Source organism: Oncorhynchus masou, chromosome 6, assembly GCF_036934945.1.
Source record: "Oncorhynchus masou masou isolate Uvic2021 chromosome 6, UVic_Omas_1.1, whole genome shotgun sequence".
Taxonomy (NCBI): Eukaryota; Metazoa; Chordata; class Actinopteri; order Salmoniformes; family Salmonidae; genus Oncorhynchus; species Oncorhynchus masou.
Genome location: NC_088217.1, coordinates 21,100,290 through 21,244,060, shown reverse-complemented (window position 1 = coordinate 21,244,060; position 143,771 = coordinate 21,100,290). Strand labels below are relative to the sequence as shown.

Here is a 143,771-nt window from a genome sequence, read left to right as displayed (position 1 = left end):
CCACCAGGCCAAGGTCTCCCTGTGTAGATAAGCATTCTAGCCAGTCTGACTATAAATTCATTCGTTTCTACCAAGGAACAGACAGTCTGTTCTAATTCTTGATTATAATTACACACATTATATTCAGTACAATGATTAAAATAAAGTTCATACATCTATACAGTAACATAATAGTATTCTGATTAGTCAGTCCTGATTGAAATGTATACATAGTCATTATTGATAAAAAATCCCTTAACATACGTATTCATAGCCACTCACGACCACCCCGTGAGAGCCCCCTGTTGCCAGGAAATAGTGGGGTTATGTAGATGTAACAGTATAACTTTAGACCGTCCCCTCGCCCATATCCGGGTGCGAACCAGGGACCCTCTGCACACATCAACAACAGTCACCCACGAAGCATCGTTACCCATCGCTCCAAAAAAGCCACGGCCCTTGCAGAGCAAGGGGAATTACTACTTCAAGGTCTCAGAGCAAGTGACGTCACCGATTGAATTGCTATTTAGCGCGCACCACCGCTAACTAAGCTAGCCGTTTCACATCCAGAAAACACTCTGACGTTTCCAAAACTGCAAAGATAGTCTGTGAGTGCCCCAGAACTAATGCTACAGGCGAAACCAAGATGAAATTTCATACAGGAAGTGAGCCAGATTTTGGAGGCGCTGTGTTCCAATGTCTCCTTATATGGCTGTGAATGCGCAAGGAATGAGCCTACACTTTCTGTCGTTTCCCCAAGGTGTTTGCAGCAATGTGACGTATTTGTAGGCATATCATTGGAAAATTGACCATAAGAGGATACATTTACCAGGTGTCCGCTCGGTGTCCTCCGTCGAATCTATTGTGTAATCTCCAGGTGCATGCACGTTTCCATTTGGTTCAGAAGAGAAAGTCAACTGCCCTGAATGATTTATCATCGAAAGATATGTGAAAAACACCTTGAGGATTGATTCTAAATAACGTTTGCCATGTTTCTGTCGATATTATGGAGTTAATTTGGAAAAAAAGTTAGCTTTGTAATGACTGAATTTTCTGTTTTTTTTCTTAGCCAAACGTGATGAACAAAACGGAGCGATTTCTCCTACACAATCTTTTTGGAAAAACTGAACATTTGCTATCTGAGAGTCTCCTCATTGAAAACATCCGAAGTTCTTCAAAGGTAAATGATTTTATTTGAATGCTTTTCTTGTTTTTGTGAAAATGTTGCCTGCTGAATGCTAGGCTTAATGCTATGCTAGCTATCAATACTCTTACACAAATGCTTGTGTAGCTATGGTTGAAAAGCATTTTTTGAAAATCTGAGATCACAGTGTTGTTAACAAAAGGCTAAGCCTCCAGGATTACTACAGGCACACAGATAGCTACACAAATCTCCATCTTCTGTTCCAAGTTCTGACACACTCATATATCAGGATCACTTGATGAGAGCTACTAAATGGGGTTGATGTTGTTGTAATTGAAAATATTTGATAATTAATTCACAATGATGAAACACTGTGCTCGCTCTGATTTGTCTGGTGAAGGAAATATGCTCCCCAGTGTAGTGCCTGCCAGCAGCTGATCATTCCAAGAGAGGATGGCATAGACAGCTACACCGTGGAGTGCCTGGGACACTCCTTTCACGTTGACTGCTATCGATGTGAGGTACAGTTCAGGATGTCACGAACCGGCTCAAAGCCCGTAACAAAAGGGAGATAAGGAGTAGCAAAATATATATATTTATTAAATAAGTATAATATACAATGTGTGTGTGTGTGTAATCAGTAATTAGTAGTGTAAGTGAGTGTTTTGCAGGCATGGAGGTGATAATGCAGGGTGTTGAAAGATGCTAAAGCAAGCAACCAAGAAACACAACAAAATCTATAAAGGTGTCTGCATAGAGAGTCTCCTTCATGAATGGGGAAGTGGTGTATTTATCCCGGGAGACACCGGGCCCAGGTGTTTCCCATGTAGCTGACGACACTCCCAAATCCGCCCACCAGCATCCTAATCAGGAAACATCAAAGAGGAAATACGGCAGACAGAGTGGGAGGGTCGTCACAAGAGAAATGCTCTAAATATGATAGCGTACTATGGGTGTTTGCTATATGTGTGTGCCGATCTCAATCAGCACAATAATTACTGGGGATTGGGTCCTTCACAATCACAGTTCAAACATCTAAAATAGAGTGTTAGAACAGAATACAGTATAATAAAATAACTTTATTTTTCACAGAGGAAACTTTGGCTGTGGCATCTGGATCTCACAGCTTTTTCCATTTTATTCACCCAATATTCAGGTCTGCAGTACCCAGCTCTCCCCAGAGCCAATCGACCATGGCTGCAATCCACTGGATGGGAGGGTGCTGTGTAAGTCTTGTCACCCATAGAGATGTAAAGAGGCCTCATCATTGTATCAATGCCATTATGGTCGTCTGTGACAGCATGGGCATTAAGACTATCTCCATTTTGAAGTATTAAATTTTCTTCCTCACGATTGGCTGATCCCTCCTGATGATCCTGTTGCACATGACTCCAACAGGGTCACCAAGAGGGATCAGCCAACGAAGTTGGAAGTCCCACCCAGTTGACTACATTAAAATGGTGGAAGTCCTCAATAGCGCTGCTCATGCTAAAATGGCCTTTTGGCCATTAGAGGCCTCTATCATTCTCTATGTTGTCACCTGACCACGGTTCAGTCTGCCCAGCTCTCATACTGAACTCAGAACCAGGGCCCGTATTAATAAAGCGTCTCAGAAAAGGAGTGCTGATCTAGGATCAGTTTGGCCTTTTAGATTAATACGCTTTTATACAAAGGGCAGACCTGATCCTAGATCAGCTTTCCTACTCTGAGACACTGAATATGGGCCCAGGCAGGAATCAGGACGGGACTGAGCCAGAGCTCACAAGCACAGACAACCAAATGTGCAGTGGAGCCAATGTAGAAGCAAGCTGAAAGTCAACAGTCCTGATTGGATTGTAAAGGAGAACTATCTATGAAACTAGGAGAGAAGACAGGTCTTCTTAATTCTGCATCATGGGAATAAGTAATTGGACTTTAAATGTCACACACTTTCTTAATCACAGTATTTAAAAATGATTTGCAATTATCCCTTATGTAGCAATACATGTTTGTCAATTGCCTCCTATACTTATTTCATACTTGATACTTTTGAACTAGTTTTTAACCCACACTAGTAAATGCATCAAAAATATTTGCCTGGATTCACCTGGTTGGTCTATGTTAAGGAAAAAAACAGGTGTCCTAAGTACTTTGTGGTATGCATTCTTAGAATATTATGTAGTACTCAGTGCTGTGTGTCCATTCTCAATGTAGGCTTTCATATGACAAAATAAACAAATATATTATACAGTATTGCTCTGCTCTGCCTCTATCCATGTCATCAAGTGTTTTTCAGACAAGCATGTTCTTTGTATGGCTTCATGCATAATTTCCTCAAGGGAACACAACACACATGCTAATTCAATAATGAAATAAATTATAGGCATATGCAAGGAAAACAGGATCTATGCAAGGGGAATAAACCCAGGGGCTGTATAGTTCTGAGAACATAAACAATGATAGGGGTGGACATGGTGTGCTATGCAATATTAGAGCACACACTGAAGAGGTGTCATTAAAACCTCCATGATTTAGACCTACAAAGATTACTTGCTTAACCAACCTCCATTTAAATAGAATATTCACAAAGCAATTATACAAATAAAGGCTCTTTGATTTGGGAAGAATTACGATTATCCTGTCAATTCACTGCAGGCAAAGATCGTGCCATACCTTGTCAGCACAGGGTTGCCTTGGAATAAGCCATTTTAGGGAGCATATAATCACAGATCATCCTCAGGCAACATAGTAACGAAGTCAGGATGACTTCTCGATTAATTACAACCTCTGATGCTGCATAGATGTGTTTTATAATGCAAAGTCAAAGGACTGCTACATTATTCTGAAATGTAAAAAGCACGGAAAATTGCTCTCGAATAGCTGTCGCATGATCTCGGGAGCGCGCAAATCATGAGAAACGAAGCCGTCGTCACAGGGAAGAACACACACACACACATTCGGAGGCATTGGAACCGAGCTTACTAGGCCAAGATAAAAAATAAAAAAAATTACACGGAATCACTCGTCGTTCATTTTGTAAGGCGGACTTCCCGACCGGTGGAGATCAAAACTTGCTAGAGCATATGTGTATGAAGGGGGAAAGTAACGTACATGATGGTTCGGGAAACCAGGCACCTTTGGGTGGGAAATTTACCCGAACATGTTCGAGAGGAGAAAATTGTCGAACATTTTAAACGGTAAGTTACGCAAGAGGAGAGGCAGCGCGCTCTGTGTCCAATAGCTAGCTATCTGAGCTAGCTAACGTTAGCCATCTTCAAGATACAACACCAAATGGTCTCTGTTGTTTAAGATTTTTTTCCCCGTGATATTTTTTAACAAACACACAACATACCAGAATTTCACAATTTATTGGAATCGAGCAAGCTGAAATGCCACTGAATGCTAGCTTGTCAGCTAACTAGCTACCATTTTGTCGTTTGCTCACTTGATATACGTTAACGACGTCGCTAGCTACATCAGTTAATGCCTTGGTAACTAGTTCAGCAAGCTAGCAGAAATATAGCGAATATACTAGTTAGGTAGCCAATTTCATGATTGAAGGATGTGGTAACACATCTACTAGTTATGTTTAGTAGGGGCTATGTGTTAATCATTAGTCGGATTACTGAATAATGCAAAGTCATCTAACTTTATCGCTAAATGCATGGTTTCTCCACGTTCCTCCGATGCTACTGCTAGCTTCGTTAGCTGCCATATTTACCTAGCGGACGATATCTGGTTTGATTGCCTGGCGGCGAGTTCATCAACGTGCTAACACGATGAAAGCCAACGTGTAACATGTGGGCTTCTTGATTCTATCGCTCGTTTACTGCATAATTCATCACGCCTTAACTGCAATGTTTAGCGGTTCATATTGTCCGAAAAGTGGCTACCATAATCATCAATCTCTGCTCGATCCTTAAGCGTGTGCCAGGTAACGTTATTGGATCCCTCAATACTCTAATGCTTTAAAGTGGCAAGGAGGTAGCTACTTTCTTGCGGATGATACGTTATTTTAAACTATTTACATCGTAATGAACTACTTTGAGCCTAACGTTAGGTTCTTTGAACTGGCTTTCAGCCAAATGCCAGATTCAGTGAACATGAGCACTGTGTACACCAACACATGGATCTAGTGTTTCAGTGAAAGTGCAACTCTTGAAGAACCAACATTTGAGTTCTTGGCATTTTTTCAATGACACCAAAATAACAGCAGAACACCCTATTTTCACACTAATATTAGATTCCTATTAAAGCATAAATGTAATCAACAGGTTCCACTGACCCTCATATTCTATGTAAGATGATTTAGTAAAGGAATAGAACAACTTTAAGTTGAGAAGTCATTTTCTTTTTTTAAAGTTCACTACACAAAGGCGCCAAAATGCTTGGGCCTCCATTTTTAAAGGGAAAGTCCACTCAAAAGTATTGTTTGGTGGGGTTTTTTCTTAGTCCACTGTTGATAGTCCCAATGCTTTGCATATCAGCAGTCAAGTTTTCAAGATATTGGACTTTAAATAAGTAAAGTGTCACCGGCCACATCATCATGCCGGTGACTCTGCTTCTTGAAAGTTTAATATCACACACACACACATATATATTTAATGAGTGGATTTTCCCTTTAATGCTAATTTGACTAATTGGCTGCCAGGCAAAATCGGGCTCCTGTGCTTTCTTTGCTGTTTAAAAATCTAGCTACTAGGCTAGCTATTATATTATTGTGCTTATCATAAGTCTGAATGGACGCGTACATAGTATCTCAATAGTGTGACATATTTTCTCTCTTTGTTCTTGCTCCTCAGCTATGGACGTGTTGAGAGCGTCAAGGTCCTGCGGAAGCGAGGGTCGGAGGGTGGCGTGGCAGCCTTTGTGGATTTTGTGGATATCAAAAGTGCACAGAAGGCTCACAATGCTGTCAACAAGATGGGGGACAGAGACCTGCGCACTGACTACAACGAACCTGGGTCTGTCCCTAGTGCTGTTCGGGGCCTTGATGACAACCCCCCTTCGAGCAGTCACGGGCGGGATGTTTCAGGATTCTCTAGGGGGGCAGTGGGTCCAGTGTTTGGCCCCCCAGTGTCCCTCCACACCAGAGAGGGGCGGTATGAACGGATAAGAGACTGGTAAGTGGACATAGTCTCCCTCTGAAGTACTGGGGGATCGTGGTGTCAGTAAAAATATATATATATTTTATCCCGCAATAACATAATTTCATTGTTGGGTTATTAATAAATCAAGGGCAATAGATTCCTTACAGTTTTACATAAAGGTAACCTAGGGAACAATCCCTTTACCATCTGCACAGACCTGGCCTTTTTTTGCTGGATCTAAGTTAATTGTTTATGCTAATCTATTGGTCATTAAAGAGGTATGGATGTATGAAGTATTATTCAAAATTTTGGATTTATTATGTGAGACGTATCCTGCTTTCACGTTGGATATTACACCTGTGGGGAATATCCTGGTGAGTTTGGATATATCACATTTGTTGGATTTTATCCTGGTGTGTTTTCGGATATTTTTATTTTACAAACCATGGATTCTAACCGAGATTTACCTGGGATCGTCGTTCTTTGGAAGTAAATCGGTGCCTGGATGGATTAAATACCCCTATATTTTCTTGAGAATTATATTCAGGCAGGTTTATTCACCTATGGACTATTCATCAGAGAAGACAGGGAGGATTGTCGTTTTTTCCTCACCACCTTTCCACTGCTGGGCAGAGAGCATTTTTCTGGAAGTCTCCAAACCAAGGATATCTGCTATTCGTCTGGATTTAAATAACATCATGGACCAAGGGATGTAAGTTGCCATCGTAAGGATGTAAGTTGACTAGTTGTCATCACAGGGCCCCATCAATACATCATTCACAGCTAGTTGATCATTTTCAGACAAGGGAATTTACATTTTACAGGGTATAATTGTAATTTAGTATGGAATTTATATCAAAAGGAACTAAAGAGAAACTGAGGAGTAACAGAACACCTATCAAGAAATTCCATTGGAATATTTTTCAGAGAGAGATGGCCATGAAGACAACTGAAGAGATGCATTATGGATGTACCTGCCTCATGGAAGTAACCCCCACATTGGATGTAAGGATGTTGGGTATAGGATGTACACAGGTGTAACCGCACTTCTTTTGTTGGATTACTCTGCTTCAGTGTGGATTTAGCTGTATATCCTCTCAGCATCAGTATTTGGGGTTACTAACAAAGAACAGAAATGTCTGCATTTTCAAAGAAAACCCAATGAAGCCTGAAGATGTCATCTACACAGTGATGGGAGTAGACTGTCTATTTTCCCCCTGGGATATGTAATAGTGCTATTTTAAGGAATTAATTACGTTGCAGTGGACTAGGATTATTCCGTGCATTATGGTGAGAGAAGATACTGTTTTTTTTTACTGGAGGGTATGCAAACTGGACTGCTAGTTTTGAAGAGGAATAATACAGAGCTCTATTTTGGACAGTAATATGCAGACAACTCAGACTTGTTCCTTTTTTCTAGCAAGTTGGATATGTTTTCAGTCTATCCTGTCTCTAGTGTCACTTTTGAAATGCACCGCTATGCCCTTAAGTGTGACTCATGTTTTTTTTTTTTTTTTTTTTTTTTTTCAAATTAAACCTGTATCAATCGTTGTCATAAAATCCATATCTTTGGTTGTTTTCTTTCTTTTTACATCAAACGAAGAGATTAAGAGATGGTGGATTATACCTAAGATGCCTACCCTACCCAGTGTTCTACTCGAACATCAGACTCTATACACATGAAGACAAAATAACCTTTTTGCTCAAGTTTTTAATTTTTTAATCCAAATGAATTTTTGCTTTTTATTCCGGCTCACACAATTCTGACGACCTAGATTGTATTTGGGATTATAGGTTCGGTTACTGCTTTTGGAAAAGGTTGGTATTGTCCTGCCCACTGCGTCTCTTTTCCTCGTCTCCTGCACTAATTGTTAAAGCTTTTAGAGAGAAAATATGCAGTTGCTTGGGCCAGAGGGCATGTTTTCTTTCTCTTCCTTGCTCTCTTTCTTTTCTGTCACTTTTTCTGTCTCTCTCCCTTTCTTGCTTTTTCTCTTAGTTACTAGGTGGCTTAATATAGACTAGTTAATATCTAGCAGGTCCACCAGGATTTCCCTCAACTGCCAAGACCCACTGTTCTTACTTAATTCAGAAATTGTATTTGATCTCAGTATGAACTCACTTGCTCACTCTGACAAATGTGATATGACACAGCTTCTAGATAATTAGAATAAATGCAAACGATGGAGTTCAATAGTTTCACAGATGTGGTTGTGTTACGTTTGGCCAACAAAGAAATTCTCACAATGTGTGTTCATGCATTTTTGAGTCTCAAGCATGGCCCTTATGAAACTAAACCTATCCAAGGGTTACCTTACTCTATGCTAGAGCTGGGACGATAAATAGAAAGTTATCGACACCAATCAGTTATCGCAGGAATTTCATTACGATAAGTAGCCTATACTAGAGAAATGCGTAGTTTGAAATGAAATAAGTTTGAATTGACCAAATGCCCCTCGTGTATTCTATTGCTTCTACTGGAATCGCAAATGATTGGCCTGTATCTTCATAGACCCGTGCTCAGCGGGGTCCCTGTTTGTGTGTATTTAAGTTGACATTTTAACAGTGCACTGCATATTTTAAACTTCATTGTGTGTTGGAACTAATCAGTATTTTTGGAGTCACACTAACACTAACACTCGCCCTCTCTATCTACTCTGTCTCTCTCCCCTATCCATCCATCCTTTGCCTGTGTCTTCCACCAGCTCAGAGACCCGGGAGCGTGCATATGATCACAGCCCCTATGGACACCATGAGCGCACTGGCACTTTTGATAGACAGCGCCACTACAACGCAGACTATTACCGTGATCGCACCATGTTTGCAGCTGGAGTTAGCCCTGGCCCTGGAAGTAGCAGTGCAATGGGTGGGAGCTTTGAAACCCCAGAGCCTCATTTTGAGTCCAGGATCCGAGGAGATCCCTTCACCTTGTCTAGTGCTGCACGCCGCGACCCCTATCGAGATGACAGGGGCGTCGTGTTGACAGGACTTACCATCACCGCCGCAGTCGATCATCTCATTCCTCACAGTCTCGACACCCCTCCCCGCAAAGGACCACGGGACAAACACCCAAAGCCCCCCATTCCCCCAAAAGAGCCCCCCTCTCCCCTGAAAGAGGTCCGTGCTCTAGGTCCCGCAGTAGGTCCTCTAGCTCTGATTCGGTCAGCAGCACCAGCAGCACTGGCAGTGGCAGGTAGGATGTGCTTTTGTGATGGTGTGGATGTTATTGTTTGTATGGATGGAGCACTTCAGTCAATTAGCCTATGTTCTAGAGAATGTAGCAAGATAAGGGAACATATTCCACTTATCCAGTTGTAAAATATCCTGCTTGACTCTAGGATTATGGAGAGAATATCGCTGACTTGAGATGCATAAAATGTACCCTTTATTTAGTCAAGTTATCTGAAGACCCTCTGAACATTACCCCCTCTCTTTCCTCACATTTGTCCGTTTGGCAGCAGCGATTCAAACAGCAGTTCAAGTGAAGGGTCTCGTGCACGCTCTGTTCAGTCCTCTGCTACACATGCACCTCCCTCTCAGCCCTGTTCCATGGTGATGGAAGGTGATGAGCCACGCAGAAGCTTTGGCATCAGGGTCCAGAACCTACCAGTGCGTTCCACAGGTGAGTACCAATTACCAATACCTAGCAGCATACTCATAAACATGCAGTCTGTCTGGACTGTGCACCTTGACATCCTAAAGGGGGTCACCAATAAATATCGTAATCCTCTGCCATTTGTGACTACATGTTCAGCTGTAGAGGTAGCTAATCAAAGCACCCCCCCCCCCCCCCCCATTCTCCACCTTGACCTAACATTTTATTTTGTCCCTCACGATGCAGCTGTATGACCCATATCAAGCATCAATTAACTGTCAATTTCCCCTGCCAGACACAAGTTTGAAAGATGGACTGTTCCATGAGTTCAAGAAACATGGGAAAGTGACATCTGTGCAGATCCACGGGGCCTCAGAGGACCGATATGGTCTGGTGTTCTTCAGGCAGCAGGAAGACCAAGAGAAAGCCCTCAACGTCTCCAAAGGAAAGCTTTTTTTCGGCATGATGATCGAGGTTTCTGTCTGGAACGGCCCTGGTATGAAACTTTTTAGTGTCGTAATGTAACATCTGTAATTCTTTCATTATTTGAGCTTGGGCCTTAAATCCTAATGGAGTTGTAATGAGCGGTCATTCACATACTGTTGAGTGTACTTCTATTGTCTTGTTAAGTGATTGTAATAGAAGTCTTTCCCTCAGAAACTGAGAGCGAGAATGAATTCAGGCCATTAGATGGACGGATTGATGAATTCCACCCCAAGGCCACAAGGACCCTGTTTATCGGCAACTTGGAGAAGACCACCAGTTACCAACAGCTCCTTGATATCTTCCAGCGCTTTGGAGAGATTGTGGTATGTATGTTACTGCACACTGATGGGTTGTGCAAGTTAAATATCTCTTCTAAAAAAATTTTTTTTTACAATATTTATTAATTTTGTCATCCCTCATACAGGATATTGACATTAAAAAAGTCAATGGTATTCCTCAATACGCCTTTGTGCAGTATTCTGATATTGCCAGTGTCTGCAAAGCTATAAAGAAGATGGATGGAGAGTATTTAGGGAGCAACCGGCTCAAGGTATTATTCATAAATCTATATTGCCCTTACCTCTAGTTATCCATGTTGGTACAAAAGGAATTGAGTTCAGTGATACAGAACTACCCTCTGCAATTATTATTGCCAATGTTTTTACATCCTGTGTTTTCGGTCTCCTTTGCAGCTGGGTTTTGGAAAGAGTATGCCCACAACATGTGTTTGGCTGGACGGTTTGGCTTCCAACATCACAGAGCAATATCTCACACGCCACTTCTGCCGCTATGGACATGTAGTCAAGGTCTACCCTTTTTTTCCCTCCCCAATGTTCTTTGAATCCCTGACATTTTTGGTACTATATTAGAGAAGTTGTTCTCAACAAGATTTCTGCTTTTCTTCTTTTAGGTGGTGTTTGACAGGTTGAAGGGGATGGCTCTCATCTTGTATAACAACACAGATTTTGCACAGGCAGCTGTCAGGGAGACCAAAGGCTGGAAGATTGGCGGCAACAAAATAAAAGTATGAATAAATATGTTTCATTAATCAATCAGTGACTGACATTTTAACAGTAAATCAGATGAAGGGAGCTAATTTGTTTATTTGCAGGTGGATTTTGCCAGCCAAGAGAGTCAGATGGCCTTTTATCGCTCTATGCAAGCCTCGGGGCAAGACATTAGAGACTTCTATGAAATTCCAACTGAAAGAAGGTAAGGTTCACATTTGTAATGTGAGATGAATGGAGGGAATACTTTGAATTACTTGTTTTCTGGTGTACTTATTGGTTCTCACTTCATTCCCCCCCCTCCTATTCCATAACCCCCTGCTTTACAGGGAGGAACGACCAAGACCTCCATACCATGAGTTCTCAGCAGAAAGAGCTTACTTTGAGAATGTACGCACCCCTGGCACCATTTACCCTGAAGACCCTCACAGAGACTACCCCGCCCGCAGCCGTGAGCGGTATTCGGAGTTGGAGCATTACCAGGGAGAACACTTTGACCCACGCTATCATGAGGACCCTCGGGAGTTCAGGGATTATCGAGATCCTTTTGAGCAGGACATTCGGAAATACACATACATCCAGAGGGAGCGAGAAAGGGAGCGGGAGCGCTTTGAGGCAGACCGAGTCAGGTGGAGCCCGTCTCATCCACGGCGCCCGATCACCCCTTCTGCCTCCCCTTCACCATCTGAGCGTGCTCCCAGAGACCCAGAGCGACAGGTCTACAGCCAGTCCTCTGAGCGAAGTGGTAGTTGCAGCTCACTCTCACCACCACGCTTTGACAAGGCTGACAAGGCTCCTCCATTGGAACATGGAGCCAGCTCTAAGAGTGAGAGGTTGGAAAAAGACGCCCACTTGGTTGAACCTGAGCGTGGAGCTGGGACTGAGAAAAGCAAGCGGGGAAGACGAAAGGAGAAAGGTGACAAAGAAAAAGGGGAGAAGAGTAAATCAAGGAAAGGAAAGGTGCAATCTCCCGGCATCCCACCATCTGAGACCAAGCTAGATCCCAGCCTGGATGGAGGCTCTGGAAGGGGAAAGGTGTTGGACCAAGACAGTCTTGAGAGACAGATGTATAAAGGTGACAATGACCCTCCTCCTTCAGATCCGACAGCGTCAACCTCTCGCCATGAGCCTGTAAAAAGTGAGAGACTTGAGTCAGTGAAAGGTGAAATCGCAGACAAGGATGTTAAAACACGATCCAAGAAACACCAAAAGTCTGACACTGGAAATGATGGGAAAGATCCATCACTGGATTCTGATCGGCTGGCTGCGAGAAAGAGGCGCTTTGGAGATGCCAGTGGGAGGACCATTCGGCAGAAGAGGAGAAGGCTGGAGGATGGGAGTCAACCCCCAGACTTTGGAGCAAGCACTGCCTTTTCAAAGGAGACGGATGGCGACAATAAGGCTCAACAAAAAGACTCCCAGCGGAGGGATTCAAGATCCAAAATGGAGAGGCTGGTGTTTCCTGGTAGTCAGGATCCTGTAATGAGAGGACAGGAAGCGCTGCCCGAGGGGAGCATGGACCCTATAGACTCAAAACGCCACAGCATGTCTAGAAGGTTCTCCCACGATGGGAACATGGATCAGGATAATGCAAGAGATCAAGATCCACCAAGCCCCTTCAAATATGGTGCACAGGACAATGACAAGGGTGTCAAGGAAGAGCCTCTGGATATTGACCTCTCCCAGAGTTACCGCAAACAGATGGAGCAGAGGAGACTTCACCAACAGCTCCAAGAGCCAGACAAACAAGAAAAACCAGGAAGTCCACAAGACTTAGAAAGGGAGGATCTTGAACACCGCAGTCTGGTACATGAAGTGGGCAAGCCACCTCAAGACGTCACAGATAATTTCCCATCTCATAAACTCAAGAAACTAGAGCAATTTGATGCAGATATTAGTGCCAAGAGAGGGGACCGTGTCTACAGGAGCTTCCGGCAAAAGAGTGAAGATCCTGAGTGGAACAACACTGCATCTCCAGGCTTGCAACACTTCTCTTGTCGTGCTGAAGATCCTGAGTGGAACAACACTGCATCTCGAGGCTTGCAACACTTTTCTCATCATGCTGAAGAGGACTTTGCGGTATCTTCACACCTCAGGGAGGTTAAAACTGAGGATAAAAGCCACCCCGACCTGGAGCTGGCAGTCAAAAGGACACATACAATGCAAATGTCCAAGTCAAACACTCCTTTACAAATTAGTGAGGAAGAGCGGGAAAAACGTTGGGAAAGCAGAGTCAAGCAAGATTTTTTACCCGACTTAAACTTCTCAAGAGGCATTGCAAAAAATCCACACCATCGCAAGCGTTTGGAGTATGGAATTGTGCATGATTTGGAGCCTGGGGAAGTACGGTCCGATTCTGAGGAGGATAGAGAGAACAAACCACACTCTCCTATGCCCTCCACTTCGGTACCTTTGTCTGACAGGCAGAGAGTGGACAGATTTTCAGACCCTAAGCTTGCCACCTTGGAACGGATGAAGTTCTACTCCTTTGCACTTGACCAAACCATCACACCAGATACCAAGGCCCTGCTAGAGCGAGCAAAGTCTCTGTCCTCTTCTAGGGAGGACAACTGGTCTTTCTTGGACTATGATTCACACTTTGCTGGTTTACGCAGTAGGAAAGATACTGAAAAGGTTGAGTCAGCACCTCGACCTACACCCTCTTGGTACATGAAGAAGAAGAAAATTCGCAGTAGTGGGTCTGAAGACAAACTAGATGACCGGAAGGAAGAGCCCAAACCCAAGCCAGAGGAACATGAACGCAGGGAACTGTTTGCCTCACGTTTCCTTCACAGCTCGATATTTGAGCAGGACTCAAGACGTCTTCAGCACCTTGAGCGAAAACATGAGGACCCTGAGCAGAGTCAGGGTCAGCAAACTGGTCAGCAAGGCCTGACAGACGGGCAGCCTGACGCAGAACCAGTTGTCCTCTTCCATAGCCGCTTTTTGGAGTTCACACGGCTTCAACAGCAGAAAGACCAACCGCTACCGGATGTGAAAAAGGCAGATTCCATAGATGACAATAGGGTGGAGAAGTCACCTGAGGCAGAACAGCAACCTCTGCAGTTACCTAAAACCTCAGAACCTGTCAAGGATCCAGAGATTAAACCTATTAGCCCAGCTGAGGACATGATTTCCCAGCCCCCACTTATGCCCAAGGAGATGTCTCGACCCAAGCAGATGTCTCCACCGCTTCCACCCAAGCAGATGTCTCCACCGCTTCCACCCAAGCAGATGTCTCCACCCAAGCAGATATCTCCACCCAAAGAGATGTCTCCACCAGTGGAAACACGTGTCATGTTTACTCCATCCCTAGAGCCAGCTGCTCTAGAACCTTTGACTAAAGAAGAAAACATAAAAAATGAACAGCTCCCTCGACACCCGCAAATGTCTCCCCGTTCGATGTCTCCCCCTGCTTCTGTTAATTTAGTAGCCCCCGAGCCCATTCGTTTGGTGAGAAAAGTTAAAAGATTCCCTAGTGAAGAGAAATCTAAAGATATAGCTCAGGATATTAAAACATTGACCCCTGAGCAGTCTTCCAACAGTGATTGCCATATTCATAAAACGTTATTGAGTCATCATTCTGAGCTTGAGCTGGCACCTCCTGAATTACCACCTGAATTGAAAAGTTCCACACCACCTAACCTTGTTGATGAGATGTCAAAAGAGGATACCAACACTGAAGATACAGACGCTCATACAGAGGTGGAAAAGAAACTTGATCTTAATCAGATACAGGTGCTTGTTGATAATGAAACCAGGGATGAGTCAATTTCAACACAGAAGTCCAAGAACAAAAAGAGTAAGTCTCCTACTCAAGTCCCACTGACTCCTTTGGTTTCAGCAAATAGTTCAGAGAAACCACTTACACGCAAGAGTGAACGCACAAAGCGTGCATCATCCCCTAGAGCGGAGTCTTTGAAGGGAAGCTTGGATTCCAAATCCACAGGCAAGTCTCCCATCCATGGTGCAGACCCCGAGCATGGCACAGAGCAAAGTATATATGTTGGAAGAGCAAGACGTAGAAATGTGAAATCTGTATATGCCACCCCAGTTGAGGAAGATGCCACTAAGGGGGCTGGAAAGGATGTAACTGAGTCACCACGTTCTGCACGAAAGCGAGGTGGAGACAAAGACAAAGAAGCAGCCCCTCAGCAACCATTAGAACAGGATTCACTTGTACCTATCACCTCAAGGCGGGGACGTCCTCCTAAGAATCGTCAAAAAGGAGAGGACATGTTAACAGCTAAAGGGGATAGATCAAAAATGGAGACCAAGGATATGGACTCCAATGAATCAGAGAGTAGTGAAAGAATCTCAAAAGTGTCAAAAGGCAGACATTCTCCTCATGGTCATAAAGTGTTGGCAAGTCAGTTACCCACGCCCACAGTGACTGGATCCAGTAGGACGGGGGGAAAAACTGAGCCCCCTGAAGATGTTGCTCAACCGATAGATTTTACAGAGGAGGACAATTTGGCCATGCCAGATTCCACTGTCTCATGTCAAGAAGATTCTGTGGTGCCAGTTGTGACAAAAAAAGAGGAGAATGTCAAGCAACAACTAGGAACAGAGAAATCAAGAGATCAAGACGGGCAGAAAATTGACCCGATTGACGAGAAAGCCAGTGGAACTAAATTAGGTGAGAAAGAGATTGAACCTCCAGTCATGGAAGAACAGCCTGTTTTGGAGAAGAGTGGGAGAGGAAAAGCCCCACGCTTGACACGGATTCCAAAATCTCCTGTCCTCAAGAACCTCAAGATCAGACTAAATGTCACTGAGGTGAAAGATTTACTTCAAATGGGGGATGAAGAACCCGGAAATCAGGATGATTCTTCTAAAAAGACTAAACCAGGCGAACCTACTAATGACCCATTATTATTAGAGTCTAGTCCAGGACAAGATGTGAGTTCTAGCAACGAGGATAAAGATGGGGTGACATCAGAGAATAAGCCTCCAATAGATCCTAAAACTTTGCTACAACAGGAACAGGAGCTGGAGCAAGCTGTGGAGAACATTGCTAAACTGACAGACCCAACCCTCCCAGCTGAGCCACCCACTCCACCTGCCCAACCACCTGCAGAATTAAAAATTGAGACTGAGGAAGACAAACCAGCCAATCCTGCTAGTGAGTATGAACTTGCTGCTGCAATTGATTCCATTATGGGTGAGGATATAGCCGTCCCTCTGCCTCAAGAGCCGGTAAATAGTGCTGTTGTGGATTCAGATCTAGAGATTCCAACCTTCATCCAGCCGACCAAGCGAGCTGAACCTGTGACTAACATATCTCCTGTTCAGGGGGAGTCCTTTTTCCCAACCACACCCAGGAAAGGTGCTAAGGGCAGAGCTAAAACACCGAAGCGGTCTAAGAGCCAAAAGTCTAACAAAAAGGATGTTGTAAAAGAAAGTTCATCAGAAACGGAGAACACCTCTGTTATCACATCAGACAGCACACCCTCCAACGAACAGCCTGTTCCAGAAACTATTCCCTCATCTACAGTTGCTGGTGTCATTACAGCCACCTCTTGGAAGCCTGAAACCGTGCATTTGGCTCCCAAGGCTACAGACATGCCTAAAGAATCAAAGTTGCCTCCAGCCCCTGCAGAGCAACCTCCACCTAAACATCTGAAACCTGTCTGCCCCACAACCAAAAGTCCCACTCTCACCAAGCCTCATACACAACCACCACCACCGGAGTGTATCTCACCCTCACTTTCTCCACCCCCAACCCGGCCAAACATCAGAACCACACAGCCAAGCAGGATCCCAATTTCCCCACCAGATTGGCTCAACCAGTCCAAGGATGCAGTTGTCCCTTCCTCTCCGAGAGCATCAGCAGCTCCCGTAGAGAACCCAGGACTTCCCCTTGACACTGAGCACATGGAGACTGATCACAACATCAGTGACTTGCGTAGGATTCTCATGAAGCACAAAAATGTTTCACTCCCAGTCAGTAGTACTGTTCCTTCCAATCTGGGCACCTCGTCCCTTAGGGATCCTCCACACCCTTCTGATAGTAATACTCCATTGGTTGTTGTACCTAGTAAGGCCCCTCTAAATGACAACAGGCTGCCATCTCATCCAGCTCAGCCTGTAGTCCGGCCCCCAGCCTCACTACCATCCCCTGAGTCGAAGTCTGTGATTTCTGTTATCGCCTCCACTGCCACGTCTGTTATCAGTCGTGTTTGCAATCCACCCGACATGGAGAAAGTTAATATGTCGGTTGACAGAAATCCCTGTGTGGACATGCCACTTCCCAAGCAGGCATACAGGCCGCCCAGCATGGAGGACAGGGACAGTGGTTTGTACCATGGACCATCAGTTGGTGAGGAGGGTGGAAGTGCTGGGAGGTACTTGGTTGAGAGCTCCGGTCTGGGTACGGGCTCTATCCCAGGTCTAAGGGTGAATACCTCAGAGGGAGTGGTGGTGCTGAGTCACTCAGGGCAGATCAAGGAGGGACCGCAGAGGATAAGTGCCAAAATCAGCCAGATCCCACCAGCTACTGCAGTTGACATGGAATCTCAGCAGCTTGTGTCCATGCCCCAAATAAAACAAGAGATGTATACCCACTCCCAGTCAAACACTCCAAAGTGTCCTCAAATACAGACAGACCATGGGCATCCTAAGACGCAACAACCTGTGTCCGCTATTAAACAAGACAACACTGGTATGGATAAGTTAGAATCTCCCTACCCATCAGGGCCTCAAGGAGTTGTGAAGAGGCTCCAGCAGACGGTTAGTAGTCCACAAGTGATGGGTTACCATCATCCAGAGTTCACAATGTTATTGAAGCATCCAAAAAAAGTGGATGGGGCTGATGCTATGACTGCTGATGGGGGTAAACCATCTTGGAACTCTGCCATAAGTCCTGCAATGAGCCCCCACTTGCCCTCTCCGGCTGGCAACCACGTAGGCTTTGTTTCCGGCTCGGCCACTGACAGAACTCCATCACATCTCAGTGGGGTCAAACAGGAGCCCCGTTCTCCTCGCAAGTCAGGCCACCCACACTCTCCGTTCACTAAAGTGTCCTCTCCCATTGGCGGCTCCTCTCCGAAAGGCCTCCCTGGGATGCTGCCCTCTGGCCTTCCCACCATGCAGCAGTATGTCACCAGTGTCCACCACCCTGAGCAGTCTGTCATCATGCAACCTCACAGTGGCATTGGCAGGATGTCACCCCATCGTGTCTCCCAAGCAATCCCCATGGGGCACCTTGTCCAAGGAGAGGTCAGGGTGAACACACCACCCCTCTCTGTGATGAGTTTCGGGATGCATGGAGACCCTCTTGCCTCTCCCTGGTCTGGTCCTCTCCAGCAACGTCCCACCTCGCCCCAGGCGGTAGGCAGAGACATGGTCCTCAAGGTTAACCCTGGGAATGTAAGGGGCCACGAGGGAGAGCAAGAGGATGCCAGACGCTTCCATCAGGCCACAGGGAGACCATCTGCCACCCAGCTGAAACCAGAGACTATGCAGGTGGATCCTCGCGGAGCTCTACGTAGCGGGCTACAGCTGGACCCGTACATGTCACCCAGGGACATGCGTGTGCTCATGCACCACCCGCAGGGAGAGCGCTCTGCCTCAGAACCACACCAGGGACACATCCAAGAGACTGTCCCACCCTCTTCAACATCTACCAATATCACATCGTCCCTGTCCCCCAGGGCACATCTGCTGACTAAAGGTGTTTCTGAGAAGGATGGCACAAAGCCACAGGAGGTCAAGAGCCCACACTCTCCTCTGAAGGATGGGATGATGGGGATTCGGCCATCTATGGCCGCCATGGCGTCCCCACAAAGGGTGCAGTTGCTGCCATCAGGGACCGGAGCTTCCTTCTCAGAGTATCCAGGAATGTACAGCAACACCCGGGCCGTCCATTCCCAGATCCCAGAGACTTCTTTTGGGGTCAACCAGGCACCTATCAACATCACTTCTGCCTTAGTGAGTTAAATACTATTCAGTGTACTGTATCTCTGCACAATTTGATAATGATCATGGGGTAGTGTCTTGAATGATGTTTGGAAAAACAACTTGTTTATACTAAAATCACTCTTCTGGGCCTCAGGGTACAGACCCCAGCCAGTCACAAGCTGATGGCAAGGTGAAACAAGTTGGACACCAACCTGTCAACATGGTGCAGCTGCTCACGGTGAGTCACTTAAGGAATTATGGAAATGGGGAACAGACAGTAAATTAGAGACAGTAAAACCAGAACGACAACTGAACAGGATCAGAGAGGTATGGGCAAGAGCTTTGGGCAAAGTGGACAGGACAAAGTTTAGTGTAGGTAAACTATTCACAATTTTTTTATTTATTTTTATATTATTTTAAATATTTACAAAAATAAATAGCATTTTGCATCACTGTTTTATTTTCTGTTTGAGCAGAAGTACCCGATAGTGTGGCAAGGGCTGCTAGCACTGAAGAATGACCAAGCTGCTGTCCAGTTGCATTTTGTCTGTGGCAACAAAGCATTGGCTCTACGATCGCTGCCCTTACCAGAGGGAGGAGCGCTGCTTCGGATCGTCCAGAGAATGAGACTTGAGGCATCACAACTGGATGGTGTGGCTAGAAGAATGACGGTAAGTTATTTTCCCTATCATGAGGATGAGTCCATCCTAAATTGTCTTAACTTGGCCCAGTGTAAGTGGATGCAAACAGCAATTGAGTGGATGCTACTTGATGAGGAGCACTTTTCACTAACCTAGTCACTAAACTATAGTCACTCGGTAACTAAAGTAATGGTCCAATCATTAAGGACTGGCGAGATGGCGCCGATAGACATGGTCGCCCTGTTCATGGCTCATAAGCAACTTTAGTGTACATTTTTTTTTGTGTGTGTTATTTCTCACATTATTAGCTCAGAACGTCCTTTGCACTATTACATACAGCCGGAAATAACTTTTGGATATTAGAGCGGCACTAACATTCCTGAATTGGAGCATTTGTTCACACCGCTTCCAAATATATTACTCGCTTATGTTCAGTCCCTGGACAATAAAGTAACACCCTGATTTACGGAATCATGGCTCTCTCCTGATATACTGTCCCTGTCCATACAGCCAGCTGGGTTCTCAGTACATTGCACAGACAGGAATAAAGAACTCTCCTGGGAAAAATAAGGCAGAGATGTTTCATGCTTAAAACCTCTTTGGGCTGAGATCCCGCGAACAGGACAACAGCCAGTGACAGTGCAAGGCGCCAAATTCAAAACAACAGAAATCCCATAATTAAAGTTCCTCAAACATACAAGTATTTTACACCATTTTAAAGATACTCTTCTTGTTAATCCCACCACATTGTCCGATTTCAAAAAGGCTTTAGGACGAAAGCAAACCAAACGATTATGTTAGGTCAGAAGCAATTCACAGAAAAAAAGCAATTTTTCCAGCCAAAGAGAGGAGTCACAAAAAGCAGAAATAAAGAGAAATGAATTACTAACCTTTGATCTTCATCAGATGACACTCATAGGACTTCATGTTACACAATTCATGTATGTTTTGTTCGATAAAGTTCATATTTATATAAGAAAAAATCTGTTTACATTGGTGCGTTATGTTCAGTAGTTCCAAAGCATCTGGTGATTTTGCAGAGTTACCTCAATTTACAGAAATACTCATAATAAACATTGATAAAAGATACAAGTATTATGCACAGAATTATAGATACACTTCTCCTTAATGCAACCGCTGTGTCAGATTTCAAAAAAGCTTTACCCGAAAAAGCACACCATGCAATAATCTGTGGACAGCGCTCAGAGACCAAAACAACCCAAACAGATATCAGCCATGTTGTGTAGTCAACAGAAGTCAGAAATAGCATTATAAATATTCACTTACCTTTGATGTTTGCGCGTTTAGCCCAGTAATCCAAATTCATAACACGCGATCACTAGGATCACTCAAGTCAAAAAGGAGTGCCTTTGGGACAAGTCTCGGGAATGTCCAGAGCTCGGACTTGACCCATCCAACCTGACTACAGTGACATTCTAGATGATTCTGTGCTTCTAACTTTGTGGCAACAGTTTGGGGAAGGCTGTTTCCTGGTCAGTTTGACATTGCCCCTGTGCACAAAGTGAGGTACATACAGAAATAGTTTGAGATCGATGTGGAAGAACTTGACTGGCATGCACAGAGACCTGACATCAACCCCATCAAACACCTTTTGGGATGAATTGGAATGCTGACTGCAAGCCAAGCCTAATTGCCCAACACCAGTGCCTGACCTCACTAATGCTCTTGTCTGAATGGAAGCAAGTCCCCGCAACAATGTTCCAACAGTGGAAAAGCCTTCCCTGAAGAGTGGAGGCTGTTATAGAAGCAAAGGGGGGACCAACTCCACATTAACGCCCATGATTTTGGAATGAGCTGTTCGACGAGCAGGTGTCCACTTACTTTTGGTAGTGAATGCGACCAATTCAATTTGAAGGAAGAAATTCTCAAGTTCATGTACATCACATGTATCTGTTTTAATGTGGGGGTTTCCTGCAGGGGGAGAGTGAGTTCTGTCTCCTGCTAGCTCTGCCTTGTGGACGGGACCAGGACGATGTCCTGAATCAGACCCAGGCCCTAAGGACCGCTTTCATAAACTACTTGCAGGCCAAGCTGGCTGCAGGCATCATCAATGTCCCCAACCCAGGCTCCAATCAGGTGAGTCTGTCTTCTTGTTTGTTACTGTAGATGTCTGTCTGTTTTTGCAAACATTCAGCTACTGCTGGTTTTTGATAACTTCACATTTACATACAGTGGGGCAAAAAAGTATTTAGTCAGCCACCAATTGTGCAAGTTCTCCCACTTAAAAAGATGAGAGGCCTGTAATTTTCATCATAGGTACACTTCAACTATGACAGACAAAATGAGGGGGAAAAAATCCAGAAAATCACATTGTAGGATTTTTAATTAATTTAATTGCAAATTATGGTGGAAAATAAGTATTTGGTCACCTACAAACAAGCAAGATTTCTGGCTCTCACAGACCTGTAACTTCTTCTTTAAGAGGCTCCTCTGTCCTCCACTCGTTACCTGTATTAATGGCACCTGTTTGAACTTGTTATCAGCATAAAAGACACCTGTCCACAACCTCAAACAGTCACACTCCAAACTCCACTATGGCCAAGACCAAAGAGCTGTCAAAGGACACCAGAAACAAAATTGTAGACCTGCACCAGGCTGGGAAGACTGAATCTGCAATAGGTAAGCAGCTTGGTTTGAAGAAATCAACTGTGGGAGCAATTATTAGGAAATGGAAGACATACAAGACCACTGATAATCTCCCTCAATCTGGGGCTCCACGCAAGATCTCACCCCGTGGGGTCAAAATGATCACAAGAACGGTGAGCAAAAATCCCAGAACCACACGGGGGGACCTAGTGAATGACCTGCAGAGAGCTGGGACCAAAGTAACAAAGCCTACCATCAGTAACACACTACGCCGCCAGGGACTCAAATCCTGCAGTGCCAGACGTGTCCCCCTGCTTAAGCCAGTACATGTCCAGGCCTGTCTGAAGTTTGCTAGAGAGCATTTGGATGATCCAGAAGAAGATTGGGAGAATGTCAGATGAAACCAAAATATAACTTTTCGTTAGAAATTCAACTCGTCGTGTTTGGAGGACAAAGAATGCTGAGTTGCATCCAAAGAACACCATAACTACTGTGGAGCATGGGGGTGGAAACATCATGCTTTGGGGCTGTTTTTCTGCAAAGGGACCAGGAACGACTGATCTGTGTAAAGGAAAGAATGAATGGGGGCATGTATCGTGAGATTTTGAGTGAACCTCCTTCCATCAGCAAGGGCATTGAAGATGAAACGTGGCTGGGTCTTTCAGCATGACAATGATCCCAAACACATCGCCCGGGCAACGAAGGAGTGGCTTCATAAGAAGCATTTCAAGGTCCTGGAGTGGCCTAGCCAGTCTCCAGATCTCAACACCATAGAAAATCTTTGGAGGGAGTTGTAAGTCCATGTTGCCCAGCAACAGCCCCAAAACATCACTGCTCTAGAGGAGATCTGTATGGAGGAATGGGCCAAAATAACAGCAACAGTGTGTGAAAATATTGTGAAGACTTACAGAAAACGTTTGACCTCTGTCATTGCCAACAAAGGGTATATAACAAAGTCTTGAGAAACTTTTGTTATTGACCAAATACTTATTTTCCACCATAATTTGCAAATAAATTCATTAAAAATCCTACAATGTGATTTTTCTGGGGGGGGGTTTTTCTTCTCATTTTGTCTGTCATAGTTGAAGTGTACCTATGATAAATTACAGGGCTCATCTTTTTAAGTGGGAGAACTTGCACAACTGGTGGCTGACTAAATACCTTTTTGCCCCACTGTACAAATTAAATGTTATATTTGACATTTTGGAGCGGTCTTTAGATCGCATAGTCTTTCAACTGATCCATTTTTATCTCTCTTCTCCAGCCTGCCTATGTGTTGCAGATATTCCCACCATGTGAGTTTTCAGAGAGCCACTTATCCCGGCTAGCCCCTGACCTCCTCAACCGGATCTCCAATATCTCCCCTCACCTCATGATTGTCATCACCTCTGTGTAACAACCCACCCCCCTCCAGTGGGGAAAAGGAACCACATCTTCTTATTAGTGGATGTACACCAAGTTCAGCCTCAGGAAACAAGAGGAATGGCAGGATCTTTGCTCCTGGAGACACTGGGAACATTTGGGAATAACGTGCTATTCAAACTTTTTCCAAGTCACGTCTTTTCTTTTTTCACACCTGTCTGGTATTTTTGTCCTTCTCAAAAGAGCGAGCTCAGGGATGGACTACACCAGAACCCTATATCTCTGCTGTATTTGTATTTATTGGGGAGTTTTATTTTTACGTAGGGAGTTACTTTGAAGAAAAAATGTTGCTGTTTGATGAATAAGAAGAATGAGTGACTTCGTGGGTGGCCTTTTATTCTTCATTTTAATGATTTTTGTTCATTTTTTAAAATTCTTCATAAGAAAGGATCATGGAAGCCATTAAACAATGGCAAAAATAGACATTTCAATGTGTGTTTTTAAGTACAGTGATTATGTACAAACAAATTTCATTCTTCAGCCTTTCCCATAGAGGAAGAAGGAACTTTCAAAAACTTTTGGGGCACGTCTCAAATGGCATCCTATTTCTTATATGGTGCACTACTTTGGGCCCTGGTCAAAAGTGATGCACCATATGGGGATAGGGTGCCATTTGGGATGCACTGAGATCTTGTAGAGAGGACTGTATCAGCCTAACAAACCCCTTTTGATTCCACCAGCTCTGCTGTTCCATGTCTCTACTTAAACAAGACAAGGCTGTTCCCTTCCATCTGTTTCCGCATTATACGACCAACAGTGGGATTTAAGAGTTTTGGAATACTGGACTCTGTAAATATTTTAAATATTTAAAACTGACAAACTAGAACTTGGGACAACTTGACACCAAGAGACTTCCATCCAACCATGGAAATCCAAGGATGTATACAAGGATGAATTAATTGGGTGTGTAAGGAAGGACTGAGGGAAACCCCTTTGTGGTGTAAATACTTGTGACACAGCAGGTTGGAATACTTGTGTGGAGTTTGCTGAGGGCACTTCACATTTTGTTACTCAAATAAAAAATTAATCCAGAAAACTAAAACAGTCATGAGCTCTTTCATCTGGATGTTTTTTTTTCTTGTTTCTCTTTGAGATGCTGTCTGTTTGAAATAAATATTTGAACACTGTAAATATAATCTGAGTTTTCTACTAACATTTTTTTTTTATGCTGGGGATGTATTTTCTGTTGCAGTTCAGTAGAAGTCTACTTCTACATTCCTAACAGCTGGGTTAGGTTTATGTAACATATTGATAGGATGCGGTAGTGGATTACGTGATTTATTTTTTTCCCCCTTCAGTCAGCCAGTTCGTTTTGCATGACCCGGGTGGGTGATTTCAGTTAAGGACCAATGGAACTGTCTAAAATGTGCAAACTCCACCTATCCAAGGTGAACTCGCCCGTTTGCAAATGCATTCCATTATGTTAACATTCTATAGTTTGATAGGATTTCATCACTGATACTGTCTACCAAAGGGGTGACTGTGTATTGGAATTGTATAGCTAATCATAGAATAATTACATAACAGTAACATGTTGGTCCATGCCCTTACCCACCGACACTTGGCTTTCACACCACCTCAAGTTCAATAAACTCCAGTGCCACCCAGCACATCACTAACACAGCACAGTTTAAACTGCAGAAATCATTGCATAATACCAACTTCCATTTACTTTATTGACAACATCTTGACCAGGGATTACATTTATGAAATCTCCCCATCTGTAGATGAAAAGTATTTCCATATCAAAGCACATACTAATATTTGATTGATGGACCTTTGACCTCAAGGCAATTTCAGTACAAAAACAGCATCTGTTTGTTTGGGAGCAATTGGGCTAGAATTATCAATAAATTGGGCTAAAATGCATGAACAATTGCCAAGTCAACACGGTAAACAATACAGATACTTCCACAACAATAGTCAAAGGAAAATACTACATATAAACAAAATGATCAAAGTAATTTGAGACAGTTCACGTAACGTTGATATCAGTTATTAAATCAGGTCCAGTAGATTCTACAGTTAAATGTCAACAAATATCTTGTGTAAGTATGTAAAGCTAGTATGCGTTTAGGAAGCACTCTGTGGGATTGTGTTAGTGTGCTGTTTCTTACAATTATACTTTAATGTTTCAAATCTACACTAGAACCAAACAGAGCTACCAGCTGGTTCTCGTATTGGGAAATGTTCCTCTTCATGATCTCCTTACAGGAACCCAGCAAACGCTCAAATGCCTGAATGTCTATTACTGGGGGGCGGGGGTGTAGGAGGAAAGAGAAAAAAGGAGGGCGTGCAAGTCAAGTCAAACAATAAAAAGCGGATAAAGCTAAACAGACCCAAACTGATCTGCTGGGCCTTTATTCATTCCGACCTGAGTTAAGCGTGCGTAAATGGAATGGCATTCCCTTTTTATGCACTTTTCTCTCTGTGTATTCTGACCTTGAATTTCATGAGAAAAGCATGCTATTCACCTGCAATTCGTTTTGGGTGGAGATTGAATAAATTAAGGTGTAGCGGAGGATGTCTACAGATACACCGTATTCTGACCTTGATTTAATTCCCTCATAATTCCACCACCTTTACACGCAAGGAACCTATTAAGGTCTCGCCAACCTACCTGTTTCATGTGGAAAAAGCAGCTACTTATTTTTTTTCCAATAGAAATAACAGCATTCTCCATGCACTGTAATTTACAATTTGATAAGAGCTAGGTAAATGAGTAATCTGATTGGATAACAGAATTGCAAATATAAATGACACTTGTTTTAGATAGCCTTTATTTTACCTTAAAATCACTGGAGACCAATGTGAAACCAGTCATATTGGCAGCATACTGAAGCATATCATCATGTCAACTTCCCCACAGTCAAGTTTATGAAATGCTGTGCAATTATGTATAATTTAAATTGTATGGCCTTTTAACTTCCAGAGATGGGCACGTTCGAATGTCTTAATTATAGGCTACCCACATTTTCTGTTTCCTATTTCTATCATGTTAAATATTAGCCACCGTTTTGCTCTACGACCCCATAAATTTCACAGGACTCGTCTGAAGTTAACCCGCACAAATTAATAAAAGTATGAAAATAGTTATGTGCCATTAAAAATAAAGGGTTAAATATGTGCCAAACAAACACAAATTTCCTGAATTTTGTTGTATCTCCTAGATATTGGACAGACACTTCAAAACCTTATTCCTTAAAATTTGCTTTTTGACTAGCTAAATGATCCATGGTATTACTAACTTAAAACAATTCCATATGTTAGCCCCCCAACGGCTTACATGTTGATCACACCGCTCGCGTTGCAAAATAAATGTACACATACATGTTATTCAATCATTGGACCCACAATGCTTGCGAGCATCAATGAGCGTTTGCGTTGCCAGGTGCTAAAATAGAACTTGGTTCTATTTGTGACACTTGATGCGCTGCAAGTCCCACCTCGCTCTCATCTCCTCATTGGTTTTTAAGGAGCATATAACCACGTGGGTGATTGAAAGGTGAACTGAGGTCCACACTCCAGTCCTGTTGGTGGTGGTAATGCACCTTAAAGTTGGTTGCCAAACCCATATAAAGTCCAAAGAAGAAGCCTGAAGGAGGAGAGATGACTCGAAACGAACTTGGTTTACCTTTTTTATCTGATTAATTGTCAGAGTAGAGGAACTTGTGCATTTCAGGTAAAATAACAACTCAATGTTTATATCCCAGGACAAATTGGCTAGCAACAGCAAGAAAGCGAGCTAAATTGCCATAAATGTTTAATGCTTTTCGACATGTCCCCAAATGAATATAGTTCGTTCAGAGTTCGTTTTGATAGTTCAACCAGCATATCCTGATCGCTTCTGGTGTGGGGTGGACAAAATCAACATACGCGCGATGGCGCACGCGTGTGAGCGGTCTGGTCAGCATTTTAGACATTTACACGGAACCCAAACCGGTTTCGCGCGTGCGCCATTGTGCATATATTTATTTTGTCCCCCCACACCAAACGCAATCACGACATGCAGGTTAAAATATCAAAACAAATTCTGAACCAATTACATTAATTTGGGGACAGGTCGAAAAGCATTAAACATGTATGGCAATTTAGCTAGCTAGCTTGCACATGCTAACTAATTTGTCTTATTTAGATAGCTTGCTGTTGCTATTTAGGTAGCTTGCTGTTGCTAGCTAATTTGTCCTGGGATATAAACATTGAGTTATTTTAAAAAGGGTCCGCAATACATGTCATGTTGATATGATTTTCAGTTTACTTCCATATGACTGGTTTCACATTCGTCTCCAGGGATCATAAGGAAAAATCATCTAAAACAGTTGCAGAAATAAAGAAAGTAGATGCTTTCTCTACTTGGAACTGGCAGGCTTGCTCAACCGTATTCATGGTTTACTCACGTGTAAAGGTGGTGGAATTATGAGGAGATTAAATCAAGGTCAGAATATGGCGTATCAGTAAACACACTTCCGTCGCAACTTCATTTCTTAGATCACCACGAACGAATAGCATGCTATTCTCATGCTTATATTCAAGGTCAGAATACAGAGTACGCATAAAGAGAGAAGTACATTACAAGGGAATTGCGTTCAATTTACGTGCACTTAACTCAGGTCAGAATTGCCCCCTGCTTGAATACACTCCCGGATCTATTCATTTCTGACTGCTTTAGAGACAAAGAGACAGTTATTGTAATGGTGAGAGGTTAGCATGTTTTGGGGGTATGATATTGGTGCGTCTGTAACTTTCTAACTCATCATTATTCACGATTTGCTCAGGATTATCCGCAATCATGGTAACATCCACATGAGTGTAGCAGTGTTTAGAAACATATTCTATTGTTATTTACAATAAAAGTGACTCTAAAATGACCCAATACATTATTTACCATTAATTTCCATTCTTCTGATATGGATGAAAATACATTCAAATGAAATCTGACAGTGTGCACTTTAACCCCATAGTCATTGTATAATTTCAAATCCAAAATGCTGGAGTATAGAAACAAAACAACAAACAATGTGTCACTGTACCAATACTTTTGAAGCTCACTGTTGGAGCTCACTGTACAACGTACCCAAGCACTTGGTGTCCCCTACAGCATAGACGGATGCTGCACGTGGTTTGTTGGTGACCAGAGCCAGCTCTCCGAAGTATTGGCCTCTAGAGCAGCGTGCAATCTCCACCTCTGCATTGTCCAGCTGTCCTGCTTTAGTCTAGGTAGGGAGACATACAGCTGAGTCTGTTGTACCACATTCCAATGATGCGAGACGCATACATTCAGTACAGTCAGTTCCTTGCAGCAAGTACCCACAGCACAGTCTTTATTTATAGAGTAGGTCTAACACACCCAAGTGAAGAGCAAAACATGTACACCTACTTTGCTTATTATCATGATCTTCACCTGGCCCGACTCCACGATGTAGAAACAATCTGCCTTCTCCCCCTAAAAGTGTAGAAAAGCAGTAGAAGAAGCAGTGGTTCAAAGTAAAGAATAATCTTAGATGAACTGTACAATAAAAAGCCATAATACCTGTGTTATGATGCACTCCTCATCTTTGAACGCTCTCATTCCCACGACATCAACAATCTTCATCCTCTCAGAGAGCTGAGGAAAAGACGAGGACAGAAGATGAAGGTGTGATAAAAGTATACATCGAACTTTACATGCAATCTGAGTGAGGATTGTTTACAATGTGAGCCTCTCATGTACCTTCTCTTATGTTGTACTTTGAATACACAGTAACCATAATTTGCAAATAAATGTATAAAAAATCCTACAATGTGATTTTCTAGAAAAAAAATTCTCAATTTGTTTGTCATAGTTGAAGTGTACCTATTATGAAAATTACAGGCCTCTCTCATCTTTTTAAGTGGGAGAACTTGCACAATTGGTGGCTGACTAAATACTTTTTTGCCCCACTGTAAGTATTCACACACCTCGAGAGACTTTAGAAGGGGTACACACTCAATGAAGGCTTCGTACATCTTTCTCTTCTTGGCATTGTTCTTCACTATGAGTCTATGGAATGTGGCCCGATCCTAAAACATTCACATAAAGGTTACAACTCATCTCTCATAGATACACATTAAACACACACACACTACTGTGACTCACCAATCCCCACAGTGCCCCCTCCTGGGTGGCCATGATAGTGGCAGCGCGCGGGGTGTTGTACATGAGAGCCAGCTCCCCAAAACTGCCCTTATTGTCATACTTCCCCACACACTTTCCAACTCCATCAATCAGCACTACAATGTCGTACACACCCCTACAGCAGACAAAGGGGGGTACACAGGACACCAGAGGAATCAGAGAACATCATATTCACATGATTAGGCCTAATGCTCCTCAAACAAAAAAAATGATAGATTCAACACACACGTGCACACACACACCGCTCTATGACATAGAAGTTGTCTCCATCCTCCCCCTGGTTTATGATGTGCTCCTGTGGTTTGACCAACACCTCAAACATGCCATCCAGAACCTCTGAGAACTGCTCCTGAAGGAGAGAAACAACAGTCACACATTAGAAGAGGACCGTGTGTGTGTGTTTGCATACTAAACTGGGACACCCAGCAAGTATCACACAAATGAATCCATACAATCTCTAATGTGTATTGTCTCTATTGAGAGGGGGCTTGTTGAGTTCATAACCGAACAAAATATAAAAAGATAAAAGAGTAAGTGCTATTACTTTTAACTTACAAGTTACTCTCACTGACTTAGAATTAATTACTCTAAGTGGCTTACAAGGACTTGTCACGACTTCCGCCGAAGTCGGTTCCTCTCCTTGTTCGGGCGGCACTCGGCGGTCGGCGTCGCTGGTCTTCTAGCCATCATCGATCCACTTTTCATTTTCCATTTGTTTTGTCTTGTCTTCTCACACACCTGGGCTCAATTTCCCTCATTACATGTTGTGTATTTAACCCTCTGTACCCCCCATGTCTTTGTGCGGAATCGTTTATTGTAAGTGCGTGTGCACGTTTTCTCTGGTGCGTGACAGGTTTTGTACCCATTTGTTTGTGGTTCTGGTTACCAGTGTTTTTTTAAATAAAACTGCTCCGTTGATTACCCAGTTTTGCTCTCCTGCGCCTGACTTCCCTGCCACAAGCCACGCACACCCTTACAGAATTCTGCACCGCTAATGGAGTCAGCAGGAGCAGGTGCCCCTGGTATAGGGGTGGAGGAGCATGTCCGGGAGCACGCGGCGTGCTCCACCATCTTGGCACCGCCTTGGACCGCGTTGTCCAAACAATGGACCGCTGGGAGAGACAGGTCCTGGTCCCTGTGGGATTCGTCTCGCCTTTCCCCGGGAATACGACGGGACTGCTGCAGGCTGCCAGGGGTTCCTGTTGCAGCCCGTCCTATACCTGGCAACCGTCCACCCGGCTCCTTCGGGCCATGAGAGGGTGTCCGCCCTCGTCTCGTGCCTCTCTGGGAGAGTGTGGGGAGAGGGAGATGCGGCGTTGTACCATTTTGAGGAGTTCACCTGCCACTTCCAGGTAGTCTTCGACCACCCGCCCGAGGGTAGAGCGGCGGGTGAGCGCCTCTTCTATCTGAGACAGGGGACGAGGAGCGCCCAGGAGTTCGCCCTGGAGTTTTGGACCCTGGCCGCCGGCGCGGGATGGAACGACAGGGCCCTAATCTACCATTATAGTTGCAGTTTGTGCGAGGACGTCCGTCAAGGGGTTGGCCTGCAGAGACACCACCCTTCGACCAGCTGGTGGACCTGACCATCCAGCTGGATAACCTGCTGGCTACCCGCGGACGTCCAAATCGGGGTCTGTCGGTTCCACCCCCCCCCCCATACCCATGGAGGTGTGGTGCGCAGGGAGACCGGAGGAGGTTCCAGCTTGTTCCAGCACTATCTGTGGCCGCACACTGCCGGTCGGTGCCGGGTTGGTTCCTCTGGGGATCTAGGCAGCAGGCAGGGCGCTCTGGCATCAACTAAGGTAAGCCGGCACCATTCTCACCCAGAGCCCTCTGTTGCACATATGTTTTTGTATGTTACTCTTTCTGAGTTTTCCCCGCATTCCCAGCATAAGGTGCGCGTCGATTCAGGCGCGGCTGGGAATTATATAGATAGATCATTCGCCCATAGTTTAGAGATCCCCATTGTTCCCGTGGCTGTGCCCTTCCCTGTTCACGCCTTAGATAGTAGACCAGTAGTCTGGGTCGATTAGGGAGGCCACCGCTCCTCTGGGCATGGTGACACAGGGGGGTCACAAGGAGATAATTAGTCTCTTCCTCATTGACTCTCCTGCGTTTCCCGTGGTGCTAGGCCTACCCTGGTTAGCTTGTCACGACCCCACTGTTTCTTGGCAACAGAGGGCTCTCACGGGGTGGTCGCAAGAGTGCTCGGGGAGGTGTTTAGGGGTTTCCGTTTGTGCCACCACGGTGGAAAGTCCAGACCAAGTCTCCACCGTGCACATTCCTCCCGAATATTCCGACTTGGCTCTCGCCTTCTCTGAAACTCAATTACCACCGCATCGTCGGGGGATTGTGCGATAAATCTCCTGGTAGACGCCGCACTTCCCAGTGTATCCCCTGTCACAGGCGGAGACGGTGGCTATGGAAACATATGTCACTGATTCCCTGCTTCAGGGGTTAATTCAGTCCTCTACTTCACCCACCTCCTCGAGTTTCTTTTTTATGAAGAAGAAGGAGGGAGGTCTGCGCCCGTGTATTGACTATCGTGGCCTGAACCAGATCACTGTGAGGTATAGTTACCCGCTATCGCTCATAGCCACAGCGATTGAGTTAATGCACAGGGTGAGCTTCTTCACCACACTAGATCTCAGGAGCGCTTACAACCTGTTGCGTATCCGGGAGGGAGACGAGTGGAAGACGGCTTTCAATACCACCTCAGGGCACTATGAGTACCTCGTCATGCCGTACGGGTTGATGAATGCGCCATCAATCTTCCAAGCGTTTGTAGACGAGATTTTCAGAGACCTGCACGGGCAGGGTGTAGTGGTGTTTTTTGATGACATTCTGATATACTCCGCTACACACGCCGAAAATGTGTCCCTGGTGCGCAGGGTGCTTGGTCGCCTCGAGAGTAATGGGCAGGTGGAGAGAGTAAACCAGGATGTGGGCAGGTTTCTGCGGTCTTATTGCCAGGACCGGCCAGGGGAGTGGGCGGCGTTCGTGCCCTGGGCCGAGATGGCACAGAACTCGCTCCGCCACTCATCCACTAACTTCTCCCCCTTCCAGTGCGTACTGGGGTACCACCCAGTTCTAGCGCCTTGGCATCAGAGTCAGACTGAGGCTCCTGCGGTGGTCGACTGGTTCAGGCGTGCGGAGGAGACATGGGAAGCTGCCCGTGCTCATCTTCAGCGGGCCGTGCTGCGCCAGAAAAACAGCACAGACCGTCACCGCAGACCGGGTCTGGGTCTTGACCCGAAACCTGCCATGCCGGAAGCTGGGCCCTCGGTTTGTGGGGCCATTTAAAGTCCTGAGGAGACTGAACGAGGTTTGTTATAGGTTACAGCTTCCCCCCGATTACCGTATTAACCCCTCGTTCCATGTGTCTCTACTCAGGCCGGTGGTGGCTGGTCCACTCCAGGAGTCTGAGGTGCGGGAGGTTCCTCCACCCCCAGCTGGAGACGGTCAAGGTCGGTACCTCTCCTTGCTCGGTCGGTGTCGCCGGTCTTCTAGCTCATGTCTTTGTGCGGAATTATTTATTGTAAGTGCATGTGCACATTTTCTCTGGTGCGCGACGGGTTTTGTACCCATTTGTTTGTGGTTCTGGTTACCGGTGGTTTTATGAATAAAACTGATCTGTTGATTATCCAGTTTTGCTCTCCTGCGCCAGACTTCCCTGCCACCAGTTACGCACTCCCTTACAGGACTACATACAATACTCTACCTGGTCGAGAGTTTTGAACAGTAGAATGTCTCGGCAGGCGTCCTGGAGTCTGCGACGCTGCTCGTCTGATTTGGAGTGTACCACCCGCGGCTCAAAGTCCTCATCCTCATCATCGTCTGGGTTATAGGCCTCTGCACAGACTGGGGGAGCAAAATGACTGTGACACACACTGGGGACAAATAAATACACTCAAAGGGAATGTTGTAACTAACACACAAGTGAGACTGAAATAATATTCTTCATACACAGCATATAATGGATGCAAAACCAAAGGATGACACTCACCAGATTGTCTGCGACTGTATTTATTAGGGTTGGAGGGGGGCACTATCGAGAGAGAGAAATGTTTCAGCACCAGATATTAAGTTGGTCACACTGAACATCATTAGTTGTTCTCATGGATCCATTGACACACTTTAGCTTACAGTGCATGACCATCCCCCTACTACCATACCAGATTCTGCCCTCTAATTTTCTCTCATCACTTATTGTCAGGGCACAGAAACCGATTTATCAAGAGGCAGAGACAAACTTATATTATTTTGTTTATAAGTGAGAGTTAAAAGTGAGAGTTAAAAAAGAGAGTTAAAAAAGTTTGTATAATTTAAGAGTAAAAAGGTTATAATAAAAATACAGAGGAGAAAATATTTTAAAATAGATTTAATAATCAAATCATGAAGAATATTGCAAAAATAGTGGCCAAATAGAGATAAAAATGTCACTCACGATAGGCATCATCAGAGTCTTCATCTTCATTTGATTCAACTGAAAAACTATCAAAAGCCACTCCTTCCCGTGTAGAATCAGCTAAGCTTTCTTTGACATGCCTGTCGTGTTTTCGGCTGTCTTGTAGACGCGTGAAATATTGGATTGCAAATTCAACCAAATCTGGCGGTCGGAGCCGCAGTACCTCCACAGTGTATCCTTGCAGCAAATCCATCAAGCCAGCAGGTATCTCGATGCTCATCACAGAACTATGATAGGCCGAGCCTATAAACTATCTTTAACAAGTTTAAAAATACAATTTTGAATGAAACTATCTGTCTAATCCATAGCAATAGGCCTAAGAAAATCACAGAACTCTATGCCAATCAATAGTTTCCAAGACCAGGGATTTGTAAAATTTAAGAACTCATAAAGAATGCTAAAATAGCCTGAGTATTAAAAATACAATAGCATTTGAATATAACCTTCAGTGTCTGTCCAATATAAAATGCATCCATCCCCCAATGTTGCCAAGACTTTGTGAGGATAAAGAGAGCCAGATCAATGATCAGCAGCCATGGCAAATCTCAAAGTATGTTAAATGTCAAACATATACATTTACTAAAAACTACCAATGACAGCTATCAAACAAATACATTTTTAACCAATCTACCGACCTCCTTGCATTGTAGCCTTTTGAAGAGGAGTTAAGGTCTGACATAATGCATGGCCTACTTTGATAAATGCACACAGCGCGGTTCTGCCCCCCCGGCGATACCCACCATCCTTTACCCCACCCCTGTCCACGTCGACTGGTTCATTGACAGGGCTACCGGTTTCCCCATTTAGACTAGAAGCAGTGTATCGGAAAGTATTGACCGGGTATACTAGGTTGTCAAAACCTTCAGATCAAATGTAGTTCATGCCAGTCTAACCTAGCGTTGACGCAAGGTGCTCTATCGGTGGTCTGAAGTAGCTATTACAGTCATTCATTTCTGGGAAGGGGAGCGTTATCAACTATTTTCTAGTATACAGTATTCTATGGACCTGTCCGACCGACATGCATATTTGATGTCACTTTCAAAAGACACAACAGCCTAATGTGAGCCACACAGCATGTATACATATGTACATATGCTAGACAATCTAGACCCTCTCTTTCTAAAATTATCTGCCGAAATTGTTGCAACCCCTATTACCAGCCTCTCTTTCATATCGTCTGAGATTCCCAAAGATTGGAAAGCTGCCGCGGTCATCTCCCTCTTCAAAGGGGGAGACACTCTAGACCCAAACTGCTACAGACCTATATCTATCCTACCCTGTCTTGCTAAGGTCTTCGAAAGCCAAGTGAACAAACAGACTACCGATCATTTCGAATCCCAGTTTCAGAACTGGTCATGGGTGCACCTCAGCCACACTCAAGGTCCTAAACGACATCATAACCGCCATTGATAAGAGACAGTACTGTGCAGCCGTATTCATCGACCTGGCCAAGGCTTTCGACTCTGTCAATCACCACATTCTTATTGGCAGACTCAACAGCCTTGGTTTCTCAAATGACTGCCTCGCCTGGTTCACCATCTACTTCTCTGATAGAGTTCAGTGTGTCAAATCGGAGGGCCTGTTGTCTGGACCTCTGGCAGTCTCTATGGGGGTGCTACAGGATTCAATTCTCGGGCCGACTCTTCTCTGCATACATCAATGATGTCGCTCTTGCTGCTGGTGAGTCTTTGATCCACCTCTACGCAGACGACACCATTCTGTATACTTCCGGACCTTTTTGGACACTGGGTTAACTAACCTCCCTACGAGCTTCAATGCCATACAACTCTCCTTCCATGGGCTCCAACTGCTCTTAAATGCAAGTAAAACGAAATGCATGCTCTTCAACCAATCACTGCCCGCACCTACCTGCCTATCCAGCATCACTACTCTCGACGGTTCTGGACAGACTTAGAATACATGGACAACTATAAATACCTAGGTGTCTGGTTAGACTGTAAACTCTCCTTCCAGACTCACATTAAGCATCTCCAAAACAAAGTTAAATCTAGAATTGGCTTCCTATTTTGCAACAAAGCATCCTTCACTCATGCTGCCAAACATACCCTCGTAAAACTGACCATCCTACAGATCCTTGACTTCGGCGACATCATTTACAAAATAGCCTCCAATACCCTACTCAATAAATTGGATGCAGTCTATCACAGTGCCATCCGTTTTGTCACCAAAGACCCATATACTACCCACCACTGCGATCTGTACGCTCTCGTTGGCTGGCCCTCGCTTCATACTCGTCACCAAACCCGCTGGCTCCAGGTCATCTACAAGACCCTGCTAGGTAAAGTCCCCCCTTATCTCAGCTCGCTGGTCACCATAGCAGCACCCACCTGTAGCACGCGCTCCAGCAGGTTTATGTCTCTGGTCACCCCCAAAACTAATTCTTCCTTTGGCCACCTCTCCTTCCAGTTCTCTGCTGCTAATGACTGGAATGAACTATGAAAATCTCTGAAACTGGAAACACTTATCTCCCTCACTAGCTTTAAGCACCAGCTGTCAGAGCAGCTCACAGATTACTGCACATGTACACAACTACCTCTTCCCCTACTGTATTTATTTTGCTCCTTTGCACCCCATTATTTCTATCTCTACTTTGCACATTCTTCCACTGCAAATTTACCATTCCAGTGTTTTACTTGCTATATTGTATTTACTTCGCCACCAAGGCCTTGTTTTGCCTTTACCTCCCTTATCTCACCTCATTTGCTCACATTGGATATAGAGTTATTTTTCTACTGTATTATTGACTGTATGTTTGTTTTACTCCATGTGTAACTCTGTGTCGAACTGCTTTACTTTATCTTGGCCAGGTCGAAATTGTAAATGAGAACTTGTTCTCAACTTGCCGACCTGGTTAAATAATTTTATTATTTTACCTTTATTTAACTAGGCAAGTCAGTTAAGAACAAATTCTTATTTTCAATGAAGGCCTAGGAACAGTGGGTTAACTGCCTGTTCAGGGGCAGAACGACAGATTTGTACCTTGTCAGCTCGGGGATTTGAACTTGTAACCTTTCTTCTACTCGTCCAACACTCTAACCACTAGGCTACGCTGCCTGAAATAAAATAAACAACTCAATTTCATGGGCTCATGTCTGTTAAATTGTCTGTCTGGGCACTGTACTCGGTCCCCTCTTATTCACTATTTATATAAATAATTTAGACAAAAATGTGCAAAATGCGCACTTTTATGCTGATGATACTGTTTATTGTTGTGCCTCGTCTCTCACAAAAGCTTTCCAAAACTTGCAAACTGCTTTTTATACTGTTCAACATACCTTGTGTCAATTGAAGCTTATCCTCAATAGTGACAAAACTAAATGTAATGGTGTTTTCCAAAGCAAGAAATAGATCTCTAAACCTTTTACCTATTACTACCTGTCAGGGCAATGAGATTGAGACTGTAACCTCTTAAATATCTTGGAATTTTAATTGATGGGGGCCTCTCTTTTAAATTGCATATTCAAACAACTTACAAAAAAATTTAAGCTGAAGTTGGGATTTTATTTTAGAAATAAGGCGTGTTTTTCTTTTGAAGCCAAAATGAGGCGAGTATCAGCTACATTTATGCCTTTACTAGACTATGGGGATATTTTATATATGAATGCTTCTGCTCAGTGTTTGAGATCAATTGACACCCTTTACCATGGTGCATTGAGATTTATTTTAAACTGCAAAGCCCTTTCTCACCACTGCACTTTATATACAAGGGTTGGCCGGCCTTCTCTCGTCACTCGTAGGCTCAGTCACTGGTATACCTTTTTTTACAAAGCCATTTTGGCTTTACCTCCATTTTATTTGGGCATTTTTATTGTTCATAAATGTGGTGGGTAGTCTCTTCATTCACAGGACTTTATCCTGCCAACTGTTCCAAATGTCCAAACTGAATTTTGTAAAAGGGCTTTTATGTACTTTTCGCCATCGGCTTGGAACACCTTACAAAATACTTTTAAACTGGAAGAACTTATCCCGATTGGTGTTTTTAAATCACTGATGAAGGATTTTGAGATTGATTCCCTGACCTGTCAATGTTTTTTATGATTTTGTTATACTCTTGTGAATTCTATGTTTTTTACTAGATTACTTGTCGTTTTTCATGTTCTCTGTCTGTAATTGTGTACTGACTTGGTGCTGCCTATCTTGGCAGGGACGCTCTTGAAAAAGAGATTTCATATCTTAATGAGCCCTTCCTGGTTAAATAAAAATAAAGAAATACAAATGTACAACATTAACAACATCTACACTGTATTTCTGATCAATTTGATGTTATTTTAATGGACAGCATGCCAATTGCATGCTCCCTGAAAACTTGAGACATCTGTGGCATTGTGTTGTGTGACAAAACTGCACATTTTAGAGTGCCCTTTTACTGTCCCCAGCACAAGGTGCAGCTGTGTAATGATCATGCTGCAATCATCAGATTGTTGACATTCCACACCTGTCATGTGTATGGATTATTTTAGCAAAGGAGAAATGCCAACAATAGGGATTTAAACAAATTTGTGCACAAAATTTGAGATACATTTCTGGGATCTTTTATTCCAGGTCATGATCATGGGACCAATGTTGCATATATATTTTTTGTTCAGTATAATATGATATAACAGACGGTTACTTAAATCAAAAGCGACGTCCACCCAAGTTGTGGGCTATAACGCAAGCTCTAGCAACCAGAAGGTTGCGAGTTCAAATCTTCTCATGGACAACTTTAGCATTTTAGCAACTTTTCCAGTACTAGCAACTATTGTATCTACTTTGTAAAAACTTATCATGTTAACTAACCCTTTGACCGAACTCCTAAACGTAACCCTAACCCATAGCCTAGCTAACGCCAGTCAGCTAATATCATGCATTTTGCAAATTCGTAACATATAGTAGATTTTGTACATTTGTAATTGGTCATTCTTAACATACCATACGAAATGGGTGATGCACACCCACAAATTAATACATAACATACGAAATGCTCCGACACCAGGTTGGCCAGCAGGTCAAACTTACGACTAAAATGAAGGAGTCACTCGGAAAAAACGAATCATGACTCGTTCGCAAACTGCACAATACCACAGCTCAGTGAAGCGCTCATTGTGTAAAATGACAGTCCCTGTCATGAGTTCTATGAAATTTAAAGAACAAGGGCACTAACATCCAGTAACCAATTATACATCTCTAAAGATACATTTGTATTGATTACTTTGCTAGGAATACTACCTGCAGCAGAGACCACTGAAAGTTAGGTTCGCGAGGCAAGATATTAGCAGCTAACGTTAGCTACTTTGTTATTAATTTATCTAGCGAAGACCAAGCAGACACCACCGAAGCCCCCCAGCGAAGAAGTTATTCCCTGGGTTTATCGCCTGCTATTTAGACATGGTTTATTATTTGTAAACATACACTACAGGAAGAATTTTAATGCAATTCTTCGATATACTTCTCCAAATACTATTTCAAATTAAAATACTGGGTATTGCGAAGGATGCCCCTCCATAAAACAAATATTATTTCATTTCAAAACAAGTACAGCACACATATACACACACACACACACACAAAACTGGACCACCATTAATTGAGATGTTTGTTTATTAGTAGATTATAAACATTAAGAAAATACACTTTCTTACAACCGCCTCTCTCTGAACAACCATTTCAAATATATTTAATTGGGAAAATAGATAAATAGATTTTATTATTATAACACAGTGGGGGCTTTAAGGGACAAAATAAGTCCAAAGGACAATGATTAAACAACAGGAAACCATACGCATACACCTTCTCACACACTTACAAAAAGATACATAGACATACATAGACACAGACACATGCATAGCTTTATGCATAAACACAGGATAATAAAAACATATCACAGAGTACACTCTGGTATATCCCATGTTTAAATATGTAAACACTAAGTGTGCTAAAGGGTACAGTATATGTGTATCATGATGGTCACTAGAACATTTTGCCACAGAAACGCTTCCACTATTAGCTCTAACAGAGCTGAGTAAAAATAACCTATGATACAAGGGAGAACAAGCTTTGATAGAGTGGGAGACAGTGACTTAGAGAAGTCATTAAGAGAGTGAGACTTGCAATGTGAAAAAAACTGGATGTGTGTGTCCTGCAAAATGGGTGGAAACTAAGATGTCCTTTGTGTCTTGTACAGTGATTCTCAGGGCTACTATAGTAAGGGGTTGAATTATACAGTAGGGGGCAAAGTGGAGTGCCATCTTAAGGATGGGACTGATAACAGAGAGATTTCGTACCAAAATGATCAAGGAAAAGCAATCAATCGCGTTTGGTGACAAGTCACTTAGTTAACCCCAGACTGCAGTTAAAGTAATACTGACCAATCGAAACATATCAATCCCTTATTATTTCGTACTAATAAATACCTACCAGTGGAAAAACCATTCCCTTTCACAGAGCCATAACCATATAGGAAGTTAGTCAAGGCTTAGTATGTTGAAGCAACATGTTACAGCTTGCTCTTACTTGGTACAGCCTTGTTATTACAGTGCTGTTACGTTCCATCTACAGCACAAGCAGCAGAGCAGAGTAGGAGCGGCCTTGTTGGGAAGAATTTAGCGCATGTCATAGGTTAGCCATGCCTAGAGAGGAGGTTACTATTGATAAAGTGTAGGGCAGAAAGAAAGGTAACAATTAGTGCTCAGTCAGACAATCACAGCCATAGATATTAAGTCAGGTTCACCACATAGCAGCATTGCCATTGCAATAAATTTGTGAGTTTTAAAAGTAACCTCAAAGCCTAGAATGTCTTGTTGAGAGAGGGCTTGTTTTCCAGACACAGATTAAGCATAGTCAATAGGGATTCTCAACTGAGCATGCTTTTTAGTTTAGAGAACTAGGCTTAATCTGTGTTCAGGAAACAGGCCCAGAATGTTTTGTTATCAGCGTATTAGCTCATTTGTCTTTTCATTTCATTGAACATACTGTGAGGCCATGCCATGTGATGAGGAATAAGAATGAGTGATAAAGAAGTGGTCTACAGCAGTGGTTCTCAATCTTGGCCCTGAGAACCAAAAGAGTGCATATTTTAGTTTTTGCCTTAGTACTACACACCTGATTCAAATCATTAAACCTTGATGATGAGCTGATCATTTGAATCAGCTGTGTAGTACTAAGGCAAAATCTAAAAAGTGCACCCCTTTGGGTCCCCGGACCAAGATTGAGAACCACTGTTCTACAGAATACAGTACACTAGTACCAGGGTTACAAGGCCCTACATAAAACATTGTAGTCTGACCCCTCAGTACAAGGGATTACATCATAAGGGCTTTAGCCCTTATGATGGATGGTTCAAGTCAATTGTAACAGTATGTTATCTCAGAAACTAAGTAGCGGTCTACAGTCCTTTCTTAATCCTAGGAAGTTCCTCAGTACCATCCCTCAGTATCAAGGAGCAGACTACTGGATGAGTGCACATCACCACTGTCATATTCAGTCCTCCTAGCTCTCGCTGATCTGAGGGAATTCCTTGTACATCTCCTGCACGATTAGCTTATCCATCTGTTTAGCTGTGGCCCCGCCCTCGTCCGCTCCTGAGTTATCCTCCTCTCTCAGAATTCTTTGCAGTGCGCCCTGCAGGTCGGAGAGGCGGTGCAGGTGTTCCAGGTAGTCTGTGGAGCGTATGATGGAGTGCATGAGGGAGAGGTACTCCATCCTCAACTGGGGGGGAATAAGAGAGAGAGCGAGAATGTGAACCCATTAACAAGCACAATCATTATACAGTTCACTTTCACTTTCCTTTTGAGGATGCATTTATCAGGCTAAACATAAGACTCAGCCATGCTTAAGTCCCAGGCTGGCTGGCCAATGGGAAGTGTGGTGTGTGCGCATGCATATCAGTCTCACCTTGTCCCCAGGTGAGAGGTCAGAGATGCATCGAACAGCGATGTCTATCATCACCATCATGTCCGTGCGGTAGAAGATGTCTGAAGAGTCTCGGCTGGCAAAGACATCCTGCAGGAACTTAAGTACTGAGTGTGGGGCAGGGGGAGCATGTTTAAAGACACACACAGGGTCATCTGGAGAGAGGAGAGAAATAACAAGTAAGAGGGTAGAGACAGAAAGAAAAGTGAAAAAAGAAGCATAGAAAGAAGAAACCGAAAACAAACGGCAAAGAACTTGGAATGGATTCACACTGTATCGTATTGAATATCGCCGATGTAAACAAAGGTGTGTGTCTCACCTCCTCTGTTTAGTAGAAGCACTATTTTCTCAGAGAAGATCTTCACGTTCTTCTTGACGACAGTCTGCATTATCACGTTGCTGCTGGGCACTGAGAGCAAGAAAGAACATACACACCTTGAAAAAACAACATTAGCACAAATACCACACCTCACAGGTAAAACACACAAAGAGCAAGTAATTTAAAACACTCAAAGGGGACCCAAGCGTTCTTGGGTCCCCTTTGCCATAATACATAAAAGCAGTCAATAGGGAACATTCCCCTTCACCACTTTTTAACCTCATATTGATTAATTATAGGACATAGAAAACCACTGTTTTCGCATTGAACTGGTATGGAGCTACAGACTATGAATATGAAGTTAAAGAGTGGTGAAGTACCCCTTTAAGAGTGGTGAAGACAACTTAAAATAAAAGGTGTATGTTCTGTCTAAAGCCTGTGTCCTCTCACCTATGAGGTGCAGGTTAAAGGCCAGAATGAGATTGACACAGAGGTCAGGGAGCTGCTCTGTGGGATCAGAGGGAAGACCGTCCTCAACCACATCTAGCAGGAACTGAACAAAACTAGCGTTTAAGTGCTCTGTGGAGGGAGAGATAGACAGCGAGAGAGAGAGAGACCGATACATTTTGGCAGTTTGTAAGTATTCTAAAGCAACATAGTGGTCCTATTTAATATTGTTCATACCATAGTGGTGATAGGGCACCTGCTCCCCCATAGAGAATATCATAGTCAGGACCAAGGCTGTGTAGCACATCTTCTGATGTTCTGGGGAGAAATAAAACACAGACACACAAACATTCATGAAAGAGATATAGAGGGGCACAGAGATGCTAAATAAAAGAGACTGAAACAGAAAGACATGAGGAAGAAGACAGAGGTCACAAAGAGAGAGAAATGGAGAGAGATGCTCAAGGGAAGATATTTTGTGGGCAGTGTGCACATTGCCTGAGGTGGAAACTGAACTGCACTTCCTAACCTCCTGCCAAATGTATGACCATATTAGAGACACATATTTCCCTCAGATTACACAGACCCCCAAAGAATTCAAAAACCAAATCCAATTTTGATAAACTTCAGTGTGTATTGGGTGAAATACCAGTATGCCATCACAGCAGAAAGATTTGTGACCTGTTGCCACAAGGGCAACCAGTGAAGAACAAACACCATCGTAAATACAACCTATATTTATGTTTATTTATTTTCCCCTTCGTACTTTAACTATTTGCACATCATTACAACACTGTATATAGACATAATATGACATTTGAAATGTCTTAATTCTTTTGGAAGTTGTGATTGTAATGTTGATTGTTAATTTATCGTTTATTTCACTTTTGTTTATTCTCTATTTAACTGTAAACATGTTTCCCATGCCAATGAAGGCCCTTAAATTGAAATTGAATTGAGAGAGAGAGAGAGAAAAGGAAGTGATAGAGGAGGCCTTCTCACCCTGTGTGTCTGTCTGCAGGTCTCTGGCCAGCTCCATGGGCAGGATGGAGTTGAGGAGGGTGGAGATAAGGGCAGAGTCCAGGCTACACATCGCCCCAAACACCTTGAGCAACAGCAGGCGTAGAGACACTCGGTGTTCCTGAACAGTGACACATGAAGTAACACTGTTACTATGCAACTATGCATTGACAACATGCCGGTGAAACATCACTCATCTATGATAATTACGTTGATTCATACCACAAACAACACGTTTAAAAATAATGCAATGATAAAATATTGTTTACATTGTGGATCTCTTGGGTGGGAAACAAGATAACATAGGGTCTGGTAGTGAGTGGTGACATGTAGAATATCTTACCATCTGGTAATAGGTCACTAGTGACAGCACTGACTCTGAGTGGTTGGCCCTGCACATCTTCTTACACACCTCTGGATCTGCATCCGTCTGGGGACACAAACACAATCTTCCTTAGATTCAACAGTTACCAAAGGTCTCAGCGGTAATACTATCACATCTATCGAGGAATCACTTTGTCCAGGGTCGTATTCATTAGTGCACACCATAGCAAAACATTTTGTAACGGAAAACAAAGACAAGCGTTTCTTATTGGACACATTCAGGCAGCACCTCCCAATTTCAGTCCGTTGTCTTCCGTTTGGCGTCTACTGAATTCAACCCAGGTGTCAGTCCTGAGTCAACTTTCCCTGAGTGCACATATCTCACCAGTATCTTCAGCAGCTCCTCCAGGTAACATGCAATGAGAGAGTGGTCTTCGTGAAGGGCCCAGCTGCGCTGTTGAGAGTCGTCAAAGTGACGGGCAAGGTCGCCTAAGATGACCTCCAGGCGCTGTTCATCGTGACACACTTGTCCCTGTGGCAACGCCGAACTCTGATCCTACAGGGAGAAGTCTGGGTTGATATGTGCACATGGAATCTGTTCGACCTGACGAAGATCCACATCGGATCGAAACATTGTCACTGTTATAATTGGTATAAAGAGCATTTTAATTTGCAGACTTTCCTGTACAAGTATAATGTGCACGTATAACAGCTTAACTTTCTAAAGGTTGAGGTTATACCATGAAATACTGTGTATTGGAGCAAGTAAGTTGACATTCTGCAACTAGACGATTATGTAACTGACCTTGCTCTCTACCAATGAGAGGAGGACTTTCTCTAAGGCAGATGAGGCTTGAGGTAAGGTAGTTTGCAGGTGACCCACGACCACACCCACCGCTACCCGAGACAGATCGTAACTCAGGCCCGTGTTCCTCCTCACCAGCTCGATAAGCTCCGCCCCGGTTGTCCGGGGCACAGGCTCTGAGTGAGTGGGGCTGCCGGGGGGGCTTTCAGCGACAGAGGGCGGGGCAAGAGGCCAGTCGGTTTCTGATTGGTCCTCAGTGCTGGGCTGTGGTGGGTGAGTGGGCTGAGGTTGAGGTTGGGGTGCGGGGCCCTTCTTTGAGGGATCTGGCTGGGGAGAGGGGCCAGAGGGAGGTAGGTCGTCTGGAGGAGGGGGTGGGGGCTTCACACGGCTTGGCACTGGGGGCGGAGTGCTGGCAACGCTTGGAAGGCTGACATCAGAGGACACCACAGAGTGGGAGGAACCAGAGTCCAGGGAGGCAGAGCTGACAGAGGGGGACAGGCCAGTCCCTGCAGCAGGGGCGGGGCCAGTAAGAGGAGGAATGGATGACTCTGCTGAGACAGAGAGAATGAGGAAGAATAAGGTGAGAATAGTGCTGTGAGAATAGAGTAGAAGTTACAGTAGATGACATGAGTAGTGTGTGTGTGTGTCTGTGAGTGGAAAGAAGATGTGTGTGGAGAGAAGATGAGTAGCTGTGTCTCCATGGTGACGATGAGACAGTCACCTGGGTGTCGGCTGGCTCTTAGTTTCTCAGGAGGAGGCGGAGTTATGGGTGCTGCACGACGGGGTTGAGGAGGCACCTGCAAGACATAACAGTAAATCAGAGTAAGTATCAGGATATCAGTTATGTGTCTCAGCCTCCTCAAAAAAAAATGGACTATCATGAAATGGACTATCATGCATTCTTCTTTTGGTGTGAATGAATGCAAATCTCTATCCAAGACCTGGTAAAGCCCCTGCACATTGTCGGTACTCTCTGACATTGTGTGGCTGATCCCATTGGGTGGTTGAGGGGTGTGGCTGAGGGACAGTTCGCTGGTAGAGGAGGACAGGCCCTGCTTAGGACTGGATGTAGTTGGACTTCGCCTTGACAGGGTCTCCTTCCTGTGATGGATCAACTTCCTGTTCCAGATGCAAAGAGAGAGTCAATGGCTATGTCTGAAATGTAATGTATTCCTACTAAAGTAGTGTACTAGCCTATGTAATGAATAGGGGGTCATTTCAGATGCAGCCTATGAAGATAACTGATCAGAGAGAAACAATGCAGGTTTATTTGTATTTATTGTCACATACACCGGTTAGGTGCTGTGAAATATGTTGTTTTACAGGGTCAGCCATAGTATTACGGCACCCCTGGAGCAAATTAGGGTTACGTGACTTGCTCAAGGGCACATCGGCACATTTTTCACCTTGTCGGCTCTGGTATTCAAACAAGCAACCTTTCGCTCTAACCTATAGGCTACTTGCCACCCTATGATGATGAGGAATCAGCACCAATCAGGGAACTGTATCATGAGGATTCTACACATCAGTGTGTGTCTGTGTGTGTGTTAATGTTGCACTCACTGTAGCATGTCTCGCTGCTCCAGGTTGTATTTGCCCCCGTTCTTCATGGCCAAGTTATGGATCCCTTCGATGGCCCGGTCGATAGACTGTAAAACCTCATCCTGCTCTGGAGCCTGGGGCACAGAGAAAAGGAGAGCAGAGAGAGAGAAAGAGGATAGAGAAGGGCAGAGAGAGGGAGTTAAATATTCAACATCAGCATTAATTATTACGAAACAAGTCAACAAAAAAAAAAATTTGTCTAGAGGGCAAAATGGGACTCCAGTCAGAAAAAACTAGGACAGCACAGTTATCTAACCCAAAATCAAACCCTCTGAACAGTAACACGCCAACCAACGCAGTCCAGATACAGACAAAAACCTAGCCTGACCTCACCTACAAGGCCCAGGCAGGGACACAGTCAGACAGAAAATCCTACTGTACAGTCAGAGATAGCCTGGAATCCACAATGACTGAATATCCTGAGCGTGGTTTCACTTCATCAAGTCAGCAAAACACACTCATGCAGTTCACACTGTGAACTCATTGACTAAAATAAGAGTGCATTGGAGCATCCAGCTGTGTGGCTGTATGAAATACGGCATGCTGGCATTAATCTGAAAGGCCTGAGATGTCACAAACTATGCATAGTTCTTCTAACTGAACTCTCCCCATAGAAAGCGTGAAACATTAGATTGCAGTTTTTATTTGTGTTATGTGATTAAAAGCAATGTATCCTATGTGCGTATTGTATTTTCTCTAATCTCATCATCAGTCACGAGATTTTAGACGTGACACAAATAACAGATGCGTCGCCACATTTTTCATGCATTTTGGCTTATGTCCCAACTACCCCTGCGGTACAGACCCAGCTGGCATTGCGAATTTGGCATGACTCCCTGAGCCGCTCTCATTAGACCATTTGGGTTTATTCTGAAAAAATATTTTAGTTTGCATGTAAACGTCCACATATAAGTGTCGTGATGAATATGGAAAATACTTTTAATATGCAGCTAAAAGCCTATAGAAACAAATGAGCAAAAGACAGGCAATGCAGCAGAGCATGTCTCCAGTTCACGTAGGACTGTCACGTGAAAGAAAGTCACAAAAGTAGCTGAAGTCAGGTCTATTGGAATGCAACGCAGCAATTGAACCTCTCCCGATCGTTCAATTCTGAGACTGACTGGTCCACTCTCTTTTATCATGCTAACAAGCTAGCATGGAATACTTGTCAAAATCCACGTTCCACTTTCACTAATCAAGAAAGTTAAACATACCTGAATCCTTTCGATGTAAGACGCGGGAACGTAGCCTGTCTCGCCCGAACTGCTGCGTGAGCCGAGCCACCAGTGTTTGTTGCTGCGTTCCAGGATCAGAAAGCTCTCGCCGGACCCGAAGTGGAGCGAGTTGGGCTCCGCAGATCGGAAGGCATACAGAGACCGATACATAGCTATTTCTTCTGCTTTAAATCCCTTGTAATTCCTCAAAAACACATATATGACTGTTGCAGCAAACACACAATTAGCTAATTATTACATGTACTCAGTCGAAGATAATTTGTAATGTATATTTACGACATGGGCGAATGATTCTCCTGCTTTATATTTACAATGTACTACAACTTGCGACTCTCGCTTATCCCACAGTAGAGGGCGCGCGCGCACACACGCAGAACAACACACTATCGGGCACGCCCCTTTGGTATTCAGGCAAAATAATCAATGACAGAGCTGACGGAGGAGGCTTGTTGTTGTCCAATCTTTATACTTGCATTTTTGTTTGCAATATAAATCCAATATATATAGACAACTGTTAATGCAAGCTTGCGTATCAGATATAGGGCCATAATTATGTCCATATTGGAAACTATTGCCAGATTAATGTAAATATATACTTTTTTAAATGTGTTTATTATGTATTGGGGGTTTGTGATATATGACCAATATACCACAGCTAAGAGCCAATGTATGCTTGATCCGAAAATGGTCGGATGGTGTGATGCCCCCAGAGGCATGCAGAGGCCAGAGGTCCTTACCTTGAGCTCCATACCACATTGCTGTGCGCCATTAAATTGTGTAACAATGATATTATTATTATTTTTTCACCTTTATTTAACCAGGTAGGCTAGTTGAGAACAAGTTCTCATTTGCAACTGCGACCTGGCCAAGATAAAGCATAGCAATTTGACACATACAACAACACAGAGTTACACAGGGGAATAAACAAAACATACAGTCAATAATACAGTAGAAAAAAAAAGAAGAAAAAAAAGTCTATATACAGTGAGTGCAAATGAGGTAAGATAAGGGAGTTAAGGCAATAAATAGGCCATGGTGGCGAAGTAATTACAATTTAGCAATTAAACACTGGAATGGTAGATGTGCAGAAGATGACTGTGCAAGTATAGATACTAGGGTGCAAAGGAGAAAGATAAATAAATAAATACAGTATGGGGATGAGGTAGTTGGATGGGCTGTTTACACAGGTGCTGTGATATATGAGCTGCTCTGACAGCTGGTGCTTAAAGCTAGTGAGAGAGATATGAGTCTCCAGCTTCAGTGATTTTTGCAGTTTGTTCCAGTCATTGGCAGCAGAGAACTGGATGGAAAGGCGACCAAAGGAGGAATTGGCTTTGGGGGTGACCAGTGAGATGTACCTGCTGGAGAGCGTGCTACGAGTGGGTGCTGCTATGGTGACCAGTGAGCTGAGACAAGGTGGGGCTTTAGCTAGCAGAGACTTGTAGATAACCTATAGCCAGTGGGTTTGGTGACGAGTATGAAGCGAGGGCCAACCAACGAGAGTGTACAGGTCGGAGTGGTGGGTAGTGTATGGGGCTTTGGTGACAAAACGGATGGCACTGTGATAGACTGCATCCAATTTGTTGAGTAGAGTGTTGGAGGCTATTTTATAGATGACATCGCCAAAGTCGAGGATCGGTAGGATGGTCAGTTTTACAAGGGTATGTTTGGCAGCATGAGTGAAGGATGCTTTCTTGCGATATAGGAAGCCAATTCTAGATTTAATTTTGGACTGGAGATGCTTAATGTGAGTCTGGAAGGAGAGATTACAGTCTAACCAGACACCTAGGTATTTGTAGTTGTCCACGTATTCAAAGTCAGAGCCGTCCAGAGTAGTGATGCTGGACGGGCGGGCAGGTGCGGGCAGTGACCGATTGAATAGCATGTATTTAGTTTTACTTGCATTTAAGAGCAGTTGGAGGCCATGGAAGGAGAGTTGTATGGCATTGATGCTCGTCTGGAGGTTAGTTAACACAGTGTCCAAAGAGGGGCCAGAAGTGTACAGAATGGTGTCGTCTGCGTAGAGGTGGATCAGAGAATCACCAGCAGCAAGAGTGACATCATTGATGTATACAGAGAAGAGAGTCAGCCCGAGAATTGAATCCTGTGGCACCCCCATAGAGACTGCCAGAGGTCCGGACAACAGGCCCTCCGATTTCACACACTGAACTCTATCAGAGAAGTAGTTGGTAAACCAGGTGAGGCAATTCATTAGAGAAACCAAGGCTGTCGAGTCTGCCAATAAGAATGTGGTGATTGATAGAGTTGAAAGCCTTGGCCAGGTCGATGATTACAGCTGCACAGTAATGTCTCTTATCGATGGCAGTTAAGATATCGTTTAGGACCTTGAGCGTGGCTGAGGTGCACCCATGACCAGCTCTGAAACCAGACTGCATAGCGGAGAAGGTACGGTGGGATTCAAAATGGTCGATAATCTGTTTGTTAACTTGGCTTTCGAAGACCTTAGAAAGACAGGGTGGGATAAGATATAGGTCTGTAATAGTTTGGGTCTAGTGTCACCCCCTTTGTAGAGGGGGATGACCGCGGCAGCTTTCCAATCTTTGGGAATCTCAGACAATACGAAAGAGAACCCCTTGAACAGGCTAGTAATAGGGGTTGCAACAATTTCGGCAGATCATTTTAGAAAGAGAAGGTCCAGATTGTCTAGCCCAGCTGATTTGTATGGGTCCAGATTTTGCCGCTCTTTCAGAACATCAGCTATCTGGATTTGGGTGAAGGAGAAATGGTGGGGGCTTTGGCGGGTTGCTGTGGAGGGTGCCGGGCAGTTGACCGGGGTAGGGGTAGCCAGGTGGAAAGCATGGCCAGCCGTGGAGAAATGCTTATTGAAATTCTCAATTACAGTGGATTTATCGGTGGTAACAGCTGGGAGGAGGTGCTCTTAATCTCCGTGAACTTTACAGTGTCCTAGAACCTTTTGAGTTTGTACTACAAGGACTTCTGTTTGAAAAAGCTAGCCATAGCTTTCCTAACTGCCTGTGGAGGGCTTCATACAGCTCCACATTGACATGATTGGTTGAAAGTAGGTATTTGTATTTATTATTTGTCCCCATTGCCTTGGCAGCAGCTACTCTTCATGGGGTCCAGCAAAATTAAAACTATTTTAAATTTTAAACTATTTAAACTAAAATTTTAAAATATTTTAAAAGCACTACAATACATTCACAGATTTCACAACACACTGTGTGCCCTCAGGTCCCTACTCCACCACATCCATGTGTATGTGTGTATAGTGTGTATGTTATCGTGTGTTTGCATGTGTCTGTGCCTATATTTGTGTTGCTTCACAGTCCCTGCTGTGAGGTGAGGACAGGATGTCCTGTATAAACAGAAACAGCTCTGTGCTCCTCTGGGAAATGCAAGAAGTATGAATCCCCTGACTTCTGCAGAGGCCATATCACTGTAAATGCTGCATGGCTAATGCAGAAGCCGGGTTGACCATGTAGAGCCTTTTAGGGCTGGATGCAGGCACTCCGCGTTGTGTGGTGCTTAAGAACTTCCTTTATTGTATATTAGCAATATACCATACATCCTCCGGCCTAACTGCTTAATTTTACCACTTGCAAATTATCATCCCCAAAATTCTGCTTTAACCTCGTTTCCATCCACAGTTTGATGCCAGTAAAAGTTATACTGTTTTAGAAAATCAGGACAGCTTTGATAAAAACAGGAAGTTTCGGTACAATTGTATAAATGCCAAAAGATAATTAGTTCATCGGACATGGTGAGATATTTTTGTGTCGGTAAAATGTATTATGCGAGAAATGGCGGTGGATATGCCTTTATGCGCAAATATTGATATAATAACCATAATATCGAAGCAAATTTGGGAGTCACGCGATCCGGTGTGGTCCACCCACTATGACTCGGGAAATTTACGCAGTTCATGAGGCAACAGATTAAGTAAATTATGATGAGTTGCACAAGGTCTTGAAAGTGCACGCAATGAGCTTGATACTCCTTTCCAATATATCGAGGGTCTTCTTCTGGTGACACGATGATCGATGCTTTACTGCCGTTTGACAAATACAAATATGATTGTTTTTTATCCATAATAAGGTCAACATATAGAGTCGAATATCCTACCCGCAATGTATCTGCGAGCTGTTTGCTTGAGCGCAAATCAAGACCAGAGTCAGCGCATTTGCTTACTCAAGTTGTTGTGACATAACTATCCGTAGAGTTGAATATGCGATGGAAACACATTCAACTATAGATTGCATTAGGTACATGTACGTTAAGCAGAAAAATTACATTTTGTGTGCACTACCACGCACTGTTTTTTCTCTGCAATAAGTCAGTTTGGTGGAAACAAACCGCTGGAGGGAAAATGCCCATATTTTCTTAATGCGGATTTGAGAACATTTACATGAAAATCTGTCGCCAATTGGATGGAAACCTACTATCTTTTGATATAATTAATCACTGATTGCTACAACGTATTTACATAAGATCATGTCCGTAATAAAATAACCGGAAGTACTCAAACGGAAGTATCACACTTTGTGCTACACAAAATGAGTTCCCATCGACATTAGGTAAGTAACTGTCAACAACATGTCTGTCGCGATGTATGCGAGACTGTATCTCCAGAGATTTTCACACCCCCTGCGTTCACAAGGTACAGCACTGACTATTCAGAAAATACACTAAGGTTTAGTGCTAATTAACGTTAGCTGCACAACTTGACATCTCTGCCCCATGGAAGCAAGCTAGTTAGCAAAAATGCTAGTTTCAAACTGTCTTGCTACTTGAGACATTTCAGCCAGACAAGGCTATTGCCAATGCCAGATCTATTGTTATTACGTCTTGCTACATGTGAGATCCCCATTTAATATAATCTGTCCAAAATTCAAAGTCAATCCTAATATCAAAGTTTGCCACGTCTTTTTTAGACATCTTTATTATTATGAGATCTTGTTTTCAACTGGTTCTCAATTTAACTTGTTCTCAACTGGTCTACCTGGTTAAATAAAGGTGAAATAAAAAAATATATATTTGAACCTTTATTTTGACAGAGAGTCATGCTGAGACCAACTTTTTACAGTTGAGCCCTGTATACAGGTCTGATGTCCCTATCCCACATCAGCCTATCATCCTAGCCAGAGTAGATTCCAACCCTATGCTTGCTTACAGCTGCACTGGGGACGGACTAGCCCAAGGTGTACTCTTAAGCAGTCTACCATTATTCATTGAGGTCAAAGGACCTTATATGTTATTTTCAGAAGTAGACTTGCTCTGGCAGCCAAAACAGCCAATTCTCCATCTAAATGTGAATCGATTCTGAATTGCGATATGGTTCTAGAAACATAAAGTCCTTTACTTTCATATCACATCAAAATAATTTCACAAATGCAAAATATACACTTAGATTTTTAAATTTAAATAATTTAGCAGACGCTCTTATCCAGAGCGACTTACAGTAGTGAGTGGATACATTTCCATACTTTTTCAGTACTGGTCCCCATGTTGTGTTTGACCTTTGCTCTAATCCCCACCAGAAGTCAACCTTTATGACTGTTCTATTTAAAAAAAATCTTTCTTCAGCTTTTGTTTACCTGCTTCCTGTAATACTGTTGAGTGCTGTGTGAGAGAGAGATGAGTAGTGATGAGTTGAATATGAGATTTAACAGTGTATTTATTATGTTGAATGTCCTTTTAGCTTTCCATATGTCGCCCCCTGCAGGTTGGCAGCTATAAAGTCATCAGTGTCGATGGCATGGACCTTCTTCACGTAATGGAACCTCGAATTGGTGCGACACAGTACTTGTCAAAAGTTTGGACACACCTACTAATTCCAGGGTTTTTCTCTACCACAGCATTCTGCAGCTATATGCCATCCCATCTGGTTTGCGTTTAGTGGGGCTATCATTTATTTTTCACCTGGAAAATGACCCAAAACACACCTCCAGGTTGTGAAAGGGCTATTTGATCAAGAAGGAGAGTGATGGAGTGCTGCATCAGATGACCTGACCTCCACAATCACCTGACCTCAACCCAATTGAGATGGTTTGGGATGAGTTGGACCTCAGAGTGAAGGAAAAGCAGCCAACAAGTGCTCAGCATGTGGGAACTCCTTCAACACTGTTGGAAAAGCATTCCAGGTGAAGCTGGTTGAGAGAATGCCAAGAGTATGCAAAGCTGTCATCAGGGTAAAGGGTGGCTACCTTGAAGAATCTCAAATATATTTTGATTTGTTTAACACATTTTTTGGTTACTACATGATTCCATATGTGTTATTTTATCGTTTTGTTGTCTTCACTATTATTCCACAATGTTGAAAATAGTACAAATAAAGAAAAACCCTTGAATGAGTAGGTGTCCAAACTTTTGACTGGTACTGTAATTGAATTATACTTTAGTCAAGATGACACAAATTATGATAGACAAAAGACAAAAAATGTGATACTCAAATGTATAAATACACAACCTCATGCAAGATGCAAAGACAGAAGTACATTTCCCTGGCATATACCGACAAAATAAACACAGTGAATTATAGGTAATTTGTTATAAATAGTTGAAAGTTCATACTTCAAATGTTTTTGTGAATTCCACTTCAGAGTTATGGCTATAGTGTATGTCTGTATGGTCATGATTTGTCTCATGAATGATGTGTCCACAGAGGTTCTGAGTTGATTGATCCCAAACTCCTGGCCCTTCTCAGGAGCAAAGGCATCACTGTGGAGGTGCAGGACACAGTAGGGACACCTGACATCTGTCTACAGTATTAGGGATGTGTGGTTGTGCAATATATTTCAGTACATGAGCATTTATAGACAGGTTTACCCAAGCCTGGTTTGGAATATCCTCTTAAGAGATTTCTCTCACAGTAAGTTACTGTGTGCCACCACAGCTCTGGAAAGCTCTCCATCCATACACAAACATTGCAAGCCCCTGCCTATAGAATGTGTAGGGCAGCTATAATTTACATTTTTCTTCTCTCTGACACTCATCCCTGCTCCTTCCTCAGCCAAACGCTTGTGCAACTTCCTGAGCAGTGAAAGGTGAGTGGTGGCGGCTGGTCTGATTCTTCCTCCAATCAGCACAGAGCTAGAGTAGCCTAGCAACAACAACATCCTGAGGTATTTTTGGAATAGAGGGATTTGATGGAAAACAGGATGTTTGTTCACCACTCTAGGATGCATGATCTGGATCAATCTGTCCTTATTCAGGTGCTGAATTGCTGTATGTTTTTTTGCAATTGCACTCTCCTTGCTCGAAGGTTGTATCATGGTTTTATGTGAACAGGGTGAGACATTTCTAGAAGTTTGTGTGTGTGTGTACGGGAAGATGAAAATTAAAAAGAGAAGTGGAGTGTGTTGGCAATTGTGTATTTCTGAGCATTGGAGGATATGATTTGGGGGGGGGGTGTTTTATAGTGGTTTTTATCTGTATCATTGTAAATACATATGGCATGTTACCATTGAAGCAATAAACAATATCTACAACAAATAGTTTTTTTGTTTTTATTTAATTGCATGTGTTGAAGATTGAGCACCGTTTGCTGATTATCAGGAGAAATTTACTAAATGGAACAGAAAGACATTGATTCATATCAATAATTCAGTGACTGAGAGCATATGGGATATACCCAAGGTGATTGTCCTTCATTTGGATTAGTAAACCTCTTTAATGTCATTGTCTATCTTCTACCCTTACCTCTCCGAACCACCCATTTCTCTATCTGTCTCACAATACAACGCAATTCCACTGGCTTTGTTCTTCTCAGAGATAATCTGCAGGATACGTGTATCAACAAATCATCAATTTAGTTTTGCTTCACCACACAAACACATGGCCATTCATTCATTCAACCATTCATTCACACGCAATCACATACTCTCCTAAAACACTATACTCGGAAGAATATAAATCAAATTTTATTTTTCACAAACACATGTTAAGCAGACGTTATTGCGGGTGTCGCGGAATGCCTACGTTTCTAGCTCCAACAGTGCAGTAATATCTAACCATTCACAACAATATACACAACCTAAAAGTAAAATAATGGAATTAAGAAGAGCAATGTTGGAGTGGCTTAGACTAAAATACAGTATATACATATGAGATGAGTAAAGCAAAAACATGTCAACATTAAAGTGAATAGTGTTCCATTTTTAAGTGGCCAATGATTTCAAGTCTATGTATATGGAGCAGCAGCCTGTAAGGTGCAGGGTTAAATATCCGGGTGGAAGCCGCCTAGTGAATGCTATTTAACAGTCTGATGGCCTTGAGATAGAAGCTGTTTTTCAGTCTCTCGGTCCCAGCTTTGATGCACTTGTACTGACCTCGCCTTCTGGATGATAGCAGAGTGAACAGGCTGTGGCTCGGGTGGTTGTTGTCCTTGATTATATTTTTGGCCTTCCTGTGACATTGGGTGATGTAGGTGTCATTGAGGGCAGGTAGTTTGCCCCCAGTGATGCGTTGGGCAGACCGCACCACCCTCTGGAGAGCCCTGCAGTTGCAGGCGGTGCAGTTGCCGTACCAGGCAGTGATACAGCCCAACAGGATGCTCTCAATTGTGCATCTGTAAATGTTTGTGAGGGTTTTAGCTGCCAATCCAAATTTCTTCAGCCTCCTGAGGTTGAAGAGGTTCTGTTGCACCTTCTTCACCACACTGTCTGTGTGGGTGGACCATTTCAGATTGTCAGTGATGTGTGCGCCGAAGAACTTGAAGCTTTCCACCTGCTCCACTGCGATCCTGTTGATGATCAGTCCACTATCAGCTCCTTTGTTTTGCCAACATTAAGTGAAAAGTTATTTTCCTGGCACCACACTCCCAGGGCCCGCACCTCCTCTCTGCAGGCTTTCCTGTCATTGTTGATAATCAGGCCTACTACTGTTGTGTCGTCTGCAAATTTGATGATTGAGTTTGATGATAGTCAATGAACAACATTCTTACATAGGTATTCCTCTTGTCCAGATGGGATAGGGTAGTGTGCAGTGCGATGGCATCCTCAATGGATCTATTGGGGTGGTAAGCAAATTGAAGTGGGTCTAGGGTGACAGGTAAGGTAGAGGTGATATGATCCTTAACTAGCCTCTCAAAGCACTTCATGATGACAGAAGTGAGTGCTACTGGGCGATAGTTATTTAGTTCAGTTACCTTTGCTTTCTTGCGTACAGGAACAATGGTGGACGTCTTAAAGCGAGTGGGAACATCAGCCTGGTATAGTGAGAGATTGAATATGTCCGTAAACACTCCAGCCAGCTGCTCTGCGGACGCTCTGAGGACGCAGCTAGGGATGCCGTCTGGGCCGGCAGCCTTGCGAGGGTTAACACGCTTAAATGTCAGCCACGGGAGAAGGAGAGCCCACAGTCCTTGGTAGCGGGCCGCATTGGTGGTACTGTGTTATCCTCATAGCGAGCGAAGAACATGTTGAGCTTGTCCGGAAGCAAGACGTCGGTGTCCACAAAGTGGCTGCTTTTCCCTTTGTAGTCCATGATTGTCTGTAGACCCTGCCATATTCATCTTGTGTCTGAGCTGTTGAATTAGGACTCCACTTTGAATCTATACTCTATAATGCACAGGCCACAGTCAAATTAAGTGTGGTGTTTATTAGACAGGGTATTAAATCAACAGGAAATTATTTAGCGTGCCACTCTCCAGTCTGTCTCGATACCATCAAAGAGAGTAGAACTACCACATGATAAATGGAACATTTACAATGACATACAGTAGCTGTCAAGCAGGGAATTCTGGGAGATACACAAGGTCAATCAAAGGGCTGCTTAAAAAACACATGACAGGCAAGGTAGCCTAGTGGTTAGACTAGAGCTTTGGACTAGTAACCGGAAGGTTGCAAGTTCAAACCCTCAAGCTGACAATGTACAAATCTGTCGTTCTGCACCTGAACAGACAGTCAACCCACTGTTCCTAGGCCGTCACTGAAAATAAGAATTTGTTCTTAACTGACTTGCCTAGTTAAATAAAGGTAAAAAAAATATATATTTCAGAAAAACGCAATGAAATATTTGCCATTTAGCAGACGCTTTTGTCCAAGCGTGTGCATACATTTTTGTATAGGAGACCCAAGTGGGAATCGAACCAACGTTCAAAATGTGAGGAACGCCCTTTTGTCCTCATCACGTCACCATCATCACAGTTTCTGCACAAGTCACCAAAGACGAATTCTCATCCTGTGTTGCAAATCCCTGATGTCCTCACACTCAGTCTCAAAGTGTGTCGTGGCGTCATAGGAGCGAGACACAAAGATCTGAACAAGGGAGATGGGATCAAAATAAACAACACCAGAGTCTCCACAATTTGTAATCCTGGTACAACTCAATGGCCTAGAATAATGAAACAATTTTGATATATTATAGTGAATTCGGTGGGTATCCTCGACCGGGGCTTGAACCCAGGTCCAGCGACTGTCAACCCCTTAGCAGTTACGCCAAGAGTTCCAAACCTCTCAACAAGTTTGCTAGGTGTTGGCTTAAGGTCGATACACTAGCCCCTTTGTTTCAGGAGAGCGTGTTCCCATGCTTCTCTATTCCAAGTCCTTAACGTGTATCGAATTAAGGGAGTATCCCCGACCAGGACCTGAAACCTGACTCGAACACCAAAAGATCTGAACCTCTTGGCTAGGTCACTAGGTGTGGGGTTATGGACAATACAATATATTGAAGGTAGCCCCTTACCTGACTTTTCCTTCCATCGTCAATAGGGACCATCATGTTGCTGACAGAAACAAATCTGTAAACCAATCACATGAATTCTTTAGTGTATTGTTTTGTGTGTGAAATTGGTTGTGTGTCATTACAATATACTGTACATATGACTCTGGATGTAACAGTAGGTTGTGTGAAACTTTTGTCTTTAAAAAATGATATGCTTTTAAGGATATTTGCTGACTCTATTGAACAGATAGAGGATGACAGTGGAGAAAGCTATAGAGAGGTTGTGTCAAAGGGCAGTAGCCGGATTCAAACGTATGCCAACACTGCAAACATTTGTGCCGGGGGCTGTGGCTAAGACTGCTAGACCACCTTAGGCCATGGTTGTGTAGAACTTACCTCTGATGAATGGGCTCCAGCAGTTCCATCCCAGGCTGCACTTACTTCTCTGGGTTACTGGTCTCTACAGTGGTGCTCACCATGGCGATATACATCCCCGATGACGCCATGTTGTGAGCGTAGCACACCATACATAGATGTCTGAAAAACAAATAGGGTCAAGTTATGATTAATCTGAAGTCTAACATATTGTATTCACATTTAACCTGTTTGATATTTGGGGTATTCCTTTGTCTAACTTCTAGTGTATTTCTTGTGCCATACCTGATTTCCTGTGGACTTTGCTTGAGGGATGATGATTTGGCAGGAGTTGGCATCATGGGTGTATTTGATTGGATGATTCAGTGAACAGATGACCTGTGTAACCTGGCCCACCTTCTTCACCCAGCACGTAGCTGGGGTGTGAGATCAAATTTATTTATATAGCCCTTCTTACATCAGCTGATATCTCAAAGTACTGTACAGAAACCCAGCCTAGATCAGCTGTTTACAGCGAAACAGCTTGATAGAGAGAAATATTAGGTTCTACTTCTACTAATTTACCCTACTGACATTCAGCCCACTTTCCTGTAATTCATGCACTACCATTTCTCACTTCATTCATCCATTAATTCCCTCTTCAACACTCTTTCTCTCTTATCCACTCTCTACCTCACCAACCACTCACTGCTCCTTCAGATTTCACTGCTACCCCTTTGCCCTTGTCCATCACAATCTCTTCCACCTTTCTGTTTAACATGTAGGTCCCTCCATGCACTTAACATGAGACATACAGGAATAGTGAGGTTACTTTGGGGACATATACAACACCATCATAAAAACACTTGATGTTAATGTATTAATGCATTCTTGAGCGCCTGCATGTGTGTGTGTGTATTACCTGGCAAAGCCCTTGGGTAGTTACCCTAGCCCACACAATGGAAAGAGGTAGGGACTGCAGTTTTAGCGAGCCATAAACTCAGAATACAGCTTGAGCCGTCTTATGGTCTGGATGCACGGCTGGTCCAAGTAGCTGTGAAGGCAGGCACATGACCATGGAGATTCAAAATCTTGCATCTTGGTTTCAATTTATATTCTGTTGAGGCATATACTTTAGAGAATGTGTGTGTGCGTTCCTGTCTGTTTTTCTGTCTGTTTAACATTTGTACTGACTCGTCACTGCGGTACAGGGCCAAGACATGGCCAGGGAATTCCATGTCTGGTCCCAGGTTGAACCGGCGGAAAAACTCTCTCATGCTGGTCCTGTTGGGGTCCATGTCCTGGTGGGTACGCAGGTCGCCCTCCTCAAAGTTCAGGATGAACAGGAGCAGCTTCCTGAACCTGTGCTTGTCAAACAGCCCCATCAGATCTGTAACACACACCATGTTACATCCACGGCATGAGACTTTGAATGACATTATGCATTTAAAAATCAAGATAATCAATTTGAGTTTACTTTGACTGCTATGTGGGAATCCGTTGATGAATCTGAAACAAAGAATTTGTAAGTTACAAATATTGGTTATATTTGTTACCTGAAGCTAAGGCCTCTGCCTCGGTTGAAGAGACTTTGTGGACTTTCCTATCCCTGTACACACAGCTTCCCTCCAACAACTTAAAGTCCCGATGCCGAGTTACCTCGGTGTACACCAGCATTTTAACCAGCTGACCTGAACAAACACACACACAGGATAACACTACAAGAATGACCCTGACTCGCAGTTAAGTTTGTTCTGAGGTGTCTGTCCTAAATCTGAGTGTTATAAGAAAGATCAGGAAACCTTTTTTGTGTGGTTTTGGTATTTAACCCTTATTTTAGGCGCTAAACTGTCTCCATACTTCCATTCATTTTTTAAATTGGTACAGATTAGTTTTGTGATTCTTGTGCTCATAGAGCAAAACAACTGACATGTACATTACAGGCTCACCTTTCCATAGAGGGATCATATTAGTGTAGCCCAAACTGTTTGGATGCTAGACAGAAGTTGGCATATTGGCTGTACTGTCCCGTGATACTTGTGGGGGTCCTAGAACAAAACGTGAGTCTCCATCTTTCCATGATAGTGTGTAGGCTGTTCGGATGCTACAGACGTTTTCATGAGAAGACCGATTTTAGGGGATGTCTCATGGTCTGACAAACACCACTCTAGCTGTGCCACCTTTCCCTGCAGACACGGAAGGGCGACAGAGGAGGATGCAGTGGGTTGAGACGTAGCCCACACAAAAAAATTCTCTCTATTATAAATTGCTGTATTTCGATGGGGATTTTGTATTATGATAATTAGAAGTGAAACACTAAGTCAGTGAATTTAGTGGAAACCTGCTCATTTGTAACAAGCATTCATTGTTACACGGCTGTAATTGTGGGGCTTCCAAAGCAAGAGCCCCGTCTTAGATTTTCTTTAGCACTCTATTCCTCCTACACCGTTTAAGTTAGATGGAATATCCGTCTACTTCTCTGCTATTCATATCTGGTCGCGGAATCAAAATATTCACTAGGGATCTTACGCTACAGCTGTTTTAGTAACTGCATTACCACCTCTTCTTCCAAGTTTTCACCACTAACGCAACAAGTTAGAGAAAAATGTTTAAAAGGTATGAAATCTTCCCCTACTTCTCTGCTTGTCAAATCCAAATCGGATAAGAAATCGTGTGTACCAATCTATAACTAAGACCCGTTTTAGTAACAAATCGCCTCTCTTTCTAGCTGCTGTAAATCATGTCAGAAGCCAGCAGATAAATTATTTTCCATACAACAGCCATTTGGACCACTAACCCAACAAGTTAGAAAAAAATATTGCTAGGATATTCAGACACAGAGAGCAAACATTATGAGTGAAGAGAATAACCACAATTACAGACCCCAACAACACAAATATTGACCTTTCAACAACTGAACCATAACTACAGACTAGATCCACACAACTACGGACCAAAACAACTGACCACAACCACAGACTGCAAAAACAAAACTGCTTACCATATCTAGTGACCACAACCACACAAATTCTGACCACACAACTACTGATCACTCATCTACTGACCACAACCACACAACTACTGATCACAACTGCTGACCAGAAGCACACAACTACTGACCACAACCAAACAAATTCTGACCACTCATCTGACCCCAACTACACATCTAGTGACCACAAGCACACATACAGTGCCTTGCGAAAGTATTCGGCCCCCTTGAACTTTGCGACCTTTTGCCACATTTCAGGCTTCAAACATAAAGATATAAAACTGTATTTTTTTGTGAAGAATCAACAACAAGTGGGACACAATCATGAAGTGGAACGACATTTATTGGATATTTCAAACTTTTTTAACAAATCAAAAACTGAAAAATTGGGCGTGCAAAATTATTCAGCCCCTTTACTTTCAGTGCAGCAAACTCTCTCCAGAAGTTCAGTGAGGATCTCTGAATGATCCAATGTTGACCTAAATGACTAATGATGATAAATACAATCCACCTGTGTAATCAAGTCTCCGTATAAAATGCACAGTCTCAGAGGTCTGTTAAAAGCGCAGAGAGCATCATGAAGAACAAGGAACACACCAGGCAGGTCCGAGATACTGTTGTGAAGAAGTTTAAAGCCGGATTTGGATACAAAAAGATTTCCCAAGCTTTAAACATCCCAAGCAGCACTGTGCAAGCGATAATATTGAAATGGAAGGAGTATCAGACCACTGCAAATCTACCAAGACCTGGCCGTCCCTCTAAACTTTCAGCTCATACAAGGAGAAGACTGATCAGAGATGCAGCCAAGAGGCCCATGATCACTCTGGATGAACTGCAGAGATCTACAGCTGAGGTGGGAGACTGTCCATAGGACAACAATCAGTCGTATATTGCACAAATCTGGCCTTTATGGAAGAGTGGCAAGAAGAACGCCATTTCTTAAAGATATCCATAAAAAGTGTTGTTTAAAGTTTGCCACAAGCCACCTGGGAGACACACTCAACATGTGGAAGAAGGTGCTCTGGTCAGATGAAACCAAATTTGAACTTTTTGGCAACAATGCAAAACGTTATGTTTGGCGTAAAAGCAACACAGCTCATCACCCTGAACACACAGCATCATGGTTTGGGCCTGCTTTTCTTCAGCAGGGACAGGGAAGATGGTTAAAATTGATGGGAAGATGGATGGAGCCAAATACAGGACCATTCTGGAAGAAAACCTGATGGAGTCTGCAAAAGACCTGAGACTGGGACGGAGATGTCTTCCAACAAGACAATGATCCAAAACATAAAGCAAAATCTACAATGGAATAGTTCAAAAATAAACATATCCAGGTGTTAGAATGGCCAAGTCAAAGTCCAGACCTGAATCCAATCGAGAATCTGTGGAAAGAACTGAAAACTACTGTTCACAAATGCTCTCCATCCAACCTCACTGAGCTCGAGCTGTTTTGCAAGGAGGAATGGGAAAAAAATTTCAGTCTCTCGATGTGCAAAACTGATAGAGACATACCCCAAGCGACTTACAGCTGTAATCGCAGCAAAAGGTGGCGCTACAAAGTATTAACTTAAGGGGGCTGAATAATTTTGCACGCCCAATTTTTCAGTTTTTGATTTGTTAAAAAAGTTTGAAATATCCAATAAATGTTGTTCCACTTCATGATTGTGTCCTACTTGTTGATTCTTCACAAAAAAATAGTTTTATATCTTTATGTTTGAAGCCTGAAATGTGGCAAAAGGTCGCAAGGTTCAAGGGGGCCGAATACTTTCGCAAGGCACTGTATAGTGACCACAAGCACTCAACTTTTGACCACACAATTTCTAACCACAACACAACTAGTGACCACAACCAAACAGCTACTGACCACAACCACACTACTGCTAAACCACATCTAGTGACCACAAAAACACAACTACAGACCACAACCACATAACTACTGACCAAATCTGACTATCGATGGGAATTAAAAATTATTTCACTATTTTAATATAATCAAAGTACATTTTAAACTTTTGAAGAGCAAACCCCACAACTTTACTTGTAAAATTACCATGTAGTTACATATCACAATTACAAGCAGTTACATATTACAATGTAACTATGAGGTTGTCACAGTTAACTACAACACTTGTTAGTGTAATTACACTGTAATAAGGACCCCTTACAATGAAGAGTTACAATCATGTCTTTTGTTAATTTATCCACAGTGGATTTGGTCCCTATTCTGCTCTTTATCCGGTGTTTCTTCCTGCTCACCATCACCTCTGTCTGGATCTTCTATCGCTCCCTGGTGGCTGTGGGGCTGATTGCAATGGCTGTGATAGTAGATCAGCACTCCTACTCAGAGATACTTCATAAATACAGCCCCAGCTCTCCAGTTCATGCATGATAATCATGAGATCCATTGTCTTGTCAACTCATTTTACCAAACACTCCTAGTAGACTGTGCCATAGCCTAATGACAGACCCCTCAGGAATGTAAATATCGTGGAAATGGGCATAATGTGAGGCGAGGTACGATCCAACAATGTAAAAAGTAAAGCACACAGTACGTTACAAAAATATAGATTTGCACATTGAAAGTGTTTACCAAGTCCGGCAATCACACCAAAGACCTAGAATCTAAGACCTATTTGTCTTGAGTGCTGGGAACTCAGTACGGACAGATTATGGAAGCAGAACTCGTTTTTGTTCTTTGCAATGGCAAATGAGCTTTTACAAATAATTTAAAACAAACATTTACGATATGTATTTTGCTTGTATCTGTATTAACATCGGCCATCATCCAGTTCCCATTAACTGTCTCAAGAATCTTAGTTATTACACACATATACAACATTTCCATACGTGTTAAACTAAGTGTTCAAAATTGTCCATGTGGGTTTTTATGAATAGATGCACATGGGGTTTTATATGAAGCACATTTATTTCAACAATTTTATGCCTGTGCATAAATCAAAAATTACAAAAGAATCATAAAGACTATGGGTCACAGTGTATAGGTACCCCTCCCTGATTGGCTGTGGAAATGATCCTCAGTTCAGTGGGCAGGGCTCAAGCACTTAATTGGCAGGTATGACAACAATAGATCCCCCTGGGGTGTATTCAGTAGGAACCAAACAGATCAAAAACGGGGCGGGACCAACCTGAATTTGTCCATTAGAAATTAAGTTTCCATTGCAAAACGTTTTGGACTAATGATTACACACACCTCTGGCTGACTACATCAGTTACATGGCCGTACAGGTTCACAAGGGAAATGTTGATATGGCAGATTCACTCATGTACAAGTACAAAAAAGCATTTCCATAACCCCCATCATCAACATTGAATACTGACAAAACCATGACTATTTAACTTGTTTTGCTTTAAGACAGAAAATTAAAAGCATTACACCTTTAGTAAAAACTGGTGAGCACAGTCTTTTTTGGAGCGAAGGGGGGAATAGACCTAATCTCTTATCTTCCATCGGCCTCCCACTGGGTACAAGGGGTACGTGTCCCTCACACCTTCCCTCCTTTTACAGTAGGAGGCATTTATGTCTCTGCTTCCCCCGCCGGGCCTGTAGCGCCGCCCTCGTGGCCATCTCAAACACTTCCCTCACCCCATCCTTGCTCTTTGCGGAGCACTCCATGTAGCCGAAGGCACTGATCCGGTTCGCCATGTCACGCCCCTCCTCTGGCTTCACAGGCTCCTGAGAGGGGTGGGGGGGGTCAGAATGTGGAGTCAGGAAAGCCACATATTGATCTTCTGAGAATTGTGTGTGTGTGAGAGATTGAGAGAGAGAGAGAGACTGACTGTACCTGCTTCATCTTGGCTAGCTCTCTGCGGGTGTGCTCGTCGTTACGCAGGTCCTTTTTGTTGCCCACTAGGATAATGGGAACGTTAGGGCAGAAGTGTTTGACTTCTGGAGTCCACTTCTCCGGGATGTTTTCTAAACAAGGGAAAGGGCAGGAGTCAAGGCCAGTAGGAGTTAGCGAGAGCAAACTTCTTCATCATACTAATCAAGGCTGTCCTAATCAAGGCTGTCCAGTAGGGCTGGGCGATATGACGATAGAGCATAATATGAAACGATAGACATTTTTCTACCGTTTATTTCATTGTGTTGCAAATCACACTCTGAACGTGGCACAGAGCACGGAGACACGGGGCTCGTACCTAAAAGAGGGGCAACTTAGGTCGCATGGACGTGGTTTGGGTATGAAGTCTGACAGACCAGAAAACCGTCCTCTGCAAAATATGGCGCAGGTCGGTCTTGACAACAGGCTCAAACACCACTAACCTCTTTTACCACCTACGCAAGAATCATGTGAAACAGTACGGAGAAAGTCTATGGATGAGACCCAAAAAGGTACAGTTGAGTGCTCAAAAAAAAGAAAACAGACTCAGACGTTACAAGAGGCTTTTGCCCGCGGCACACCATATAGCAAAGAATCACGAAGATGGAAGGAGATAACAGCTGCCTTTCCAACTTACATCTGCAAAGACATGGCCCCAATTTACACGGTCGAGAAACGGGAGTTTCGTGGGTTGGTGCCTACACTCGATCCAAGGTACCAAATTGATATGTGACACGTATTAATGTCAAAATAACATGCAAAACAGGCAAGCCCCCAAAAATATAAATATATATATATTTTTAGGCCTATATTTATTTTGTTTGCAACTATAGTTTAATTGTTTTCTATTTACTTTTAGATGTTATACATTCATTTTGTATTACATGCTTAATTAAACATTTGCCCAGGTTCTAAATAAAATAATCAAATATCAGTAAGTACCTTTTTATTTGTTGAGTATAATTAAAACTGTAATAAGAAATAGGCCATATCACCCAGCCTTACTGTCCAGGTAAAAGTCCTGATTGTGGGTGCAAGTGTGCTTTGCGATTCTGTCAAAGCTCTGTCACAAAAACAAGACCCGGTGTCACAAAAACAAGACCCGGTGTCACAAAAACAAGACCCGGTGTCACAAAAACAAGACCCGGTGTCACAAAAACAAGACCCTGTGTCACAAAAACAAGACCCGGTGTCACAAAAGTGAATGTGTATAAGTCTGCACAGTTGTATTGATGTCTGACAGAATTGGTATGTGTGGGTGTCTGTACGCGTAGCAACATAAATACTCACCCAAACTGTCGGGGCTATCGATGGAGAAGCACATGAGGATGACATCAGTATCTGGGTAAGAGAGGGGACGGAGCCTATCATAGTCCTCCTGGCCTGCTGTATCCCATAGTGCCAACTCAACCTGACAAAGGATTTCAAGAGACATCAAACAACTGTGCCCAACTTCCCAGATAAATACTGTGTATCTGACCTATTATGAAACAATGAAGAGGCATGATGAAGAATGGCCAATCCACATTTAATCATAGGAAAAGTCAGCAATACAACATAATTACTCACAGCTGGGCAACTAACTGCTTAGAAAAATCAATTCAAACAAAATGTGATATCTGCCAACATTGTCTGCCACTATTGGCGCTTACCAACTTGGGCAAGCCTTGAGTGAGGTTGCAAATTGGGAGGAGCCAATGGTGACTGTTGGCAGATTTTAATTCTGTTAATTCTCATTTATCGTCCTGCTTTGTATGATAAATGTAATTTACAGCAAGAGAAATACAGGTTGAAAAAAAGAAAGGGAGAAGACATTACCTGTTTGCTGTCGACCTCAATGTCAGCGACATAGTTCTCGAAGACAGTGGGCACGTAGACCTCTGGGAACTGGTCTTTACTGAATACGATGAGCAGACAGGTCTTCCCGCACGCTCCGTCTCCCACTATGACCAGTTTCTTTCGGATTGCTGCCATGACTGAACAAACAAGAGAGAATGTTGAGACAGACATAAATACATTACAGATCAAAGAGTTGGAGCACGGATGGTACTGGCAACAGATGTTTTCAAGTCCTGCATGGGCCTCATATTACATAGTTAATAGTTACAGTATGTTAGCTGTAGCCCATTCATAGGCACCAACACCCTTAGAGTGCATATAGATGAAGGTATCTTCTTCCTGGGGGACTTGTTAAGAGCCTGGACACTTGCTCAAAATGCTAACACGCATCGCTTGCGGTACGGATTTTGGAAACATAATGAACGTATCTTTTATATCAGGACAAAAAATAAATAAAAACGTGAAATTACCGTAATTGCTGGACTATTAAGCGCACCTGAATATAAACCGCACCCACTGAATTATTTTAAAAAAAAATGTATTTTGTACATAAATAAGCCATACATGTCTATAAGCCGCAGGTGCCTGCCGGTACATTGAAACAAATTAACTTGGTCACTATCTTCCTCCTCCTGTGCACTGAAACCACTGAAGTCATCTCCTTCAGTGTCAGAGTTGAATAGCCTCAGAATTGCTTCATCCGAAGTTGGATCGTTTTCCCTGTCGCTCTCGTCACTTTCATCCGGAGGCAAATACCCCGCTGAGCTCATGCTGCCCCTTCAACACGCAGCAGTCCAGCCTTTCGAAACCCGTTGATGATAGTGGATTTTTTGGCAATGCTCCAAACTGTCAGGACCCACTGGCAGACTTGACCATAAGTTGCTCTTGCAGCCCGTTTTAGTGAAGGATTTCTCCCCACTTGTCATCCAAGCCTCCCACTGAACAAGGAGCGCCACCTTAAATGCACGATTTACACTGATGTCGAGTGGCTGCAAATACTTTGAGCCATCTGCTTTTCTTCCCTCTGAAAGCTTTTGTTGCACTGAGTCAGTTCCTCACGCTGCTGTTTCCAACGTCTTATCATCGACTCATTAATGCCAAGCTCCTGTGCAGCAGCTCTATTTCCTTTTCCAACATCCAGATCGATCGCCTTCAACTTGAAAGCTGCATCATATGCATTTCTCCGTGTCTTCGCCATGATGAGGGTGACAAAATTACTACCGTAATCAGAATGATGGGAAGTTTGAGCACGCTCGATTTACGTCACATTATGTGACGGTGCTCAGTTTTTTGGCGGCATGAATCTTGTGAAAGCGGGAAAAATCCATAAATTAGCCGCGTCCAATTTGGCTTATAGTCCGGAAATTACGGTATTACACACCTTCATAGGGTTAGTGTTCCCACGTGATCATATATCCATGTTACATAACTTGTTTACTGAAAACAGACAGAAGAGACCACCTGTGCTCCTGTGTGTAAGCATGAGGAAGTGTAGTCCGTTAACTGAACTGGAAGCACACACAGTGGATGGATCAGTGCCAATCTGCTAACATTATAGTAAGTGCATCTTTTTTTACTTGAAATATCCCCCCCCCCCCTCCCCGCTGACATGAAAGATAAGGGCCAAATGTAGGGCTCCAAAGTGCGCCCAATTTGGTCTCATATGCGACTAAATATGTTTCTGTGCAACCAAGAGTTTTATTTTGGGAGCACTGTGCAACTATGAAAAAAATCTCCCAGATAGTTATAATAATGATAAGGCTTCACTGTGCCGTAGTTTCCGAGTCCCCTAGAGAAACAAGCGAGTGCAGATCCATTGTTGCACCACGAATAAAGCGAAAGCGGTTTGCTTCTAGCTCTACCAGGTCAAAAGATTGACCCATATTACTGGCGCACCATTTTCATCTTCCTAAAGCTGATCGCCAAACCACATTTTACATTCAGAAACCATGTCGTGGACCATTCTAAAACCACTCGAGCTTTTTGGACACCGAATTTGGCCGATTACATGTCAATCCACGAGGAGACTGCGTTGCAGGCTGACCACCTGTTATGCGAGTGCAGCATCAAAAGGACCCAGTGGCTGCAAGGAGCCACGGTAAGTTGCTAGCTAGCATTAAAAACTTTATTTTTATTTTTTATAAGCTATCTTAACATAATCACTAGTTAACCTAGTAATATCAACCATAACTAGCTTGTCCTGCGTTGCATATAATCAAAGCGGTGCCTGTTAATTTACCATCTAATCACAGCCTGCTTCAACTTTGCCAAACGGGTGATGATTTAACAAAAGCACATTCGCGAAAAAAGCACAATCATGGCACCAATGTACCTAACCATGAACATCAATGTCTTTCTTAAAATCAATACACAGGTATATTTTTTCAAATCTGCATATTTTGTTAAAATAAATTAATGTTAGCAGGCAACATTAAGTGAGACAATTTCCCTAGTTCTCTTGCATTCTCTGCAAGCAGAGTCAGGGAACATGCAGCAGTTTGGGCCGCCTGGCTCGTTGCGAACTGTGTGAAGACCATTTCTTCCTAACAATGACCGTAATTAATTTGCCAGAATTTTACATAATTATGACATAACATTGAAGGTTGTGCAATGTAACAGCACTATTTAGACTGAGGGATGCCACCCGTTCGATAAAATACGGAACGGTTCCGTATTTCACTGAAAGAATAAACGTTTTGTTTTCGAAATGATAGTAATATGGTCAAATCCGGAAACTGACCTAAGGCTCGTACTTCTGCGTGTTTATTATATTATAATTAAGTCTATGATTTGATATTTGAGAGAACAGTCTGACTGAGCGGTGGTAGGTAGCAGCAGGCTCGTAGGCATTCATTAAAACAGCACTTTCCTGCGTTTGCCAGCAGCTCTTTGCAATGCTTGAAGCACTGTTTATGACAAGCCTATCAACTTCCGAGATTAGGCAGGCAATACTATAGTGCCTATAAGAACATCCAATAGTCAAAGGTATATGAAATACAAACAGTAGCGAGAGAAATAGTCAAATAACTACAACCTAAAACTTCTTAACTGGGAATATTGAAGACTCATGTTAAAAGGAACACCCACCTTTCATATGTTCTGAGCAAGGAACTTAAGCTGTTTTAACATGGCACATATTGCACTTTTACTTTCTTCTCCAACGGTGTTTTTGCATTATTTATGTTTCATTATTTATTTGAGACTAAATTGATTTAGTTATTATATTAATTTAAAATAAGTGTTCATTGTTCATTCAGTATTGTTGTAATTGTCATTATTACAAATATATATATATAAACTGCCGCCGATTAATCAGTGTCTGCTTTTTTGTGTGTCTTCCAATAAATCGGTATCGGTGTTGAAAAATCATAAATCGGTCGACCTCCATTATTGACATTGCTAACGCAGTGTTGAAATTATAGCTAACCGCTGAAAACCCAATGGAGAGAAGGGTTTGAGAGCTATGTTAGTGGGTAGCCCAATGTTGGATGAATGTTACGCCTTTGTCCAAGGACCTTACATGTTTTGTTAAAAGGGAGAATTGACTCCGGTAGCCAAAACAGCCAAATACTCCATACTGAAACGATTCTCAATTGCAGCACAGTTCTAGAAACATAAACCCCTCTACTTTCATATCATATCAAAATAATTTCACAAATGCAAAAACAAAAACAAAAATTGCAGCAGACAGTATTTTTCAGGGAGAACAAGTTTGTCTTTGTTTACACACAAGTGTTCGGGGACGCATATAGCTAATTAGCACAGGTAGTCCACTGTCTTCCATCTGTTTTCCATAAAACAAGCGCTATAACATTGAGATATGGCCATGTGGGAACCCAAACACTATAAAAAGGTGTGTATCAATTTATGAAAGGACCTTATACTTCCAAAACCATACCGCAAGCAGTGTGTTAATGGTCAGACTGAACATCATTGCTCTTAACAAAACTCCCACTACAGATGACACCTTCTTCCAATGACTCTTAGCTACACTATATATACACAAAAGTATGTGTACACCCATTAAAATGAGTGGATTTGGCCATTTCAGCCACAACCGTTGCGGACAGGTGTATAAAATCAAGCACGCGGCCATAGACAAACATTGGCAGTAGAATGGTCTTACTGAAGAACTGCGACTTTCAACGTGGCACTGTCATAGGATGCCACCTTTCCAACAAGTCAGTTCTAAAAATGTCTGCTCTGCTCGAGCTGCCCTTGTTAACTGTAAGTGCTGTTATTGTGAAGTGGAAACTTCTAGGAGCAACAACGGCTTAGATGCAAAGTGGTAGGACACACAAGCTCACAGAACAGGACCGCCGAGTGCAGAAGCACATAAAAATCGTCTGTCCTCTGTTGTAACACACACTACCGACTTCCAAACTGCCTCTGGAAGCAACGTCAGCACAAGACCTGTTTGTCGGGAACTTCATGAAATGGGTTTCCATGGCCGAGCAGCCACACACACAAAACTAAGATCACCATGCGCAATGCCAAGCGTCGGCTGGACTGGTGTAAAGCTCGCCGCCATTGGACTCCAGAGCAGTGGGAATGTGTTCTCTGGAGTGACGAATCAAGCTTCAACATCTGGCAGTCCAACGGACGAATCTGGGTTTGGCGGATGCCAGGAGAGCACTACCTGCCCCAATGCATAGTGCCAACTGTAAGGTTTGGTGGAGGAGAAATAATGGTCTGGGGCTGTATTTCCTGGTTTGGGCTAGGCCCCTTAGTTCCAGTGAAGGGAAATCTAAACACCACAGCATACAATGACATTCTAGACAATTCTGTGCTTCCACATGTGGTAACAGTTTGGGGAAGTCCCTTTCCTGTTTCAGCATTAATGCCCCTGTGCACAAAGTGAGGTCAATACAGAAATGGTTTGTTGAGATCAGTGTGGAAGAACTTGACTGGCCTGCACAGAGCACTGACCTCAACCCCATCAAACACCTTTGGGATAAACTGGAACACTGACTGAGAGCCAGACCTAATCGCCCCAACATCAGTGCCCAATCTCACTAATGATCTTGTGACTGTCTCTCCAGCAATGTTCCAACAACTAGTGGAAAGCCTTCCAAAAAGAGTGGAATGCCCAAGATTTTGGAATGAGATGTTAGATGAGCAGGTGTCCACGTACTTTTGGTCATGTAATGTAATGAGTTCAGGGTCTATGTTAGCCGTAGCTATCTTTGTAGCAGTGGTGGAACTGTATTTTGAAATGAAATAACGGGACAGCTCTCGCTTCAAAATATGAATTTGTCAAAATCATTGATTAATTCATATGGTCGAATAGGTCTCCCGTAGGATTTGTGATCTGGAACAACACAGCTAGACTGTGTCTAATGTTATGAATACACTAAGGATACTTTTCAGATATGGATTATTTTAATTCATTCAGGAACATAAGTCTCAGATCAAAATGTATCGATTGTGCATATTTGAATGTCAATCAGAATAACAGTAGTTGACGCAGCTAAAGTAGCTAGCTAACGGAGTGGGATATCAAAACAAGATAACGAGCAAGCTAATATATTGTAACGACCCTGGGTTTATAGGCGAGGAAATCGACTCTGCCGTTCGAGCAAGCTTTTGCGGCACATTCGATGGCGCGCCGGACCTCAGGTCGAGACCTGCTCCCTGCTGTTTCATTACAGTATTATCTATCCCCCTCCTCACAACAGTAGGCTATTTTTGCTCGCTAACGTAGCTGATTTACTGGCTTACCTAACCTCACAAGATAAATAAAAAGTGAATTAATTAAACCAGGCAAGTCAGTTAAGAACCAAATTCTTATTTACAATTACGGTCTACCAAAAGGCCTCCTGCGGGGACGGGGATTAAAAGTACAAATATAGGAGAAAAAAAACAACACTAAATAAAGAAAAACCTTAGACGACAACATAGCATGGCAGCAACCCATGACAACACTGCATGGTAGCAACTAGCTAGACAACTAACAGAAGGGTTGTTACCCAGCTAACTAACTTTACTAACAAATAACGTTAGATAGCTAGTTCTAGCTAGCTAGCTCAACACGAAATAAAAGTTGCTAGCTCGTAGCTAATCAACACGTGTTATTAATTGATCCGGCCATGTCTGATATTGCAGGGCACGAATACCACATGAACAGCCCTAGCTAACTAACTAGTTAACGTTATCTTTGTGAAAATAACTAATTTTCCAACGATAGCTTGCTAGCGTATTAGATTAGCCTATCAGATGCGGAAGTGATGGGTGGTTAGCTTTCTTACTGGCAAGGTTGAAGAGGAAAATACATTTAGACCTGGTTAGCTTTTAATGCGCGTAAAATAACTATGTTAGTCTGCTATACTACTGCATTATTGGTTTCTGAGTTATATTGGCAACATTCCTGTAATCCAATTAGGCTTACCTGGCCAATAGGTAGCTAGCTAGTTTGATGTTTTCTTGATAATGTCTCGGTCTCACGCTTGACTAGTTAGCTTGTGTTAGGCTAGTAGCTCCCAGCCGTGTTTGAGGGGGCGCTCTGAAACAGACCGCGAGGAGGAGGTGCTTGACTCGGACTGCGTAGGATGGGTGGTAACTGAAAAATCTTTGATGACCCGGACAGCAAAGTCTGTGTACAGTCAGGGTTTCCTCCCTCTTTATGGACACTGACTGAAGCCACACAGTTCCGAACATGGCTCCAACAGAGATGCCCTATTTCACCCCATCGTTCAGACTGCAACGGTGTGTTTATTTGTCACAAGAAAGATATATCTCCAGATGGACCTTGGCAAAAACACCAACAAATAAATTGAATCTCAAATAATCCATTTTTATTTTATTTTTATTTCACCTTTATTTAACCAGGTAGGCTAGTTGAGAACAAGTTCTCATTTGCAACTGCGACCTGGCCAAGATAAAGCTTAGCAGTGTGAACAGACAACACAGAGTTACACATGGAGTAAACAATTAACAAGTCAATAACACAGTACAAAAAAGGGGAGTCTATATACATTGTGTGCATTTCCATTATGATAATTATAATTATCAATAATAATGATCATAGTTAATTTATCATTATGATAGTCCTGGGCGACTTTAACCTCCCCACGTCTACCTTTGACTCATTCCTCTCTGCCTCCTTCTTTCCACTCCTCTCCTCTTTTGACCTCACCCTCTCACCTTCCCCCCCTACTCACAAGGCAGGCAATACGCTCGACCTCATCTTTACTAGATGCTGTTCTTCCACTAACCTCACTGCAACTCCCCTCCAAGTCTCCGACCACTACCTTGTATCCTTTTCCCTCTCGCTCTCATCCAACACTTCCCACACTGCCCCTACTCGGATGGTATCGCGCCGTCCCAACCTTCGCTCTCTCTCCCCCGCTACTCTTTCCTCTTCCATCCTATCATCTCTTCCCTCTGCTCATACCTTCTCCAACCTTTCTCCTGACTCTGCCTCCTCAACCCTCCTCTCTTCCCTTTCTGCATCCTTTGACTCTCTATGTCCCCTATCCTCCAGGCCGGCTCGGTCCTCCCCTCCCGCTCCGTGGCTCGATGACTCATTGCGAGCTCACAGAACAGAGCTCCGGGCAGCCGAGCGGAAATGGAGGAAAACTCGCCTCCCTGCGGACCTGGCATCCTTCCACTCCCTCCTCTCTACATTTTCCTCCTCTGTCTCTGCTGCTAAAGCCACTTTCTACCACTCTAAATTCCAAGCATCTGCCTCTAACCCTAGGAAGCTCTTTGCCACCTTCTCCTCCCTCCTGAATCCTCCTCCCCCCCTCCCTCTCTGCAGATGACTTCGTCAACCATTTTGAAAAAAAAGGTCGACGACATCCGATCCTCGTTTGCTAAGTCAAACGACACCGCTGGTTCTGCTCACACTGCCCTACCCTGTGCTCTGACCTCTTTCTCCCTCTCTCTCCAGATGAAATCTCGCTTCTTGTGACGGCCGGCCGCCCAACAACCTGCCCGCTCGACCCTATCCCCTCCTCTCTCCTCCAGACCATTTCCGGGGACCTTCTCCCTTACCTCACCTCGCTCATCAACTCATCCCTGACCGCTGGCTACGTCCCTTCCGTCTTCAAGAGAGCGAGAGTTGCACCCCTTCTGAAAAAACCTACACTCGATCCCTCCGATGTCAACAACTACAGACCAGTATCCCTTCTTTCTTTTCTCTCCAAAACTCTTGAACGTGCCGTCCTTGGCCAGCTCTCCCGCTATCTCTCTCAGAATGACCTTCTTGATCCAAATCAGTCAGGTTTCAAGACTAGTCATTCAACTGAGACTGCTCTTCTCTGCATCACGGAGGCGCTCCGCACTGCTAAAGCTAACTCTCTCTCCTCTGCTCTCATCCTTCTAGACCTATCGGCTGCCTTCGATACTGTGAACCATCAGATCCTCCTCTCCACCCTCTCCGAGTTGGGCATCTCCGGCGCGGCCCACGCTTGGATTGCGTCCTACCTGACAGGTCGCTCCTACCAGGTGGCGTGGCGAGAATCTGTCTCCTCGCCACGCGCTCTCACCACTGGTGTCCCCCAGGGCTCTGTTCTAGGCCCTCTCCTATTCTCGCTATACACCAAGTCACTTGGCTCTGTCATAACCTCACATGGTCTCTCCTATCATTGCTATGCAGACGACACACAATTAATCTTCTCCTTTCCCCCTTCTGATGACCAGGTGGCGAATCGCATCTCTGCATGTCTGGCAGACATATCAGTGTGGATGACGGATCACCACCTCAAGCTGAACCTCGGCAAGACGGAGCTGCTCTTCCTCCCGGGGAAGGACTGCCCTTTCCATGATCTCGCCATCACGGTTGACAACTCCATTGTGTCCTCCTCCCAGAGCGCTAAGAACCTTGGCGTGATCCTGGACAACACCCTGTCGTTCTCAACCAACATCATGGCGGTGGCCCGTTCCTGTAGGTTCATGCTCTACAACATCCGCAGAGTACGACCCTGCCTCACACAGGAAGCGGCGCAGGTCCTAATCCAGGCACTTGTCATCTCCCGTCTGGATTACTGCAACTCGCTGTTGGCTGGGCTCCCTGCCTGTGCCATTAAACCCCTACAACTCATCCAGAACGCCGCAGCCCGTCTGGTGTTCAACCTTCCCAAGTTCTCTCACGTCACCCCGCTCCTCCGCTCTCTCCACTGGCTTCCAGTTGAAGCTCGCATCCGCTACAAGACCATGGTGCTTGCCTACGGAGCTGTGAGGGGAACGGCACCGCAGTACCTCCAGGCTCTGATCAGGCCCTACACCCAAACAAGGACACTGCGTTCATCCACCTCTGGCCTGCTCGCCTCCCTACCATTGAGGAAGTACAGTTCCCGCTCAGCCCAGTCAAAACTGTTCGCTGCTCTGGCCCCCAATGGTGGAACAAACTCCCTCACGACGCCAGGACAGCGGAGTCAATCACCACCTTCCGGAGACACCTGAAACCCCACCTCTTCAAGGAATACCTGGGATAGGATAAGTAATCCTTCTCACCCCCCCTTAATGATTTAGATGCACTATTGTAAAGTGGCTGTTCCACTGGATGTCAGAAGGTGAATTCACCAATTTGTAAGTCGCTCTGGATAAGAGCGTCTGCTAAATGACTTAAATGTAAATGTAAATGTAATGATAATTGCACTGATCGAGTATAAATGTCCCTGCTAAAAGTCCCTGCTAAGAAATGAGTAAAGGTAGCCTGAGTGGCGCAGTGGTCTAAGGCACTGCATCTCACTCATCTCATACAGACCCTAGTTCGAATCCAGGCTCTATCACATCTGGCCGTGATTGGGAGTACCATAGGGCGGGGCACAATTGTCCCAGCGTTGGCTGGGGTTAGCCATCATTGTAAATAAGAATTTGTTCATAACTGACTTGCCTAGTTAAATAACATAAAAAAGCCCTTGATCATGCCTCTCAATTCCATTACATTACACCTCAATCAGTGGACAAAGGCTTCTTCTTCTTTGAGATTGGGTTGGCGGATCGCATCCAACATTTAAGGTGGGTACACCGCCACCTACTGTACGAGAGGTTATTCCTGTGAAGCCCTAGACCCATCCCCCCCACACAACACCCCACCCAAACGCCAATACCGTCCAGTCTCTATGAAGGAGTATTTGGATGTTTTGGCTTCCAGAGCCAATTCTCCCTTTAAACAGAACATGTAAGTTCCTTGGACTAAAGTGTAATGTTTATGCTCCTTTACTCCAATATTTGGCTAGAGTAAAAGACCTTCTATCAATCACCTTTTTACATCCGCAGATGTCACAAAGTGCTAATACAGAAACCCAGCCTTAAACCCCAAACAGCAAGAAATTCAGATATAGAGGCACGGTGGCTAGGAAAAACTCCTTAGGAAGGCAGGAACCTAGGAAGAAACCAGGCTCTGAGGAGTGTCAAGCCCTCTTCTGGCTTTGTTGGGTGGAGATTATAAGAGTACATGTGTTACAGTATAGCTTCCGTCCCTCTCCTCACCCCTACCTGGGCTCAAACCAGGGACCCTCTGCACACATCGACAACAGCCACCCTCAAATCATGGTTACCCATCGCTCCACAAAAGCCACAGCCCTTGCAGAACAACTACTTCAGGTCTCAGAGGGAGTGATGTCACCCAATTGAACCGCTATTAGCGCGCACCACCGCTAACAAGCTAGCCATTTCACATCTGTTACACATAACCAACAATGCAGTTTTAAGAAAATACGTAAACAAAAGTAAGAGATAAGAATAACAAATAATTAAAGAGCAGCAGTAAAAAACAATAGCAGGGCTATATACAGAGGGTACAAGTACAGAGTGAGTTTTTATTTGACCTTTATTACACTAGGCAAGTCAGTTAAGAACAAATTCTTATTTACAATGACAGCCTAGGAACAGTGGGTTAACTGCCTTGTTCAGGAGCAGAACAACAGATTTTTACCTTGTCAGGTCAGGGATTCGATCTAGTAACCTTTTGGTTACTGACCCAATGCTCTAACCACTCTGCTACCTGCCGCCCCATGTGTGTGCACCAGTGTGGGGGCACCGGTGGCATCGAGGTACTTGACATAATATGCACAGGTTGGTAGAGTTATTTGTGACTTTGAATAGATAATAACAGAGAGTAGCAGCAGTGTAGAAGAAGAGGGCAATGCAAATAGTCTGGCCATTTGATTAGCTGTTCAGGAATCTTATGGCTTGGGGGAAGAAGCTGTTTAGAAGCCTCTTGGACCTAGCCTCTTGGACCTAGACTTGGCACTCCGGTACCGCTTGTTGTGCGGTAGCAGAGAGAACAGTCTATGACTAGGGTGGCTGGAGTCTCTGACAATTTTTAGGACCTGACACTGCCTGGTATAGAGGTCCTGAATGGCAGGAAGTTTGGCTCCTGTGATGTGCTGGGCCGTTCACGCACTACCCTCTGTAGTGCCTTGCGGTCGGAGACGGAGCAGTTGCCGTACCAGGCAGTGATGCAACCCATCAGGATGCTTGCAATGGTGCAGCTGAAAAAACCTTTTGAGGATCTGAGGACCCATGCCAAATATTTTCAGTCTCCTGAGGGAGAATAATTTTTGCCATGCCCTCTTCACGACTGTCTTAGTATGCTTCGACCATGTTAGTTGGTTGGTGATGAGGACGGCAAGGAACTTGAAGCTCTCAACCTGCTCCACTACAGCCCCATCGATGAGAATGGGGGGAGTGCTCGGTCCTCTTTTTCCTGTAGTACACAATCATCTCCTTTGTCTTGATGACATTGAGGGAGAGGTTGTTGTCCTTGAACCACTGCCAGGTCTCTGACCTCTTCCTTATAGGCTGTCTTATTGTTGTCGGTGATCAGACCTTCCACTGTTGTGTCATCGGCAAACTTAATGAAATTATGGTGTTGGAGTCGTGCCTGGCCGTGCAGTCATGAGTGAACAGAGAGTACAGGAGGGGACTGAGCACGCACCGCTGAGGGGCCCCCGTGTTGAGGATCAGCGTGGCGGATGTGTTGTTACCTACCCTTACCACCTGGGGGCGGCCGGTCAGGAAGTCCAGGATCCAGTTGCAGAGGGAGGTGTTTAGTCCCAGGGTCCTTAGCTTATTGATGAGCTTTAAGGGCACCATGGTACGCTGAGCTGTCGTCAATGAATAGCATTCTCACATAGGTGTTCCTTTTGTCCAGGTGTGAAATGGCAGTGTGGAGTGCAAGGAAGATTGCATCATCTGTGGATCTGTTGGGGCGGTTTACAAATTGGAATGGGTGCTTTAATGTGTTTGGACCCCAGGAAGAGTTGCTGCTGCCTTGGCAACAGCAAATGGAGATCCCTAATGAATACAAATACACCTACACATTTCGAGTGTCATAGCAAGGAGTTTGAATACCTATGTAAATAAGGTATTTCTGTTTTTATTATTTATACATTTGCAAACATTTCTAAAAACCTGTTTTCACTTTGTCATTATGGGGTATTGTGTGAAGATTGATGAGAAAAAAAATATTTTATACATTTTAGAACAAGGCTGTAACATGTGGAAAAAGTGAAAGGGTCTGAATACTTTCCGAATGCACCGTACATCATTGGTACCATAGCATACATACAAAAGATGTGATAAACTCATTTTGAATTATTGGAAACAATAAGTTCAGCCTGTCTGTAATGCTTCACAATGCTATGTGTGTGTGTACATGTGTATGTTATGCACATATGTGTCTGTGTTTGTATGTGTGTCTGTTTGTATGTGTGTGTGTGTGTGTGTTTGTATGCCCCTCTCTGTGTGTGTGTTTGTTTGTATGCCCCTCTTTGTGTGTGTGTGTGTGTGTGTGTGTGTGTGTGTGTGTGTGTGTGTGTGTGTGTGTGTGTGTGTGTGTGTGTGTGTGTGTGTGTCCTCTCCTGAAGCGACCATGTTCGGGAGTCTTGATAGGTAGTCCGCAGTAACGTTCTCTTTTCCTGCCTTGTGACGGACACAGAACCTGAAGGGCTGGAGCTCCAGATACCATCTGGTCAAACGAGAATTCCGGTCCTTCATGGTCTGGATCCAGGTCAGTGCTCTGTGGTCCGTGTGCAGGTCAAATTCCCTCCCAAGAAGGTAGTAACGGAGGCTATCTAGGGCCCACTTTATAGCCAGGCACTCCTTTTCGATTGTAGAATACCTGGTTTCCCTGGGCAACAGCTTCCGACTCAGGTACAGCACAGGAAGCTCTTCTCCTGGCTCCCCTTGGGCCAGTACAGCTCCAATTCCTACAGCCGAAGCGTCCACCTGCACAAGAAATCTCTTCTGAAAATCAGGGGTCTGAAGAACAGGGAATGAGCACAGTCGTTTTTTCAGTGTCATGAAGGCTTCCTCACACTCCTCAGTCCACTTCACAGGGTTGCTGGCCCCCTTCGAAGTGAGGTTGATCAGAGGGACAGCGATGGTCGAAAACTGTGGAATGAATCTCCGGTACCACCCTGCCAGACCTAGGAAGGACTTCACCTGTGTCTTGGTTCTGGGTCGAGGGCTATTCCTGATGGACTCCACTTTCTCCACCTGAGGCCGAACTTCACCCTTACCCAGCTGGTAACCCAGGTACTTTGTCTCCTGTTTCGCCCACTCACACTTCAGGAGGTTAAGCATGAGGCCTGCTTCATGGATCTTCCCCAGTACTCTGCTAAGATGCTGTATGTGCTCCTCCCAGGAGTGGCTGTAGATCACCACGTCGTCCAAGTAAGCAGCACAGTAATCGTCACAGTCCTGGAGGACCTTGTCCATCAGCCTCTGGAAAGTCGCAGGGGCCCCATGAAGGCCAAACGGCATGACCTTGAACTGGAACAGGCCCATTGGCGTCCGGAATGCAGTGTAGGCCTTGGATTGTTCATCCAGGGGCACCTGCCAGTACCCTTTGCAGAGATCCAATGTGGTGATGTAATGAGCTCTACCTATTCTCTCCAGTAAGTCGTCAATGCGGGGCATGGGATAGGCATCAAACTGGGAGATGGCATTCACCTTACGGAAGTCCATGCAGACGCGCAAAGAGCCATCCTTCTTTGGGACAATGACAATAGGGCTGCTCCATTCACTTGAAGATGGCTCGACAACATCCATCTCCATCATGGTGTGGACCTCTTCCTTGAGGGCTACCACCAGCCTCTCAGGCACACGGTAAGGATGCTGGCGGACAGGGTTCTGGCCAGGTTTCAAACGAATGACGTGTTCTAGGACTTTGGTTCTTCCTGGTCTCTGACTGAAGAGGGCCGGATACTTGCCAAACAGCTGCTTCAGCTCATCTTGCTTGTCTTCTTCCAGGTGAGCCAGTATGACTTCTGCTCGTTCTTTCCATGCCTCTGTGACACCATCCGACTCATCCTCTTCTACTCTGCGGACCAGAAAGGACTTTCCTTTGGAGAGTTCCTCTTTCTCCTCCCAGGCCTTGAGAAGGTTCACATGGTAGGTTTGCTTCTTCTTACCCTTGTCCGGGTGCAGCAACTCGTAGGTCACTGGGCCCATCTTCCTCCCGATTAGGTACGGTCCTTGCCATTGCGCAAGGAGCTTGCTGGTAGACGAGGGAAGGAGGAGCAGGACTTTCTGTCCTGGCTCAAACGCTCTGTGGCGAGCGTGCTGGTCATAGCCTCTCTTCTGGGCCTTCTGGGCTTGCTGAAGGTTTGCTCTAGCTTCCTCTCGGTACCGTTCCAACCTGTCTCGCATCTGGAGGACATACTGGACAATCCCCTGTCCTGAGGTAGCTACTGGGGAACCTTCCCAGCACTTCTTCAGCAGGTCCAGTGGTCCTTGCACTGGCCATCCATAGAGGAGTTCGAATGGCGAGAAACCTGTCGATGCCTGAGGCACCTCCCTGTAAGCAAACAGCAGAAAGGGTAACCACTTATCCCAGTCTTTACCAGTGTCAGCCACAAACTTCCTCAGCATGTTCTTGAGCGTTTGATTGAATCGCTCTACGAGCCCATCCGTTTGGGGATGGTAGGGAGTAGTCCTCAAGCCTTTAATGCCCAGCTGTCGGTGGAGTTGAACCATCAGTCGCGAGGTGAAGTTTGTCCCTTGGTCCGTCAGGATTTCATCTGGGATTCCTACACGAGAGAAGAGCTGAACAAGAGCACTGATTATTTTTGGAGTGGTTATGGAACGGAGTGGGAAGGCTTCTGGGAACCGGGTGGCATAGTCACAGATCACCAATATATACTTGTAACCTGCACTACTCTTCTCCAAGGGTCCAACAATGTCCATTGCAATTCTCTTGAATGGGGTAGAGATAACTGGCAGTGAACATAGAGGAGCCCGTTCAGACCTACGGACAGCACTGGTTTTCTGGCACGTGGGGCATGATTTGCAGTATTTTTGTACATCAGTATACATGGAGGGCCAAAAGAAACGGGAGCCTAGCCTAAGATAGGTCTTATGTTGCCCTAGATGGCCTGCCCATGGAACTGTATGTGCAAGGTTGAGAACAAGTGGTCTACAGGTAGATGGCACCACCAACTTCCTGCTATCTGCCTCTGACCCAAGGTAGAGTATGTGGTTGTCTACTGTGTAAATCCCCCCACATGAAGATTGACTGTCCCCAGCTAAGGCCTTGTCAAACAAACATTTCAAGGTTGCGTCAGACTTCTGCAGTGTAGTAAAATTTTGTGGAACATCCCATTGCACCTCTAACCCAGACACATCAGCAACAGGTACAGGGGTTCCCACATACTTCTCAAGACGCCGCTGGCGGCGTGACTTTCTGGGCCCTTTGGTTCCCCCCTTGCACAGACTATCACACAAGTCAGGCAGAGGTTGTAAACCAGCTTTGGCCTGGGCACGAGTGACAACTGAACATGCCATCTGAACATCAGACTGGCAAACTGACTCCCCATATAGCTGACCCCCCACACTTCCCAACAGATCAGAGAGTGCAGGCACATCCCTCCCCAAAATCATCTCAAAAGGTAGCTTCTCCATTACCCCAACTTTGAGGAGGTATTTCTGACCCTGAATCTCAACTGTGAGTTCAGCTGTGGGCTGCTGTGACTGGTCACCATGGACACATTGGATCAGTGTCTGATGACCATAATCAATGTCATTAACAGGTACATTACCTTTTCTGATCAATGACAGGGAACTGCCGGTGTCAATCATTGCAATAAGACTTTTACCATTCACTTTTACAGGTACCAAGCATGACCCTTCCTGAGTCTGTCTATTCTGAACACCATCCCCCTCTCTGGGTACATAACAGTAACCTGAGAGCTTGGATTTACGTAGCGGACACATTGAAGCTTTGTGCCCCTGCTGCCGGCAGTAAAAACAGGTCAGACCCCTCCCATCAGAGCGAACTGCATGATCCCTTACCTCCCTCCCAGACACATAACCCCCAGAGTTACCTCCACCATCTCTGGCGTTTCTGATGTCCCTTGTGTCTCTGAGACTCCTTGGAGCGGGTGCTGCAGGTTGTGGTGGGCCCCCTTTACGTGCATTAAGATACTGCAGTGCAAGCTTGGCCGCCATAAGCCCGTCCTTGGGCTCGTGCTCTCGGACCCAGGTTCGAATGTCGTGTGGTAGAACCTGTAGAAGTTGCTCGAGGATGATGACCTCCCGATTTCGTCCTGTGTCTTCTCCCCGGTCGAACCCATCGTCGGTAGAGACCCTTGAGGCGGTGGTACGTCTCTGTCGGCGACTCACCCGATGGCGTTGATGCAGCTCTGAAGCGTTGACGGTAGGTTTCCGGTGAGATGTCAAACTTCACCAGCAGCGCTTCCTTCAAGCCCTTTTAGACATTGGACAGCCCCTCATCCATTGCTGTGTAAGCCTCTAAGGCCTTGCCCGTGAGCAATGGGACAAGCCTGCAGGCCCACTCTACCTCAGGCCACTGCCACGTCTTAGCCATGCGCTCAAACCTCAGCAGGTAGTTTTCAATGTCCTCCCCCTGCTGGTATGAGGGCATCTTTGGCTCCTTCCTCAGGAATGCTGGAAGATGGACGTTAACACTGCTGGACTGGTCTCCTGGTGCTGGCCTCATTACTGCTTGGGGTGCCTGCTGTGGAGTTGAAGTCCCTGCTGCATCGAGCCTTTGTCGTCCTGGTGTTGGAAGACCCAATCTTGGGCTCTCACTGACGAGTTCCGTCTGGTGGGGAGCTGTGAGGATAGATTGGCGTAGGCCACGTAACGCCTGCTTGAGGTCTTCGTCCCTCCTCTCAAGGCAGGTGAAAAGTTGCTGAAAAAGGGTTACCATGGTTGGGTGTGGTTCTGGTCCCCCAACTGCTCCTTCAGTCAGCAGCTCACCCAGTTCTGGTTGTCTTTGGCCCCGCGGTCGGGCTCCTAGTTTCTCATACTTGACCTCTTCTTCACCAGACGATTCCATGGTATTCCACCCCGGTCCAACTTCAGGTACCCTTGACAGTTGATGCTGTTGCTGAGAACGCAACCCTGTACGCATTCCTTTACCTCTCTTGTTGGAATTCACTGATTTGCGGTACGCCATCCCACCGCTGCCACCATATGTCACGTAGAGTAGGCCAGAAGGCTAAACTGGATAACCTAACCTCTATCAAAATAAGAAGATGGCGGAACCGCAAAAGTTATTCTGTGCAAAGGTGTTTATTTACAAGTGATTCCGGAACAAAAAACAACAGTACTGCCATCAACGTCTACCTTATGGGACAGCTTAAAAAACAATGCTGCCCCATCCACAGCTCAATCCAAACTACCTCTTCATGACTGAAAGAGAGGCTCCTTTTGTAGGGCTAGCCCCTCCTCTCAGAACAATTAACCCTAATTAATTAATCAATTAACAATACAAACCTACATTTTCCATGAACTAAACATACTAAAGGATATACATTGCAACACGGTTTTAAACAATATCACAACATAACATTTACAACATTACATCACTACTGACAATATCTTTCAATATGCCCATATGCATTAATGAGCCATTTGGGACAGGCACTATAAAGCCAACCCAATTCCCTTAGCTCGGGTCCTTTTCCAGCATACCCGGAAGCTACAGAGATGGAGAGAGAGGAACAGAACAAACAATGCGCTCATCCACAACATTGATAAGTATAATAATTATTGTATCTCTCAAATATGAACATTGACAAGTGTGAAATGCATGCACCAAGACAGAAGTTAATTTGTGTGTCGACCCACATTGTTAACTTATCTTATAATGGCGCAGGGAGGAGTGATGAATATGTGTGTGCGTTAAAGAACCAAATGCTGCCCGCGGCCAGTGACGGACTTCTACGTCACAGTGTGTGTGTGTGTGTGTGTGTGTGTGTGTGTGTGTGTGTGTGTGTACACTGTCCTCTGTTCGTGTATTAATGACCATTGCTCTGGCTCTAATCCTGATAAGAGGCTTTCTTAGCACTAGTCAAATTCCCCTCTTGGAAACCAACTCCGGCGTAATGTTCCATGGAAATGCTCCCAGCAATAGGCTTAATGCTAATAATTTTCCCATGTGACTGTTTACGAAACCTGTTTACACAAAACACAGATTTTTGATAAATAATTAAAATTGTACAAGATCAAGATCACTGTTTTTTTCTCCAGCATCCTTTCATCTGTGAAAGATGACAGGGAGTACAGCAGCAAAGTGTAAGAACGGTTTTATTATTATACCTAAAATTCCTGTTCATTCCTGCTGAAGAAATTTCTCTTTTTTCCTGGCTACTGCTACTCTGTAATAGTCTGTTAGTGATGGTTTACAATAGATTATGGGTCAGACAAAAGACCATTATTTTTTTTACTATAAAAGAGATTTATTTGAAACAATAGACACAAAATCCATATAATGTAATTATATTAATATTAAAGTAAACAGTATAAATGGTGTCCGGTTCATGGATGTCTGTACGAGCAGCCCAAGTCCCAGTGAGACTTTAAAGTCCTACTCTTCCAAAGGCAACACTGCACTTTGTTTCCATGCTCCACTGTTCAGCTGAGCTGAGTCAGAGGCTATCTTTGACCCTATAAGCATAAGGTCCTAACCTTTAACCCTCACTGGGAGGTCCCTGGGCCTGCTGTGTGCCCTTCTTTGGGTAGGGATGGCTGCCAGAGGACCCTCATACCTGGAAAGGGTAGTCCTGCAGGTAGTGCACCAGTGGGCGTGGCAGGGGCAGCTGGTCAATGCAGTCGATTTGGCAGTTGATGGTGAGGCGTGTGAGATGCTGGAGAGAGGGGAAGGCCTGTGGCAGGGGACGCATCAGCTTGAGCAGTACTGCATTGTCCTTCGCTGAGGGCTGGGAAGGGCTGGGTTTGGCATTAGGTTTTGAAGGGCCCTCTGACTCCACTCTCTTGCCCTGTTGTGTCTGGCCTGAGCCAACGTAGTGTTGAACCAGGCTGCAGACATCAGGGAAGGACAGCAAGTGAGGGGGGCCTGGGGAGCTGGAATCCAGCCGGAAGCGACCCCCACTGTACTCTATGCGTACGTTGGTGGGGCCACAGGCCGTCTTCACTGACAGAGTCAGCATGTAGAGAGGGTGGCTGCTGTCGCGTACCAGGAAGGTTCCCACTGACACCTTCAGGAGAGCGTCTCGAGCCTCTCTGGCTGAAATGGACCCCCAGTACCAACCTGGAGCCAGAAACAGACCCACATGTTACTATTGTGTCCCATATTATCTCCATTACATGCTGACTTTAACGCTGAAACACACACACATGCTTACACACATAAACATACACACATATAAACATACACACATACACACATATAAACACACACACATGCTTACACATATAAACATACACACATACACATAAGGGGGGGGTGCTAGTAGGCATACCTGAGTTCTGTAGGTTCTGGAAGGTGGTGGTGATGCAGCAGAGGTCCTCTGTAGGGCCACAGAGAGGGACAGTCGGGTTCTGACAACACAAATCTCCTCTCTCGCCATCATTCTGCTGCATGCTGCTCATCATCCTGGCAATCATATCTGAAGGTGGCCCTCGCAACAGAGCCCTGAGGTAGGAGGAAAGAATCTAGAATTTTGTGCCTGGATTGGATAGGCTATAACACAGTAGTTGCTATGGAGACAGAAACATATGTCACATCCAGGGGTGGCAAAAGGATTGTGATTTCCACCCCACAATGTTGTCATATAAGGTAAAGGGGAGGGCGGAAAAAGTGCTCATGCAGCTTGCTTTGTGTTTAATGTTTAGGGAAAATCGTGATTGGTGAAAATCTGTGAATATCATACAACATAAATAGTCTTCAATAACTTGGCAAATGGTGGTATATGAACCCTTAGGAGGCACTTTGTTAAACTGTCAGCAGAGGCCTGAAGGCACTGATGCTGCTATAACATAAATAACATATGTGGGGAATGTGTAAAGAAGATGATTTTCCTCCTTTCTTTATCAAATTTTACTTAACCATGTGCCTTTATGTTAACCATGTGTAGTGAAAAAGAAAAGGAAAGCACCACACTCTAGGCACTCAGATGCAATAATTTAATAACCAAAGTAATAACCAACGACAGGCTTGATGTCTTCATCAGGGTGTAATGACAAACACTGCAGGTCACTAGTTAATAGAGTTTGAAAGGGTCTGTAATCATGGTCGGCTGTGGCTTAATTTCATTGGATGATTTACACATATAAATAGAACATAAAAAAGCATGAATGGATAACATATGATCATAGATACAATTTGGTTACATAGGCCTACAAACATGATTTACAATGGATAGCAAAAACATAAGAATCCCAAGAATGGCTTCAGATCAAACTCTATGTTGAGACCGAATGGGTCTTTAAATTAAAGATCCAGGCGGCCTCTCGATTTAACAATAAATTGTCAAGGTCACCCCCTCTCCTAGGGTTACCGATATAGCGAAGGCACAAAATAGAGTGGTTTGCTTCCAAAAAATGGCCCGCAACTGGATACGTCGAGTTTTTGCACCTAATAGGTGCTACAATGCTCAGAGATTCTTACTTTTAGTTCGCGCTTCGTTTTACCCATATACTTTTTACAACAAGGACAAGTTATAAGATAAATGACTGCCTTAGTGAAGCACGTGACAACACCTAATAAAATAAATCATAATTATAGCGTCTCCAAAGGGGCTACACAACTAAAATAACATAAAAGTAACGTTCAACAAAACGTTTAGGATCCTGGATTATTGCTAACCTATTATTATTACCTATATGATATACAAACAATATATAATGTAGGTAACAAGGTAAAATCCCATGATGAATTCTTGACAAGAAATACCTTCCATTTTGCATGGAGAAAAAGTCCATCCACATTCAAACTTTCAGCCTAGGCTACAACTGTCAAAGGCAGACATTTTTCGACTATAGGCCTAAATTATAATCTTCGAATATGAACTCATATAAATCCTAAACACTTCATTCTCCTGGCTTTGTTCGACACTGTCTGGTACACAACGAATAAACTCTGTGCTGAATGCTCCTTAATTTCCCGCATGTGATGTCAAAACGTGGCTACATTTGATTTTCTCAGCACAGCCAAATTGTGAAATTAAAATGAGTGCATGTAGCCTAATTGTGCCAACAACAAATTCAACTTACCTTTGAACACAATAAATCATAATGAACATGAATCCAGTTTAAACATTTTGGCGTGTATGCTTATACAATTATCCAATAAAGCCAGTGATTATTATATATTGTAGGAACAGTCACTGAGTTGACGTTGTCATGGCGCCAATAATCCGAAAAACAAAAGTTTTTCTCAATAACTAAATAGACTTTTCAGATTTTTTTCAAAATTTAAAATAATCCTAATTTTATTTTGGTTATAACTATAAAATCTCAAACGTGTCAGTTTCAACCTCCGAAAAAATAGAGGGTGAAGTCCAGCGGAGTAATCCGCTCACCAGACACTGTTCTTATTCGATTCTAAGGAAAGACGGTGAGAAAACCACCTCTTGTAAATTCAGTGTTGCGGGTTGACGGAAGTTCTAGGAATCTAATTCCAAGAATGGCTTTGAACTTCAGCGCCGCATGCGGCAGGGGCCGCGTCTGCCCAGTGCGCACCCTGTTTCGCGGAACTGCGCTGCGTTTCGATTTGCTCCGGCGCGTGCTCGAGTTTCTTTTTCAGCCTCGCGCCAGGGGTATGGAAGAGGCTCAGCTGGCATCACCAGCGCCGCCTAATGCGCAGCGGATGACTTCTTAGTAGAGCACTTTCCAGGAAAGCTGACTGAAATTGACCTTAGCTGACTGAGCCTCCCCCTTATAATGCTCCGCCTTCCCTCATAATGTTTCATAGACTACTATTGATTCTTTAACCTTGTGATTACCGTTTGTAAACCTATTAAATGTTTAAATGAGTGTTTACAAACAAATACATCACCAATTTTACTTCTTTAATTTATATGTTCTGTTTTACAGGACAAACAATCAACGATATTCAAGTATATATTTTCCAGGTAGAGGCCGGGTGCAATTCAAAAAAATATTTCTCAGACATAATTTGACCTCATTCAGATTATCACTGTGGTATGTACAAACACACATTCACACACATTTTATTTAACACTTGATCGTCCCTTGTATCCCCTATTACCCAAACATTTAGTAAAAACAGAAGACAAATTAAATTAAATTAAATCATTTTTTATTTATTGGAAGATGATGTAAAATAATGAGCATCCTGACATGATTCAACCTGTATCTGATTGAACCTTCATCTGACTGTGATCAGTCCTTTCGGGGAAGGGCAAGGTGATGTGTCTTTTAGTATGGGCACCAGGGCACTGATGGTGAAACGATGGACAAAGTGGAAAAAGGGAACATACAAGTAATGTTGCATAACATAAAAAATAGACCTTGAGAGGTTGCTTTATCTTAAAATAAGCACTATCAGATCCACAAGGTAAGAAACAGACAGTTGAGGAGAAAGAGGCCAGGTTATACGTGGAGGTTTGGGTGTGAGTCTGTTCCTGTCACTCTCTAGCTCTCTTCCCCGTTCTCTCCGGCCCCCTTGACGAGGCGCTTGTTACCCCTCTTCCCCCCAGGCCCACGTGGCTTGGCGAACACCTGCTTCAGAGTGTGTTCAATGGGATGGACCTCCTCATACAGAAACTCCTCCGTCAGCCCATCCCCACCGTCAATCTCAATCTGTACACACACATGCGCACATGCGCACACACACACACATCAACACAAATACACACACACACACACACACACACACACACACACACACACACACACACACACACACACACACACACACACACACACACACATCAACACAAATACACACACCCACACACACACACCCCACACACACACACACGCACACACACATCAACACAAATACACACACACACACACACACACACACACACACACACACACACATCAACACAAATACACACACCCACACACACACACACCCACACACACACACACGCACACACACATCAACACAAATACACACACCCACACACACACACACGCACACACACACACACACACATCAACACAAATACACACACCCACACACACACACACACACACACATCAACACAAATACACACACCCACACCACATGCGAGAGAAAAAGGGAAGAGGGAGAAAGAAGGAACATGTTTGGAAAAGATCAAGCTCAGTATTTAAGCACACTGTGATATGACAGTCTGATATTATAATGTACATTAAAGATGTGTAACTTGGAGGTTGTGTAATTGTTGAACCTTTTTGGCGATATCTAGACGGTAGTCTCTCTCCACCTCATCCAGTAGGGGGTTCTTACAGCTAGAGTACAACATCCGCTCCTTAATGCTACAGCTATAGCCTGGCATGGAGTAGATGAACACTGAGAGAGAGAGAGACAGAGAGACAGAGAGAGAAGGATTATGAGAGATTCTATAACCTTTAATTGAGTATAATGTGTGTGTGTGTGTGCGTGTGTGTTTGTGTGTGTGCACGTGCGTGCCTGTGCATGTGTGTATATGTGTGTTCGTGTGTGTGATACTGACCCAGAGCCTCCTGTTGCTGTCCTTGGTGGGAGTGTTTGAAGATGAAGAAGTGGTATCTGGGTGTGTCAGTAGGGATTCTGTAGGGAAGCTCACGAGTCTCTGTGGGGTTGGTGTGGACCAGCTCGACTGTCTCTTTCTCTGTGTCCAACTTCTGAGACACATACAAAAAATCACAATACTGAGTGTGTGTATACTGAGTGTGTGTGTGTGTGTGTGCTTGTGCGTACCTGTGTGTGAGCAAGAGATAGAGAATGTTTGTTGCATGTTTTGTTTAACTTTGTTTTGTATGCTTGTAACGTGAGGCCTGCTCACCAGCTGTATGTAGTTGATACGTTTCTGCTTGAGTTGCTGCAGAGCGCGTTTGGCCTCCTCCTGTAGAGGGAACACCAGGCCTGTAAGAGCCTGGTGCCTTTTGTCCAAACCAAACTCCATTGTCACCTGTAGGGGCCGACATATAGCCATAAAACCACAGTCTGCATAACACACATCAATAATGTATTCCTACATAAACTATAAGGAACAAGGTACTGCAGATGGAAAAGTTGTTATCAACTACACAAATCAATAAAGTGATGCAGGTGAAAACAGTAGAGGCTGACCAATTATGTCCGATTTCAAGTTTTCATAACAATCAGTAATCTGCATTTTAGGACGCTGATTAGAGCCGATTACATTGCAATCCACGAGGAGACTGCGTTGCAGGCTGACCACCTGTTACGCGAGTGCAGCATCAAAAGGACCTTGTGGCTGCAAGGAGCCACGGTAAGTTGCTAGCTAGCATTAAACTTATAAAAAACAATCAATCTTAACATAATCACTAGTTAACCTAGTAATATCATCAACCATAACTAGCTTATAATCAAAGCGGTGCCTGTTAATTTACTATCTAATCGCAGCATGCTTCAACCTCGCCAAACAGGTGATGAATTAACAAAAGCACATTCATGCAAAAAGCACAATCTCTGCACAAATGTACCTAACCATGAACATCAATGCCTTTCTTAAAATCAATAAACAGAAGTATATGTTTTTAAACCTGCATATCTAGTTAAAATAAATGTGTGTTAGCAGGCAATATTAACTTGAGAAAGTGTGACACTTCTCTTGCTTTCTGTGCAAGCAAAGTCAGGGTATATGCAGCAGTTTGGGACGCCTGGCTCGTTGCGAACTGTGTGAAGACCATTTCTTCCTAACAAAGACCGTAATTAATTTGCCAGAATTTTACATAATTATTTCATAACATTGAAGGTTCTGCAACGTAACAGCACTATTTAGACTTAGTGATGCCACCCGTTCGATAAAATACGGAACGGTTCCGTATTTCACTGAAAGAATAAACGTTTTGTTTTCAAAATGATTGTTTCCGGATTTGACCATATGAATGACCTAAGGCTCGTATTTCTGTGTGTTTATTATATTATAATTAAGTCTATGATTTGATATTTGATAGAGCAGTCTGACTGAGTGGTGGTAGGCAGCAGCAGGCTCAAGCATTAATTCAAACAGCACTTTCCTGCGTTTGCCAGCAGCTCTTCGCAATGCTTGAAGCACTGCGCTGTTTATGACTTCAAGCCTATCAACTCCCGAGGTTAGGCTGGCAATACTATAGTGCCTATAAGAACATCCAATAGTCAAGGTATATGAAATACAAATGGTATAGGGAAATAGTACTATAATTTCTATAATAACTACAACCTAAAACTTCTTAACTGGGAATATTGAATACTCATGTTAAAAGGAACCACAAGTTTTCATATGTTCTCATGTTCTGAGCAAGGAACTTAAACGTTAGCTTTTTTACATGGCACATATTGCACTTTTACTTTCTTCTCCAACACTATGTTTTGGTATTATATAAACCAAACTGAACATATTTCATTATTTATTTGAGACATTTATTTAAAATAAAAGTGTTAATTGTTCATTCAGTATTGTTGTAATTGTCATTATTACAAAATATATATATATATATATCAGACGATTAATCGGTACGGCTTTTTTTGGTCCTCCAATAATCTGTATCGGTATTGGCGTTGAAAAATCAGAATTGGTAGACCTCTAGAAAACATAGTTATGAAATGTAGCTTAAAGATGAGGAGCAAGCCTCTTTTTAAAGACATCCTCCAGAGGATTTTGAACTTTTACTGTTGAAAATACAATAAAGTAGGCACACTAAAGGATAGAAAAATATGTTTTGAGCTAAATAGTGTTTTTTCGACATAACTGCAAAGTTCAAGGAGTAGGGCATTCAAGGAGCTGGTCTGATGGGAAGTCGTGACGTCATCGGCCTCCCCCTTGCTTCAGGAACAATAGAGGAGCAATAGAGAACAAAAGAGGAAAGGCCCACCCCCCACATGTGCAATGTCATGACTTACCTGGACCACCTATTGAGATGTGCCTTTTGTTAAATGAGTTGAAAAGGAGACTGGAGTGCCACTTTTAAAGGTCTTTAGTACAGAGTTGAAGATGAGAGGGCGGGACAAACCTTTGCGCGTCCTCTAGGAGTGTTGCTTAACCTTCTACGCTCATCCTGTGGGCATATAATGGATAAACAATGTTTGATCTCTTTCTCTCTTTTTTCTCTCACACACATGCACACACAGTTTGCACACATACTTGCACTCATTGCCTACATACACCTGAACCAGATGCTCAGACACACACACATACACACACAGATACAAAATACACACGTGAGAATACTGAGAGAAGAACCCTAGCTTACCCATACAACCTTGTCCTTGATGGCACATTACAGAGACACAAACACATATGGATGACAATATGTAGTACACATCATACAAAGGTATAACAAGATACATTATCTCACAGTAGTAGCCTTCATCATATATGTTTGTAATATACACTGAAAATAATATACTAATTGGTGGATATATAGCACAGTCACTCCCCTTAGCTTTACCTCTGTGATTTTTATTCGCTGCAGCTCCTGCTCCGCTACTGTGAGAGGTGCAGGGGAGGAGCAGGAAGACATGTGACGCAGGTACCCCTGGAAACACAGGTCTTCCTGTGGACATAGGAACCAGGAAGTGATTCGCTGAACAAGCCCAACATACTTTATTCACAAAAAGAGGGCTCCTATCCAATGTATCATGCATCATCTTAACTCTTAATTTGAGCCAGTTTCCGACAGCATGAAAATAATCTTACAGCAACAGAAAATGTGAATTATTATGTGGATTATAATAATGATAATGATAAACTTCAGAAGCCTTTTAAAATGCAAATACACAATAAGGTTTACATTTCCTGCATTGCCGGAACGTTGTCCTGCAACAGATTAAGATCCTACATATGTAAGGAGGTAGATGAGACCACTGAGGAAGGGTTGTGATCAGCTGTTACCATGAGCTGTCAATCACATAGTGATTTGACTGATTGGAGGCTGATATATAGACAGAAAAGGCAACTGGGTGACATCAGTCACTGACTGTAGTGTCTTCACATGATAATCTTCTGACCTAATGAGGTCAAGACCTCATTTAACCCCTCCTTCATCAACTGCCCTCTTGTGTCTAGTCTACCCAAATAGAATGTGGAACTTTGCTCTACTTTGTGGACTCTGGAGTGGGTGTTGTCTAGTAAGCATCTTAACCCCTGGCCCTGGACCTCCTGAACAGAGTAGAAACATTTGTATGCTGTGGAGTGAGTCAAATGTTCCAATATGCAGAAAATAAAGGGGGAAGAAGGGAGTTATTTCAAAGGCCAGGGATTGATAGGGTTAACCCACAAGTCAGGTAAACCGAAGTCAAATAAAAGTGTTTTGGATTTGATGATTCCAGACCACAGACCTCAACTGTGCCAAACATCTCATCCTTGATGTGGCCTCCGCCAAACTCCTTCTTTAATGTGGCACGGGTGGCAGCGTAGACCATCTTCTCCCTCACCTACAGGGGGCATAGCGGAAGAGGAAAGAACACAGAACACTGAACACTGGGTAGTGCATTGCATGTGCATGTTTTACAGAAAATGTGTATAAACTGTATGCATGATCGAGGCAGGTAGCCTAGCGGTTAGAGCATGGCAGGTAGCCTAGCGGTTAGAGCATGGCAGGTAGCCTAGTGGTTTGAGCGTTGCAGGTAGCCTAGCGGTTAGAGCATTGTAGGTAGCCTAGCGGTTAGAGCGTTGGGCCAGTAAATGAAAGGTTGCTGTTGAATACTTGAGCAGACAAGATGAAAAATCTGTTGATTTTGAGCAAGGCACTTAACACTAATTTGCTCCATGGGAGCTGTAATACGATGGCTGACCTTGTAAAACAACACATTTCACTGCACCTCTCCGGTGTATGTGACAATAAAACACAACTGTAATTTTGTTCTGGTGATTTGTATAGTATTGCAAGCTTGCATAATGATATTCAATGTTGACTGCAAATAGAGATGTTTGTATTTACGTACTGGTGATTGATCAGGTGACCAAGCGATGAAGATCCATTCATAGCCCTGTGCATTCTGGGTGTCAAGGCGGTACAGGATGTAGCAGGGCTCCTGAGCCACCAGCAGAGGAAGGAGGAAGTGATCATAGTCCTTGTCCCAGCTCTTTGCAGGTTCTCTGTATGCGCCTAGCACCAGTTCCTCTGGAAGACGGACAGAGAAATACTCATATCAAACTCTCATCTTTGAGCACAGTCCTTACATTTCAATAGTTGCCAGTCCCCAGTGGATCAGGTTTAGAAGATCAGCCAATTGGTAGATAAACAGGTACTCTTTACTCAGTTTTGGTTCTAGACTTCACATACTGTGTACACCCATACTTACCATCTCTGATGACAATCTTTGCTATTCTGATGGTCCCTCCCCTCACCCTGGCCAGGAAGTCCTTCAGTTCATCCGATGCTACAATGGTATGGTAGACAAGAGAGAGATACAAGGGGGGGGGGCAGAGAGAGAGGGAGACAGAGAGAAAGAGACAGGGAGGTGGAGAGAGATATAGAGAAAGGGAGAAAGAGAGGGAGAGAGAGGGGTGGGGGGTGGAGAGGGAGACAGAGATAGAGAAAGGGAGGTGTAGAAACAGAGATAGATCAAGAGAAAGGAAGCAAAAGAGAGAGAGGGAGACGGGGAGAGAGAGGAGAGGAAGATGGAGAGAGAGAGAAAGAAAGAGAGCGAGAGAGAGAGATGGGGCAGTAAGAACTTGAGACACCGGGGAGAAAATCTGATCCTTTGCCAGGCACTCACGGTATTACCTTAAGTAACATAGACAGGGGCCACAGAGATACTGTACAGCTGCCACGGAGTGAATAGAGTCTATACACAACAAGCTGATCCCAGAACAATTGATACCGTTTGGGGAAAGACGTTCTCTTTCGAATGGACTGAGCCCATAATTTGGGTTATTACACGAAGTGAGTTTCCCTCTTTAATAAGATTTTCTGTACGCCTCCCCTCTCTCACCATGGTTACCAAACACAGCAGCAGTCTCATAAATGATGTAGGATCAGGTGAGATAAGTGAGAGAGAGGAGATGTATATGCTTCCGCCCCTAGCTCCAGTTACTCACATGCTGAAACATACGCACATAGCCATGAACTAAACACACATTCCCATAGATACAGTACATCTCATAGGGTTTGAAATATCCCAACTGTTCAATGCTTTTATGAAAGTAACAAATAATGTTTCACATTATATCCCTCATATGGGAGAAAAATTAATGGTTCTATATGGGACTAAATGTTTACACGTGTGGTATTATATAGACTCCAATGAAGATGATTATGTGAGTAAGGTTAGAGGCTCCATACGCGTATTCACACAGACTGCGCCCCGAGGTGTCACTCACCATCTGAATACCACGAGCTGGCATAACATTCCCGTTAAAGTAAGAATTAATTACCATCACATTACATCACATCAAATTACAGTGTTGTGTCGCAGAATGTCCCGAATTTTGTTGCAACACCAAATTCTTAAAACTCAGAACGGATCGGTAAGCCTACACGATTGGAGAGCTTTTACGCACAATGGCACAGGGCAAAGAGAGAGCACTGGTAATTGACAAGAATCACTTTCCCCCTCTATACAATACAACACTAGCTATCATTCGTTCCAATGATATCATGCGCGTCTACCCAAGAGGACATTTACCATGGATTCCAGTCTGGTGCGACATCCTTTGGCAGTAAGATTTCTGCTTCAAAATCCTCTCCTCCAAGGTAGCCTTCTAGAGTGAGTCTCTACGTGTCCTCTATCTCTCTCTGTTGCTGCTCAGTTAGATCCTCCGTACTGGCAGCAGGCAGTTCGGCCTAAACCAACTTCAGCGTAAGTGACATAAAAGCCCCAAGGTTGACTTGGGGATTCCTAACGCGTGAAACCTGACCTGTGGCCCTGTGGCAGGTGAGTAATAACGCGGCTGTCAGTGGATATGCCACCTTAACGACTGCTTTAAAATTATTCGTGTATCAATGACAACCACTTTACAGCGCTTGACGGGAGTGGGACCTCTCCAACGACGCGCTTCTATACACAGCGTCAAGTGGCAACGCAGGCGCAATAGACACGTTATCTTTCAGAAATCCGCAGGTGAAATATATTGTCCTTGGGTCTCTATCTTTTGTTGGATGTCTGTCCCTGTGTCATCAGCAATGACATATTATCTATCACTCATGCACATCGTGAACCGGATCGGTTCAACACACACGGACGCAGCGGAGATCTCAAATTCCAGCCACCTGCTCACAGAAATGCGACACCCCGCATGAAGCTAATCCCGAAGTTTCGACACTGCACCTTTGGTAGGCTACAGACTGTAATGTAATTAGACCCCGTTTAATATGTGAGAGATGAGCATTGTTCCCCTTGACTGATAAATCTCAGATACCTTTTGATGTAAAAGCTATCTATTTCCATATCCCAGCGTAATTGTTAACTAAACATTAAATGGTAAAGTAGGCTATAGGTAGACTATAGGCTTGTGATATTACACACAGGCTTAGGTCTACAAAGCATTATGTCATAGGGGCAGGAATGGTGGGTTTTTCAATGGTCAGTACTTAAGGCCCGAAACAATGGCCAGGTACAAAAACTACAACAAAGCTCTTTCATTAGCAATATGTCTGATTGTGACTGTGTGTATGAGAGAAAGATAGAGACATAAAGACACACACACACACACACACACACACACACACACACACACACACACACACACACACACACACACACACACACACACACACACACACACACACACACACACACAGGTGGTGAGAGGAAGATGAGTGTGTACCTGTGAGGTTACCTGTGATGGGATCATCCATAATTCAGTAAAGCTCCAAGGTTCTATACATTATTCAACAGGGCCCCCTCTCCTATACACACAGATACACTTTATGTGCACGCACACACCAATGAAAAACACCAGAGTTTAAGGACATAAATAGTAGACATTAAAACATTTGAATACTTTCAGAATAAACCGTACAAAAAACACTGACATTGAATTCCCAATAAAACATGTATCAGCAGGTCAAATTAACACTTGATTGAAGTTTGTCATTGTATCAAAAAGTTACAAGTTCATACATAACTCTCTACTTATTAACATTATGTGGCAGTTTCCTCAGAATCACAGTAGAAAAAAACAAGATATCTAAACAGGTTTTTGGCAGTAGTACACCTCAGGTCTTCTCTACTCTTATAAAAATGTATCTCAACTTATCTGCAGGCCACAGGTGGACAATAACTACTGTAATAACTGACCACAGCTCTAGTGCTCCCCTCATGTAACCTTCCCTATTTGGCAACTCTCCTTAGGGATGATCGACATTGGAATTCCTTTCACCAATGCCTTAGTGTGCATACAATTTTATCTGGAGCCATTAAGAGTTCACAGTGTTAAGCATTTGCATACTCAGAGCAACATGAAAGGAGAAGGCATGCTGGGTAAGGATGATGACAGTTTCTCTGTGGCCCCACACCTTTATCAGTCTCCTACACTGGGAAGCCAAGACGCCTGCAAAGAGAGAAACAGAGAGCGTGGGGGTAGAGGTTGGCAGGGGCCAGTGAAAGACAATGTACGCGTGTCTGAGTGAGTGAGTGTTTGGCTGATGAAAGTGTTTGTGTGTGTGTCTCACCATATTGGAGCAGTCGCTGGCAAACATCATGTATTTAAATTAAACTACAGTGTGTTGATTAGTAAAGAATGCTTCCCATCCAGAACAGCTATTTTCATTGCACTCTCTGAGGGTTAGTTAGGTGGTTATTGATGATGGATTGGGGGAAAATAGTTATACAAACCTCTGGACTTATTGGAGTTCAGATAGTAATAATATCAGCTATTGGGTCAAATGGCAAATTGATTTGGGTGACCCTAGAATTGTCTTGAGCATCAGACTTGAAATTGTGTTGAGTTGTTCCGTGGATCAGGGAGGGCTGGGTAAGACAGCCTAGTTTGCCAAGTTCTAATGTTGGGACTTGGAGGTGCTGGGCTCACCAATCATGACAAACTTTGAGTCTGGGGTGAAGCAGCAGGCCTCGAGTGAAATGTTGTTGTAGCCCTACATAACACACAGGAGAGACACATGTCAAGATGCAGCCAGTCAGAAAATAACTATGTATTTACTAGAGATAATACATGGTGTGAGCTATTTGCATATTAGTAGATATGTGTGTGAATATGTACATTAGGTCCATCAGTGCAGTGTGATAACAGTTCTCTCACTTAGAAAATGTGCAGCAAAGCTCCATTGAATGAATCTTGGATGTGAACAGCGCCCCCATTGGTAGAGCAGACCACCATAGTCCCTGTGCCCAAGAAAGCAAAAGTATCCTGCCAAAATGACTACCGCTCCGTAGCACTTACGTCGGTAGCCATGAAGTGCTTTGAAAGGCTGGTCATGGCTCACATCAAACCATCATCCTGAAAACCCTACACCCAATCCAATTCGCATACCGTCCCAACAGATCCACAGATGACCCAAAATCAATCACACTCCACACTTTCCCACGTGGACAAAAGGAACACCTATGTGAGAATGCTGTTCATTGACTACAGCTCAGCGCATCAACACCAATAGTTCCCTCAAAGCTCATCACTAAGCTAAGGACCCTGGGACTAAACACCTCCCTCTGCAACTTCATCCTGGACTTCCTACCGGGCCCCCAGGTGCTAAGGGTAAGCAACAACACATCTGCCAAACTGATCCTCAGCACAGGGGCCCCTCAGGGGTGCGTGCTCAGTCCTCTCCTGTACTCCCTGTTCACTCATGACTACACGGCCAGGCACGACTCTAACACCATCATTAAGTTTGTTGACAACACAACAGTGGTAGGTAGGCCTGATCACTGACAACATAGGGAGGAGGAAAGAGACCTGGCAGTGTGGTGCAAGGACAAACACTTCTCCCTCAACTTGAGCAAGACAAAGGAGCTGATTGTGTACTACAGGAAAAGGAGGGTCGAATAGGCCCCCATTCACTTCGACGGGGCAGTAGTGGAGCGGGTGAAGAGTTTCAAGTTATTGGTGTCCACATCACCAACAAACTATCATGGTCCAAACACACTAAGACAGTCGTGAAGAGGGCACGACAACCTGTTTCCCAGATCCTCAAAAAGTTATACAGCTGCACCATCGAGAGCATCCTGACCGGTTGCATCACCACCTGGTATGGCATCTGCTTGGCATTCGACCGTAAGGCGCTACAGAGGGTAGTGTGTACGGCCCAGTACATCACTGGGGCCAAGCTTCCTGTCATCCAGGACCTATATACTAGGAGGTGTCAGAGGAAGGCCCAAAAATTATCAAAGACTCCAGTCACTGAAGTCATAGACTGTTCTCTCTGGTACCACACGGCAAGCGGTACCAGAGCGTCAAGTCTAGGTCCAAAGGGCTCCTTAACTCTTTGAAGAACACTTTTTGGTTCCAGGTAGAACCCCTTTGGTGTCTAGGTAGAACCCTTTTGGGTTCCATTCCACATAGTGTTGGTACTACATGCAACTCAAAAGGGCTCTCCTTTGGTGACAGCCAAACACCTCTGTTGGAACCCCTTTTTCGAAGAGTCTCAACAAGTTCAACCTGTTCAGTTTACACCATTTAATTCTGTACTCAAACATCTGCCTGGTATTCAAGATAACCCACAACATAGCACCACCACCTCTGAAGGTTTTTGCCAACCTTTGCTCACACACACACACACACACACACACAGTATTGTAGCATCTTAATTACATTTTTCACATTTTAGGCATCCAGCTTGGGCCTTGGATGGATGCTGCACTGAGATGGGCACAAGGGTATGTGATACGGTCCTTTTCAGTATGGTGGCAAATTAGTTGAACAGGAGAAGAGGATGTGGTTACTTGTGGAGGAAGAGCAGTGGGAGGGTGGTGGGTTGAACAGCTGCATTGAAGCTGAGTGGTTGATCTGGCTCATCACATCTTCTTGACTAGAAGAAAGAGATTTAGAAATTAGTTTGACATTGCCATAGTTCAACAGCTGAAAAGCTGTCATTAACATACTCCCAGAGATAGCAAGACATTCAGTATTCACTGAATGAAGTAGCCAACCCATCTCCACTTACAATTTCATTCATCAATTAAATAAATAATATTATAAACTGGGTGGTTCGAGCCCTGAATGCTGACTGGCTGACAGCCGTGGTATATCAGACTGTATACCACAGGCATAATAAAACATGTATTTTTAATGCCCTAATTATGTTGGTAACCAGTTTATAATAGCAATAAGGCACCTCGGGCGTTTGTGATATATGGCCAATATACCACTGCTCAGTGCTGTATCCAGGCACTCTGCGATGCGTCGTGCATAAGAACAGCACTTAGCCATGGTATATTGACCATATACCACACCCCCTCGTGCCTTATTGTTTAACTATAGCACATTCAATTATGTTATTATTGTTGACTATTGGCTACTCCTGTATCTACCTTGTACAATACCATAATCATTGAATGAAGTAGCATACCCATACACAATTTAATTGATAAATTAAATAAATAATACTAGCACATAGTTACATTATTGTAGAAAAGGCTACCCCTGTAGCCACACTATAATAGGATACCGTTATGATTTAATTAGTTGTCAGGCATTATTTTAGGTCTTCAATCAAAGTTGTATGTTGTACCTTGTTTCCTTCCCTCAGGGAATAGTAGTTAATTTTGTACACCAGCCTACTACACTATCAACACAGTACATAATATTGCCTACGTGCCTTTGACAATACGTTATCAACTCAGCAAAAAGTAAATGTTTTCAAATAATCCACATGTTCCTTAACACAATAGGCCTAAATATTTCATCCCAAGGATTCCGAATAGCATGCACCCTCTGGGAAATCTGATGAACTCGTCTCTACGACTGAAAGCAACGGACACAACTCGGATTGATTTTCTGGTGTACTGGGAACTGGAAACAACACAGTCTGTGATTGGCTAACGTTTAGATCTGCATACAGCGAGATAAGATAACATACCATCCCATGAGGTGTTGAGGATGTGTTTTAAAAGTGATCCAAATGTGACATATTGCAATAGTGGTGGGAATGCCCAACAAGGGTGTTTGAGAATGAGGTGGCCAAAGTCAGGGCTGTCCAGAGAATTTCATATGCAGCGACTGTTAAAAGGGTTGAGGGTTCGAATGGTGCTTTTAAAGAGTCCATGGTGGTGGATAGGCCTTCACTGAAGGCTGCAGGGGTTGCCATTCAACAGCAGGACACAGATAGGTGGGGGCGGCAGGTCGCCTAGTGGTTAGAGCATTGGACTAGTAACTGTAAGGTTACACGATTGAAACCCGAGCTGACAAGGTGAAAATCTGTCGTTCTGCCCCTGAACAAGGCTGTTAACCCACTGTTCCTAGGCAGTTAAGCCGCTGTCATTGAAAATAAGAATTTGTTCTTAAATGATTTGCCTAGTTAAATAAAGGTTAAGAATGTGGCCTTTATAGCTATGGTGATTGATGGCACTGCCAAGGTGGAGAGGAAGTCCAGGAAAATAGATATCATTGTGGATGCGGCGGAATGGTCCCTGGGACTGAAAGACTTCTCAGAGGAGAAGTTGCATGGAGTATTGTCACAAGCTCTACCATCTTCTCAGGTCATAGAACCTGAGAAGGGAGATAGGGAGATTTGAAGGAAGAAGTGGGAGTTTTGGTATTTTGGTTTTGTCAATGTGTTTTTTTATTGTTTTATTTTGGGTGGATTAAGTTAGTTTTCCCTATCACGTATGGGTTTTACTTTTACCTTGTTTTTTTCCAACCCCATCCAGTTGGTAGCAGTAATACATATTTTTGGGTGTAGTCTGCCATAAAACCCACAGAAGGAGAAGAAGAAGAAAATGAGGCATTGAGGGAAGCCACATTACCTATTGGGTATTATATTTTCTAGACTGTGATAACAGGAAATACACAAGCCATAGGCTACACACTGTAGCTCAATGTGGTCTACATCGGAATATCAGCTTGCACGTGAAAAACTGTAAATGATAACATTTATGGTTGAGATTTAATTAATATGAATATTAATTATGCACCTCTAATTAATATAAATATATTCCATCTAGACACCGTTGCCCTAGAGCACACAAAAAACTATACATACCTTGGCCTAAACATCAGCGCCACAGGTAACTTCCACAAAGCTGTGAACGATCTGAGAGACAAGGCAAGAAGAGCATTCTATGCCATCAAAAGGAACATAAAATTCAACATACCAATTAGGATCTGGCTAAAAAATACTTGAATCAGTCATAGAACCCATTGCCCTTTATGGTTGTGAGGTCTGGGGTCCAATCACCAACCATGAATTCACAAAATGGGACAAACACCAAATTGAGACTCTGCATGCAGAATTCTGCAAAAGTTTTCTCCATGTACAACGTAGAACACCAAATAATGCATGCAGAGCAGAATACCCTGATACCTGCTAATTATCAAAATCCAGAAAAGAGACATTAAGAGATGTTAAATTCTACAACCATGTAAAAGCAATTCCCAAACCTTCCATAACAAAGCCATCACCTACAGAGAGATGAACCTGGAGAAGTGTTCCCTAAGCAAGCTGGTCCTGGGGCTCTGTTCACAAACACACCCCACAGAGCCCCAGGACAGCAACACAACTAGACCCAACCAAATCATGAGAAAACAAAAAGATAATTACTTGACACATTGGAAAGAATTAACCAAAAAACAGAGCAAACTAGAATGCTATTTGGCCCTAAACAGAGAGTACATAGTGGCAGAATACCTGACCACTGTGACTAACCCAAATTTAAGGAAAGCTTTGACTATGTACAGACTCGGTGAGCATAGCCTTGCTATTGAGAAAGGCCGCCGTAGGCAGACCTGGCTCTCAAGAGAAGAGAAGACACTGCCCACAAAATTAGGTAGAAACTGAGCTGCACTTCCTAACCTCCTGCACAACGTATGACTATATTAGAGGCACATATTTCCCTCAGATTTCACAGATCCACAAAGAATTAGAAAACAAACCCAATTTAGATATATCACATATCTACTGAGTGAAATAATTGTGTGCCATCACAGCAGCAAGATTTGTGACCTGTTGCCACAAGAAAAGGTCAACCAGTGAAGAACAAACACCATTGTAAATATAACCCATATTTGTGCTTATTTATTTTCCCCTTTGTACTTTAACCATTTGTACATCGTTACAACACTGTATATATACATAATATGACATTTGTAATGTCTTTATTATTTTGGAACGTATGTGAGTGTAATGTTTACTGTTCATTTTTACTGTTAATTTCACTTTTGTATATTATCTACCTCACTTGCTTTGGCAATGCTAACATATGTTTCCCATGCCAATAAAGCCCCTTGAATTGAATATAAACTATGACTTTGACTTTCATTACAGTAACACGCAGACGTTAGTACGGCGTTGGTAACACGTTCAATGGTAGTTGACAGCCACACGGTGGTACTGTTGCCTAAATTGAATTCAAGCTTGAATCACTCCCCATCCCATAGTATGTACACCGTGTCGCTAACGAGCTAGTTCGCTTGCAATCTGTGTCATCCTAACCTCCAGTCTGCTGTCCCAGGGGGAGGCAGGGACAACCGGTAGACAGTGTCCTTTGCATCCACATGTGTCGGGCAAGGTTTTCTCCGTATACGGGAGGCGTGGACAACACTTGTGTTTGCTTTCTATTGGAGAAAGCTAGAAATCCCCCCCCCTGTCACTTTCACGAGGTTGGAGTAATAACATGCTTAAATACTCAAGGCCTTGGCTCGAATCGAGGTTATACCTTTAGATTTCGAGAAAATTAACAACTAAGGAATAATTGTTCACTTCTTGCTGACTTCTCAAACCGCGGACTGGTCTGCTTCACAAGCATTCCCGGAAGTCTTGAGATGTTGGGTCTCTGGTTTAGAAACTCTGTGGTAGCGAATCTGAAAAAAAGGAAGTCAATTTACATCATTTCCGGTGACGGTAACCCTAATGGTGCACTCCAGTGTTTTCAGCTTCAGAACGACATGAGATTTACAATCTTCAAAGTAGCTAGTTATCATGAACAGCTATAGGACGGTTTCATTGGCTTGTAATAATGATGTTATAAGGACATGTAAAGCGGCAATTCGCTCAGGGAAAACAGGCAGTATTTGTCACATATCAAGGGGAGTAGCATCCTTGCTCACGCGAGCATATGCTTCTGTTCCGAGACGAGAGGAACCACCACCAGTGTCTGAGTCTGACAAGATACCGAATCTGAGAGCCATCGACCTTGCACGCAAAATTCGCCAGGAGAAACAGAAAGGAAATGAAACTGGTGGTGGGTCAGACGCGGCTGTCCTTAATCCGTCGGTGCCAGTGTCCCAACTGCAAAAGAGGGTCATCGAGCTGCGACAGTTCACTCAGCAGCTACAGAATGTTCACCCCAACGTTCTTGCAAAGCACCTTCACAGAGGTCTGATCCTCCCACATCCAGAGCTCGCCGTCGTTAATAAACCCTATGGAGTTTCTGTTCAAGGTAAGGTGTATGAAGTGCTGTATTGAGTCAAACACACAATTAAAGATAACGTGAGGAATAAGTCTGTTCTTTTTAATGTCCCTTCAAGAACACACATCTGTGCTAGAGCAGTGGTCAAATCCACAGTGATTTAAATCCCATATTCTTCCTCTTAGATGGGTCAAGCAACAAAAACAACATCTCAGACGTGCTTCCAATCCTTGCCAAGATGGTGGATGGAATAAGGGCTGGATCTCGGCTGCACGTCTGCCTTGGATTAGACAAGGAGACGACAGGGACCCTCCTGCTGGCAAGGACTGAGGAAGCACTGGACTATGTACAAAATCTTCACAAAAACCACCAAGTGGAGAGGAAATATTGGTGTGGATTTAGTTTCAAATAAGGATCAAGGCAGCACATCATTCACATTTCAAAACCATCAATTGAGGGCAGCAAATTAACATAGAATATGCCATAAAGCTATTGCAATGACCCTGCCATTAATAAGACATTACTGCTCCCCCAATGGAACTTCCCCTTGGAGCAGCGGTAATGTCTTAATCTGGACGCAAGGGTTATTGAGCTTGATTCACGCCTTGCAACATCATGCTACATTCTTGTTTCGTTACTTTCAATCATCTTCCATTCTCCCTATTCCCCATGCAGGGTTGTTGCTGTGGGCGTGCCTGTTCCCTCTGAGGGAGTGATTGACATTCCCGTCATAGAGAGAGAGGTCACAGGGGCTCAGCCTCACTTTAAGGTAACGTAATATTTTGTAATAATATCTCTCAAACTTCTTAACCAGTGCTGCCAATAGTTCTGTTAAATTCTAGTCATTATGACCAGTATTGTCATCCAGTCAGTCTTTCCTCTCATTTATATTGGTGGCTTTCAGTATACTGTGCTGTCCTTGAGGTTTTTAGCTTGACAGTCTTATATACGCCGAACCTAACTACTCATAACCCTTCTCAGATGGGCCTGAGTCCTGTGTACAGGGTGAGTGACGGGGGCGAGGGAGTGACCAAAGTGCGGGCCAATCGGCAGGCCCAGGGTGCCGTGACTCAGTACCGTGTCCTGGACAGCAGCAACGGCTGCAGCCTGGTCGAGCTCCAGCCTATCACAGGTAGAGACACTACTGAAGCTGACTCTGGGGTCGTTCCAAGTTGTTGGTTTTTGCAGTCATCCTGCACATCCCAAAAGATTGCTCTATAACATGACTGCAAAATGTTATGCTGTTTTCAAATTAAACACAATATCTTGCTCAAGCTTTTAGAATTGATTTCAGTCATGTTGTTGAACCTTCATAGAAAGCTGTTCTCCCTCTCTTGCCCCATCCACCCTCTTGTGTTTCTAGGGGTGAAGCACCAGTTGAGGGTCCATATGGCATACGCTCTGGGATCTCCTATCCTCGGAGACCACAAATACTCCCACTGGACCAAACTGGCACCTCAGGTAAGGCAAACGAACATCTCCAGACTTCACAATGTAGAAGCTTTACAACAAGGTAGCCTAGCATTTAGACCTCTTTGGTGCCAGTGATGGTTTTAAAAACTTTTTTTTTTTTTTTTTTTTTTTTACTTTAGAAACTGCCAGATGGTGTGTTGCGGAGGCTGGGACTTGAACAGAGCAAGGCGCGTTATCTGCCTCTCCACCTGCATGCCCGTCAGCTGACACTGCCAGAGTTCAAAGGTCAGAGTGACATTAAGGTGTCTTGCCCCCTGCCAAAGTATTTCACCAGCACTTTGCGACGACTGCAGATCCCGATTCCAGATGAATGATGCTTCAGCGCAGTGCAGACAGGATACAGAAGACTTGCTTCTTGCTTATGAAATATGGAGCAGCATCACTTCAAGGGACCCTTGGCCTCATGGTTTAAGTTTGTACCTGGACTGGGAATTAACTGTGTGTGTGGCAAATAAAATAAACAAAACCATTTTCTTCCTAATTTCACATGCTAGGACCATTTCTTCATTATGTGCCTCCCCCTGGGACAGCAGACTGGAGGTTAGGATGACCTAACAGAGCATCTATGCAGATTTCTTTAAACAGTAAATTAATTTACTGTCATACAGACCTGTAAAATGGTGAATAGTGGTACTCATTGAAATATCAGTGCAAACTCTACCCACCTGAGAGACATTGCCCAGTACCAATTCTGATAAACAAATAGTTCTGGCAAGGCAAGTGACATCACTTCACGGTGTATATTGACAAAACCAGATCCTACATTTGTCCCTTCTGTTATTCTGTGGACTTTTTTCTACCAGAGGATCTCATGATAGAAATTAGGGTTTAGATCTTACTACTTCAAATCACTAATTAGTAGCCCGGTTTATTACCATTACATCCCAGTCACGTGTGAAGACGGCAACATAGAACCTACTGTATTGTGAACTGTTCAACATCAGAGCCAAGGCTTGACATACATAATGCATCTCAAATCACACAGTACAAAAGGCATATTTGAAAACACAGGCTTTCTTTAGCCTCCAACACCACCATAATATCAATACATACAGGAGATCATTAAATGCCTATATATATATATATATAAAGAAAAAAGTGAGCAGAAGTCCTATTAAATGTCTGTAGGTTATCCTGCCATGTCTGGGACCTGAGCTTGGAGGAAAGAGGTCCGTGTGGTAAGAGTCACATGTGTATAATATATTTAAGACTGAATTAGTCCCAATATTTCACCATCCATTACTGCCTACTTCAGTTTTATTGGGGGACTGCAGTGGCCTACAAGAGTAGACGAGGAGCTCTGATTTGCTGAGTTGGTCAAAATCCATTGGTCTCGTCAGTCCAGGAAAAAACATTATGGTGAAGTGAGGAGGGGTTTATGTGAAGTGGTGGGTGACACGTGTGAAAAACAACATCAGTCATTCTGGACTGGGCATTGAGGGTGACATAATTGTCATTGGATGAATAAACACATGGTACTGTACTTAAAAAAGCCCCATAAATCCACTCTGTAAACACTGTCACTCCTGTGGTTGAAAGGTGTGATGGGTAGAGACTGAGGCCACTGGAGGTCCTTAGAGTTAGACACAGAGTGAAGGAGGTACAACAAAGAGGAACGCTAGAGAAGGGCTGATTTCGGAGTGAAGAGTGTGCTTCGGTTCCTCCTCCCCTCCCGGCTCAGTGCATGTTGACCGACGACATGGCGATGGTCTCCTGGATCTCTCGCACCATGATGATGCGTGTGAGCATGTGCTCCACCTGCTCACTTGTGATTGGCTGAGTGGAGTACCATATGGGACTGTTTGGCGCCACGACAGGCTCTGGCGTCAGGTAGTATGCGTCGTTACGCCCCTTAGCACTCTGGGGACTGAGAGAGACAGGTGATTAGTTGTTTCAGGGCTATATGTTAACATTTTTTTCAAGTAGTAGATGTGCTCCTAAGTTGAAAAATGTAGGAGTACAAACAGTTGATTTGATCATTAGAAATGCATAGAAAAGGGCATTCCAGTAGAAGATAAATGTGTCGTTGTTTATTTTTTTATCCTTTTAACACCAAGGAAAACATCACCCTGTGCAATTACATCCTCTTAGCTACTAGAAATGTACTGAGAATGGGGGGCATTACTCACCATTTGAAGAGGTAAAAGTCATACAGTTTAATGGGGCATCGCAGCGGGTTCTCAGGATCCTCAGCCTGCTCCTCATACATGTCATCAGTCACTGCAAATCAAGTAACAAAGAGGTTAGAACCAGCCAGAAGTGATGGGGCATATGGAATTCATAATGTTACCAAACTCGGGGGAATCATAGAGGCCCAATGAATTAGCCCCAAAGGGAAAGTTTTAAATGTATGAAACACAAAGCTGACTAATACAAGTCACTCAGTGACTGGGTATATGGAAATCAGGTCTGACTACAATAGAAGATGAATTTTCCTTGACATGAAGTAAGAGAAGATCTCACCTTTCTGCCCAGCATGGTGTGTCCCCAAAGGGCCATGGCCCTTCAGATAGCGGATACTGGTGCTCTTGTCCTTGGGGTTGGACGGGTTCTTCTTGGTGTGTCTCAGCACCTTGGAGAAGGCCACCTTCAAGTGCTGCTCTACCGTTGTCAGATGGAAATACCTAACGCAGATAGGTTTGTTTAATACTAAAACACAAACACTAGGCTTGAGCAATATATCGTATATACCAAGGTTTTTTCAAGTACCGAATAGTATGACTTTCAAACCCCCCCCGAAGCTATGTCCCCGACACAGCCTTGTGTGGATGTGTGCTACGCCACTGCTATTAACTATAAATAAATACATTCTCTCCAACTCAGGGCTCCTGCTATGCATTTTGCTAACTTGCTAGCTGTGGCTCGATGGCAAGATCAAGCTTCTTGGTCACAGCAGAGAATCAATTCATCACGGATCAAGATCCCTGCTGTCTAATGTTTTGTGTGTGCAGCAAACTGTTCGTAGCCTTTAAAGATCATTGTATATGAGCTGGGTTGTCTGTCCTTGCAATTAGTTTATGATCACTTGCACTTGTTAGCTTTTAGCTAGAGTTTGCTATGGGATTTCGCTAGTAATTATTAGCATTTGTTGGGCCCCCAACGTTTGGAAAGAAATAGCACCCCTTGTGAACACCGATGGTAATACCATATACCCTGTATGGTACAGGAACGGAACCTGCAGAAATAAAAACAGCCACTAACCTATATACATTTCAATTACCTTGTGGCTAAGAAAGTACAACGACAGCACCAGAGAGAAAAAATGTGAGCATACTTTGGGGTAGTGAGCAACCAGGAATATTGGTTTCAGAATCATGTGTCCAGATGATTGTGTGCATGTGCTTCATTCTATAGCTAGAGGACTCCTGATATCTCCAGGATACATCTCCAGGAGTGATAAGTATCATTTGTCTTAATTGGTTGTTGTTTACTACTGACTTTTTGCTAGCTAGGGCCATCTACTTTAAATGCTGCATGTCTTCCCAGTAGCCTACTTGGTCTGTGAACTGCTGACTGATCATAACTTGCAGATGATTGTTCACATCAACCAGGATTAAGGGGCAGGGCAATTCATGACTGTTGTCATTTTTGTAATCAGTGGTTGTATTGGAGGGGGGAGTGCTTTCAGTCAGAAATTAGTATCAGGAGTTGTGCTCTTCACCTTTACAAGGCAATTAGTACTTCAGTCTCCCTTGTTTTCTCAGCAGTGGTCTCGTCACAAGAAGGCTTTGGTAATTGAACTAAATGTCTATCGCCCCGTAGCAATGACTTCTGTCATCATGAAGTGCTTTGAGAGACTAGTCAAGGATCATATCACCTCCACCTTACACCCTAGCCCCACTCCAATTTACGTACTGCCCCAAATAAGTCCACAGACGATGCAATCGCCATCATAATGCACACTGCCCTAGCCCATCTGGACAAGAATACTGTTTAGACTACAGCTCAGCATTCAACACCCTAGTCCCCTCCAAGCTCACCATTAAGCTTGAGGCCCTGGGTCTCAACTCCACCCTGTGCAATTGGGTCCTGGACTTCCTGATGGGCCGTCCCCAGGTGGTGAAGGTAGGAAACAACATTTCCACTTCTATGATCCTAAACACTGGGGCCCCACAAGGGTGCGTGCTCAGCCCCCTCCTGTTCACCCATGACCGCCTGGCCATGCATACCTCCAACTCAATCATCAAGTTTGCAGACGATACAACAGTAGTAGGCTTGATCACCAACAACGACGAGACTACAGGGAGGAGGTGAGGGCACTCGTAGTGTGGTGTCAGGAAAACAACAGACTCCAGGATGCTGGCCTTCAAGGAAGAGTTGCAAAGAAAAATACATCTCAGACTGGCCAATAAAAATAAAAGTTTAAGACGTCCAAAAGAACAGAGGAACTGCCCTGAAGGCCAGCATCCCGGAGTCGCCTCTTCACTGTTGCGACTGGTGTTTTGCAGGTACTATTTAATGAAGCTGCCAGTTGAGGACTGGTGAGGCATCTGCAATCCAATATTATTTGTTGCCTAGACTTTACTGCAAACGACACTCAAGTCTTGAGGGAAAAAAACAATAAACTAATATTGCAGTTAGCCATGACAGCCTTTATAATAGAACGCTTGTGACCACACACACACACACACACACACACACATTTAAAAATTGCACTTGGGAAAAAAACATAAGTAGAAACAGAATGAAACAAACAGGCATTCTATTTTTGCTCTATTATAGTGTACACATTTACATTTACATTTAAGTCATTTAGCAGACACTCTTATCTATAGTAGACATCGATCAAGTGCACAAGGCTACATGTGTGCAAAAATAATGTTCAACGAGTAAAACATTTAATTATCCCCCCTCACTCACACACAAATTGTACTGTCAAGTTCAACACAAAAGCAATATCTTTGGGCTACAGTGCAGGTTATTACATTGTACACTTCCTGCCTGTTGGCATCTGTTCTACAATGTGCCAGTAGCAGAGCATGAGACCCTTTGCTGGCATAATTGATCTCTCAGGCAGAGTACACCTGGCAAACCCCTTTTATCCACTGTATTGGAAAAGTGAGAAAGAGGGAAAGTGTGTGGTGTTCCTTTCACCTCTGTCATCCAGCTTAAGCCTGGCCTAGCTACACTTTACATGTTTGTTTTTTTACCTTTAACTTGGCAAGTCAGTTAAGAACAAATTCTTATTTAGAATGACGGCCTAGCCCGGCCAAACCCAGACGACATTGGGCCAATTGTGCACCAACCTATGGGACTCCCAATCACATCCGCATGTGAAACAGCCTGGATTCGAACCAGAGTGTCTGTAGTGACGCCTCTTGCACTGAGATGCCGTGCCTCAGACCGCTGCGTCCATGTGTTACCTATTTAAATGTACTAGAATGCTAAAAGTCCGCTAAAATTTTAAATATTGGTTATCGGTATCGTTTTTTTTCAAGGGAAATATTGGTATCGAACAAAAATGTCATATCGGTGCAACACTAGCTGTAACGTTAGCTGTCTAACTTTATTAGCCAACAAATTGTCACACCATAAACTCAATTACTTGACCAATGTTGCTCAACATTTCGCTGGTTAGATAATGGAGAATTCAATCCAGCTAGTAAGATAGCATTGTTAAAGTAACGTTAACAATACTAGTACTTGTTCCATCACACTTTCTCCCTTACCTCAAACTTTCCAAATGCCAGTTGTTTTTCGGTTACAGCTCATGAAGTACGCTTCATCACCTTCTCACCCGTCATGCTTTTCGTTTTGGTTTCAAGATGGCAAATTTCACCTTAAGGTGACTAGTTTGCAACCCTGCGGCATCCCTTCTTTCCAAAACGCGTGTTGCCTCTGACCAATCTCTCTCAGAATGATCTTATTGACACTAACCAGTCAGGGTTCAAGACGGGTCTATCAACCGAGATTGCTCTTCTGTGTCACAGAGGCTTTCTTCCCTGCCAAAGCTGACTCTCTATCCTCTGTCAGCATCCTCCTAGATCTTTTCCGCTGCCTATGACACAGTGAACCATCAGATCCTCCTCTCCACCCTCTCAGGGCTGGGTGTCTCAGGCTCTGCACACACTTGGATTGCATCCTACCTGGCACGCCGCTCCTACCAGGTGACATGGAAAGGAACTGTGTCTGCACCACATACTCTCACTACTGGTGTCCCCCAGGGCTCGGTTCTACACCCTCTCTATACAACAAGTCACTCGGCTCTGTCATATCCTCAAATGGTCTCTCCTATCATTGTTATGCGGATGACACTACTTTTCTCCTTCCCCCCTTCTGACACCCAGGTGGCGACACGCATTTCTGCGTGCCTGAGATATCTCAGCTTGGATGTCGGCCCACCACCTCAAGGTCAACCTCGATAAGACGGAGATGCTCTTTCCCACAGGGAAGGCCAATACCTCTCCATCACAGTTGACAACGCCACGTGTCCCCCTTCCAGAGTGCAAAGAACCTTGCCATGACCCTAAACACTCTGCCATTCTCTGCAAACATCAAAGCATTGACCCACTCCTGCATATTCTACAACATCTATAGAGTAAAACCCTACCTCACACAGGAAGTGGCGCAGGTCCAAATCAAGGCACTTGTCATCTCCTGTCTGGTCTACTGCAACTTGTTGATGGCTGACCTCCCCGCTTGTGCCATCAAACCCATGCAACTTATCCAGAATGCTGCATTCCGTCTGGTGTTCAACCTTCCCAAGTTCTCCCATGTTACCCTGCTTCTCCGCACACTCCACTGGCTTCCAGTCGAAGCTCACATCCACTACAAGTCCATGGTACTTGCCTATAGAGCAGCAAGAGGAACTGCCCCTCCCTACCTCAAGGCTATGCTAAAACCCTACATCCCCAACCCAAGTACTCCGTTCTGCCACCTCTGGTCTCCTGGCTCTCCAAGCTCGTCTCTGTCCTGACACTCCAATGGTGGAACCAACCCTCGCACCCCCTCTTGACCTTTCTTGTACTAACATTTGCACTTTACTTTCTTACCCCTACTACCTCTGACTTTGCTGATAGCTTCTGAGGTCAAATGTACTGTCTATGACTGTGATATGTAGTTGTCCGACCTAGCGATCTTAAGATGAATGCACTAACTGTAAATTGCCCAGAGCTTCTGGTTGATGACTAAAATGTAATTCTGTGAGACTCACTTAGTGTTGAAGAACATGAGTGTGGTAAGCAGCGTTGCTGGTGAATGGGCTCCTAGTTGTTTACACTCCCACAGCATCTCCTCTGTCACGTGACTGGGAATGATGTACCCTGGGAGGAGAGAGCAGCCAATCACAATACACTCTCCTCTAATGAGACCACTGCATTCTGCACAGAAATGTACTCAGGTATGGAAGTAGCGGAAATACACAGAATTGTGAGTTTCTCTTGCACTTAACAAAAATATATCAGACTGTGCACAGAACAATCAATGTTCCAAAGTGCTGTTACAGTTCCGCCTTCAGCAGGCTTTAACCTGTACTCTCTCTTGCACTTACACAGAAACACAAAAGACAAACGCTGTGGCTCTTACCTAGTGGATGGATGCTGGGCCTCCACTCATCCAGGGCTTTGTGTAACCACTGGGAGAAGCGTGTGTAGTACTGGTCAGAGAAGATATCATCCACTCGTCCGTTTTCAAAGAGGTACTGCAAGCAGAAATACAATTTTTTTATTTAACCTTTATTTAACCAGATAGGCTAGTTGAGAACAAGTTCTCATTTGCAACTGCGACCTGGCCAAGAGAAAGCATAGCAGTGTGAACAGACAACAACAGAGTTACACATGGAGTAAACAATTAACAAGTCAATAACACAGTAGAAAAAAAAATAAAGTCTATGTACATTGTGTGCAAAAGGCATAAGGAGGTAGGCGAATAATTACAATTTTACTGATTAACACTGGAGTGATAAATGATCAGATGGTCATGTACAGGTAGAGATATTGGTGTGCAAAAGAGCAGAAAATAAAATAAATATAAACAGTATGGGGAAGAGGTAGGTAAAATTGGGTGGGCTATTTACCGATAGACTATGTATAGCTGCAGCGATCGGTTAGCTGCTCAGATAGCAGATGTTTAAAGTTGGTGAGGGAGATAAGTCTCCAACTTCAGCAATTTTTGCAATTCGTTCCAGTCACAGGCAGCAGAGAACTGGAACGAAAGGCAGCCAAATGAGGTGTTGGCTTTAGGGATGATCAGTGAGATACATCTGCTGGAGCGCGTGCTACGGGTGGGTGTTGCCATCATGACAACCTCTATCAACTGTAATACATTTCAGTCAGTATCTTGTACCATGTGTGTTTGTGGTATGATGCTATGTCAGTGACAGGGCAGGTGGGGCAAAGACCCACTGTTATTTTGGCATTAATACGTGTCACATACCAGTTTGCAAACAATGTAAAAAATTATAATAATCATGGAGTTAATAAAGCTGCATACAAATCTGTCTATTTTTTGCAGAAGGCAGCTCCAAAATGCAGGCGTTTCAGCCTAGCTCAGTGCTTTCACTGGTGGTGGGGCAGCCAGTGGAAAATATGGAGTGTTCTGTCACTCATGGGGACACTACGTCACCGCAAAATCTACGGGAGAGCTCAAAAATTCAAACCCCTTGGGTGCTGCCATAGAGTTACATTAGAAGTGCCCATCCAAGAAGGCTCAAGGTCAATGGCTAGAGATAAAATGACGTCAAATCACGTTATATGTACCATAGCTTTAATTTGACTGATCACGTCACACTTTCAGAATCTTAGCTAGAAAGCATCATCATTAATCAAGTCTACTGGCAAACCCTGTTCAATCCTTGTCATCTGAAGAGAAATTATAGACAAAACATATTGGTGCTCAGCCATTAGACAAACATTACACGTCACAAATTCAACAATGAGTGGTTTGGAAGGAATCAATGGCCTACTGTAAGCATTGCAAAGCAATCACAAGCCTGTTATTCAGTAGAGTGTGGTCCAAGTCTGGGTTTAAGGGATTGTTTTCCAAGCTTAAAAAAGATAAACATTAAACATTGGCTATGCTGTCAATCCAGCATGACTTCTACCGCGTTCGAAACAACTGGAAACTCGGAAATCTCAGACTTCAGGGAGTTCAAGACAACTGGGGACTCTGAAAGAAACAAGCTCTGACTGGGAAAATAAGTTTTGAACGTTTGTCAAACTTGGGAACTCAAGCCTCTTTCTAGAACAGACCTGAAGATCACGGACGTCATGATACAACCTTGTCCCCCCCCCCCCCATCAGCTATGTTTTTTTAAAAGGCAGTAAATGAGGCTGAATTAACTGATTTTTTGGGACTTCTGTTAGGACTGCTGTTGGGACAGCAGGCCCTAACAGTTTGTGCGCAGCGTTTGTCACTGTTATAGTGCAATTAATGTATTGTCTAGTGGCTTTGTTGGCATTCATCAACAACAACAAAAAATTATGTTTGCCCCACCAAGATTTACACGCCACTGGTCATGTGGTATGCATACCTTTTGTATACACAGGAAGATGTAGTAGAGGGCATCAGGCTCAAAACGTTCTCCCTCCAGCCCCTGGGCCTCCCGGGTCATGAGAGCCAGAGCCACGTTGAGCTCAGCCACCGCACTCGACACCAGGTCCTCCTGGAAGCGCAGGGCCTGCCGACCTGCACAAAGAGAGAGAAAATAAATATGGTAATTTAGAAGACTCTTTTATCCAAACTCTGACTAATAGAACATTCATTGACATATTCAGAGTTAACCTCTTACACTTATGGTGGCGCTATTTCATTTTTGGAAGAAAAACGTTCCCGTTTTAAACAAGATATTTTGTCACAAAAAGATGCTCGACTATGCATATAATTGCTACTGTTCGAAAGAAAACACTCTGACGTGTCCAGAAATACAAATATCTTCTCTGTGCGTGCCCTTTAACGTGAGCTTCAGGCAAAACCAAGATGACTTGGCATCCAGGAAATGACAAGGATTTTTGAGGCTATGTCTTTCATGATCTCCTTATATGGCTGTGAACGCAAGAGGAATGAGTCTGCCCTTTCTGTCGTTTCCCCAAGGTGTCTGCAGCATTGTGACGTATTTGTAGGCAGATCGTTGGAAGATTGACCATAAGAGACCACATTTACCACGTGTCCGCCCGGTGTCCTGCGCCGAAATTGGTGCGCAAAAGTCACCTGCCAGTATTTTTCCATGGGGCACAGAGAGAGAAGCAAGCTTCCACGAACTGCATGTCAATGAAGAGATATGTGAAAAAACACCTTGAGGATTGATTCCAAACAACGTTTGCCATGTTTCGGTCGATATTATGTAGTTAATCCGAAAAAGTTTCACGTTGTAGGTGACTGCATTTTCGGTTCGTTTCGGTAGCCAGGCGCAATGTAGAAAACGGAACGATTTCTCCTACACACAGACGCTTTCAGGAAACACTGCGCATTTGGTATGTGGCTGGGAGTCTCCTCATTGAAAACATCAGAAGCTCTTCAAAGGTAAATGATTTTATTTATTTGGTTATCTGGCTTTTGTGAAAATGTTGCGTGCTACATGCTACACAAAATGCTATGCTAGCTTTGCATACTCTTACACAAATTAGTCAATTTCTACGGTTCAAAAGCATATTTTGAAAATCTGAGATGACAGTGTTGTTAAGAAAAGGCTAAGCTTGAGAGCAAACGCATTATTTTAATTTTATTTGCGATTTTCAGAAATCGTTAACGTTGCGTTATGCTAATGAGCCTGAGGCTTAGTCACAATCCCGGATCCGGGATGGGGAGTTTCAAGAGGTTAAGAACCTACAAACCTACAAGATAAAGACAGAGATGCAGGAGAGAGAGACAGGAAGGGAGGAGAGAGTGGACGAGAAGTTCACATACTTGGCGAAGGCAATTTAATGAGTTTGTTGACACTCACGTCCAATGGGTGCCAGCTTGCTCTGCTCGTCCTTGTCCAGCTCTGCGTTCTTGCGCTGGACCCAGAGGCGCCACACATCCAGGCCCTCCTCAGGCTTCAGGGAGATGGGCATCAGTAGATCCTGGGGGGCTTCCACCTGGGACTCTGACTCCACGTGACCCTGCAGGGGGACACATTAGAAGTGAAACGTTAGAAGAGAAACATGCACACTACATGCTTTGCTCATTTGTGGTGCAGGGAATTAAATATTTCCTAAAATGCCTTCAAGGGGAGAAAGACAGCACAGGGGACATAAAACTGGAGACAGGGAATAGGTGTTCATTAATTGAAATAATCATATCCTGCTTAACTGGGGGAGAGTACTGACTTAATCTACAACATAATCTAACAGTCCAACATGTTAATTATTGATTAATCCAACATATGTCATAAAGCACAAATTTACATTAATGTTGTGGAAAACCTTGAAATCGGAGGCAAGGACAAAGTCAGGGTCACCCAAGAGGTGAAGGTCCTGTTCTGACCTGTAGGTGGAGCTGGTGCTCCTGCTGCTGCTGGGGGTCCCAGATGTGAAGCTGCTGCGTGCTATTGTAAGCCCCGCCCACCGTCTGCACCACCACTGGGCAGTGAATGTTCCCGTTCATGAACTGCGTTGGGAACAGCGTCTGCACCACTTCCTCATTCGTTGCCCCGGACACCGACACGGTGCCACCCGACTGGTCGGACAAGGCACCCGACGATGAGGAGTGGGCCACTCCATTGTCCTTGTTGTCGTGGTGACTGGAGGACACCTGCATCGTGCTGTATGCCTCCTGGGGAATGGCAATATGATGCACGCCCCCTTGCTGCCCCCCAGAGTACACAGGGATGGTCCAGGTCTCCCCGGCAGGGCCTGTGATGGTACCCGTGGTGCTGTACAGGTGGGTGCTGTCCACAGTGAGCAGGTCTGGCCGGATGGACAAGTACTGCTGCTGCTGCCCCTGCCCTTGGGGGAGGGCCAGAACCACCTGCTGGCCCTGCTGGCTCTGAGGGAGGGCATAGGACACCTGGATGGGGACATCAATCTTGCGCTTCTTGGCAGGTTGGAGGACGCCAGCTCTCCTCTCTGGCTCTCGGGGAGAGCCCTGCTGCTGCTGAGGAGACATGGCCTCCACCGTCTGGATCTGGATCTGCTGGCCTCCCTGTAGTTGAATTTGTTGACCGCCTGGTAGCTGAATGTGCTGGATTTGTTGCCCACCTTGCAGTTGGATTTGTTGACCGCCCGGCAGTTGGATTTGTTGACCACCCGGCAGCTGGATTTGTTGACCGCCCGGCAGCTGGATTTGTTGACCGCCCGGCAGCTGGATTTGTTGACCGCCCGGCAGCTGGATTTGTTGACCACCCTGTAAGTCCCCTTGAAGCTGGATGTGTTGACCTCCTTGGAGCTGAATTTGCTGACCCCCTTGTAGTTGAATATGCTGGATTTGTTGACCGCCTGACACTGCTGCCACCAACTGGGCCTGGATCTGAATGAGACAGAACAAATACCTGAACATGGTGTATACACTTACTGGGTGAGGAGAGTACATGGATGGGGTGGGTGTGTATTTAATAATACAGCATGGTGTGTGTATGTGCACCTGTTGGTGCTGCTCCTCTGTGAGCTCTCCTTGCTGGACCAGCTGCGCTGCTGTGGGAATGCCCTGGAGGTCCACCGTCTGGTCCTGCTGCCCCTGGATCTGCACCTGATCACAGAGAATGAGAATGCACAGTGCACCACCATCCATCACATGTCACATGTCTGAGGGGGGTGGGGGTTCTGTGTTTCCCTGACCACTGTATTTTCATTTGAACATTTTTGTTACAGGCCCTGGATGTCAATAAAGAGGCCTATCGGTCCAGTCTGGAGAATAATTGAGTGTAAACACTGCTTATAGTGTAATAGGTAGGGTGAGTGAGGGAAGGTCTCACCTGTACTTGTATCAGCTGTTCAGACCCCTGGTGCACACCAGAAGCCATCTGGGGTGAGATCTGTGGAGAGGTCACCTGCACCTGTTGAACCATAAGAGAATGAATCAATCGCAGAGTAAAAGTAGCAATGATAGTGACAATAAGATAGGTGCTGCCAGTGTTGAAGGATGAGTTGGGCTTTACTCTCAATTTGGTCAATTGGATCAGGATTTTTTTTTTTTTTTTTTTACATATATAGACTAGACTAGATAAGGGCAAAGGGCACTCGGCAGCCTGAGGTGTATTCAAAAGAACGGAACTACTGAAGGAACCACGTAAGGAGGTCTCTCCTCTTACCGGACAGGCCAGCTCCAGCAGTGAGCCAGCTACCTCTGTGCTGTCTGAGTATACACAGTTGCCCCCCTGCTGGTAAACCATGGTGGTGGTAGTGGCGGCGTCGCCCTGCTGTCTGAAGTCCTGCAGCGTCTCAGGGCCTTTGTTGGCCAGGGACTCCAGGAACTCCTTCATACGGTGCTGGGGCACACTGCGGGCCTTCTGACGCACGTATTCGTCAAATGAGACCACACCGCTCTCTACGGGCTCGTTCATGACAATTCACTCTGCCCTCCACAGCACCTGGTGGGGAAAGAAAGGACATAGTTAACACACATGTCCAGCATCACAGGTCAAGAACTGGGCAGCAATATCACATCCTTTAACTCTGGTGTCAATAGACTGCAGCCACAGTCACCAATACAACCTCACACACTTCAGTGCCACGTTCAGTAGCCTCGAACATTGCAGACAAATGTCATGGCTGAATGAGCCCGTGTCTATTAGACATTTAAAGGCCCAGGTACACAACAGTTTGCATAAAGAGAAATAGTAATAGTATATTTTTGTAGGCACTAACTCCACCATGGTTCATAGCCTATGGAGATAAATGCTGAAAATAAGTTCTGGAAAATAGAGGCGTTTTCTTCTATGAGATCATCTTAAATCAGCTAACGCCACTTTGTGGATTCTGATGCATTTATGTGTTAAAGCTCATAAATGACTGATTATCTCATAGAACAAAGCGTATAAAATCCCCTAAGCCTGCGTTAACCTCAGACCTTATTTTGGGGGTTTATTCCAAAACCTTATTAATTCCCAATTCATTTTCCCCATAGGGATTGATAAACGAACCAGAGGTGACTAATTTCCGGGTTTTGGCGAGCTGTATTAGAGGGGGAAGTAAAGCCAATTAGGGCAAAGTGCACTGGCAAACCCCTTTCTGTGATGAACTTTGAACCAATTATTCCGCCATCTGAACACTTGGCACTATGTTCTGTATAATGCATTAGGCCGTTGTGGTATTCGTTATTTGTCTTTGAAAAAATATAGTATTATTATCATGATGCTAAGATTTGCTTGCTAGCTACATTTACTACAGGGGCAGTGTAAAGAGCCACCAGCCTCTGTGCATCCTTAGCCATTTATCACATGATGGCTTGTTCTTATATTAATTATATTCATGCTGCCTAGTTTAACTACTAAAATCCCACAATCTGAATGAAGTTAACATTTGAAAAATAGTGTACTTGAGTGATAAACATACGTGCAACTTCTGCAAAGCATTCTACAGCAATACCTAGCTAACTAGTTGCTAACGTTGTCTCGCTAGCTAACTAGCTAGCAGTACATCTTCCCATGCTACCTTAAATAAAAACCAAAACCCCTCGGTTCAGCCAAGGCACGGCGTTCAAAAGTAATTCGATAAACCCCAAGTCATTTGCTTTCCACATGTCATTTCTTAGTATTCATTGTATAGCGTGCAATGAATTACAATAATTTAAATTTAAGTTAGCTAGCCAACTAAACAACATCACAATTAGCTAACTAGCTTGCTAGCCAGCTACGTGACGTGTGCTTATTTCTGAGATATTTACCCTCGTTTCGAATAGAACAATGTGGGAAATCCACACGAAGAATTTGGCTCGCGTACAAGTTTATCCAATACAATACAATGTGTCTAACTGTAAAATGTTACTATTAAGAGAACATTATTTAATCGATACATAGAAAACTACGGAAGTAAGCCCGGTGGAACAACGTGAATCCCGGACTGCTGACAAGCAACGGCCGCATCAGACATGGCGAGGAGTCGGAGATCCTTTACCGCAAATTCCACTTGTAAAGGCGAGGCAACAACCATATACAGTCATTGGCAACAACACATTTCATTTTTACGGGAACGAGCATGGCGTGCACCCGAGAGACCAGGGGACCCTAAATTGGTGCCAGTCCAGCGAACTATTTTCTTATTGCAAGAAATACATTTGACTGTAAAGGTTCGTATTTCAATTAAATAAATATGACAACAGACACTGATAAGATTAAACTGTTTGTGTCTATACAGTCAATGAGTGTGTTGTGATAATGCATTGTTAATATGTTTGGACATGCCTTGAAATTATTCAAACTATTAATTATCTGCATTTTCTGTAGATTTGGAAGGTGATACCCCCGCAGCACCTGATTTCGAGGCCAGCTCGCCCCCGCGTCCACATGTATCTTGCGCATGTACGCGAACAGGACTCCAAGGTGCATTGCACGGGCGCTAGTGTTGTGGTACAGACGCTGAGATATAATAAGAACTCCCACCCATATCCCTTGAATTCTGATCTAACGTTCTTATCTGTTACTATTTAAATTATGTGTCTTGAAGGTCCTCTTAGGCCCAGCTTTTGTATATTCTATTAATAATTAACACTTTTCTTTCAATACTTCCTACACAGTTGTTTGAAGGCGCCATTTTACATTCAGTTCAAATGAGCACGTATTCTCGCGAGTACTCGCTTGGAAAGTGTCACGATTAAGGCATGCATGCTCGTAGCAGAAAGGATGCTTGTCTTTGAGGTTCAATACAATTATTAAATTCTAGGACTATTATATTTTATTATATTCAAATAATCAGGAAGTTGTGGAATGGCAATGAAATATTTGATATGAATCACATCTATCTTTGTTTTTTTCACTGTAAATTCGGAAACCTACCAAATACCTTTCAAGGATCGAATACAACCCTGGTTCCTAAAACACTGTTTGAAATGGAAAAACAAAAAAAAGTTATAATTGAAAAACAAACACAGGCTACAATAACATTTTCTCAGTTGGCCTATTGTTGGGCAAAAAAACATCCATATATTAATTCCTAATGTTTTAATGTAAAAGTGAGTGTTAAACTGACTGTTACGTTTAAGGAAACCTAATTTCGACCCTTGCACCCTGTTTTCTAAGTAAAGGTTAATTTTGTTCAGAAGTTAATATTCAAGGTCCGTCTGAATGTATACACTTTTGTGTGTGTATGTGCCTTTAAACAGGAATACAACTGCCCCAGTCTGCCTTAAAGAGCCAGGCGTGTGCTGGTGAGGCTCTCCCCACAACAGGCTGCCTCTCTGCTCTCTTAAGGTGGACCAGAAGAGATGTGTTGTGTGTGTCTAGTACCTTGCAGTAACAATGGACGGGAAAGAGTTAATTCCCTCCACTTGCCTCTTTGTGATCTCATGGAAGGCTGTCCAGTGGATATGAGGATCACTCTCTTCCCCAGAACACTTCTTATACACCGCATCTCATCTAATAATAGGGTACACACACACATCACCCCTCATACAAAGGTAAATTCATATGAGGTGTGTATGATGAGAGGTGGGACTGATCCCAAGCTGTACAATACATGACAACCTGTTATGACTTGTTGACAGCATACACAACACATGGCACTATGTTACAATTGTGGAATAAATGAGAGGCCCTCACATAGACTATTGCTGCTCCAAGTGCTTTATTCTTGCACCCAAATACACTACGTTTCGACTTCACAGAAGACTTTGTCCGGTGTATATTACGATTGACCTAAACCTATTTACATATTATAGTAATCCTCATCACTTACTGTATCATGTCTGTTACATGCATGTGTTTTGTGTGCATGTCACTGTATAAAAATGTATCTTAAGTTCTTTGTAGGCTAGTCTGTGTTTGTCGGTTGACAGTACCACCTGTCCTCTTTAGCTCAGTGTCTGCCTGAGGTTAGTCCCAGCATACTGGCAATAATCCATGAACTTGGCGTCAAAACAATAGGTATGTTGTACACACCTACACAATACACACACTTACACAATACACACATCTATTAGAATACACACAACCACCTATTCCTATTCTAACTAATTTCCTCTATGCATTTGTAAATCTTTGTGTCTGTGAGGTGTGTCTGTGTGTTTTTTTTCTCTACTGTCCTCGTGCACTGCTGGTATCTTTGCCCCACTCTAATGATCTTAAAGTAATCCTTGACTGATGAGATTACAGAACACAGTGTGATAAGGTATGTAGAGGAGAGACTGAGCATCACTATAACAGATCAACTCGGTGCAAACAGGACAACTACAAAATGGCTACACTTGACCCATGAGACCAATGGGAGAAAGGGGAAAGCCAGTGTGTTACCCAACAACACGACAAATGTGAAGCAGAAGTCTAAAGGATCAGAGGTATATATTGAAAGAGCAGCCTTTTTTATTGCTTTTGATGGAAATTAAATTGGTTTATTGAAGCATCTGTTACTTTGCCTTAAAGTTACTGAAAGAGGAATTATGTCTAAATGTTCTCAGAGAACAGAACAGGCATACCATACATTGAGGTAGAGATGCTGCAAGTGCAGAGAGGAAAAGAGTGTGTGAAGTATCTTAATAAAACGGTGTAAGTTTTGCTAATTTTTGCCAATTTAAAAGGTAATGTTTTCAACTTTTAATTTGATAACAGATAGACCATAGTAAATTATATGAAGATACATAAGACAGGAGGATATTTGCTTGGAAATATATTTATAATGTGCTGTAGTGTGTGTGTATACACACACTCTGCATATGCCTGATACCAATCACAATGAAATTAGGTATCATATTGTATGATGGTGTCTGATTGTATCAAGGAAACACTAATCTTGTGCACCAGACACTTCCTACGCAAGCTGTGTGCAATAGCTTGGGGACAAAGTTAAGGAAACAGACAGGCATGTGACAAAAAGGGCACACCTCCAAACTCTCAGAGATCAGATTGCTTGCAGCTGTAGGATGTTGTATTTTTGCCTAGTTCACCCACAGGTGTAAGCATGCTTGCATCTCACATGTTTCTCACTCACACACACACAGACACACTTGAAAATGCAGATTAATGATCAGCAGTGAAGCTGTTTGACACATTACCCCCAGCTCACATCTTTACAAGCTGATACTTAATCAACAGCAGCTGTTCACCCTGACAAAGTAGTGTTATTAAACTCTGGAAACCACATTACCAACAGTGCCTTCAGAAAGTATTCACTCTTACTTTTTCCACATTTGGTTCTGTTACAGCCTGAATTTATTGTCACTGGCCTATACACAATATCTCAATGTCAAAGTGGAATTAAGTTTTTCAAAATGTTTACAAATTAATGTTTTGAGCCAATAAGTATTCAAACCCTTTGTTATGGCAAGCCTAAATAAGTTCAGGAGTAAAGATATGCAAGATATGCAACAAGTCAAAGTAAGTTGCATGTACTCACTGTGTGAAATGTGTTTATTAACATGATTTTTGAATGACTACCTCATCTCTGTACCCCAAACATACAATTAAAGGTCCCTCAGTTGAGCAGTGAATTTCAGACAGAGATTCAACCAAAGACCAGGGAGGTTTTCCAATGCCTTGCAAAGAAAGCCACCTATTGGTAGATGGGTAAAAAAGCAGACATTGAATATCCCTTTGCATGGTGAAGTTATTAATTACACCCAGTCACTACAAAGATACAGGTGTCATTCCTAACCCAGTTGCCGGAGAGGAAGGAAACCGCTCAAAGATTTCACCATGAGACCAATAGTACTTTAAAACAGTTAGTTTAATGGCTGTGATAGGAGACAACTGAGGGTGGATCAATAACATTGTAGTTACTCCATAATACTGACCTAATTGACAGAGTGAAAAGGAGGAAGCCTGTGCAGAATAAAATGATTACAAAATATGCATCCTATTTGCAAGGCACTAAAGTAATACTATACAAAAATGTGTCAAAGCAATTCCATTTTTGTCCTAAATACAAAGTGTTATGTTTGTGTAACAGTATAACTTTAGACCGTCCCCTCACCCATACCCGGGCGCGAACCGCTAACTAGCTAGCCATTTCACATCCGTTACATTTGTGGCAAATCCAATACAACATATTAAAGAGTACCACTCTCCATATTTTCAAGCATAATGGTGGATGCGTCGTGTTATGGGTATGCTTGCAATTGTTAAGGACTGGAGTTTTTCCAGGATAAAAAGAAACAGAATAGAGCTAAGCACAGGCAAAATCTTAGAGGAAAACCTGGTTCAGTCTGCTTTCCACCAGACACTGGGAGATGACTTCACCTTTCAGCAGGACAATAACCTAAAACACAAGGCCAAATCTACACTGGAGTTGCTTACCAAGAAGACAGTGAATGTTCCGGAGTGGCTGAGTTACAGTTTTGACTTAAATCTGCTTGAAAATCTATGGCAAGACCTGAAAATGGTTGTCTAGCAATGGTCAACATATCAGGTTTCAGGTATGACCCAGATGCAGACAGTGCCAATGAAACAAATGTCACGATCGTCGTTGGAATGAGGTGAGGACCAAAGTGCAGCGTGATAAGTGTTCATCATATATTTACTAAACCGAGAACACTAAACAAAATAACAAAGTAGAAACTAAACTAAACAGTTCTGAAAGGTGACATACAGAAAATAATCACCCAGGAAACACAGGTGGGAAAAGGCTACCTAAGTATGATTCTCAATCAGAGACAACTAACGACACCTGCCTCTGATTGAGAACTATACCAGGCCAAACACAGAAATACCAAATCATAGAAAACGCACCTAGACTGCCCACCCCAACTCATGCCCTGACCATAGTAAAACAAAGACAAAACAAAGGAACTAAGATCAGAACGTGACAGTTCCCCCCCAAAGGTGCGGACTCCGGGCCGCAAAACCTGAACCTATAGGGAAGGGTCTGGGTGGGTGTCTGGCGCGGGACGTGGACCCCACTCCATTATAGTCTCTGGCAGCTCTTGACTTACGGGCGGCTCTGGCAGCTCCTGACTGACGGGCGGCTCTGGCAGCTCCTGACAGACGGGCGGCTCTGGCAGCTCCTGACAGACGGACGGCTCTGGCAGCTCAGGAAACACGGGCGGCTCTGGCAGCTCAGGACAGACGGGCGGCTCTGGCAGCTCAGGACAGGAGGGAGACTCTGGCAGTGCTGGACAGTAAGGAGACTCTGGCAGTGCTGGACAGGAGGAGACTCTGGCAGTGCTGGACAGGCGGGAGCACCTGTAGGGAGGAGACGGGGAGACAGCCTGGTGTGTGGAGGAGGCACAGGATAGACCGGACCGTGGAGGCGCACTGGAGGTCTCGAGCACCGAGCCTGCACAACCCTACCTGGCTGGATACTCCCCGTAGCCAGGCCAGTGTGGCGAGGTGGAATAGACCGCACTGGGCTGTGCTGGCGAACCGGGGACACCCTGCTTAGGGCTGGTGCCATGTACCCCGGCCCGAGGAGACGCACTGGAGACCAGATGCGCTGAGCCGGCTTCATGGCACCTGGCTCGATGCCCACTCTAGCCCGGCCGATACGAGGCGCTGCAATGTAATGCACCGGGCTATGCCTGCGCATCGGGGACACCGTGCGCCCCACGGCATAATACGGTGCCAGCCCGGTCCACCTCTCTCCACGGTAAGCACGGGGAGTTGGCGCAGGTCTCCTACCTGACTTAGCCACGCTGCCGTGCTACCTCCTCATACCACCGCCGCTCAGCTTTATCTGCCTCCAGCTCTGCCTTGGGGCGGTGATATTCCCCAGCCTGTACCCACCTGTGTTTCGTGGGTCCCTTGCCATCCAAAATCTCCTCCCATGTCCAGGAGAATTGCGATTTTGGCCACTGCCCGTTACCACACTGCTTGGTTCTTGGTTGGTGGGTGATTCTGTCACGATCGTCGTTGGAATGAGGTGAGGACCAAAGTGCAGCGTGGTAAGTGTTCATCATATATTGTATTTATTAATCCAAGAACACTAAACAAAATAACAATGGAGAAACTAAACGAAACAGTTCTGAAACGTGACATACACATAACAGAAAATAATCACCCACGAAACACAGGTGGGAAAAGGCTACCTAAGTATGATTCTCAATCAGAGACAACTAACGACACCTGCCTTTGATTGAGAACCATACCAGGCCAAACACAGAAATACCAAATCATAGAAAACGCACCTAGACTTCCCACCCCAATTCACACCCTGACCATACTAACTCAAAGACAAAACAAAGGAACTAAAATCAGAACGTGACAACAAATGTTTATTTCTAGTACAGGGCAGGCAAACTACAGAGCAAAGGCAGGCAGGGGTCAGTAATCCAGAGAGGGTGCAAAAGGTCTAGAACAGCAGGCAGGGTCAGGGCAGGCAGGGGTCAATAATCCAGTGAGGTGGGTCAGAGGTATAGAACGGTAGGCAGAACGGTAAAAAAAAAGAAAAGAGAAGGACTAGAAAACAAGCGCAAGACCAGACAGACCCAGGGGAACAAACGTTGCGAAACAAACAAACTGGCAACAGACAAACAGAGAACACAGGTATTGCCCAGTATAAATATACTGGGCATAATTGGGAAGATGGGCAACACCTGGAGGGGGTGTAGACAATCACAAAGACATGTGAAACAGATCAGTGTGTGACACAACCACCAATTTGACAGAGCTTGAAGAATTTTTAAAAGAATAATAGTCAAATGTTACACAATCCAGGCGAGATTTTTCCAGAAAGACTCACAGCTGTAATTGCTGCCAATGGTGCTTCTACAAAGTATTGATTCAGGGGTGTGAATACTTATGAAAATGAGATAATTTTGTATTTCTTTTTTAATAAATGAGTAAAAATGTCTAAGAAGCTGTCTTCACTTTATCATTATGGGGTACTGTGTGTAGAGGGGTAATTTTAAAAAAATCAAGAAGGACTGATCTTTATAATATATAAACAACTTTTGGAAAGCTTATATTCTGAGCGAGCCATCAAAAAATATAGTCCACAGATGTAAATATATATAAACAACCTTTTAACTGGAACAGAATATGGAAAAATATGACCTTGGCATCCCGTAATCTGAACCATCTGTTTATACTTCATTTTACACCAAGGAAACATTTTACGATGAAATTGGCCCCAACTGCCAACTGTTCACTGTGTCCCCTAAATCCGGTACGGATCCTGTGCATCCGTGTCACAGGAAGTTTCTGCGTTTCGCCTTCCAAGGGGTGACGTACGAGTATGTGACGATGCTATTTGGGTTCGCCCAGGAACCTCACTCCTTTTCCAAATGTGTGGAGGCGGCAAATGAACCGTTGAGTCGTCAGTGGATAAGGGTCTTGGCCTACCTAGATGACCTACTGGTTCTCACCCCATCAGCAGAGCTGGCGATAACACACGACACAGACGGTGATTCATCTCACGATTCTGGGGTTTGCTGTGAATTTGGAAAAGAGCACACCTTGGCCCAGTCATCTGATTGTCTACCTGGGATTGCAGCTAGATACTGTGACTATGAAGGCTTGAATTTCGTATCCTCGGCAGGCTACCCTGTTTCTAGCCCTACGACGGTTTCTTCCGAATAACATAATGACGGGCGCATTCGGTCATGACACTCTTGGGTCTCATGTCGTCTGCCAACTCCGTGGTTCCGATGGGACTTCTGCACATGCACAAAACACAGCGATGGTTCGCCCAACTACGACCAGACCCAGTGCGGCATTGTCGTCAGTTGTTGTTGATTCCCCTTTCACTCAGAGCAGACCTGAACTATTGGAGGGACCCGTGCGTTCTGACGCAAGGGGTCCCAATAGGCAGAGTGTCCTCCTACACTCCAGTATTTACAGACGCTTGTCTGACTGGATGGGGAAGGACATGTCAGACTTGGGCGATCGGAGTTGTGTGGCCTCCCTCGGGACGTCACATCAACCTACTAGAGTTGGAGACAGTTCTACTGGTTCTGACCCACTTCGCGCCTACCCTGCAGGGTCACAATGTTCTTGTTTAGTCGGAAACAACCGAACCACAGTAGCCTACATAAATTGCCAAGGAGGAGTCAGGTCTCCTGCACTCCACCGGCTGGCAGAGGAATTGTGGCTGTGGGCTACCAAGCACCTTAGTTCATTGAGTGCAGCACACATTCCAGGCTATCAGAACGTCGGAGCAGACCTCATATCTCGAGGGGGTCCCCGAGATGACGAATGTCATCTGCACCCTTACATTGTTCTCCAAATATGGGAACGGTTCGGGAGAGCCGAGGTGGACCTATTCACATCACGCATGGACTGGCAATGCGAGTCTGGTTCTCTCTTTGAGCCCAGGACGAACCGCCATTAGGGCGGGAGGAAAAGATGAAGGGCCATTGGATATGGTTCCGATTAGACACACTCTTTTCTATTTAGAGAGAGACATATGTCATATGTCCCCTGACAGATATTCAGTACAGTAGAGAATATGTGTTTTTTGACCCGCCCACCAGTGTATCACTGAGTTGGGGCGTAAGGAAATAGTTATGTAACTATTAGACCGGTCATTGAATATTGATGTGATATTGAGGTATGATCTATCTGCTAGGCCCATGTTCTGTCTATCTGTCCACAAATCATTGGCTTGGCCTCTAGATTGAGTGTGGCGGATTTACTGAGAAATCAGTATGACCATGGTTCAGTCTGTACTCAGCATAGCTGATGGGAAGACTTGAACTAAGTGGAAAAAATGCAGGACCTATGGACTAGTTTCCTTCAGGTCCCCTTTTTACTGTTAGTCACTCAACGTGATATGAATCCTCACTGAGGGATCAGAACAGTAGAGGTCATGTATTCTAACCTGCCCACAAGTCTATGACTATGTTTGGGCGGAAGGATGAAGGAAATAGTTTCTGTAACTAGTATTACAATTACTATGAGACCAATCATTGAATATTGACAGGATATTGAAGCATCATCTATCTGCTGGTTCAGATTAGTATGGCTCATATTCTCTTTATCTGCCCACTAGCCATTGACTATGTCTCTGAACTGAGTGGGGTGGATTGTACTGAGGACACAGTATATTGTGACACAGTGTGTCAAAGTACTGTGGGACTTGGTAGCAGCCATGGCTGGGCTGACCTTTTCACTTGGTGGGAAGTGTTAGGCTTGGCAGGGAGTACATTTTGGAGAGTTGCACTCCGCCTTAAACCACTAGGAGCAGAGCTCCCCTATGGGGCGGAGCTCCACAATATAGAACGATAATTACCGGAGTTGTAGCTCCAGTTCTTTGAGTGATGCGAAGCCCAATAGGACTTAAAGCCCTGCCAATCCCTGAAGATATTTTGGGGAGACTAATTGAGGGGGGTGTGTGCATCATTTTCTATCAGGTTAGTTGCTGCTTTGGCAGCAGGGTGAACCACTAGGAACAGAGCTCCCCTATGGGGCTCCACTCCACTCATGAAACTGGAGTTACAACTCCGGTAACTATCGTTACGTAATCGGATGGAAGCCGGCTAGTGATGGCTATTGAACAGTCTGATGGCCTTGAGATAGAAGCTGTTTTTCAGTCTCTCGCTCCCAGCTTTGATACACCTGTACTGACCTCGCCTTCTCGATGATAGCGGGGTAAATAGGCTATGGCTTGGGTGGTTGTTGTCCTTGATGATGTTTTTGGCCTTCCCGTGACATCGGGTGCTGTAGGTGTCCTGGAGGGCAGGTAGTTTGCCCCCAGTGATGCGTTGGGCAGACCACACCACCCTCTGGAGAGCCCTGCAGTTGTGGGCGGTGCCGTTTCCGTACCAGGTGGTGATACAGCCCAACAGGATGCTCTCAATTATGCACCTCTAAAAGTTTGTGAGTGTTTTGTGAGGGTTTAAGGGGCCAAGACAAATTTCTTCAACCTCCTGTTTCCCGAAGTCCATGATCAGCTCCTTTGTTTGTTGACGTTGAGTGAGAGGTTATTTTTCCTGGCACCACTCTCCCAGGGTCCTCCCCTCCTTCCTGTAGGCTATATCGTCATTTTTGGTAATCAGGCCTACTACTGTTGTGCCGTCTGCAAAGTTGAAGATTGAGTTGGAGGCATGCGTGGCCATGTAGTCATGGGTGAACAGGAAGTACAGGAAGGGGCTGAGCACGCACCCTTGTGGGGTCTCCGTAAACACTCCAACCAACTGGTCTGCGCATACTCTGAGGACGCGGCTAGGGATGCTGTCTGGGCCGGCAGCCTTGCGAGGGTTAACACGCATAAACATCTTACTCACGTTGGCCACTGAGAAGTAGAGCCCACAGTCCTTGGTAGCGTGCCACGTTGGTGGTACTGTGTTATCCTCAAAGGGAGCGAAGAAGGTGTTTAGCTTGTCTGGAAGCAAGACGTTGGTGTCCGCAATGTGTCTAGTTTTCCCTTTGTAGTCCGTGATTGCCTTACGGGGGTAATAACTACACTGTTTGTATTCGCCATATTCCCAGTCACCTTGCCATGGTTACATGCGATGATTCGCACTTTCACTTTCGAACAAATGCTGACATCTATCCATCAAAGACATGGCGGTTGGAACCAAAAATCGCAAATTTGGACTCATCAGACCAAAGGACAGATTTCCACCTGTCTCGTGTTTCTTGACCCAAGCAAGTCTCTTCTTCCTATTGGTGTCCTTTAGTAGTGGTTTCTTTGCAGCAATTCGACCATGAAGGCCTGATTCATGCGGTCTCCTCTGAATAGAGGAGTGCCTGATATGTGTCTGTTTATTGAATTCAGTGAAGCATTTATTTGGGCTGCAATCTGAGGTGCAGTTAACTCTAATGAACTTATCCTCTGCAGCAGAGGTAACTCTGGGTTTTCCTTTCCTGTGGCGGTCCTCATGAGAGCCAGTTTCCTCATAGCGATTGATGGTTTTTGTGACTGCACTTGAAACTTTCAAGGTAATTGAAATTTTCCGCATTGACTGACCTTCATGTCTTAAAGTAATGAAGGACTGTCTTTCCTCTTTGCTTATTTAAGTTGTTCTTGCCATAATATGAATTTGTTTTTTTAACAAATAGGACTATATTCTGTATACCACCCCTACCTTGTCACAACACAACCGATTGGCTCAAACGCATTAAGAGGTAAAGAGATTCCACAAATGAACATTTAACAAGGCACACGTGTTAATTGAAATGCATTCCAGGTGAATCGCTAATGAAGCTGGTTGAGAGAATGCCAAGAGTGTGCAAAGCTGTCATCAAGGCAAAGGGTGGCTACTTTGAAGGAACTCAAATTAAACATATATTTTGATTTATTTAACCTTTTTTGGTTACTACATGATTCCATATGTGTTATTTCATAGTTCTGATGTCTTCACTATTATTCTACAATGTAGAAAATAGTACAAAATAAAGCAAAACCCTGGAATGAGTAGGTGTGTCCAAACCTTTGACTGGTATTGTATATAAATTAAATCAAATTGCCTAATTCTCATAAAAACCTTTCAAATGTTCACATCAAAAGGGTATTGCACAGAAAAACATTGACCATCGGGTGCATTGCAAATTCAGAACCGCTGGACATCATAATAAACTAAAGTACCGATCATTAGGAATGAGATCCGAATGACTGCTAAGGCTTGATCCATAAATTCAATAATGAAATAGGAATTCTAGCTGAGAACGACAGATTTTTACCCTGTCAGCTCAGGGATTCGATCTTGCAACCTTTCGGTTACTAGTCCAACGCTCTAACCATGGCAGCAAATGGAAAAAAAGTTCGATTGTGCTGATTTACTGGCACATTGAATCATATTTCACTCCGTAGTTTAATCTGTGGGTAGTGCTAAAAAAAAAGACGTCATATCTGAATTCCTTCATCTTTTTGCACCTTCGCCATTAGGTATTGAAGGCCCGGTTTCCCAAAAGCTAAATTAATGTTTTTTTGCCCTCTCGAGTCACTTTACACACAGAATATCTTGACTAACATAGAATCGCATGGTTTAGCCGTCTCTCTGTGACTGTGATAACTTCAGAACAAAGCTGACGACAAATATGAAGTTGCCGATGTCTTTGCAATTTATACAAAAAAGCGATGTATAAAAAGATGCTCAAATTTAAACTGAGATGACCACATTAAAATATAAACAGTCAGTCCTATTTCAATCATATGAAATACATTTCCTGTTCAAATCAATTGTTCTATTTTTCTACTTATAGGCAACTGTTTGTGATTTGTCTCAACATATTCCATGATGTGAAGCCTAACATGTGCGCAATGATGTGCCACATCAGTGATTTAGAGACATTTTTATTGGGTAAGCGTTAGAATAAACTGCCTAAATATTTACAGCCGTAGCTGTTAATATCTCTCAGTATTGTGAAATAATTATAATGTTCAGGAAAGATCTTCGGCCATTGTAGGAAAGATGCATTACTAAAGATGCAATACGCAGAAATCGCTCCCCCATTTCCTGGTTGCTGAAATTCTAATAGTTCGCCTAATTTCAGTTTATGTCAGAAAACAAGCAGTCATTGTGTAGAGAATCATTGTACCATCTAAACCGCTGTGAAATATATTTTCCCTAACCAAAAATATTGTATTTTCAGCTGTTTGAAGCTGGTGTACAAAACTGAATGTAAAAGACTCAAAAACGGGAAGCATAGAAATAGCTTACATAGAACAGATCTCTCACTTCTTAGACTTGCTTTCAATGAGAATGACAGATTTTTAACATACATTTCTGTGTGAATTTGGTTGGGTCACCCAAAAACCTACATATTGTAGCTTCAAAACACTTATAAGCCTACATTTCACTGCTATCAGGAAACCAGGTCATGTTTTGTTGTTTGGCTACTTGAAGAGAACTAGGGCCAATCACTCGCAGCGCACCTCTTCCAATGCATTGTGGAAAAGTTGTCACACCCTGACCTCACCTGTCCTTGTGATTGTCTCCACGCCCTCCAGGTGTTGACCATCTTCCCTATTAACCCCTGTGTATTTATTCCTGTGTTCTCTGTTTGTCCGTTGCCAGTTCGTCTTGTTTGTCTAGTCAACCAGATGTTTTGTTCTCAGCGCCTGAGTTTCACAGTTGCTCTTTTTCTTACCCTCCTGGTTTTGACCCTTGCCTGTCCTGACACTGAGCCCGCCTGCCGACCTTTGCCCCATCTTTGGATCGTTGACCTCTGCCTGCCTGTCGACCTTTGCCCCACCTCTGGAATGTTGACCTCTGCCTGTATGTTTGCCGCACCTCTGGATTATCGACCTTCTGCCTACCCTAAGCCTGCCTGCCATCAGGTACCGTTGCCCCACCTCTGGTTTACTGACCCTTGCCTGCCTTGACATGTCTATTGCCTGCCCCTGTTGGAATATTAAACCATTGTCAATTCGACGCGTCTGGGTCTTCCCTTGATTCCTGTTAAGTGTGCATCGAATTATACTAGTTGAAGAGCCGAAATGAGTATAACATCCTGGCATTTTAAACCATACTCGATTTTTGAAAATTCACATATTACAAAAAACATACTGAGAATGTGTCATGAGCGATTCCGTTGTTTCCTGCTATTCGTTGATTTCGGTGGCGCATCCCCATATCTGGGGAGGTAGGATGCCTAGTAGTTAGTGTTGGGCCAGTAATCGAAAGGTTGCTAGATTGAATCCCTGAGCTGACAAGGTAAAGATTTAGGACGCACATATGGGTATTCGGACACATCCACTTTGTCCAAAATGGAGTGCTCTGCCTTCCTGCTGCTACACCCTGTAGCAGCTTGCCACCCCACTCATTTTTTCCTTTGTTCGGCAGGGTGTGATTGCTACTAAGAGCAATGGGATGGCTTGTTTGTTCCTCCCTGGTGCTGGCTGTACTGCTTCACTGCTCACCTGATAACATTATCAAGACTACCTCTACCGCACCCTCATCCAGCAACTCTGACCATGTCTCATTCCTGGCATTCTCCAACCCCCTCAGCACCAGCTCCAACATGGGCACAACAGCCCCTAAGCTCACCACAATACAACAGCCAGGGACAGACATCCTTCTGCCCACCGGCAGGATGCAGGTGGAAGGAAACAAGATGACCAGTATGGAGGACTTAGCTAGGGCATTGATTGGCACATCATATGGCAGTGAAGAGTGTATGGATGGCAGTGAACCTGAGACGTGTTTATAATAGAAGGTAAACAAGAGACCAAGCCACCTGCCAGCACACTTAATTTCTGTGCCTGGAAAAGAGGAGAATAAAGCAGGGGAACTTGATGTGCACTCCTCCGCCCCAACGTCTCCCCCACTCCCTCCTTTGCCCCAAAAACAGACCCAAGAAAGTGTCAGCACAGCAGAACCAGTTGGCTCACAAATGTGAGAGGATGTACGTTCACAAGCCAAGATCACACTTATAGCAAGATCTAGAATAGATTTGTATCCCGTAGGTAACAGATCTAGAATAGATTGTCTCCCATAGGTAACGAAGACAGTGGACTCAAACTTGAACATGAGTATTCTACTGTAGAGATCTCTGAACAAATGGAGCTAACTGTGAACTCGACACTTGCTATTTTTATTTATCCAAACTCATTCACAGCTTCCACCAATCTCCTAAACCCACAATTACAGAGGCCACTGCCGAAGAAGGGCTCAGAGCACTGGAGGAGAATGAGGAAGACCTTTTTGTGATTGACTCAATGGTTCCTTTAAGAAGCAACATACGTGCAAAACAGTCCCACTCCTCCTCCTTGTTATCTGCCATTGTGACAGAACAGTTTCAAACAGGTAACTGAGAGTAAAGCAGTTAACAACACCATCTTATTTTGTTTTATTATAATTGTTCACAAAACATCTAAGCATTTCCTCTTCCATGTGCTTGCTCTTTTTTCTTCAGACAGGGAACAAACTCAATCCATTCCTGACATACAAACAACTGAGTCGTTGGCAGCATCATCCCCTGACGTGAACAAAACAATCGATCAACACGTAAAAAAAAGGTAAATAACCATTTTTGCAGTGCTTAGTGTCTATTAATGCATCTTAGTGTAACGATGCTTAGGCCTACTGTATCATTAACTGAGAGAATAATTTCACACTCTCTTGCTCTCTCTGACTCTGTCAGACAAGAGTAAGCTCTGGCCTGCGCTCCCTGTCTGCTATGGTGTGTTTGGCACCATAACACATCAGAACCTGAATGGAGGCCCCTGTGTGCTGGGCCTGGGCCCCTGGGTGGAGCTCATGCCAAACAACTGCGTTGGGCAGCATCACTCGAAAGCAGCTCCATATGCCGTGTCTAAGATGACCCCCCTCCACCACCACAGACAGTCTGAGAAACCATGTCATCATAAGGGTGGAGGAGGACCCACTGCCAGCAGCATCTCTCCCCTACTGTGGCAGTGAGCATCCTCTCCTTCATAGTGTTCGACATGTGTCCTCTGTCACAATCAACCTCCACATCGACAATGTGCTCCACCGTGACCATGGACACCTGCTAGGGGTGGGCAGCCACGTCACAGCCCCACCCCCTTCTTCCTGGACACACCAAGCTGGAGCTGACCTCTCACTGCAGGACAGTGAGATCACAACCATCTCTCACACCTCTGGTGGCTATGGCTGGATGCTGCAACTCCTGACATTTTCAGAGCCAAGGAGACACCACAGCCAAAGCCAGAGGCTCATTCAGTCATTGCAGGCTTCTGATCAGATCCTTCAGCCATTTCCAACCCCTGAGCACCAAGAGGAGGAAGTTCCAATGATGTACACATGTCTATGGTTCCAGACAAGGTGAATGAGCCAGGGGTCACTCAGGAGGGTCCAGTATGGGCAGCAGTGACTTTTTTTATTTTTTATTTAACTAGGCAAGTCTTTTAAGAACAAATTCTTATTTACAATGATGGCCTACCAAGGAGAAGTTGGTTAACTGCCTTGTTCAGGGGCAGCCTTTCAGTTACTGGCCCAACACTCTAACCACTAGGCTATCTACCGCCCAATAAACGTTGCAGACCTATAAGCTGACATCTTCACCTCATCACCTCAGCCAATGCCCATGTCTCTTCACATCAGTACTTCCAATCCACACTGTTGACAAGGGAACTGCTCCACACAAGTTCTCCACTTGTTTGCTTTGAATAAAGTCAAGTCAATTATTAGGAAATGGAAGACATACAAGACCACTGATAATCTCCCTCGATCTGGGGCTCCACACAAGATCTCACCCCGTGGGGTCAAAATGATCACAAGAACGGTGAGCAAAAATCCCAGAACCACACAGGGGGACCTAGTGAATGACCTGCAGAGAGTGGGGACCAAAGTAACAAAGCCTACATTCAGTGACACACTACGTCGCCAGGGACTCAAATCCTGCAGTGCCAGACGTGTCCCCCTGCTTAAGCCAGTACATGTCCAGGCCCGTCTGAAGTTTGCTAGAGAGCATTTGGATGATCCAGAAGAAGATTGGGAGAATGTCATATGGTCAGATCAAACCAAAATAGAACTTTTTGGTAAAAACTTAACTCGTTGTGTTTGGAGGACAAAGAATGCCGAGTTGCATCCAAAGAACACCATACCTACTGTTAGCATGGGGTGTGGAAAGATCATGCTTTGGGGCTATATTTCTGCAAAGGGACCAGGACGACTGATCCGTGTAAAGGAAAGAATGAATGGGGCCATGTATCGTGAGATTTTGAGTGAAAACCTCCTTCCATCAGCAAGGGCATTGAAGATGAAACGTGGCTGGTTCTTTCAGCATGACAATGATCCCAAACACACCGCCTGTGCAACGAAGGAGTGGCTTCGTAAGAAGCATTTCAAGGTCCTGGAGTGGTCTAGCCAGTCTCCAGATCTCAACCCCAAAGAAGATCTTTGGAGAAGTTGAAAGTCCGTGTTGCCCAGCAACAGCCCCAAAACATCACTGCTCTAGAGGAGATCTGCATGGAGGAATGGGCCAAAATACCAGCAACAGTGTGTGAAAACCTTGTGAAGACTTACAGAAAACGTTTGACCTCTGTCATTGCCAACAAAGGGTATATAACAAAGTATTGAGATAAACTTTTGTTATTGACCAAATACTTATTTTCCACCATAATTTGCAAATAAATTCATTAAAAATCCTACAATGTGATTGTCTGGATTTTATTCCCTCATTTTGTCCGTCATAGTTGAAGTGTACCTATGAATAAAATTACAGGCCTCTCTCATATTTTTAAGTGGGAGAACTTGCACAATTGGTGGCTGACTACATAATTTTTTGCCCCACTGTATATATCATGTTATGTTTCTGATTAAATAAATAAAACATTAAATCCTGACTCCTGAGTGTTATTGCAATTATTGTGGTTTATTATATAGGCTAGTTTATATCCCTGCTCTAATAAGAGCAGAGATTAACAGTTTGTACAGTCTATAACTGGAAAGATAGCCTACATAAAGAGGACACAATAACAATTATAGTTAAAAATCAAAAGTTGATGTGCCATACTAATTGATTAACTAGCCTCTGATTGATTTAGACCAGCTAACAGTGCTTCAGGAGGTTCTGTGAGTCGAGAACGATAGAGAAATGCACTGTCAACAGACATACTTTATCGTCAACTATTTGTTTAGCACTTTTGAAATGTATAGCGACAGAATTCAGAACACGGGCCATTCTTACAGTGTTCTCTCTGTAACATCAAGTTAGCAGCCTAGGATAAATAAAGGGTTCTTTAAAGCAGACAATGAAAGCTCTTAAAATATTAGCGGGCCTCCAAGTTAAGTTGTTTTGAGCGAGGCACAAATCATGCTTCATTGACAGCATGGCCAATGTTGAATATTTATCATTTTAAACTTGGAAAAGAGCCCCTTAATTCCAGGTTTGTGACCACACAGCCACTGTCACTGATTCCTTCCAAACCACTCATTGAATTTGCAATTTCCAACTTGTTTTGTAATGGCCGATGAGCACCAATACTTCTTATCTATAATTTCTCTTCATTATTTATCTTCATATGACAAGGATTTGCCAGTCGATTGTCAATTTGATTCATGATGATGACTGCTAGCTAAGATTTTGAAAGTATGATGTTGACATGATCAGCTCAATTTAAGCTAATGTACATATAACATGATTTGACTTCATTTTATCTGTGGTCAATGACCTTGAGCCATCTTGGATGGGCACTTCTATGGCAGCAGCCGAAGGGCTAGAATTTTCAATGTCTCCTCTTACACTTCGCAGTGATGTGAAGTCCCTATGAGTGACAGAACTCTGAGGCAATCACGGCACAACGCTCTGTATTTTCTGCTGGCTTGCCCCACCACCACAGAAAGCACTGAGCTAGGCTGAAAACCTGCATTTTGGAGCTGCCTATCTCAAGAAAACAAATAAGAGACCATATTTGTATGCGTCTTTATTAACTAAATTATATATATTGTAACGACCCTGGGTTTATAAACGCGGAAATCAACACTGCCGCACGAGCATGCTTTTGCGGCACAGTCGATAGCGCGCCGGACCACGGGCTCGAAGGTCGAAGGTTCGAGACCTGCTCCCTGCTGTGTTATTACAATATATATATATATATATTTTTTTTTAAATGTTAGCAAACTGTTATGTGACACGTATTAATGCCAAAATAACATTCAAAACAGGCAAGCCCTCCCCAAAAAAATAATATGCGGGGCTCATCCCCACCAGCCCTGAATGACGGATCGCGACTGCTGTCATGTACAGTGGTGATGTTTGCCACCGGCACCTCAATTGGCCTGCATTTCTATCTACAACTTAACCGGGAACGCTAATAAGTCGTGTAAAAAATGTCACCAGCCGAGCTAAATTCTGATTGGTCTTTCAATTAGGCAAGCCGTTTAAATTTGGGGCAACTTCTACCAGAGACCTCAGTGAACTCGCGTATAAGCGTAATTGCACAGACTTTTGTGTGTATCACCATGCGAAAAACGATTAGAGATGTGATGTCGTGTAAACATCCTATATTGTATTTTACGGTGATGGCAACGATTAGCTCTGTGTTAACCCCTTGCTATGGCCAGATTCCAGACGCAAGCATTTCAATGCCAAATGCCAAAATTCATCCGACGATTGTCCGATCCGGGAGGCTTGTAGTTGGGAATAAGTTGGTCCAACTGAGAAGGGTGGGTTTCGAAGTAACCAATGATGAATCCGCCGCTTCTGACCGCATCAAGACTCAAAACGGATCTCTTGCATTTGAGGCTGGTAATCGGGCTGGACAGCCTGCATCACAAGGTAAGCCACCAGGCCTCCCTTTTTTCCAGTTTGTAAATCATGTAGCGGTAACCTAATAGTGAAATGCTATATTGCTTCAACGCATCGTTGGTCAGTCTTTGCATCCACAGCTGAACTCTGACTTAGTGGATACATTGGTTTAGCCCAATTCTAGCTACAGATGGTAACACCAGCTAATGTGATTTAACCAACACATTTGACCATTTTATACTGGTAGTTACATGTGTGGCTATACAACACGTTCCTCTGTGTTAATATTCTCAAATGTCTCCAGTTGCAGGGTGTCTGTTTGAATTTTAGGTTTCTGCAAAAAATGTATTTTTAATTAATCCAATGATGTGTACACCATCTTGTCTTCTCATTGATTGAAATGGTTGTATGTCTTGACACGTGGAAGGTGTTTCCACCCCAAAGTGTCTCAATTGGTGATTTGAAATGGGTAAGATGGCTGTGTTCACTGTTGGACTACTTCATGGACTACAACATTTAGTTTAAAAAGGCTGTGTTTTCTAAATTCAGATGGACACCCTGCAACTGCCCAGACTTCAGACTGCTGTTTTGCTGAATGGAGGACTGAAATGTTAGAGCCCTTTGTTTTGAATCCCAGATTGCCCCTTAAAGGTGGCACATGTTTGACCCTTTGCAAATCCTGTTAATTCATTCCCTCTCCCAGAATGGCACAAGTTGGATGCTAAACTCCAGCACATGGGGCCATCAGTACAGTGTAGCAATGAAACAATGACTCTTCGGGTCAAAGGGGGAAGAGCTCCACATTTTCTGGTCGATGGCGGTAAGTAGAATGTGCCCACTAAGTAAGAAAAATATGAAACACTGATGCTGCTTATGCATGTAAGTTGCGTAGTCCTATATGAGTTGGTTTAGCCTGAGGTATTTCTGTCTTGTGCAGGTGATGGGTCTCCTGTTCTTCCCCTGTCCCGAATGCCAACTCACTGTGGCTTCTCTGTGAAGCGGTCACGCAGGGATGTGTTCTTTGTCGCACCATACCAAGGCTGCCATGTCACTCAAGAGGTGATATTTCCTCCATGGAGGCTTTCCCTTACTAAAAAATGTTAAAATTAACTCTTGAATAATCTTATACTGCTAAATGTTGATTTGAGCCTCTATTCACATGTTGGCTATTAAAGCACATTTACATGGGTTGCATCATGATACTGTTTTCCTTCATACAGGGGGGTAACTATGTTCTGCCACTCCGTCTGTGGGGGGCACCCATGACAATGTCTTGTCCTGTTGCACCACCCCCTCCTCCCTCTGTCTCTTGCTATTTATCTGGCATGGTGGTGAAGCTTTCCATGGCAGCGAATGCTCTTCAAGTCAAAGGTGGGTAATTCTTTGACATTGTTTCAGTGCACATGGTATATTTGGGCATATGAAATGTATTCATTTGAACCTATGGTGGATGAATGCTGATCCAAACGGAATGAATTTCTATGAATGGTTGACAGTAGACTGGTGTATGCCTACAGCCTATTCTGTTGCTCACACTGAAATTGTTTTTCAGTGTCTGGTGTGTGGGAGCCACTTCTCGCAATCACCCAGCAATGTGGTTTAACTATTGAGCCATTCTTTGGAGGAGTGGTGATCACTGCACCATACACAGGAC

At 43.9% G+C, this 143,771-nt stretch overlaps 8 protein-coding genes and 2 long non-coding RNA genes across 13 annotated transcripts; 3 read left to right on the top strand and 7 right to left on the bottom strand.

Moving 5' to 3' along the window:
* The first annotated feature begins 672 nt into the window (after nt 1-672).
* Nucleotides 673-3,351, top strand: LOC135541556 (uncharacterized). The gene is made up of 3 exons (XR_010455979.1): nt 673-856; nt 1,049-1,159; nt 1,524-3,351. It is a non-coding gene; the product is annotated as an uncharacterized LOC135541556 (long non-coding RNA).
* A 483-nt stretch (nt 3,352-3,834) lies between these two features.
* Nucleotides 3,835-24,985, top strand: LOC135541554 (msx2-interacting protein-like). Its single transcript, XM_064967858.1, is given in 16 exon segments — nt 3,835-4,299; nt 5,905-6,225; nt 8,895-9,154; nt 9,157-9,382; nt 9,648-9,811; nt 10,080-10,280; nt 10,442-10,593; nt 10,695-10,820; nt 10,963-11,076; nt 11,181-11,294; nt 11,382-11,482; nt 11,607-19,209; nt 19,334-19,417; nt 19,656-19,850; nt 21,759-21,917; nt 23,692-24,985. Coding segments are annotated over 16 exon segments (10,038 nt in total). The 5' UTR covers nt 3,835-4,213; the 3' UTR covers nt 23,824-24,985.
* Nucleotides 24,986-25,512: 527 nt separating this feature from the next.
* Nucleotides 25,513-34,712, bottom strand: LOC135541555 (cAMP-dependent protein kinase type II-alpha regulatory subunit-like). Its single transcript, XM_064967859.1, has 10 exons — nt 34,451-34,712; nt 34,010-34,051; nt 33,725-33,864; nt 30,246-30,352; nt 29,965-30,118; nt 29,787-29,888; nt 29,380-29,454; nt 29,227-29,292; nt 28,924-29,062; nt 25,513-26,100 (listed from the first exon to the last, which is right to left on the bottom strand). The coding sequence occupies exons 1-10, from the start codon at nt 34,689-34,691 to the stop codon at nt 25,976-25,978; spliced, it is 1,191 nt and encodes a 396-aa protein (XP_064823931.1). The 5' UTR covers nt 34,692-34,712; the 3' UTR covers nt 25,513-25,975.
* A 5,342-nt stretch (nt 34,713-40,054) lies between these two features.
* Nucleotides 40,055-48,499, bottom strand: LOC135541551 (NCK-interacting protein with SH3 domain-like). 2 transcript variants are annotated; one of them, XM_064967854.1, is made up of 13 exons: nt 48,114-48,499; nt 46,861-46,973; nt 46,239-46,416; nt 46,019-46,094; nt 45,298-45,848; nt 44,878-45,048; nt 44,512-44,598; nt 44,151-44,289; nt 43,386-43,466; nt 43,152-43,280; nt 42,702-42,791; nt 42,365-42,537; nt 40,055-42,178 (listed from the first exon to the last, which is right to left on the bottom strand). In XM_064967854.1, the coding sequence occupies exons 1-13, from the start codon at nt 48,282-48,284 to the stop codon at nt 41,960-41,962; spliced, it is 2,178 nt and encodes a 725-aa protein (XP_064823926.1). In that variant the 5' UTR covers nt 48,285-48,499; the 3' UTR covers nt 40,055-41,959. The 2 variants fall into 2 exon arrangements, with proteins under 2 accessions (XP_064823926.1, XP_064823927.1); XM_064967855.1 differs by having other exon boundaries at nt 45,298-45,845.
* Nucleotides 48,500-56,022: 7,523 nt separating this feature from the next.
* On the bottom strand, nt 56,023-62,340 carry LOC135541550 (uncharacterized). Of its 3 annotated transcripts, XR_010455978.1 has the most exons (4): nt 60,327-62,340; nt 59,439-60,186; nt 59,175-59,315; nt 56,023-58,854 (listed from the first exon to the last, which is right to left on the bottom strand). It is a non-coding gene; the product is annotated as an uncharacterized LOC135541550 (long non-coding RNA). The 3 variants fall into 3 exon arrangements; XR_010455977.1 differs by lacking the exons at nt 59,439-60,186; nt 60,327-62,340 and having other exon boundaries at nt 56,023-58,372; nt 58,800-58,854; nt 59,175-59,424; XR_010455976.1 differs by lacking the exons at nt 59,439-60,186; nt 60,327-62,340 and having other exon boundaries at nt 59,175-59,424.
* Nucleotides 62,341-65,028: 2,688 nt separating this feature from the next.
* Nucleotides 65,029-74,345, bottom strand: LOC135541547 (transforming protein RhoA-like). Its single transcript, XM_064967852.1, has 5 exons — nt 74,188-74,345; nt 67,779-67,936; nt 67,251-67,371; nt 65,925-66,055; nt 65,029-65,815 (listed from the first exon to the last, which is right to left on the bottom strand). The coding sequence occupies exons 2-5, from the start codon at nt 67,932-67,934 to the stop codon at nt 65,642-65,644; spliced, it is 582 nt and encodes a 193-aa protein (XP_064823924.1). The 5' UTR covers nt 67,935-67,936; nt 74,188-74,345; the 3' UTR covers nt 65,029-65,641.
* Nucleotides 74,346-85,270: 10,925 nt separating this feature from the next.
* On the bottom strand, nt 85,271-89,762 carry LOC135541545 (cytokine-inducible SH2-containing protein-like). Its single transcript, XM_064967849.1, has 3 exons — nt 89,235-89,762; nt 87,482-87,654; nt 85,271-87,270 (listed from the first exon to the last, which is right to left on the bottom strand). Exons 1-3 carry the CDS (start codon nt 89,261-89,263, stop codon nt 86,762-86,764), a joined length of 711 nt encoding a protein of 236 aa, XP_064823921.1. The 5' UTR covers nt 89,264-89,762; the 3' UTR covers nt 85,271-86,761.
* Nucleotides 89,763-90,265: 503 nt separating this feature from the next.
* LOC135541504 (twinfilin-2-like) lies at nt 90,266-96,529 on the bottom strand (the record flags this gene model as incomplete). The annotated part of the gene is made up of 9 exons (XM_064967821.1): nt 90,266-90,785; nt 91,367-91,488; nt 91,652-91,802; nt 91,964-92,089; nt 94,137-94,181; nt 94,575-94,679; nt 95,464-95,559; nt 96,070-96,248; nt 96,430-96,529. Coding segments are annotated over 9 exons (1,092 nt in total), but the record flags the coding sequence as incomplete, so codon positions are not given.
* A 9,526-nt stretch (nt 96,530-106,055) lies between these two features.
* LOC135541541 (pseudouridylate synthase RPUSD4, mitochondrial-like) lies at nt 106,056-108,544 on the top strand. Its single transcript, XM_064967847.1, has 6 exons — nt 106,056-106,620; nt 106,776-106,980; nt 107,266-107,359; nt 107,572-107,722; nt 107,954-108,051; nt 108,183-108,544. The coding sequence occupies exons 1-6, from the start codon at nt 106,161-106,163 to the stop codon at nt 108,375-108,377; spliced, it is 1,203 nt and encodes a 400-aa protein (XP_064823919.1). The 5' UTR covers nt 106,056-106,160; the 3' UTR covers nt 108,378-108,544.
* A 367-nt stretch (nt 108,545-108,911) lies between these two features.
* LOC135541540 (transcriptional regulator QRICH1-like) lies at nt 108,912-122,895 on the bottom strand. Its single transcript, XM_064967845.1, has 12 exons — nt 122,803-122,895; nt 121,229-121,507; nt 120,893-120,973; nt 120,562-120,666; nt 119,467-120,447; nt 118,943-119,102; nt 117,533-117,687; nt 115,588-115,702; nt 115,217-115,325; nt 110,527-110,687; nt 110,193-110,283; nt 108,912-109,930 (listed from the first exon to the last, which is right to left on the bottom strand). The coding sequence occupies exons 2-12, from the start codon at nt 121,478-121,480 to the stop codon at nt 109,741-109,743; spliced, it is 2,400 nt and encodes a 799-aa protein (XP_064823917.1). The 5' UTR covers nt 121,481-121,507; nt 122,803-122,895; the 3' UTR covers nt 108,912-109,740.
* Between the last annotated feature and the right edge of the window lie 20,876 nt (nt 122,896-143,771).

Coding starts and splice junctions, on each gene's coding strand:
- LOC135541555 (XM_064967859.1), bottom strand. CDS start 34,691: ATGAGCATCGAGATACCTGCTGGCTTGATGGATTTGCTGCAAGGATAC. Junction 30,119..30,245: donor AACTTCTATGTCATAGAGCG/GTGTGTGTGTGC, acceptor TGTCTGCTGTAG/GGGTGTGTACGACATTGTAG. Junction 29,063..29,226: donor AGATCATGATAATAAGCAAA/GTAGGTGTACAT, acceptor CTCCCTACCTAG/ACTAAAGCAGGACAGCTGGA.
- LOC135541551 (XM_064967854.1), bottom strand. CDS start 48,284: ATGTATCGGTCTCTGTATGCCTTCCGATCTGCGGAGCCCAACTCGCTC. Junction 45,849..46,018: donor AAGAGCCAGCCGACACCCAG/GTGACTGTCTCA, acceptor TCTCTGTCTCAG/CAGAGTCATCCATTCCTCCT. Junction 44,290..44,511: donor TAGTGACCTATTACCAGATG/GTAAGATATTCT, acceptor GTCACTGTTCAG/GAACACCGAGTGTCTCTACG.
- LOC135541547 (XM_064967852.1), bottom strand. CDS start 67,934: ATGGCAGCAATCCGAAAGAAACTGGTCATAGTGGGAGACGGAGCGTGC. Junction 66,056..67,250: donor CGATAGCCCCGACAGTTTGG/GTGAGTATTTAT, acceptor TCCCTTGTTTAG/AAAACATCCCGGAGAAGTGG. Junction 65,816..65,924: donor AGCTAGCCAAGATGAAGCAG/GTACAGTCAGTC, acceptor CACCCCTCTCAG/GAGCCTGTGAAGCCAGAGGA.
- LOC135541545 (XM_064967849.1), bottom strand. CDS start 89,263: ATGTTCATTATGATTTATTGTGTTCAAAG. Junction 87,655..89,234: donor ATGATTTATTGTGTTCAAAG/GTAAGTTGAATT, acceptor CTCCTACCTCAG/GGCTCTGTTGCGAGGGCCAC. Junction 87,271..87,481: donor CCAGAACCTACAGAACTCAG/GTATGCCTACTA, acceptor TTCTGGCTCCAG/GTTGGTACTGGGGGTCCATT.
- LOC135541541 (XM_064967847.1), top strand. CDS start 106,161: ATGAACAGCTATAGGACGGTTTCATTGGCTTGTAATAATGATGTTATA. Junction 107,360..107,571: donor GGGCTCAGCCTCACTTTAAG/GTAACGTAATAT, acceptor AACCCTTCTCAG/ATGGGCCTGAGTCCTGTGTA. Junction 107,723..107,953: donor CGAGCTCCAGCCTATCACAG/GTAGAGACACTA, acceptor TTGTGTTTCTAG/GGGTGAAGCACCAGTTGAGG.
- LOC135541540 (XM_064967845.1), bottom strand. CDS start 121,480: ATGAACGAGCCCGTAGAGAGCGGTGTGGTCTCATTTGACGAATACGTG. Junction 120,667..120,892: donor AACAGCTGATACAAGTACAG/GTGAGACCTTCC, acceptor CTCTGTGATCAG/GTGCAGATCCAGGGGCAGCA. Junction 110,284..110,526: donor ACACCATGCTGGGCAGAAAG/GTGAGATCTTCT, acceptor CTTGATTTGCAG/TGACTGATGACATGTATGAG.